The sequence below is a fragment of the Rhamphochromis longiceps genome, linkage group LG7 (genome assembly GCF_057381845.1).
Source record: "Rhamphochromis longiceps isolate RC_006_pf linkage group LG7, R_longiceps_female_GT1.1, whole genome shotgun sequence".
Classification (NCBI taxonomy): Eukaryota; Metazoa; Chordata; class Actinopteri; order Cichliformes; family Cichlidae; genus Rhamphochromis; species Rhamphochromis longiceps.
In genome coordinates this window covers 24827495-24971673 of record NC_140563.1, presented here as the reverse complement: position 1 = coordinate 24971673, position 144179 = coordinate 24827495, and the positions used below count along the sequence as shown (strand labels likewise).

The window sequence follows — 144179 nt, the reverse complement described above, 5'->3', positions numbered from 1 at the left end:
GGCTAAGTCATTTTATCTACTGTTAAACTGAAATGCTAAGTAGTAATTTTACAATTTTACTAAAACACTGTAATTTTGTGCTTATATTTGACTTACTGTTATGGGGTTTTTTCTAACACATATATAATTGCAAAGTTTCTTGAAGTATCATGGCATAATTTTTGGGGCTACATTGCACACCCCTAATGCCCAGCTGTATAGAAGTCTTTGGGGAAAAACAGCCCTTTACTTATTTCTTTTTTGATGCCACTTTGATGCTGCAGACAAAGTAGCAAAAGTAGTGAAAGTAAAAGCGTAGTATGAAAAGCATTTCATGAATATGTGTATCCTTGAATGCTTTGGTTAGTAAGACTAGAAAAAAGTTACTCTAGCTCAACCCATCTGAAGCCAGGAAGGAAGCTGATAAAAGTGCTGATTGTGCAATTTAACAGACTTGCTAGTGTTACAGTTGTATTATGAATTGTGTAAGACAGCGGTCGTTATCGTTAACTCGGTTTTCCTGGGTCTTTTCACGTGTGTTATGAATAAATATTCTTTTTTTCGGTACCGGTACTAGTTTTATTTTGTTGTATTTATCCGCGACACCTTAAAGGCCGGTCCGTGAAAATAATGTCGGGCATAAACCGGTCCGTGGCGCAAGAAAGGTTGGGGGCCGCTGGTGTAAGACATTTTAGCCTTATTATTTCATTTGGAGCCCCGGTAATGTTTAACTGTCCTGACAGCAAGTAAAGAATAAAATACCAAAACGGTATTCAAATGTCTGCTTAGCCTAATTACAAATATTATACCGTATTTTCCGCACTATAAGGCGCACTTAAAATCCTTTAATTTTCCTCAAAAATCAACAGTGTGCCTTATAATCTGGTGCACCTTATGTATGAGTTTTGGTTGTGCTTACTGACCTCGAACGGATTTTATATGTGGTACATGGCGCTCAAAAATCTGTCAAAAAATGTTTTAGTACGACTTTGGTAAGCTACGAAGCCGACCACTTGATGGATTGTCGGAGCATTATGGCTACCATAGTCAGGAGCCTGAGTAATCTGGGTCTGAAGCTCTGTCCGCGTCAGGTCCTAAAGTCAAACAAACACTGCGGCATCACTGAGAGTTAAAAACTGTCTAAATTCTTTCATCTGTAATAAAATGATCAGTGTTGCTGCTTTATTAGGTGTAACAATTAAGTTTAACATCCAGGCATCCATGAAAACAGAATTTATTAAATTTAACAGAGTTAGAAGTTAGCAGGAAGTTAGCGCACTAGTTTCCAGCTAAACATGTTCTAACTGAGAGATTTCTGAAAAAATTAAACCGTACAGCTCTGCTGTCACTTCCAAGATAAATGGAGAGAGAAAACTAAACAGCAGGGACGTTTGTAGGGTTACTGAAGTTGGACTAGCTGGTAGGGCTGGGCCATATTATACCGTTCACGGTAATACCGGTATAATGTTAGGCAACGATAGGAAAATGAAATATCGCGATAGAATATGAGTAAAACGCGCATGCGCAGAGCCTTTGTTTTCATACGCACATGGCCGATTGTTGAGTGAAACAGATGAACTAGAATTGGTTTGTAAAAATGGTGCAACTTCAGTGATGTGGAACTGGTTTGGTGTTTGTCCGCCAGATACACGACAAAGCACATTTTTTTGCAGAACATGCAAGCGGCCGTCGTTATTGTCGTATTTGTCGGACTAAGATGCTCTTAAATCTGCGAGTAATCTGGGTCCTAAACTCCGTATACTTCAGGTCAAACGAACACTGCAGCATCACTGAGAGTTAAAAACTGTCTAAATTCTTTCATCTTTAATAAAACGATCAGCATTGCTGCTTAACCAGGTGTAACTATGAAGTTTAACTTCCAGGCATGCATGAAAACAAAATGTATTACATTTAACGGAGTTAGAAGTTAGCAGGAAGCTAGCGGAAGTTAGCTCGCTAGTTACCTAAGCATGATATTGCACGTTCTGACTGAGAGATTTCTGAAAAAATTCAAACGTATAGCTCTGCTATCACGTCCAACATAAATGAAGACAGGAAACTAAACAGCAGTGACGTTTGTAGGGTTACTGAAGTTGGGCTAGCTGATATATAATTATGTGCTACCTGATCGCTAGCGACACAGCTACGTTAGCATAACATAAACAGTGAAGCTGGAGGACAAACACTAACACTTTTCCACTTATAAAAGTTAACGTTAAGGTTCCTGATAGTTAGAGACAAATGCAATCGCATGGCAGGATGCTGTAAACAGACCAAACTTCAGTCAGGAGAACAACTGAGATAATCCATCCACAATACGAGGTTAGTCATTAATATACTGCAACAACATGGGAATAGAGCAGCTGCCAGAGAATTCAACATTGATGAATCAATGGTACAGAAGTGGAGGAAGCAAGAAGAACGAGTTTAATAAAGTTTGATTTATCTGACTGCTTTGTTTCGCTTAATGTGCCTTATAATCCCGTGCACCTTATGGTCCGAAAAATACATACTGCACACTGCAGTTTAATGTTGCAAAGCACCTCTTTTTAACTTCAGTGGATATTATACATGGTTATGCTCAGGATATGTCAGCCCATTTCTACTGGAAATGCCTTTTGGTTAAACTTTCAGCAAGGAATTTGCATTTGCACTGTTACATTTTTATAAAGCTTTAATGTACATAAAAACCAGCTTCTTGTTTAAGTGAAAATAAATGATAGGTTGTCTTTTTGCACGAGTAATGTTGTGGAGTTGTATTTTGTCTCGCATCAATTATATCGTCAGTTATATCGTTATCGTAAATTTTCATATATATCGTGATAAATATTTTTGGCCATATCGCCCTGCTCTACTAGCTGGTGCATAATGATGTGCTACGTGATCGCTAGCAACACAGCTATGTTAGCATAACATAAACACTGTGAAGCTGAAGGATGAATGCTAACTTTTTTCCAATTGATAAAAATTAAAGTGAGGGTTCCCAACGGTTAGGGACAAATGCAATCACATGGCAGGATGCTGTAAACGGACCAAACTTCAGTCAGGAGAACAACTGAGATAATCCATCCACAATAGAGGTTAGTCATTAATGTGCTGCAACAACATGGGAATAGAGCAGCTGCCAGAGAATTCAAGATTAATGAATCAATGGTACAGAAGTGGAGGAAGCAAGAAGAATGAGTTGAGTAAAGTTTGACTTATCTGACTGTTTTGCTTAATGCGCCTTGTAATCCCGTGCACCTTATGTATGAAAACAGACCTGTTCATCGACAGTGCGCCTTATAATCCAGTGCACCTTATGGTCCGAATACTACGGTATAAGATCAACAGGTACAAGTACTAGGTGTCCTGCTTGAGAATTATATATTAAAAGGTTTTAGAACACTAAAACAATTTTAAAATTACTTGCAGCTAATTGAGAAAATAATAATGATAATTTAAAAAATAACCGAAATACAGTTGCTTTTTAATCATAATTATTATTAATAATATTTTAGGATTTTTGTTGTTGTTAAGGATTCCCTAATTTTTCACTCATTTTAAACCTTTTTTTAATTTTATGAGACATTGAAGTATTTTTCTTTTATTTCCTGCTATACAATCTGTCATGTGTTGTTGCACTTTCTTGATGGGAAGTATGTTTTATCATAAGGTAAAATACACCCATCATTAGCGATACTGTTACAAAACCATAGGTTAGTGTTCTAGGGTTAACAAACGTTCGACACCAATACTATCCAGACATTGAGATACGAATGATCTTCCAGAAAAGTTGATTCAATTTCCCGTCTATAGACACCACATCAGTGACTCATACAGGAGGTCACAAAAGATTTCCCCCCCCCCAAAAAAAAAAACATCTAAAGAACTGCAGGCCTCATTTAAGGTTGCTTTTCATAATTTAACAATAAAAAAATAAAAAAAGAGTGGACAAAAATGGGATCAATAGGAGAGATCCAAGGTGGAAAAAACCCCCCACTCCTGACCATAAAAGAACACAAAGGCTTCACATGTACCAAAAATACATCTTGTTGATCTTGCCGGGGGTGGAGGGGGGGGGGGGGGGGGGGGGGGGGGGGGGGGGTGTTACTGGCCACCCTCTGCCAAAAAAAATTAATCAATAAATAAAAATTGCTCCCTCTACCAAAATTTGCTTATGATTCGGTTTTCTTATGTACCAATTTTCAATGATGTTAACTTTAACAGCAGGAAATGAACTATGCATATAATTCTTTTCTATAATTCTTGCCATATTTTTCAACTAACCTGTATTTGACAGCAGCATAATAAAACTGGAAATTCTGTTTTTGGTGTGCCACCCCAATATTTTTTAGTGCCCCACATATGGCCACCACTATGAAAAAATTCTGGAGGCGCCCCTGTGTGGATGTGTGTCAAAGCAAGACACAAAACACTTTGTATAAATGTGTGTGAACAGGTGAAGGCAAGTTGTATGAAATGCCTTCAGTCCTCAAGTAGATCAGAATGGGTTATGGTTAATTATAAGGACCCAGTTACTTTCTCCACATAGGGCCAGGGAGGTTTGGCTAACTTCTATCCATCCATCCATCTTCTTCTTCTGCTGCTGCTTATCCGGGGCCCGGTTGCGGGGGCAGCAGCCCAAGCAGAGAAGCCCAGACCTCCCTCTCTCCAGCCACCTCCTCCAGCTTGTCCATGGGAACACCAAGGCATTCCCAGGCCAGCCGAGAGATATAATCTCTCCAGCGTGTCCTGGGTCTGCCCCGGGGCCTCTTCCCAGTGGGACATGCCCAGAACACCTCACCCAGGAGGCATCCTTGTCAGATGCCTGAACCACCTCAACTGGCTCTTTTCGATGTGAAGGAGCAGCAGCTCTACTCTGAGCCCCTCCTGGATGGCCAAACTTCTCACCCTATCTCTAAGGGAGAGGCCAGCTGACTTTCTTCCATTAATAAATAAAATCACAATTTAAAAATGGATCTTGTATTTACTCAAGTTTCTCATACCCCATATCCTGCTTTAGAGTACAGAGCGCTGGAATTACTAGCTCAGACAGTCATCATGGTAAAAGGAAGATGGAATTGCCGAAAGATGCTGTGGATGTTTCTATCGTGATTTCGGTCTAGGTTTAAGGACTGCTACATCCCTACTTAAGAGAATAATCTTTGATGCCTTTCCAGACTTCTCAGGGAGGATTACGGTTTGTCAGGCAGCCAATTCAGCAGCAGCATTAACACCTTTCATTGCAAGAACAGAATAGAATAATAACCCTTTATTGTACAACGAAAAGCAGTGGGAAGGTGAGAGCCAGCTGCCGGCATGCCGTATTGAACCTGTCAAACTAACCTTTTACGCCCATGCTTTTTGTCATGACTATTCAGTTTATATACGAACACACGCACGAATTCTTCAACCAGCTTATTTGTGCCTAAAGGCTCTCTTGCCCTCTCTAGCCGGGGCCAGCTGGCTTTCTGAAAGAGCACATTCTTCCATCTGCTGCTCAGCTCTCAGTCACAGGAGACGAATCCACCGGCTGCTGTGAAGGCACGGAGACACAACATGCCAACTACAACCCTGAGCTCGCTGCGAGTGCCCAGCAGAGGTGAACACCTCAGGTCCGCAAGACTAAGCTTAACATTTCTTAAAAACAAACAAACAAACAAAACAAAAAGCAACACAAAGTTCGCTTCAAGAGCATCCCTGACAGAGGCGACTCCTGAAGTTAAAGGAAGAGGAAACTTGGCAAACGGTCGCTCTGAACTCTGGAATCACCGTTAACACTGACTCATGATGGAGACCATTAAAAGCAATACACTGCTCCCCGCCTTATGCCCCCTGACAGGACAAACTCATTCCACGGCAGCTCGGGAGCATCCTGTTCACTCTCCCCTGTGCATTAAACATCAGTCACGCGTGTGAGCGCTTCCATTTAAACTGGGCTCAGTGAGTCGTAGCCACTAACTCAACCTGCTAGCTAACTGCTAACAAGAGCTGCTGGCTAACGTTGGCAAAAACTTTAGAAAGAAAAAAAAAAGAGAGAAGTGGAAGCGTTGTGGATGACAGCGTTGACAGGGATCATGTGAGACATCTTACCTCAATTTGCGTATGTAAAGAAACTGGTGAAAGACCTCTTCGTAGCTAGCATTTCTCCTGCCAGCAGTCCAGCATGTGTCTGAGTATCCAGCAGCAGACACTGTGTATGTGTGGACGTGTCTGCAAACGGGGCTGGAAGGCTAACCTTAAAGCTAACAGTTACCAGTTAGCCACCGGCTCGCTAACCTGGACAGTTAGCCCCAGCGGCCTCAAGGTGTCGCTGATTCACCTACAGCGAGCTGCAGAAAACACCGTTGAATAAATCCTGTATGTTGGCGATTTCGAGTTTTTAAATAAATATAGCCAGCAAACACTTTTTTGGAAAGATTTAAGCTCAATATGAATCATTCCTGTGATTTTTATAGTCATAACAATTTGTCATTTATTTTCCCAGTGTAAAAAACAAATAAAAAACTATTATGTATCATAACACTTTGCTTCATGACACCTTGTTTGTAGTTTTAACCTGTTATACACTTATCAACCACCCTGCCTTAGGAATAAAATCAGCAGTCTGTCAGCCGTCAAATCTAATTGGAAAAATTCCTCATACTGCACATGCAGCTGTTATTCCCCACAGCCATATTGGGATCTCTGCCTGCTGCCAAATTTCGGTGCAACATTTTTTTTCTTTATTATCCCTGTTTTGTCTAAAATAATAAAAAGGCAAAATTTTAATATTGGGGTAAAAACAACCACACATGTGTATCACTGATTTAACTTAAGGACAGATTTTTAATATGCAATTAATCAGTAAGTCTGTTTTTTTGGGGTTTTTTTCCATATTCCATCAGTCTGCTGCCATTAAAGATTAAAATCTTTACATCACAAGTGATCTACAAAAGAAAACTGAATTGGTACTTGGTGCCCAATTTTTGTTTTTCTGTATATGGATAAAAACATTTCCATCATAAATGGATGCAGAAAAGGTATAAAAAACTGCCATAAATTAAATGTCTAAAGTTCAAAATTTCCTTGGAGTGGGTCCCAAATCTTCAAATGAAATGTAAAACAAAAATTGGGCACCAAGTACCAATTCAGTTTTCTTTTGTAGATCACTTGTGATGTAAAGATTTTAATCTTTAATGGCAGCAGACTGATGGAATATGGGAAAAAAAAACAAACAATTAATTGCATATTAAAAATCTGTCCTTAAGTTAAATCAGTGATGCACATGTGTGGTTGTTTATCTGTTTTACCCCAATATTATAATTTTCTTCCCCATTTATGTCACAATAAATAGCATCAGAAATTATGACTGAGTCAGTAAATAGAAAATTTGTCATTTAATGCAACATAATTGTGACTGAATTACAATTAATCTCATGGAAACAAATCACCAAACTGACAGACAGGATGTTTCATACAGGTATATATTACAATGTGCCTTGTTATATAATACAGTCAGGTTCTGTTTTTAATAAAAATAAGCACTGGAGGAGAAAGTGATACTTTTTTTTAAATTTTATTGTAAATTGGACATTATGCAAATTACTTTTGCGACTGATGACTTGTTAATTAAGCTTGTTAAGTGGTCACAGAACTCCCTGCACTGAGTGAGAGTTCAGACGATATCAAGTCAAAAGGTAGCCAGGAGTGCTGCAAGCTGGAGAGCGCACACACAGGACAAAGGGTGAGGGGGAAGTACCAGAATGAGAGAACAAGAACATTGAGTGGCTGACAGTGGTGGCTGCTTGTGCCAAATATATCAGTCAATGAACACAAAACTTCTTTTTTTGGGTGGTGGTGGGGGCACGAGGGGTGTGGGGTGGGGAGTTGTTCGTTTCAGCCATAGTAACTGACTTCCTCTGTAAATGCAGACAAAAATTCTCCCAGAAATGAATTTGTTTTCACCATTATTGCAAATTCTAACAGATTTTCCAAACAAAAAGGTGTGGTCTCACTGATGCAATACTTACTGCACACATGATATTTTATTTCATAAGGGTGTTTATGCAAACAAGTGTCCACCCTGTGTCCTATGACTCGCAAAGTTTCCTCAAGATAGATTTTCCCAAATACGATCACAAATTCAGTATACAGGAGAGTGTCTGTATAAAATCAAAACAGTCATCCAATGTGTCATGTGACGTCTGTGAGACCAAACCTTTCTTTGCCCCCGTTTTCTCTAATTGTTTGTACAAAGACGATACAACTATCCAGTCATGCAACATTTTTTTGGATGGGGATGGAGGGGCTGGGGGCGGGGAGTGGGGATCTGACTGTTATCTTTGCGGTTTTTAAGCATTCTGCATCTCTTTGCCGATCTTGTAGCTCAAGATCTTGTTCCAGTCGATCTTGGTACGTGTCACAGGAAGCTGGCGGCGTAAGGCTTTGAAGGTAGTGTCCGACATGGTCTGGTAATTCTCGTTGATGGCCGTCTACAAGGAATGAAATAAGGATGAAGACAGAGAGGGGACTGGATTTAAAAAATAATAATAATACTCAAATAAATCTAAATTTTCCCCAGGTCTGAAGAAGTCTGTGTGGTGTAGGAAAATGGAGTTTTATAACCACATTAGGGTATGTCAGAGTTTTCTCCAGGCCTTGTTGTGAAAGTCCAGCTTTCTCTAAAAAATGTCCAGCTTCATCCAAGTGACTCAGCTTTCTATTCATTGTCACTCTAAAACTTGACTTCCTGTGCTGCGAGTTTGCGAACGTGTAAAATGTTTTCATTATCTCCTGACTTGAGTAACACAAACTCCTCACAACTAAAAGTAACAGATTATCACACAAAACTAAAGCCAAACAACAAAAGATTTTAGTGTGGCAGTAAGTGCTGGAGTAATAACTGTAAAATGTTTCCATCATTTGTGAGGACTTCTGATCTAAGGTGAAAGTTCAGGTTCAACGAAATCTCCTAACATACCTGATAGTCATTCTCTGCAGCCTCCATGATCTTAACAAACTCCTTTGCAGTTGCAGCCTCATTCTGAAAACATGACATTCTTTTGAAGAGGGGAGAGGACAAGGCATCCAACAAAAAAGAAACTTTAAAACCTACACTGCAACTACAGAGCAGAAAACCTCCCCTGGTAGCTGGTACCAGGTCAAAACTTAATTACTAACATAAAATTACAAGTAATCACCCTAAATACATACAAATGTAAAAGTATGGGGAATGATCGTTGCAGCTTCTGCTTGGACTTCACAGAAATACTCACAGAAATTGACATGGACTCCTGAACCTCTTTGTGGCTCACCAGCTGGACATTTCCATCCTCATAGTAATGAACCTAGAAATACATATGGAAATATATAGTGTATTTCTAACCAAAATTTCTTCTGTGCCATGAAATGATTGGAGCTGTAAAAAAAAAAAAAAATCAAAGAGCTGTGTGCCAACAAACAAATCTCAAGAGGTCTAACAAACCACTCCCCCCCCCCCCCCAAAAAAAAAAAGGGGGGGGGAGTGAAGGAAACGACAACAAAAACCAAGAACACAAAATTTTAGTACTGAGCTTATGGGAAAAAGTAGACAAGGGTGCAACAGAAATTAACTGAACTTTGTGATAAATAAACAAAACACGGTAAAAAAAAAAAGAGAAAAAAGAAAGAAAGATGACAAAGGAAGAAAAAAGAAACTGAATTTGATTAAAGTCTACATGCAAATGTTGTCAGTAAACGTGAGTTTGAGTATGCGTGCTGACATGCATAACACAACACAGTGTGTCCGTTTTACGTCAAAGATTGTTGTTCAGATAACATACCTGGATTTTCATGATTCCTGCCACTTGGGTGGTGGAGGGGGAGATGGTAAATTTCCATTCTGACCTCCAGCGTCCATTCCTAAACAACGAGAAGGAAAGATAAACACACTTCAGTCACTTTTACTTGACTCAGCTAACTGTCCAGTACATTGGCTCAACTGTCATCGCCTATACTGAAAAATAAACAGAAAAGGTATATGACTTTGTGTTTTTGGTCAACAACAGTGGCAATACAGATAGTAAGAAAGGTATTCACAGTATGAAGTATAGCATCACATTTAAAAACCAGTTAATGTGCGCCTTCATTTAAAGCAATGTAAGAGTTTCTTGAGTTAAGATGACATAGAAGAGTTTTGTTAAGATCCATAAAGATGTAACGTGTTACATCTTGTTCACAGAGTTGCTCTGTGTTATGTCAGTAAAAGCATTACTAATGATGGACCAACAGCTATTTACGTCAGTGAACCATCTCCTAATATGTAGTGAACAGACATGGAAATTAGTTTGGACACTCTACTGCCAATTTTCTTAATTTGACTAAAATTTGCATACTACATTGAAGTTCTGGCTTATTACAAAGTGCTCTGATCAAATATGCGGTCTTGAGGTCAGAACCGACCTCCCATCCAATTCGGCCAACTGGGTGACCCTTTGCAGGGTGAAAATCGCAGTGTCCAATTTTTCAATAAAACGCACTTCTATTTTAGTGTGGGGGTGCAAGCATTACAGAAGAGTGAAAAATGATATTTACAGATTTTGACAAATTTTTGAATCATTAAGTTCTAATATGTCTTTTTCATTAGATACAAAATCTCCATGTGAAAGTTTTGATCCTTTTCACTGTGATTTGCAAATCAAAAAATAAATAAATAAAATTTATTTCACTTTCAAACCATTACAGCAGTCAAGTACAGTAGTTTTGGGATTACTACACCCAACACTTATAAGACCAATAAGACCCAGCAGCAAAGAGGATTGGTGCAGTTCTTATCCAATTAGATTAACCTGATCAAAATCAACAGAGTCTAACAGTCCAGAGTTATGTGCCAATTACTGCAATGTCCTTAAACACTTCAAGAAACATTTGAGGATTTCAATGGTTTTATTGTATTTAACATGTAGTTGTTGTTAAGGTTAAAAATCATCTGCCTAAATACTAGTACTGAAAAAAAAGATTCATCTGAAAGCAGAAAGGGAGGAGACACAAGAAATATCAGAAAATATAAGGGAGGGAAAATATCACACTAATGTTTTGACTGTTTTACACATACCAGAAGTTTTTTGGTTGAAACTGATGGCACTCAATGCACACGATGATAGTTTGATGTCCATCAATGGTTTTCGCATAAATCTGAAGTCAAAAGACAAAAAAGACACTTTCAGATTTCACATGCAACTCAAGGCCACTTTCACTGCTCAACGTGTGCAGAATTGACACCACACGGTGGTTTTATAGTCAAAACTTAAATTATATACCTGACCCTGTCATGGTACTTAGAGGATGTCATATATACACAACACATTTAATAAGTAGGACAACAGCTGTTTTGCAAAGTAAAAGACAGGCTTATCTAAATACTGGCCTGCTACTGCTTCCTGCTTGAAACTGATTAAATTTGACTGTACATGTTGTATTTGATCACTAATAACATTAGGCTACTTTTAGCTGCTAATTTGTTGCAAGGGATTAAAAAATAAAAATAAATAGATACCCTTCCTGTTCCAATCCCCAAGGGTTAAACGAATGTATAAAACAAAATATTAATCTTGAAATGCAAGTGGAAACAAAATGAAGGCCACTAAAGTTCTAATTTAATAGAAAACAGATCTCCGAATGAAGAGGATCACTATGCAAAGGCAAGAGATTTTGGTCCTAAAAGCTCTGGTTTATGTTTGTATTCTGAGCAGTTCTGTTGAATTGTGTGTGACTTTTAAATGTATCTGTTTTTATAAGCCTGTAGGAAAACACCAGAGAACAGTGAGCTTCAGTCCCAATTATCAGTCATCTATATTACACACAAGCCTCTGCTGTTAAGTTTAGAGCAATGTGTAATAGTTGTAACGTGTGTTTTGAACTCCAGAGTCAGATCCTGTGGGAGAACTCCCTCTTGCTTGATGTTTTCATAAACTAATAGCTTTAAACACACAATGAAAAAATGAACTTTCTGAGGTGAGCAGTTCAGTTATTCTGGTAACAGAGTGGGCTTGAACATACGGTGCAGACACCGCTCGGATAGTGCTCCTTGACATAGGCCCTGACAGCAGAGTCCAAGGCACTCCTCCAGCCTTCCAGGGAGCTGTCAACATCATGGGGCCGTGGGTCACTGGCCTCCTTCCTCAGGTGGTCAAACTTGAAGGAGATCTTATTCTTGGGGTCCAAGACCCTGCCATTCCCAAGATCACCATGCTCTGTGATTAAGACCTGAAATATAAAGCGGGGGGGTAAAGGAATGAGAAAGAGAGCTGTGGGAAGGCCAAGAAATAGAAAATGAAAGAGCACTGGAAAAATAAGTAAAACATGTAAGAAAGAAAAATTAATAAATAATCCGACAAGAACATGTATGGAAAGAGAACAGCACAATAAAGAAGTAGAGCTGTGGTAAATTATCTAAGGAGACAGGAGAGATGAAGAGGAAACAAAAGGATGAAAAGAGGAGGACGGAGAACAATAGGAACCACAGGCATCAGCCTGAACTTTCCATCTTCTGCCTTTCACCTCAACACTTAGCTCAGTTAGCTGGGCACCAGACAGGGGAATTTCAGCCCAGCATATGGGAACAGAGGGACATGATGACATCTTTACATAAGACAGTGCAATCATTACTAAAGCCAACACAGCCACATTCATTCAGCAGTGTTCAACCTTCACACAAATGCACAGCAAGCAAACAGTGACATTTAAATAAAAGTGGCTATGTGATCCTGTTTTGCAGGAACTAAAGGAGAAGATTCAGACTTGTTTGATCTTTCATCCAATTTTATTTGTCTCTTTTAATGCCAATGATACAATTATACTATGTTTTGCATCACTTAAACCATAATATATTTGGAGGCTACCATCTCTCTTCTAACCCTGAAGTCCAAGAAAAGTGTCACTTTTTTATTTCTGATGATAGTCTTGGCTGGATGAGCTAAAGAAACAGATCTCTATAAAACTGTGCTTTTACATTACAGGAACGTCACACTTGTGACTGCCTGGTCCACATGGAAAAAGTTTATGAACTGAGTCACTCATTCTTCTGATGTGCATCAACTATAGCAGTATCTAACTGTGCGTTGGAGCTATAAAGTGACTAATGCCAAAAGTAATAAAAGTCCTGTTCTTTAGCTTCTGTATTGCTACCATAACCTCAGGGTCAAAAAGCAAAGCATGAGCTCACCTGTTCTTCGTAGCCCTCGATTTTCACGGGGGTAAACTGGTCCAAGTTGTACTGTGCAAATGCACTACGGAGAGAGATACCAAGTTAGTTAGATCGCAAACACAGGAGTCCCGCCTTGCTGGTTATTAAAACTTTTCAATCTTAATATATGTTGATTAAATTGTAACTATTCAGCATGTCCAGGTCTAGAACTCTTAGATGTAAATTGAATGGTTTCTTCTTGCTGTTAACGTGTTGGACAGGGGAGAAATGGTCAGGTGTAAAAACCTAAGCAACTAAAACTAGTCTGGTCTGTGAATCTCAAGTTGTATTCCTCTTTCATCTTCAGTTGTTGCAATGCAAATCTGTATTTTCCGTCTAACATCTGAAATTTTTTAATTGTGGAAATAGCACAAGGGAAGACTTACTGCGCTGCACCTTCCCTGAGCAGATTGTCATTGTTGAGCAGCAATCGCACATCTAAGAGGAAAAATTGTCATATTATTATTATTAATGGTGGCAGAAGAGGAAAGAATACAGGAACAGCAGATCATCTCCATGACACGCACACAAACACTAAAGTCACAGCTGCCAGCAGTCAGTGTTTGCAGCATCTATGCCAGGGGAGTGAAGCAGACATGGTAAATTAGCTCAGTGGAAAAGGCTATAATCACATAGAGATGAAAGGGGGAAAAGTTGCAACAGGGGACTGTTTTTAGTGTGTGCATATGAGTGTGTGTGGCTGACAGGCTGTGATAAGCGGTAAACAGACAACCCCAAAGGCGTTCCTCTGAGGTGACGACATGTACCGGGCCAGGATGAGTCGTTAACAAAGCCAAGACACACATACACACTGTCTCGAGGGGCACTACTGTGACAGTGTGGTGTCAACTCTGGTGCTGCAGGGCGAGACACATTTTGAGCAAAACATCACAGTCTCAATTTAATTTCCTGGTGGCCATAAAATCCAAATAATGGATTCTATTTTAGGTCCTCTGTATTAACTGAAACCAAAACTATTTTAGTGTGAGAAACCTACACAAAGACAAAAAACAGTGCTGCACTGACACAGTACTGTAATGTACATTAATGGTGTGTACATGACTTGCTCTCCAATGATGGTTGAACGGGTGGCCATGTATAGACTCCCTTTTGTACTATTTATTTCAATGTAGCCAGCTATACTGTATGTAAAAGGGTTAGGGCATACACAACAGAAACACAAATACAGCATTCTGTAACTCCTGAGCAGTTCACACTTCATTGATGCCTCCTGGCTCTGATGTTGACAAAAGCTGTCAGACTAAAAATAAAAACTTACTAAAACAAGTCTCTAATTGTTTACTTAGAACATAGTTGGCACGGCTTTAAACCATGTACCAAAGGCTGCTTTACGGTCTTGGAGCACCTGTGACCAAATCATTTCCTCTAGGACTGACAAAGTATTCCGATTTTTTTTGTATTTACACCAGGCAGTATTTTAAAAATGTCAGCACCGCTGACATTTTTGATATTTTTCCCAGCTAACCACAATTCCTCAAGAGGCGCTTGCTTTTTCCAGGGGGCCAGAGAATGAGAATATACGCTCAATGATTTGGCCACTTAAATAAAGGTGACTCATTACACCATCTGATGGTGCAAAATGGTATAATACCAAAGTACATCTAGGTTCTAACACAAGTTGAAGTTAATATCTCTTCAACAAAAGACACGGATGATAAAAAATGTAAACATTACCCATATAATTATTTATATCACATTTTCACTGTTTGCCTTTCATGTTTTCATTTCCCTCACTTTTACATTTAACAATAGTTTTTGTCAATACAGAGTTACTGGAAACTGTAACAAAACAGAATTTGCTGCAGACAGTCTCTTTATACATAAGTCAAGCTATTCAAATACACTTTTATGTATTTATGTTTGGTGATTGCAGACTCATACATTGCATTAAACTACAAGTTCTGAGCAATGTAATCATTGTTAATCTTATGAAAGAATATACAGAGGAACAAGAACAGAAAGCTCACCATTGAAAACTTCATTAAATTCTCCTGGTGGGGCGTGGATGACAAAGTTAGCCGCTATGCGCACCTAAAACCAAAGATAGAAGGCAGAGGTTACATGTCAGTGGTCTGATATAAACAGCAGAAATATCAGCGTGTTGCCTGCATTTTAAATAGGGGCTAAAATGTGACATTCATATTTAGCTCAAATTCACAGTGTAAACATGTGTACACAGTGCCACCAACAGAGGGTGTAACATGACTGTCTCACTGGTTTGGAGGGTGGAGTGAGGTTTTTCTGACATTTCAGTCTCCAGAATATCTGAGCAGCATCGAACAGTCTTTTTTTTTTTAACCTCCTATACTTCTCTTCTTCTGCTATACCACAGCACTTCCTGTTTCCAGGTCACATGTCAAACTGACAGCCAGCTGACAGCCCCTCCCTCTCTTGCTTGCTTTACAACCATATAAGGAAATAAAAATGTGCTGAGCACTACTACACACACGGTCTCTTGCCCTACCCCTATACATTTCTACCTCACTCTATCATTGGCAGGGGACGGCAGCTCAGCCAGGTTCCCTCTCATCTCACAAGCTGGTATATCAGAGAAAGTGTGCATATGAGAGAGAATGTGTGTGCACGTGTGGGTCCTATGGGTTCTTATTAGTGAGTGTATATACACTACTGCTAGGCACTCACAGAGAGCAGCAGATTGATTTTTGCTAATGAGCAATGCTCAGAGAAAGGAAGGCACTTGGGAAACAACGTGTGTCTGTGTGTGTCTCTCTGTTATGCTGAGATCAAAGTTTATCTGCATTAGTCTAATCTGTCATGAGATCATCATGACCCAGTTACATTAAACAACAAAAAAATTCATGTGCATTTGAGCACATAACAGATAAACACAGTCTTTGCTAAACAGATGGCGGAAAACTGTTTGTGTGTGTTTATGACTTGAAATCCCTGCGGGAAGACTAATTTGCATTGGGTTTCCCTCATTACACTGGACGGCAGTGTAAACAGACTGCATCTCACACACACACACACACACACACACACACACACACACACACTTTTTCTAAGAACCAGGTTTACATGTTATTTAGTCTAGTTATATCAGCTAAGTAGAAAAACAAAGCCATCACATATCCATGTTCTTAATTGTATTAAAATGCAGTCACTGTCATCTAAAACAGGAGCACTTACAGGGTGAAACATGTAAGCACTGGATATGCGTGCGATTAGTTAAACTGGATGTTTATTTGTTGCTGCCCTTGCTAATCAGCAACAGAAATACCAGTCAGTTAAGCTAATTATTCATCCATTAAAGTACAAATCCAGTCAACTGCTGAGATGTCATAGGATCAGCAATGCATATAAGGCAAAAATTGCTTGTTATTCAAGACCAACAGGTGTTTTACCTCGAGACAGAATCATTTGCGCTACAAGGTTTGGAGGGGGATGAGTTGGGTTTCTTTAAAGCTGGAATTAGAGCTGAGCTGGACGCGTTTGTGGGGTTTCCAAAATATTTTAGGGAACTTAATTAAAAGAGCTGTCATGTTGCTGACTGGGCACTTATAATTTTAGCTACTGGACACTTCTCCTGTAGTTAAATCAGAATTGACCCAATTTTGAGTAGTAAATGTGTTTAGGGTGGATTTTTGATCTGCACTGCTGGAAGTACGACTATATTCACAGATTAATAATGAAAAAGCACACACACACACACACACACACACACACACACACACACACACACACACACATATATTAATTACTACCAAAGACAATCTGTAAGCACATTAACTAGTTCAAATATCTGACATCAAACTGAACTCCTTTCAGCCTGATCTGGTTTCAATAAAGTCTATTAATAGTGCTTAAGTTCAGCAGGAGCTGTAATTACAGCTGGACATTAGATATACCATCTCAGTGTCAGAAAAATTGTTATTCTACATTATTTTCATGTGGTGTCTTGCAGTTTTACTGTAATGTGATACGGTAATATCCATAAATCTTTGTGAATGTGTTATTCATGGTGACACACGGGGGCCAGTGGGCTTCCCAGTACGCCACTGACAAGAAGCAGGGAACACACACACACACACACACACACACACACACACACACACACACACACACACACACACACACACACACACACACACACACACACACACACACACACCTGAATAGAAAACTATTTGAATATTTACTATAAAAACAGATTTCCAAGCACTCAACAGCTGAAACAGTACTTCAAGTAACACTGATTGCAGATAATTGAATCTTACTGTGTGAACTTAACACAATTAACTGTGAAGCACCTACAGCTAGTGAGAGGGATGGGGATGGTTTTACAATTAAATCATGCTAAAAACCACATTTTAAGGAAATGGAGATGAAAGTCTAAGACCAAGGGAGCATACTGTGGTTTAAAATGATTCACTAGCAGGAGAATGGAGACGCTCTATTAGTTTACAAGTAAAGGTATTGACTTTTAAAAGCTTGTTACATCACCTCTTTCTTCCTCCGAGTACCTCAAACTTGATTTACTATTGCACTGAGTCTCCACCACCCGAGCAACACTGCCTGCAGCGCATGTAGCAGAGCATCATCAAACATGCATAGCATGCAAGGCTCTGGTATGGTCACTAAGAGAATTTTTCAAGCTCAGTGCTGGCCTTTTGGGTTTATTTGGGTGGGGGGAAAACGTTGACATGGATACATTTTGTTCAGACAAGCAATAAGGATCTATTTATGAGTCATTTACCAAGTACCATGACAGATCACAATCATTTAAGAGCAGTTTAGCATGGTGGGTGATCTTCAAAGAACCATTGCATAGTTCCCAGTAAATGTTGACTACTACTTTTGCTTGAAATGCCCAACTCTACTACATACCAAACTTGAAACTGATTCTGCTTCTGAAATCAAACAAACAGTACCACAAACATAACCTCTTCAGGGCTCTAGAGTGCGACCAATTTGGTCGCATTTGCGACCAAATTTTTCAGTGGTGCGACTAAAAAATAATAATTTGGTTGCACCTGTGCGACCAACTGTTCGGGTAGCAAAAAAAAAAATCTGCAACCTTCCCTTTGGTCAACAACAGACACACATTATGCCCCTATCATGGACTAAACCAATCACAGATAGTAAGGGGCGGGACCTCTCTGATTGGCCGTGGTCCAGTTGAAAGTGCAGGTGGAAGTGGGAGGTGAGTAGCTTGAATAAAGCGATATCAATTCGTTAAATCCTGAATCGACTTTTAAATATAACTGTGTTTGGCCAGAAACGCCAGATTCTCAGATTAAAGCTCACAAAACCATTTCAACAACAACCAAACAGCAAATGAGAGCAGGTACACGGACTCCACACAAAGACGTAAACACAGAGCGGACCGACGCATCAGAATCAACTTTGTCTTTCTCGGGCGGCCCGTAGACGGACACGCTGTCGGAGCTCGGCGATTCTGCGTCGGGTCCGCTGTGATTACGTCTTTTTGCGCTGATTCTGAGCTGCAGGTTTTGTCTCTCTCCAACCAAAATTCGCCGAGCCAGCAGCAAAAGAAGCAGCAAACTGCGCTTCACATTTGATCAATGTCGTCATGAATTTTGCTGTTTTGCTTCCACGACTATTAAAATCACACTCCATGCACAGCTAGCTCTCTCTCTATACTTCAAGAACAGTTTCCCGTCTCCAATCTCTGTTTTCTGTATTATTCATTCGCTTATTACCCACCAGTCTACCGTTGGTTACAGCGCTGTCGGCTGCTGTCTTTTTCTTTTCTTTTTTTCACTTAAATGACCTCGGACAAGAAAGCCTATTTTTTCTGTTGTTCAATACTGAAGAAATTTAAACTTTATATGCAGAACATTGTAGAATATTTTTAAGGTTATCTGCTATAAAAAGCCAGACCAGGAAAATCTCCTTCATGTTTTTCTGTGTTTTATTCTCAGTTACTTTCACACAAAGGCACCTGCTGTGATGTTCACAATTCTGATGAAGTCAGTACTGATAAATGATCAGAATTATAATATTTCTGACTGAGGCTAAGTTGAATCGAATCGGGACTTTGAAAACCAGAATCGAATGGATTATAGAAATCAGTGATGATACCCAGCCCTAGTGAGCAGCCTAGGCACGACAGAGGTGGATGTAGCTGTAATAGGAAAAGAACTATTGCTAACTTTTCTGTTAAGTTAAGGCCTGATCCTTCTGAAATTCATAGCCAGTGCTCTGACACGGTGTCATCAATCTTTGAATGCTGAAAAAGCACAGTGTATCCAGAAAAACACATTATATTATATAAATTATTATAAAATTTGTGTGCGCCTAACTTTAAAAAGTTAGGCATACCGGTACGCCCATGGCAAAAAGTTAGTCTAGAGCCCTGCTCTTTGATCGAGGTAATTACGTATTGTAATTACCTTACACTTAACATTGCGTCAACAATAAAATTTTGTTGTAGACGCAATGTTAAGTGTTCTCTCAGTGCGTTACACCGGGGCACAGATATGCTGGGACACTTTAGGGCTCTGAGACCTATTTTTCATCATTGAGCACTGACTGCTACTGTGCCACAATGGGCAGCACTCAAGTAAAAAAAATCTCTACAGGGAATTATATTAACAACTCCCAGGCATTAGTGCATGAACTCTGATACACTGCTGTGCAACTAGTTGAATTCATGCTAATTTATTGTATACCTTGTGCATATCTTGGCTTGGGGTATTCTGCTTATACCAAGTCACGTCAGGCTCAACTTAAATGCTGGTTTCCTTATTTTATTGTAAAATAAAATATAGCAATTAAATATTAGGGGTGCAACGATACACAAAATTCACGGTTCGGTTCGGTTCGATACTTTGGTGTCACGGTTCGATATTTTTTCGATACAAAAAAATGTTCATGCCTTTTTAATTTGTCATTTATTAAAATTATAAATATATATTTTAACTCAAAAGTACAGTTTTTAAATTTAACCCTAACCCTTGTGCGCGTTTTTTATTTTGACAGCAAATGCGCACCTGCGGACCACTTATGTGCAGCCCTGGTTATATAGCTCGTCATATTGCAGCCACAGAAATTCTTTTGTCCATGAAACCATAAAGCTGCACTTTCTTTTTGCCTTATAGTCTCATTTGTCATAACTTCTCCGTTTTGTGGTAAGCTTTTCTTTGGCTGTCACTTCTTCACCCCGACCTGTCTTATTTGGCTCAGCAGAACTGAAATATATATACTGCTGCTTTTACACACGGACTCACATAAGCTCAGCGATTCTCTGCGCGATCAACCTCTCACATGTTTAAGCTGCGGGAGATTTCACTTGTCATGTTTGCATAGTAAGCTAACGATTAATAAGACGATGTCAGAGGAATTGGTGCACAAATTATCATCACTCACAGATCAGTGCTGTCGCTCTCTATACACAGTTCGCACGATTGCAAAGTGAAAGCAAAAAAACAAGCGCAAATTCAAACGCGATTTCAATATGTCACATATTGACAGTGGCTCACCGATGCCAATGACATAATTACCCAGCTACATTTCCGAAAGAATGCAAAAGCATTGACATATATTTTTCCTTCCTACAATAGCCCGACGGGCAGGGTAGCCCGTCTGAAAAAAATCGCTAGCCCCAGGACGTCGGGCTAGCGATTTTGCGAGCCCTGTATCTGATTGAGGAATCACTCATCTTTGGAAAAGAGAGTTTATTACAGAGAAATGTCTCTTTCCAAAATAAAAGCTATACTATCCGCTTCTTCTGGGCTATATTCTCAGCAGCATAAGGAGAATCATGTGCTAACAGCTGTCTAAATGACTCGGCTAAAGTTAGTAGCATGCTTGTTGTTTTTGTCTTTGCACTAGGATGATGTCGGCGTAAATGTGCAGTCATATTCGTTGTGTTCCCACTAGTGCTTTCAGGTTAATCTCGTTGAAATGACCTTAACGCCACAACACGGCAAATCTCCGTTAACGAGCTACCGCCGATCGCCCCGTGCATGGGGCTAGACGGCCAACACGTTAACGAGCTAACTGCGCTAACACACTAGTTCCCACCCATGTAATTAAGCATTGCGTGGCACATCCAACATACTGTTTTACTTTAGTCCATGACTTGCTTACCTTCAGGGTCATACGTCACATGAAAACCAAAATAATTCCAAACGCCAGATCTGAATGAGAGTGGGGGAGGTCCATCTTGCAAGGAGAGCTTAACTTCTGTCTTGCTAGCTTGCCCTGCGCTCTTCCTTCTGACTATGCTGTCTGTGTTGAGCGCTCAGTGGATCTGCGCTCGACAGTGCAGCCTAGGCGGAGTAGTCGAACACAGATTCACTGAGCGCTCCACACAGACAGCATCGTCAGAAGGAAAGTTGATAAAATAAATTACAAATGTTGTATTGTTCGATACATATGCGTACCGAACCGAAAGCACTGTATCGAACGGTTCAATATCGATACGAATATCGTTGCACCCCTATTAAATATGTCTAATAATATAAATGTAATGATTTATTAGTAGAATAATAAGTGACAGACACAAGATAAATAAAATAATTGATAAAGTATATGGGTGTTGTTTATCTAATTTCTTTGCACCAGTGACAGTCATACTGCAAACTGTTGTCATTCACAGTTGCACCTGAACCAAGGTTCTTGTAGATTGTACCCTATTTAATGTCTGTGACCAGACACAATAAGTTAAAATAAATGAGTTTCCAAGTAGAGGGAAAAGCCAAAGCACCATCTACTCTGAGCTTAAGTCATATCAATGCATTTCACAACAGTTTCTGATTAAGTGAAATACTTATGCAAGCATTAAAAAAGAAAAAAAAAAACTGTTAGTGTAAGAGGTGTGAAATACAAATGCGGTCGCTCTGCTTTGACCCAACTCTGTGCTACATTAGCTAAACCACTAGCTGCTGCATGGTGACATAAACTCAAACAACACAGAACTGAAAATAAATAGATCAGCCCATTACCACAGATACCCGTTCCATCTTTTTGAGTTAAATAAATGTTGGATCAGTGCATCCCTATTATTACATATCTCCACAGCTTAGGATAAATCACTTTCTAATTCATATCCAACTTTTTAATGCTTACTGCAGTTAAAAGAAAAAAGCAGCATGATTGGATCACAGTCTGATTACAACCCAAACTTTTTTTCAGTGCAAAAAAGGGCTTTTTAAAATACTCCTTAACAGTTTTATCACTTATCTTTCTAATGGCTCTTAGAGGGTGCAGCATGAGAAGCTGTTGTACAGGCACAAGCTAACCAAAAAGCTGGAACAATAATACTGGAGCTTCTCATACACACAAAGAATGAGGAGCACAGGCACCCCCTGTGGTGTGGGATTCTTGTGTCTTTGTACTCTCTTGGTCCAGACACCAGCTGGTGTCCTTTCTTTCAACTTGCTCACTGTATATTCATCCTCATAATACCACCCAACAACCCCGCTTTTTTACAACAGACACTCTCATCCTGCACCCTCTTAGTAAGAGCCTTTTCTTTAATCCCAAATGACACCCACTAACATTGAAACCACACTTGTCCTAATCATTATCACGCAATTCCAGATGCATTAAACTAATGACAATAACATAGAAAAGCAGGAATAAACTGTGGCAATATATTTACCAATGCCTTTTTTAAGCTCTACAGTGTCCGTGAATTTGATTCCCTTACTTGGCATGCAGCCATTTCAATATCCCAGATTTAAAAGGAAAAGAAATCTGTGGCGCTTTAAATGCTACAGAACAGACAACCCAATCTGTCAGGGGCAAATGCTGGGGGCCTGGATGATCAAAATTTATGGATAATGAGAACACAGCAGGATGCAAGAAAGATGAGGAAGACTGTCAGGTAGCCGCAGGCTAAACAGAAATGTCCCACTGCTGATCAAAATAAGAAGGTGGTGGCTGGTCGACACAAGATTAGGCTGAACCAACAAGACCTAACATCTGTGATGATGGAGATAAATACTATCAGAGGCAGACAGGCAAGAGATTATGACTTTTTAAAGTAATTATGATGTATGTGAATTATGAACTATGTGCTCTCTTTTTCATATCTGTCACCTGCTCTAGTCCTTTTGTTCAGGGTTACACTACTGACTTTCATTCATTCACATTCATTGCATTACAAGAAATGCAGTTTTAAAAAAATCTTAGTTAACTCTTAATCCATTAAATTTGAAAACAATGAAATCATTTTTTTATCTCCACTAATGAATGTGAAAGTTTTCCTTTCTTCCCACTGGTGCCTTTCACAGCATTTCTTTGGACTTCATCCATCACCTGTGCTAGAAAATTGCAACCCTGATGGCAAACTAAAAGTGTACATCATTAAAGGCATCTACACCCTCACTTTTTTTCTTTTTTCTTTCCTTTATAAAAAAAATACAGTGGGGCAAAAAAGTATTTAGTCAGCCACCGATTGTGCAAGTTCCCCCACTGAAAATGATGACAGAGGTCAGTAATTTGCACCAGAGGTACACTTCAACTGTGAGAGACAGAATGTGAAAAAAAAAAAATCCATGAATTCACATGGTAGGATTTGTAAAGAATTTATTCGTAAATTAGGGTGGAAAATAAGTATTTGGTCACCTCAAACAAGGAAAATCTCTGGCTCTCACAGACCTGTAACGTCTTCTGTAAGACGCTTTTCTGTCCCCCACTCGTTACCTGTATGAATGGCACCTGTTTGAACTCATCATCTGTGTAAAAGACACCTGTCCACAGCCTCAAACAGTCAGACTCCAAACTCCGCCATGGCCAAGACCAAAGAGCTTTCGAAGGACACCAGGAAAAGTATTGTAGACCTGCACCAGACTGGGAAGAGTGAATCTACAATAGGCAAGCAGCTTGGTGTGAAAAAATCAACTGTGGGAGCAATCATCAGAAAATGGAAGACATACAAGACCACTGATGATCTCCCTCGATCTGGGGCTCCACGCAAGATCTCATCCCGTGGGGTCAAAATGATCATGAGAACGGTGAGCAAAGATCCCAGAACCACACGGGGGGACCTGGTGAATGACCTGCAGAGAGCTGGGACCAAAGTAACAAAGGTCACCATCAGTAACACACTACAACGGCAGGGAATCAAATCCCGCAGTGCCAGACGTGTTCCGCTGCTGAAGCCAGTGCATGTCCAGGCCCGTCTGAAGTTTGCCAGAGAGCACATGGATGATACAGCAGAGGATTGGGAGAATGTCATGTGGTCAGATGAAACCAAAGTAGAACTTTTTGGTATAAACTCAACTCGTCGTGTTTGGAGGAAGAAGAATACTGAGTTGCATCCCAAGAACACCATACCTACTGTGAAGCATGGGGGTGGAAACATCATGCTATGGGGCTGTTTTTCTGCCAAGGGGACAGGACGACTGATCCGTGTTAAGGACAGAATGAATGGGGCCATGTATCGTGAGATTTTGAGCCAAAACCTCCTTCCATCAGTGAGAACTTTGAAGATGAAACGAGGCTGGGTCTTCCAACATGACAATGATCCAAAACACACTGCCCGGGCAGCAAAGGAGTGGCTCCGTAAGAAGCATTTGAAAGTCCTGGAGTGGCCTAGCCAGTCTCCAGACCTCAACCCCATAGAAAATCTGTGGCGGGAGTTGAAAGTCCGTGTTGCTCGGCGACAGCCCCAAAACATCACTGCTCTCGAGAAGATCTGCATGGAGGAATGGGCCAAAATACCAGCTACTGTGTGTGCAAACCTGGTAAAGACCTATAGTAAACGTTTGACCTCTGTTATTGCCAACAAAGGTTATGTTACAAAGTATTGAGTTGTATTTTTGTTATTGACCAAATACTTATTTTCCACCCTGATTTACGAATAAATTCTTTACAAATCCTACCATGTGGATTCATGGATTTTTTTTTCACATTCTGTCTCTCACAGTTGAAGTGTACCTCTGGTGCAAATTACTGACCTCTGTCATCATTTTAGGTGGGGGAACTTGCACAATCGGTGGCTGACTAAATACTTTTTTGCCCCACTGTACATATGATGAATACTATGGCAAGAAGCAAACTTCTGGTCGCAGTTAGCGAGTAAACCTTTAACTGTACTAATAGTGAATAGGCAGCTTTGTCTACTGCAGATTATGTCACCTTTGCTCACAACAGGAATAGGATCATTTTACTCCAAGTAGCCAACTATGTGACACATTTAGTACCAGCAGCTTGCATTACAACTTCCAGACAGCAGACCTACCAGGGTAAAGCTACTCCTTTCTGTATAGCTGCCTTAACCAGTTTGATGTGAGACAACGGTATAAATGTGAAGCCACACAACTATACATGAGTTCTCTTTCCACATCTCCACATTCATTCTGCTACAGCCACATACAGACAGGACTCCTGAATTTGTCTGTTAAAAATGGAAAAACCACCAAGTTCTGGCCGTTAGTTATGTATTCCCCATGGTCTAAGACAGCTGTTCAAAGCCAAGCTCAGGGACACATCTGGGACTGTTGGGACTTTCAAATGAAATGAAGGGTGATTTATTTTCACTCTTAGTTTATTGATGATAATGACCTTATTTAAGGTTTCTTTATAGCTCTTTTTACTCAAGTTTGGAAAAACAAAAGAACAAACAAACAACAACAACAAAAAAAAAAACCCAAATGAGTTACTGTGATCTCAAGAGAAAATCTGAGTAATGCATCTCCCAGAAGAGGAAGAACTCTGCAAGCATCTTGTTCTCTGTAATTTATTGTAAAATGTAAATTACTGTAATATCTAAATATTTTCTGACACAGTTTTTTCTGCCATTCTAATCTTTATTGAGATCCAGCCAGAAAAATGCCCCCCCCCCCAAAAAAAAAAAAAAAAAAAATCACAACAGGCTTTATCCTATACACAGGATTTGGTGCATAATTTTAACCATAATGGCTTTCTGCACCGTCACAACATGGATCATTTACACTGATGCCCCAGGTAGGAATCAAGCAACTATCCTTTTTCTGTCTTCCCTGACAATTAAACATGTTAACTTTACCTAACTTTACCATTTATCAGCCATGACAGTCCAGTTCTCTTGTTACACAAAATCGAAACTAATTCTGCTTTAAAATGTTTCATTCGATTTTTGTGGTGCTCCTTTCACATTTATGGTCGCATCACCATCAAAACATAAATCTGCATTGTTATTCATCCTCTATGGCTCCCATCAGTCTGGATCATCATTCTGCTTCAAGGAGTGCTGTGTCCCTTTAGTGGGCAAAAGGGGGAACTATAACATTTGCTTAGCTTTGTTTGCTTTTGCTCACCAGCACGGGTGCGTCATGTGTACTTGCTGACAACTGAAACACTTGTAAACCTCAAAAAAAAAAAAAAAAAAAAAAAAAAAACACCAACAGCTATTTTCACAGTGTATAAAGCTATTTCTTCCCAACTTACAAGAGGAAGAACTAAATACCGAAACTCAAAAATGCTGAAACTACCATGTGATGCTTTCAACTATTGAGTGATTGTATCCGATTAATACTTCCAGTTACTCCTCAACTCTAACCCCCAAAAATTCAGCTGGTCCCAGCTTCTCAAGTGTACTGATCTGCTTTCCATTATCATATTTTAATAGAAACTGAATATCTTGGACTACTAATTGAACAAAAAAGGGTCAATGAACAAAATATAATAAAAACTTTGCAACCCTATATAAATGGCATTCGACAGTACTGCCTCAGCTGTGAAGTTTGTCACAGCCGATTATACAGCTTAATTCTCTTTCTTGAAACAGGAACCAAAGCACCGAAAGTCAGACTACTCTTACAAATATCTTTTCCATTTACCATAGTCCTACGACAAAGTCAAGGTAAGTACATGTTATTAGGTAAACGGGTTGGCTGGCCTGTGAATTAATTTACTGTGTACTAGATCGTCATCCTAACTGCTGTTAAAAAATAAAAATAATAATATGTCGAACAACTTGATTGGCTGGCCACATGGGTCCCCAACAGCACAAATCACTTGAGAAAAAAACATGATAACTAATTTTTTTTCTTATCTTTTCTTTTGAAACCAGTGTTTATAGCAACAACTTTATAACAGCAAAACCTACCGCATGCACAAAGGAGTCTAACATGTAAAGCTTCAGTCACCAATTGTTTTGTTAATTCAAATTATTAATTTGAAAAATAAACCTGCTAATAATTCATACTGTTATTAAAGATTAAGCACTATATGAAAGTAATTAAATGAGCTTTTTTCCTGTACTGATAGAAGTCTGATTTACTAGCCAGGGGTTGAGTGAGGATGTTGTGTTGAGCAATAAGCAAAACCATAAAGTTGACTGATCATAGAGTTGACTGCTTTTTTTTTAACACTTAAGACACCCAGACACTTAAACTCAGGCAACAGAACTGACTGCTAACAGATTGTGCAACAACAGTTTCCTGTAATACTGTGTGTTCTTTCTGTACTGATATCAGGAAGCTTGCAGGCTGGTGCCCAAATGACTCAAGAAGTCTCACAGCAGTGCTTGGTAACTGTGGAAGAGATGACTCTTCTTGCTGTTAAATCATTTACAAATGGCAGAGTCTCTTTATTAATTTTCAAACAGGGAGCTCCAGCTTTTTTCCTTTTTCTTTTTTATGAATACCAAAATGAGGCTAACGGCCACAACACAAGCAGGACAGAAATTCTTCAATCTCCAGGGAGACATTTAACAAGTATTTTCCCAGAGCAAAACTCCAAATTCTTTACTGTATATGACAAAGTTCCAGACCTATCAAAAATAATACTGCAACTCCTTCCACCACAACTTAAAACAGTCATCTCACTAACATCACATCAGAGTAAGTGCGGAGTCCCACAAAAGCAAATAGGGAGATTTCTCACTTAAGAGTTTGGAAAGTACCATTGGTTGTCACTTTTACTCACTGTTAGAGTTTCTGGCAGGTCACCAACACTCACGTGGATGAGTTGCTTTTATTCAACAAATCATGACTGGACAGTAAAAGGGATATACACACTAAATCATAAATTATAGAAACTATTCCCCACTGTCACTGTGTCAAGCAGAAGAAAATGTTCATTTCCTCCCTCAAGTTTTTTTCCCCTCAGTGTTTTACAAAACAGGGCTACGGGCCCAGAGCAGATGGCTGACTGCTCGGAGCGAATGCACCGGAGACGGCCCTTTAAAGTACACTACGATTTTAATGGAACGCACCCACCATGAATAGATGCATAATGCATCTTGGCCTCATACCACTTGTATTCGGAGAAGGAAATGAGCAATTTCCCCCCAGGTAAACACTGCATAACACTGGTTTCGTGTCTGGTGTCACTACCAGTCAGCCTGGCATGAAGCCAATCATCATTCTTTCAGCTCTGCAAAAATCAAACTGTCTGGTCAAAATATGAAAGTGGCTTAACAATTGTCAAAACCAGTGTGGTTACAAGATTAAAGGAGCTCCCATCCTCTTCGCAAAACCAAAATCCAATGCTGTCAATGAGTTTACCACAGCTTCATGTTGTGTGAACACACCTGAAAAAAAAAAAACATTTCGGGTGGTCCTGAAATGTAATGTAGTACATGGCCAAAGAAAAAGAAAAAAAAAACAAAACCATACAGTCACTTATAAATTCGAAGCTTGGTTAATGGCAGATGCTTGTGAGTTGTAAAGTGTAACACATTTATACAAATGCAGCTGCTAAATTGCTAAAAAGAACTCTGGAAACTTTTATAGTTTGATGTGGAACAGGGCAAAATGAAACAAACCCTTCTTCTGTTCTTACTCTGAACAGTGTGTTACGTAACTCACAGGATGGAAACAGAAGAGTTATTAAAGATTTATTTTTAATGGCTAACTGCGATATTAACAAGGTTAATGGGAAGAACTACATGTTTATGAGGAGAGCCTTAACACAGGTTACCAGTTACACATTTATATACACCGTTCTGTATGTTAACCTCCAACTATGGCTTCTTCGTACTATCTATTCATTGCTGAGGCATTTATGCATTTAAATCGTGAAGTCCGGCAAGTAAATAAACACTAGAAACAATGTTAAATACATTTTAAATGTTTACAATAAACATTTGCAAACTTTTATAGTTTAATACCTTACAATATAATAAATAAATTATAAGGCTGACAATTAATTAATAAATACCCTGCATAAAAGTTGCCATATTAATTTGCTCGTCGCTAACTGCTGACTTTGTTAACAAAGCCTATAATGAATATAGCGACGAAAAAATGCATTTAGCAGTCCAACAAGGATTCGTGCAAACCCCTTAGCTGAGGCACACGTCCTGTCAGCTATGCATGTCCTCTTATAAGGAAATGAGAAAAACCTGCAGCACTCTTGCATGGGCGTCACTGGTGTAAATCCTGCTTAAATTATGAGTCAGTTTTCTGCTACAGTTTTAGAAACAACACTGGTTGCTATGAGGCTTTCACAGCGGTAGAAACAGACTTTCAAACGACAGGACAGAATATAAAAGCAGTTTTTAATTTCTAGCATATCCTTCAGGGGATCTCGTAGTTCCCTCACCTTTCTCTGCTACTTCTTAGAGGGGCGAGAGTTATCAAACTAGCTAGACTATAGCATACGGTTGCTGATTTTACAGTTTGCTCTTCATAAAATGACCCGGCACTCTACCGCTTCCAATATTTTAACTTCTAAAGACAGAAAAGGGGCACCCAACAGGCGAAAGGGCGTGTTAGTAAGTCTGGCTGTCTGTTAGCAGGCTGCGGCTATGCTACCCTAACTAACCTAGCTAGCGGATCCATGGTGCATGAAAACTTCCATAACACAAGTAAGCAGAGACCCGTGAGTGAAATGGCATGTCCACCGGGTGAAAAGAGAACGGGTGGTGAGCATAGGTGAGTGTATAAGACGTTCACGGTTCCTATTTTGAGTCAGGACCGTACAAGGAGCCTCCGTTTGAAATTCGCAAATGAGCGGAAGTTGAGCTAAAAATAAGAGCAGAAGCAGCAGAGGTTGTGCTGAGGCCTGGGTTTTCCCCAAATTTCATAATGCCGGTCGACGCCAGGATGCACCGAGAGCCAGGACCATATGCAACTCAGATTTTGGATGTTACCGTTTCACGCTGTGAGGTTTAACCTAGAATTAAATCGGCATCTTACCTTTTCCTCGTCGGATAGCTGCTCCTCATGATCCGCCATCTTTTCTTCCGGCACCACCAGCTTGTCAGAGCCCAGTGACGTCACGGGATGGGTGGTTCCCACGTCGGTTCGGTTTTGATTGATGCTCCGTCGAAGTTTGCTGTACTGACTGTGAAAGAGGAAGCTCCAAGCCACTGCTTAGTTCAGTGGTTAATTCCAAAAAAGGTTTCAACTCAGAGTGAACTAATTCACTATCAATTTGCAAACGTACTCTACATAACTTTTAAATTATATGATATTTGCAATATTTTTACTACTCATTCAAATAATACATACTGTTTCTGGGGATCAATAGCATATTAAAGTTTTTAATGCTGTAGAGTGAGTATATCTGAGGCTCTTTTCAGCAACCACACCACCAAGGTCTCCACCTTGACCCACAAAGGACTAGACCCCAATAGGAGTAATTCATTGGGGCAGAATCCAGCCGAGTCCCATGGTCGACATAACCATCATCTTCCCCGGGCCTGAGTGGAGGGTGGGATTCCTGGCATCCTCATCTGGGAAAGGGTTTTGGGGTCCTGGTTCTCATCACATTTGGCTAGTTATCACATAGCATGGCCCAGAGTAGAACTGCTGCTCATCCACAGTGAAAGGAGCCAGCTGACAGAGTTTGGGCATCAGGACTACTGTTTCAGGTACAGTATATCCAGATGGGAGACACAGGGGACCTCGTGTCTCTCAGCTTACCTGGCAAAACCTCTCTCTCCCCCAAGAAGAGCTGGAGGTAGCTTGCTGGGCATCTCTGCTCATACTATTGCCTCTGCAACAGCATGAGCAGAGATGATAAGTGGCAGAACATGGATGGATGGATATTTGCTTTATATTTGCAGAAGCCAGTAAATATTAAGTTGTATTAAAAGAACATATTTGAGAACATATTTGTGTTTTTTTCATGTACACAGAGGACTAATTTCTTTAGTGGGCAAAAAACCCGGTAACAGAGAGGGAAGGACTCTGCTTGTAACTGTGGGACTGTGGAGTTCAGCCTTAATATTACAGTTTAAGGTAAACTAATAATGTTGATGATTACACCGATTTAGAAATCCCCAATGATTACAAAGAGATTCTGTCACACTGTGTATGCTGCACATTTCCCCACTAGATGGTGTGCTAACACTGTTCTTTAAAGTTTACAAAGTCGCTCTCTGAATCATCTGCTTGCACATGGAACGCAAACAAAGATAATGTTACTTATTACAGAACCCCCAGGGAAACACAGGCAGGGTCTGAAAGTGACAGAAACACAGAGGTCTGTTTAATGTTACTACGGAAACTTGAATCATTCTTATATCATTTGGTTGCTTAAATAATTGAGTGTACTCGTCAAACAATAGAAACCTTTATAAATTCGTCTTTGTGTTTTCTTTTAGTCACTGAAGTCTTGATCATTGAATCTTCCCATTCTATGTAATAATTTATTTGGGACCACACAAACCTACTACCAGTGTGAGGTTTTTTAAGGACAGTAATAACTTAGACATCCTCTGTAATTAACCCGAGCAGTCATTACCAAATTGGGGGAAAGAAAGATCACATTAGCATCACCATAAGAACAAGATGTGACCATGAAATAAATAGTTTACCTTGTGGGGACATTATTTTGGTCCCCAGATGGAAACAGAGTAAAAATGACTCTCATCAACAGAATGTAATCATACATTCATCTGCACACACACACACACACACACACACACACACACACACACACACACACACACACACACACACACACACACACACACACTTAAACATATGGTTGCCATTTGTATCAAGAAATAAGATGTACAACATCTGGCAGTTGTGGGGAAGTTATTACTTTTAAATTATAAAGCTTCAACCTGTTAGCAATTCATCGAGTCAGTATTTTTGGAAACTGCAGCTAAAGTTGGATGTTATCAGTATTTTATATCAAACTGAAACACTCAAGATATTCATCTATTTACTTCAGTTACAGAGTACTTTAATGTCCAACATTTCTAGCTAATCTAATCAGCTGTCCTAAATACTGAAAGTAACTTTTAGCAGAGGTGAATCTCCTAAAGTTGCACTATTTTGGAGCACAGACTGTGACCTAAGCACAAGACAGTGCTGTGTAAAACAGTAACTTATTTTGATTGAAAGCTATCCACGTCTGCTGTAAGGTAACTGAAATGTCTGTGGCTCCACACAACAATTTTTTTAAAGATATGATTTTATAATAAAATCATTGCTCAGATGTGCACTTAGAGCTCCTGCTAAGTCTCTGAATTTGAGCTTTGCACGAAATTGCTGCCTTACAGCTAAGTTCTCATCTTTTCTCTCTACCTCCAAACTGTAATTTATCTGTCTGTTGAAAAGATTGAGTGTTCATGCCAACATTGCTGCTCTCTGTTTGTTTAGGTGGGGTCACTTTGGTATTCAAGTTGAAACTGTATTCTGACACTATTATAGAGCAACAGCGGTGACTTGATAATGGTAATCCATGTCTTTCAACAAGCCTGAGTTTGTCCATCCCTTATGCTCCTTCATCCATGACTCCACTGTAAGAGAACAGTAATGTTCTCTAATGCACATTACTATATCTGCCATCAATCATCAGCAGCCCTCAGTTTCACTCTAAAACCATGACTTTTTTTGTTTGATTAATTTCTTTATTTGTTTTTTAAAATTCATTTTATACAAAACCCTCAAAAAAGAGTTTTGCGACTTATATTTACAAACGTAACTTATGGATGACTGCTATAATCAGTAAGTCAGTATCTTCTTCCAATAAGGCCTTGTCATCAGGACAAGTGGCTCAATAATTGTGCAGGATCATACTGGGAGCTTTTAAAAACCCTGTAATCTGCACAGGAGTTGAATGGCCTGCAGTGCAGCCATTGTGTCGACACTGGAGCTACTCATCACCTCCGGGGACCAAAGGGAGCACTGAGAACACAGTTTCTCTGCATGTGAAAAGAAGGCTGCTTTATGAATCACCCCAGTCACTGGTTAGTCACCTTAGATACTCATTACACTGTTCACATTTAGACAATAGCCACCCAGAAGAGTCAAAAACGGTGAGGCATTAGATGTACTGAAGGATGAACCGTTGTATAAAAAAGAAGCACAACTTTTGTGTACAAGTATCATTTTGGTTATACCATGCTGAGTGATGGTGTCCCTCTCCATTCTCTTGCCATCTTAATATCAATGTGAAAAATGCTCTCTTGGCAGGTCATCAAAGAGCTGCAGACTGTATTTCTGCACCTCCTGACAGTATCTAGTACTCTGTTTTCGTGCCAGTTCAAAAGCTGCTGTGTTGAAATGAGGACAGCAGCAGCACAGATGGATGAGAGTGTGCACTGCTGAACTAAAACTGAGGCTTAATCCTGAAGGTTAGAGACCTCTGGGTGAAATGAGGATATGGTTTTTGGCAAATATTAAAAAAACAAAACACATATATGCAAACTGCTTTTTTGTGCACACTGAATGGGGGTGGCATTTTTTTTCTTTTTCTTTTTCGTTGTTATTCCGCTAGTGGACCCAAATATCTCAACAACAGTCAGGTGAATTCTTGTTCCCCACCAGACTAATCTAATGACTATTTCCACATGAGGTTGATTTCAAGGTTCAAGGTTCTTTATTTGTCACATGCATAGTTCTACAAGTATAACACACAGTGAAATGTAGCCTGACACGCTCCTCGACATGTGCAAAAATTGGGGGGGCTGTAGAGGAAGAACATTATATATATATATATATATATATATATATATATATATATATATATATATATATATATATATATATATATATATATATATATATATATATATATATATATATATAATATGTTATGTTTTAGTGATCTGTCTCAACAGCTGTTTGACTGATTGCCTGAAAGTTGTTTTTTGACATGTGGTAGCCTGAAGAAAAATCTCAAAAGACTTGTTTGGTAATCACTTGACTCCTCACCCATTGCAGTTATAACAGCTTCGACTCTTCTGGGGCTGCTTTCCACAAAACTTTGGTGTGTGTTCATGGGAATTTCTGACCATTTTTCTAGAAGCACATTTGTGAGGTCACCCACTGATGTTGGATGAGAAGGCCTGGCTCACAGTCTCTACTCTAATTAATCCCAAAGATGTTCTGTCAGGTTGAGGTCAGGACTCTGTGCAGGTCAGTCAAGTTCTTCTACACCAAACTTGCTCATCCGTGTCTTTATGGACCTTTCCTTGTGCACAGGTGTGTAGTCATGTTCGAACAGGAAGGGGCCATCCCCAGACCTTTCCCAAAAAGTTTCAATTGAACTAAGAGGCTGAACTCAACTGAAAAACAACCACACACCAAAATCCCCCCTCCACCATACTTTACACTTGACATAATGCAGTCAGATAAGTACTGTTCTCCTAGCAACCGCCAAACTTAGACTCATCCATCAGACTGCCAGAAGGAGAAGTGTGGTTTGTCACTCCAGAGAACACGTCTTCACTGCTCAAGAGTCCAGCATGCTTTACATCACAGCACCTGACGCTTTGGATCACGCTTGGTGATGTAAAGTTTCAATGGGGCTGCTTGGCCACTGAAACCTATTCCATGCAGGTCTCTGTGCATTGTTCTTAATCTGACAGATAAGGTTTGGAGGTCTGAAGTTATTGACTTTGCAGAAAGTTGGTGACCCATTATGGACCTCAGCATATGCTGAGCCCGCTCTGTGATTTTACATGTGATTTTATATGTGTGACCACTTCGTGGCTGAGGTGCTGTTATTTCTAATTGCTTCCACTGGACTGGACTTTGCACAGGTGGCATCCTTTGACAGTACCGAGCTGGAATTCACTGAGCTCCAGAAAACAACCCATTCTTTTACAAATGTTTGTAGAAGCAGTCTGCATTACTAGGTGCTTGATTTTATAAATCTGTGGCCATGAAAGTGGTTGGAACACCTAAATTCAATTATTTAGATGGGCAAGTGAATACCATTGCCAATATAGTGTAAGTCCAGCCCTAGAAGTCTAGAAGAAGGAAAAACATCTCTTCAGCTCTCTTGATCTGTGACCTTTACATGATCTCAAGCCCTAGTTTCAAGTCTTGGTGAATATTCTCAATTATGGCCCCTAGAAAGGAAAGGAAAGCAACATAGTATATTAAGACAGGCCTACTGTTTATAGTTGCCAACCTGTAAATGTGAACTTGGGGATGACTGTATATGATGACTGTATATAGTAGTAGAGATAATCAAGTCAGACTATGCACCATAAAAACTGGTGGTAGTCCCTCTATATGCTCTAACAAAGCTCTCTTCATCTTTATTGCTATTTTTGTGAAGGCTTAATATAAATGTGAGTGCTGGCCTCAAAGCACTGGCTTGCAAACATACTACCAAGGCACTTAATTTGCTTAAGAAAATCTTTGTTTGATCTTTGGGAATATTTTGGTAACTTCCCCAAATGGCACTTTTGCATACGTTGCATCAAAGCAGCTTGAGCTTTTGTAGTTGGATCATTGGTATATTCATAACAGCCCTGATTTTGTAACTGCTAAAATCTTTTCTTTTATTCACATTGCCCATTTGCTTTCCTTGTCATGTTCTGATACGTAAGAAGTTAAACATTTTTCTGGCTTAAATGTGGAGAGCTACTGTTTTTTTAAAACACCACTCTCACTGCTCACTCTCTACATGGCCTTCTGGGACTCTGGTGCGCTGCTAAGCCACAGATATGGGCTTTCAACACCAGTCTGGCTGTGATTGCACCCCCTTGGAATTCCTTGGTACGAGTTCACTCCCAGTCCTGATTATCAGCTCATTTCACAGTGATTACATTTTTGTGTGAGTGATTGTAGAGTTATTCTAGTGAGGAGTCAATTTGAGCAATATATTCCTAGCCAAGCTGGGATATAAAGCTGCTGCCTCATTAACTGTTTTTAAATTGTTACAGTATTTCTAATATTCATGATTCAGGTGGTATTATCCTTTATTTTGTTGATTTAAAAAACATTTTTTGCCGTCATCCTCAGTTCTTGTTTCCCCCTTTGTATTACATTGTTTTATGCACGAGACTGGCCTTAGTCCTTCTTTCAGTCTACTTCCTATCTGGTTTTAAAGTTGAGCTCCTTATGTGATTTTCTGTGCTCTTTTATTCTTTTCCTACCTTCATCAGTATTGTATTAAGTTCACCTGTTCCTTGTTACTTTACCCTTCTTGTGTTTAGTTGGCTGCTGTAGCTCGAGTCTTTATCAGGTCATCATTTTTGTATGCCTCGTCATTTCTCTTTGTTTTCCTGAATTAATTTTTTGCTCATATAAGGTGTTTTTTCTGCCACCACTCTCCAGCTTTTTCCATCATTTCCTGTCTACTTTTTTTCTCCACTGAGCAATATATCTCAACCTGACATCCAACAACCAACCTGAAAGTCAGTTTTTTTTAAAGTGAATATCAACTGCCTTTCTTACCTTTGAAGCAGTGAAAAACTCTTGAAACAGCTCTGAAAACAGGTCACAGCAGGTTAAAAAGAAATGTTTTTAAGATTAAGATACAGTAAATAAGGACTATTTGAGGCAGGGGTAAAAATCTTCAGCTGTAAACTATCACGTTTCTGACTTGGACCTGGACTCAAAGGACACAAAGGTATAAAAGTTTCACAGGTTTATTGATGGGTTGGGGGTAAACGAAATTTTCTGCAAGATTTCTCGCCAAAGGAAAAATTCACAGATGGCTTCTTACAGAATTCTCCGTCAGGGAAGCTCAGAAATAAATATGTCTGCACAAAAGCCAAAACTATCACAGCATGTCCAACAGCGTAGCATCAGCTGAGAACTTTCTTCATCCTCAAGTAAAAAGAGGTAACAGTCAATTTCACACAGGTGAGCTAATTGACAACAGTTTCCATGTGCGTCATCCAGGAGCGCAGGGACACATGGAGGAAACCTCACCCTGAAACAAACTTGCAGAGAAAATTCATGCACACTCACACACACAAGTGCACGTGCACATACAGACAGGAGAGAAAGACAAAACAAAGAGAAGAATCAGATAGAAAATGGCATGTCATTACAGGAGGACCAGAGGACCTTGACAAAAAGCATGCCGGTCTGATTTTAAGATGTTCTCAGTAAAGTACACTGGCTGGGCCACATGCTGAATTATGGATTTAGGCCTCACTCAGCTCGCAGCTGAATGTGAAAAACGACAAGGAGCTCACATTTTAGGCGCTGAAGCCAGAGTGGTTTTGATAAATTGAGTCTAGTAATAATTGTATTTTCCAAAGTAAGGTGCTCTTCAATTTGAAAAACACCCTGTGAAAAATGTCCATATGTTTCACAGGCAATAAGGGTGTTGTAAATAATGCAAAAAACGCTCAAGTAATGTATTCGAGGTTTAACAAGAGAATTACATGCTTTAATGGAGGCATTGGTCATGCTCACAAAAAACTCCATACTTCTCTTTTCGGTTCACATACAACAGCTCTTGTGATTTTTTAGCAGTTTGTTTCAGAGTAGCATCAGCCTGAAGTGTTAATATAGTGCCCATATTATGATCTCGGTTTCCATTTCACAATAATTCCTCCATCATTTTAATAAATGACAGCAGACATTGTGGGCTGCTGGCTTTATCCCAGTGTAATCATGTTCTGAAATACCATGAAAGGTGACTCATCTGCTGTAATACTTTTTCAGTTGCTCAGAGCTCCAGGTTTGGAGCATGTTACAGACAGGTTTAGTGTCTCTGTGTGATGTGCTTGGAAAGAAGTGGTTCCTAAAATGGTAAGCCTGTCATAAATCTGACCTCTATAAAGCTCAAAATGTAAACCTTTTATGAAGGTGTTACGGGACACAGAGGTGCTGATGCTGTTCTTTGAGCTTCTTGGCATTTAGAACGTATTCTGCTGGGAGTCGCTCTGCTTTTTCTTTTGTTGCTGATGTTACCTGTGCAGTCCTGATTTAGAGCAGGTTCCTCCTGAGACCAGAGAGACTGAGTCATATAATTTGTGTTCCTGCAGATCACTAATATGGGCAGATGGGGGGGGTAAAAAAAGACAAAGCAGATACTTCTGATACAAAATTAAAAAGCAGAGGGAAGAGGGAACAATAATTTATTTATTTTACCACAACAAACCTTTCTGTTCTACACTGATTTTTGCCTCTTTGAAACTGTAAGTTGTCCCATGCTGTTTTATGAACCCACATATTCAGTCAAGCACTAATAGTAGTTTAAAACCAGTAAGTGCTGCAGGTTGGCTGCCCTTCTATGACTTGCTGCTGCAGCTGGATGCGTAACAAATACATCAAAGGTAACATGTTTCTCTTTCATGTGGTGTTCTCATTATTTTACCCAGTGCCTATGTAAAAGAATCCATGCAAAAACAATGGACTATCAACAGGGGGCGCCAACAACCTAACAACAAGACCCTCTGCTCTGGAGTTAAGTTTTTTTTTTACATCGTACAAATGAAATACAGTAAGTTATTAATGTATACAATGAGAAATCTTTGCATCCATGGTATTTGTGTGTTTTAAGGGGTGGTGGGTTTACTTTATTGGCCCATGCTATCAGCCTCCCTGGTTTCATTTCAAGCCAAACTCATTAAAGACTTTTAATGAGTGTGAGCTGACTCAGCAGGTCAGAATGGCACCGCATGACTTTGGTGATAAGAATGAGTGTATGTGTGTGTTTTTGTGTTACAGTGATACTCACCTAAGAACTTTCAAGTATCATACACTCATCCTCTGCAGGCCTGACAGAAGACCTTTAAACAGGCACTTTTTGTCACAGAGCATTTAGCTGACTATACCAAACCAATGTACTTTAAATATCAAAACATTTATAATGACATTAAAGAAATTTGAACTAGTGTAACTGTTAAGCAGTCGACAGATTTTAAACATTTTAGTGGTTTGTGTTCTTTTTTTAACACTAGTGACAAAAAAGTGCATATTTTTATTTATTTTTGATTAATTTGGAGTACTGTTTATTCAAGGTGTCTCAAATCTGGATTTGCTGCAGTAACTGAACTAAAACGTAGTGGAGTACAAACATGTTACTATTTACTCAAATTACACCTAAATGATAAAGGTTTCATTTAGAATTTTGTACAATGCTAATTCTACCTTTAAATATTCTAAATCAGTGTTTGAGGTGGTGTATAAATTTGTGCATGTGTGCACAATTTACTTTTTTACACAGATGAAATCAAAGTGCCAAATCTTTAACTTGAGGACGTTTTCATCAATATTAAAAGAACTACAGAACTGCTCTTTTACTACAAGTGTTTAGTTGGACACTCCATACAGAGGTGTAGAGAGAAAAACAACAGCCTATGAGCCATATCGCCACATCTTCCAAGCATGGCAGTGCATCTGCTATGGTTTAGTCACTGATATTCTCTAATGATTTCACTGTCGACGGAAACAACAGGACGTGCAGCTATATGAGTGAAGAGAAAGAAGATGATTATCACCCAGTCTCTGCGAAAGACACAGATCCCCCCTCACATTAGGTGGTTGCAGTGAACTGAAGTCTGTGTGTCCAAAGTCCAACCAAAAATTTCAAGCGTGAGGCTTTAGTTTGACCGGCTCATCACATCTGCATCTGTCCAATTACTTTTGAGTACCAAACCACTCTCACTATTACTTCTTTTATACTCAAGCAGTGATGATTCTGGTGCTCAATACAGAACCTTCTATACATTTCCACTGCATGTTTCTATTACCAGCTTTTTCACAGAAGCACAGCACAAGATATTTGTTAAGCTCACAGTTTTTTGGGTTTTTTTTGGAATCCCTGTTGTTAGTGATTTTGGGAAGGGCTGCCACCCAGCAATGATTTACAGATGTAGCCTGGGGATGCTGTTCTTTCCACGCAAATTGCCTAACTTTTACTACATAATGGTGTATGCTTGATTCTTAAGGCTGTCTCAAGAATGTGTGCTGTTTAAAGCACCAAGGCAGATCTGGCTCCTCAGCAGAAGCAGATAGCAGATAAACGCTATCTGAGATGCATCTGCCCCTTTGAGCTGTTCCATCTACTGTTCACTGAAACCTCATTAGAAGTATTCTCAATGAAAAAGGGGCTGTCAAGAAGCCATCTTTAAGCAAGGGAGAAAAAGCTGATATATGCCAAATTACACAAGAAATACAACAATAATCAGCGGAAACAGTGATGAATCTAAATGAGAAAATATTAGTTCAGTGTGCACAGAGGATTCAGGAGAGAGGTACAACAATGAGTGTCCACAGCCATCGGTAAAACATGGTCGAGGCTCTGGCGTTGGGGTGCATGGGAGCTTAATGTTGGGAAATTGATGGAATTTTGATGGCAACAGCTTTACTTTCAGCATGACAATCACCCAAAAAAAACGCTGCCAATGCATTAAATGCATCCCTGGGTAGAAAAGCACATTAGGGAACACTATAAGTTATGGATTAGCCTCCCCAGAACCAGGACCTCCACGTTGTTGAAGCAGCGTGGAATCATCTTGACAGAGAACGGAGCAAAAGAAGTAACATTTAAAGAATAACTTCACTATATGTAAGTGGAGAAATGTCGTACGGCACAGCAGCGTATCTAACAGGGAATGAACACACAAGTCTGAGATGTGTGTGTTTGAGATCAGTGGTGTCCCCTACATTCCTGTGCTTCTGACTCACTTAATGACTCTAGCAGGAAAAACATGCACCATTTACCTTTTTACTGTGATCCTATCAACAGTCCCACCTGTCCCCTTTTTGAACATGTGTGTGGCCGTGATTCACTTACAAGAGGAGACAGGCGAACATATACAGACACAAATACCAGGAAGGGCATCCAGTACAAACACACGAGTAAAAGAGGGTTTAAATTAGCCTGCTGTTGACTTTAGATGGGATTAATAAGAAGGAGTGGACAAATTGACTTACAGATTAGGGATAATGTGTTTGTTACCATGTAGGTAATTCTCAGATTTGTGTTTTAGAAAAAATATTAATAGCAGTTGGCAGCTGTGAAAGGTCGTTGGTTCGATTCCAGTTGGAGACACAAAACTCTGCAGAATTGTTTCAGGAAGGGCATCCAGTGGAAAACTCTGCAAAGTCAAAACATGTAGAGCTTCGCCCCTGGTGAAAAAGGGTGCATATACTTAAAAGCATGCTTTTAAGCCAATAAATGTCTTTCAATCAGTCGGTTAACATGCATTCATTTGGGAAGGCTTACACACAGAGAAAAGCACGGCCTCAGTCAGAAAAACCCAGTGGCATTAAAGGCAGCAGAGTGAGAGACTGAGTGAACAGGGATGAAAGACAAGACAAGCCTGGTGCAGCAGGAGTGAGATGAATGCTTAGAGTGAGATGCAGAGGCAGACATATGTCATGCTTGCATTAGCTGGGGATTAACATGGCTTTTTATTAGGATAATTTAAAGCCTTAGGGAAAAGAAAATAGAACAAGCCAGCTAGGATACCTGCATCACGTCCATGTTCTCCTGGTGTCTTGGAAATTTCCACCATAGCTGTCTTCCTCTTTGTCTATATCGACTTTTAGGTTTGAGAAAAAAAACAAAAACGGTGGTCTTATAACTGAAATAGGTAAAAAAAGACAGTTATACCATCCTAGTATAGACTGACTTAATGGGACTCAGTGAAATGTATCAACATTTATACACATTTAACGTTGTATAACTTTGATGATTTTCAACTTGTCCTTATTAAACGATGATTTCTAATTATAGGCTAGAGCAGGGGTCGGCAACCCTAGGCACGCGTGCCACAGCTGGCACGCGAAGGGTTAACTGATGGCACGACCATAGCTGGACTGGCCATCGGGCATACCGGGCATTTGCTCGGTGACTTTTTTTTCTTTGTAACGGTATAAACAATGAAAGGTGGTGGATTGGCCAGATGCTGGCCGGTGTGTAAAAATAACTCGGTTGTTTGGTGGTGGCTATGGCAGCTTCCACAGATTCAGTACCATTAGCAAGTGGTGGAGGCCAGCAGGTGGATGAGAGAAAGGGGAGGCAGGAGGAGGAGAGACCCAAGGCGGCCGCCAGTCCGAGTGTCAGGTGAACTGAACTTCAGGTAAGAAGTTATGACCTGCAGTCTATCTGTGTCAGATATGAACCAAGTTTAGGTGGAGTTTATTTTCGTTGTGCTGACTTTTTACAGTCTGTTACAATAACTCATACTGCCTGAGCTAGCATGACGGAGTTTCTATACAGCTGTTCAGTTGCTATGATGTTACTGATAGTGAACTTTATTTTATTCATAAGGTTAGTTAGTAGAGTTGCCAACCGTCCCGTAAAAACACGGAATCGTCCCGCATTCAGAGAAAATATTACTTGTTTCGTGTTGAGGTGAAAAGGAACAGTTTGTCCCGGACTTCAGCTAGAATGGAAAAAGACACAAAGCTGGATTGATCCTGTCTCTTTACGCTGCACAGCTACTTCTTCTTCTCTCATTCTCTCTCTCTCCCTCTCCTGTTGCTACTTCAGTCATGAAACTGATCAATGATCAGCTGATCGGCTTTTCTCTCTTGTTTGTTTATCGCCCACTTTGCGCCAGAAAGAGGAAACTGCCGGATGCTAAACAACAGCAGCATGTTTAAGCTTGATCAGCTGTTGCTAGAATTTATTTAATATTCATTTCTAGTATCAGCTGATGTTTGCTGGAGCCACAGCTGTAAAAGCTGCTGGTCATGATATCGGTTTGGATATGTGGTGAGAGGGAAACATGAAGATGAAACCAGGAGATGTCCTTACTGAATCATCAGAGCTGAACAGGTGATGGAGAAACAGGTTTACCTTTTAGGTGACATGAATGAGTTGAAGGGAAGTAATGAACTGTTTTGCCAGGGGGGCAGGTAGGGCATTAACAGGGAAAGGGGGGCACAAAGAAATACTTTCTTATTCTCATTTAAAATCTCTCACTTTTAATAAATAATTATCTGAAGCTTACAACCAAAGTTTTTATCTGACGTAAAATGTATAGAAATCATACATATAACATCGAAGCAGTTGGAATACATAGATGTGCGTGTTCATGGAGCTGCATTTTCACCTGCTGGACATCACTACCTGACAAGTTTAACTGTCTTCAGAACATTGCAGAGGCCTTATTGACAGTATTTGGCTCTACATGTCTGTGTGAGCAGATTTTCTCTCACATGAGTCTGTATAACCGTTATAACTGTATAACGGTAACCGTCTGAATGCTGGACACTTGGAGACATGTGTCTCTGAGTGGGAGACCAGAGATCAGAGTGTATTAACAAACATGCCATTTTGACCCAGTTTATTTTTCTTATCATTGTTGTGAGGAGACCATAAATAGCATTCATATTTTCTGTTGTACAGTTCATTTGCTGTTATGGAGTCTTTGTTATGGATAAAAAGTGTCTTTTTTTGTTGCAAAACAGCTGATAACTATTCGCTGATAGCTGCCAACATCTGCGAACAAATATAATTCTATAAAGTGGTTCTATATAGTGTGTAACTGTTAATATAGAGCGTTATTAAATGTATTGCTAATGCAATCATATGGCACATTGACTTCTGAGGAAATTTTAAATGGCACTCGCCATCAGAAAGGTTGCCGACCCCTGGGCTAGATAAAGAAAAACCCAAAACTTTACAACATGTAAGCTGTTAAGCAAACGTAGGTCCTGCTGTTTCTGTATAATTGATAGATGGTCATAATAATACTATTAAATCAGTGATTTAAGCTATAATCTTATCCCCGATTTCAACAAACATGAAATGCATAAACACACAATAGGACTAAACTGCTTACTAGGTAAAAATCCACAGTGGCATATTACAACAGATTGTGTGACTCATCTTACTAAAGAAAAACTTTAAACCACACCTTCTACCTTGTTGCTGTAGGCCTTAAAAAGTCGCACATATTACTTTCAACAAGTACGTTTGTTTGAAACAAATTAATCAAAGTTTCACCATCAAGCCCACACAGTGTCACTGAGTGCATTCAGTGCAGTAAAGACCCTGAAGGCCACGGCACCTTAATGTATCTTGCAAAGATGAAGGAATGCTTTTCTTTTGTTTTTCTTCACACTGTAACACATTGTGTTTGTGCGCGTGGGCCACCATGTTCTTATTCATTTACACCGTTGCATCCTAGCATTTTCAATGCAGCATTATAAATACTGTAGTCACAATATTGCATATATACAATAAAAAGTTCATGTTTTGTAAGAAAAATATGCTTTTTTTTTTTTGCAAAAGAAAATGGTTAGGTTTGATCAATAACATAATTTTTGGGGCACAAGTAGTATTTTCAAATGACATTTGCAAAGGTATCTAAAGACATCCCAAAAAGTTGGTTCTGTTCATCTGGAGGTAGCGTTTTTAGTTGGAGAAAACGTGTCACCACTCATCCAAGTCACTTCTGTCTTAGCAGCCTGCAGGTTTCTCCACCCTTATAAACAGTACATTTGCTCAATGACTGAAACAAGCACCACTAGTGAACACTGAGCTGTGAGGTCAGTTCCTTGATCTGAACACAGTTTAGATCAACACAGTTAATGGCAGCAGCTTCACACAGTCATCAACCACATGTACAAGAAATTCAATAATATATATGAAAAAAAACGAACAATAATCATGAAATGCATATCCATTCATTCTGACTTTGACCTCAGAGGCTAGTATAGTATAGTTTATTTTGCATCTGCAGAGATTTATGGATTCTAATATGAATACAAACATTAATTAAGAACTTGTCTGATTCATTGGAATCAGAAATGGTAAAATACAGCTGAAAACCCTTTTCAGTCCAAACCTTGTTCACCTAATCACACACTTACCCACAAATAGTTTGACACGCAGTCTGTAGTAGCCAAGCTTTGAACCGCTAACCTTTACCTTTTCAGTCATTTCCACCCCACAACTTAAAAGTGACAGTTAACAGTAAAAACCAAGAAAATGTTGCTTAAGTCAGCACACAATTCACAGTAAAAGAATACAGATTAGATCGAATTTACTTTTGTCAAACACCAGCAACAACCTTTTCATCTCTTGAAGATGCTCCTGAAGAGGTTTGTGGCTCTTGGACTGAGACTATTTGCTGTGTAACGGCACAAAACTACCCAGTCCTGAAAGTCAAGCTGTCACCTCAGTTAGACAGAGAGAGAAGGGGGAAAGTCTAGACTAGGTATATAAAATGAGTGAAAGAAAAGAGGGAAGCTAGAGTTGAGGGGTCAGAGGTCACCTACAGGCAGTGGAAACAAAAAAGGGTGAATGTCAGAACAAAGGCAGTAATTGAAGGCAGGCACTGTATCACTCTCACACAGTTTGAGAACAACTATTCTGTCTGTGCCTAACTAAGGATCATTTAAAAAAACAAAACAAAACTTCAAACAGGTTTTCTCAAATATGCGTACAGTGTGTGATTTCACCAACAATACCTTTATTGTTCATTGTGGAAGCATTTTTGACTCAGTAGCAGCTGCATGTTGGCTACATATGGAAAGCATGATGCAGCAGTACCCTGCGTAGTAATTACAGTTCTCTGTGGTTGTTTTATGTTCACCTCAAAGGACGGTTTGTTCAGTAAAAAAAAAAAAAAGCATGGCCAACTCAACGGTAAGCAAAGGACGTAAAGAAGAGTAAATGAATTCTGATAATATAGCTTTATTACACTGACAGAATTCAACTGACATTACATAGGAACATGTACCTTCAGGATTTTTTGTATAGACGAATTCATACACACACACACACACACACACACACACACACACACACACACGCACGCACGCACACACACACACACACACACAGAACAGACAGTGTTAAAAACAAACAAAGCATCAGAAAATCACATGATCTAAGAGACAGCAGTCTTTGAGTTTTGTGAGGCGGCTCCAGTTTGTACAACATTCTATATCGTTTTCAAGATGATTTACCAGCAATGAAGCTAAACGAGCATCCACACAGACCCACAACGAATCCACACGTCTCTGTCTGTATTTACCTAACGGCAGTGGTTCATATACAAGTGGTTTTAATCATTGTTTGTGGCATGATTCACTCACCCCTGGTCACCCCAGCGAAGAAGAGGCTCATCATCAATACAAAAATATAGTACAGCAATTTTCTTGTCATAGCAAACATTCATAACTGTCCATTAATGGCCCAATCATATCAGCGGCCATTCAGATTTTTTTTTTTAAACAACAACGTACAAGCAAAAAACAAAAATCTGCTACATATAGCAATGTTAAAATGGACACTGACCACATGAGTGAAGTTTTAGCCCATTGGTGACAAATTACTCGAATTGAGAGCTAACCAATTAAAAAATCAAACTGCTGCATTTCTGACAATCTGGTTTTCTTTTTTCAGGAAACCATTTAATTCCATTAATTTCAGCACACCGTATAATTCAAATTCAAGTTGTATATTCCAGTATAACACAAAAAGAAGTCATTTCTTGTTATATAATGGTCATCACAAATGTCACCACTTGGATTTAGGGACTTGAGTAAATTACAATGGCAAATTGATGCAGCAATACGTTTTTATACATTTGACTAACTGGCACATTCAAACAGAACAGAACATTTAAAATAGTGTTAGCCCAGCCTCTGTCCAGGCTGTACCCTGCCTCTTGCTCTAGCTGGGAGAGAAGCTTTGAGGCAGGTACCAATGTTCAATGCTTCTGTTCATATATATATATACAGTATACTCAGAAATACAACCTAAAGATATAATACTGGGGCTGTTGTTGTTGTTGTGTATTCCACAAACACAACTTGCACAGAGACAAAACCCGACCATTTCTTGAGCTGCGATGCTACTCTGCTACATATCCTGCACAGTGTGGTGAGAGAACTGCATCTCCGAACCCATGCTCTCCAGAATAAACAGAAAGAAAAGGATGAAAATTTTCTACAATTCTTCAAGTATCTTGTTCTTGCATTACAGACTGTAAAAAAACAAAACAAAACAAAAAACCAATTTATACTGGGTTCTACACAGCAATACCAATATGTTGGTAATAAGCTAATATTAGCTTATAACATCGGTCCAGCATCATATTGGTCTGACTCTAATTTTTAGATTGTGCTGAAATGAATAGAAGTAAATGGAATGAAATATCAAACCCTATCACATGCTTCTCAGAAAGTCTAAATTGTACATCATTTGTAGTCAAGAGGCAACAGATTTTTTCAAATACACGGGTAGGGTTGTTAAACATCAAAACAGAGCGATCATAAAAGAATATACAGCGGTCAGTTACAGTCAGATAAAATGACAGTCCTGTTTTGAGGCCAGACAAACACAGGGACTCTTTGAAGTGCGATAACTTGAGATTCTTCAGAGCACAACAAAAAATTTAAAAGTTATTCAAGGCATCAAAATATGAGCTTTGATTGAATGAATTAAATGTGAGATAAAAAACCTTGTGGCTGCGAACCCGTTTTATCAGCTACACTGTACACAGTTTTTCTGTCAATAAAATGCAAGCCGTACGAAACAGATGCTCGACATACAGTAAGCAACAACAACAAAACTCCCTGGACTTGCACGGTTCTCATTTATTACTCTTACTTCCAAGAAAACATCAAAGTGAGCTGCATTTTTATTTATTCATTTTTTGATATATAAGTTTCAAGTTGAAAAAAAAAAGGCTTTTATTTCACCACCAGAAACATCTGGGGATTCCCCACAGGTGAAACACATTTCTGAAAGGGGAATTTTTACCCATCAGAAAGCTAGTGGTCCAAAGACAATTACACAAATAAAGCATCCAGTGATCTGCACACAGGCAGCAGAATTTGTACACATCCCACTGTACACTTACACACTGCCACTAACCTCCAGTATGCCTCAGTTTACACACCCGAGGCAGAAAACCCATCAGAGCACAGGCTAGATTGTCTCTCAGGTAACATGAAGTCATGTTTACGGTTTGTGGAGGTGTGACTTTTATATATAACATGACTACGTGGCCATTTGTCACTCATTCACATTACAGATGCAGTAAAGGTCTGAGCCACATCCACTCATTGAAGCACATGCCACCCACAGAGGAGTAGAAAGCTACCCTGGTTTGTGTGTGGGTGCATCAGTCACTGAGATGTGCTTCTTCGATGGCCGTTTTGTCTACCGGAAATCTCCAAGGAGGCATTGTAGTTGTCTTGTACACGATGGAGGACGTTTGACCTCTTGCTCCTCTGGGTCAATGAAAGGTCAGAAAAGATTGACAAAAGTTGAAAAGGTCAGCCCTAAAGTTCTTGGAGGCCACTGTCATTTGGTGACGCTTGAGAAGGTCAAAGGGCCACAATCAATGCACAGTGAGTGAAAGGTCTGTTTTCCCTCAGCATGCAGTGTCCAGTGTTTGGCAAATACATACAGTAGTTCTCAAACAGAGTCTTCATCACCTCACCTTTTCTTCCTTGCTTCATCCCTCCTTCCGAGTCTCATCCATCATCCGCTCCCTTTTCCCTTTTCAGGTGCAGCAGTCTTGGGCCACCTGACAGAAGAGTGGGGAGCGGGATGGCAGGGAAGTGGATGTTGAAGGCTCAGAGGAGGATGAGGAGGAGGAAACGGTGGAGGAGAGGAGGGAGGGGTAGGGGCTCATCTTGTCTATGTTGACGTACGTGGTGTTGAGCAGGACGTAGTGCTCGCCGCTGAAACTGGAGAAGATGGCAGAGATGCGGGAAACCAGCTCAGAGAATGAGGGCCGTCGTTCAGGCTTTGGGTGCCAACACTCGATCATGACCGTGTAGCTAAAAGCAGAGAAGAGAGACATTAAATCATGATGAAGGCAGGACATTACCATGTGGTTACACCTGTACACTGTACAGTGATTTGGCAAAATGTTTGAAATGTCAAAAGCTAGCATCTGAGATGTAGAGTGTAAAGACTTAAAAGCTGCTGTATTGATGTGGGTATATTATATGTAATTGCTCCTCTCTAAGAAGTCTTTGTTTATGTGGCTTCTGAAATAACTTGCACAGCAGTAGAGCCTGACTGATTCAGGATTTCTAGGGTGAAAAGAAATCTATGTATGTATGTTTGTTATATGTATAAGCTATGTGATGGACAAGATATCAAAACAGCCCACAGGACCTTTCTGATTGTTTTTATTTATACATATGTCTGTAAGAGGCCAAAATTCACTCATAATATCCGCCATGATATGATGTAATGGTTGGGCTCTACAAAAGAGGAAAATTAATTTACACTAATTGGAGACAAATGCTTACTTTACAAATTCTCTAAAGTTGTTTTATTTATTTTTTTGAAGAAGTGCCAATTTAGAAAACCAGTGTATGAGGGCAGCCCCAAAAAATTGCGCAAACACAAACACTTAGTGATTGTTCTGTACCGAGTCTGATTGCTGTTTATTTATGTCCATTAGCGACGAGGCATTTCTTTCTACAAACACAAGAGGTGAATTCTTGGTCACGGGAAACGTGAACTGTGTAGCCCCTGCTACAAAAAAAGCATTAGAAGGTGTTTGTAATGTTTGATATTTCTGTAATATAAATAGATATTGTAAACACATCTTTTTGGGCGGACAAATCACGTGATCTGTTGTTATGTGGCCCAGCAAATAAGTGGTGGGCTCCCAGCAATCCTAGCAGTTTAGTCAGTTCTGGAGATCTTGAATGTGACTTTGGTTAAGTTATTGCATATTTTTTCTTGGTGTAATGACTTTATTTATTATATTGTAGCTCTAAAATATCCATTTTTATTATTTGCACCAAAGCAAACTAACCATAAAACCCCCAAAACAATTTAATGTTAAGACTTCAGGAACTAACACCTCCTTATTAACAAGTCTGCCATAATCTGGGACCCAAAACATCCTGTGAACACTCGTGGATGAAACATTGCACAAATATTTGCAGATGTGCATCATCTCCTGACGTCTGTTTAATTTATAGCTTGGGAAATTTGGGCCTCTGCCTCCTCACCTGAACACTCCCATTCCCCTCTAACGTCCACACACACTATGCACCTTATGATGTTATCTGGGATGTATGAGATCATTCTTGGCATTTGCTTCACAGGCCAGAGTTTAATGGATAAGAGCAAGTGTTAAGTGAGCTTTGCTGAAAATGACTGAGTTTAAAAAAAAAAAAAAAAAGGATTTTCTTTTGTTATTTTAAGAGTTTCAGGTAAGTTTGCTTGAAACAGTCTAAACAGTCCTGGTTTGACAAGTGATTGGCAGCAGTTCCAATGTGAACTGTTCCAAAGAAAACTGGAAAAACTCGACTGTGTCAAGAGAAAAGGTTTTCTTAACACTTCCAGTAACTCTTTCACTAATGGGTCAGCACTTCACATACCACAGCAACAAGTGCTCAGCAATCAGAATCAAGAAGCCTTTAGAAAAGAAATGTTGTACTCGCACTGGTTTTCCATTTAAATTAACTTCTGCATACTGTATGTGCGCACACTCACAGGGCATCAGGGCAGAACTCGGGCTGCAGCAGCCTCCTCCCCTGCAGGAGGAACACCGTGATGTCGAAGGAGTTCACATCAGAATACGGCGGAGCTCCGCGGGTCATGAGTTCCCATAGCAATACGCCAAAAGACCACTACATGGAGAGTTTCATTGTTATCCCTTTAATGACATACTTGTTGTTCTGATGTAAACAGTTAAACACTGCTAAAAAGTCCTCACCACGTCTGATTTGGTGGTAAACTTGTGCGTCTGCAGACTCTCCAGAGCCATCCATTTAACGGGCAGCTTGACTCCACTCTTGTTGTGAACGCTGTAATACTCTTTGTCATAAACATCTCTGGCCAGGCCGAAGTCTGCCACCTTTACTGTGTAGCTCTCATCCAGCCTGTCGGGGAAAACACGAAATGCCTTTTTTACTTCATTTTAACAATAACTGAAATAATTAACTTATTACTATACTAATTATAGTATTATAGTACTATTTTCTTTGACTATTTTCTACTTGCCATTGTTATAAGGTACTTATTCTACTCTTTATTGCTCTCTTGATTCTGTCTCTTCCCACCTGTATTTACTTCTATTTTCTGCTGTGTTGTGCCTTTTTATATTTAAAACACCATCACTTGATGCTAAATGAGTAAATGCCAGCTCACATGCAGTTCCTGGCAGCCAGGTCTCGGTGGACAAACTTCTTGCTGGCCAGATACTCCATCCCTCTGGCCACCTGCAGCCCAAAGCCCATCAGGTCCTTAACTGTTGGGTTCTGGAAGAATCAATTACAGTCACCTTGTTGCACATCATCAAACTTGTGAAATGTGTCTTGAAATGAACTAAAGTTCTGGTGCAGAAATTTGCAACATGCTTATATGTGGGCCCTTACATGTCCCTCATCACGGATGAAGTTGCGCAGGTCGCCGTGTTTCATATACGGAAGAACCACCAGGGGTGAGCCCTCTGGCGGAAGGCAGATACCCAACAGGGAGAGAACGTTGGGGTGGCTGAAGTCCTTCATGATGATCCCCTCCTTCAGGAACTGAGACACCTCTTCCAAGTCTGTGATGCCTGATAAGAAAAAAACAAGTTGACATCATTTTCATGTTAGCTTAGTTAGTTTTTGACTTTTATCATGAAACATTTCTAAAATTCCCCCCGTAAAGTCAAAATAAAATACAGTTAAAGGGGACCTATTGTGGTTTTCTTTTTTAAATTATGAATGGGTCATTCTTACTATTCGGTGCCATTTGAGTCCTAATGACATAATATGGTATATTTAGTGTAAAACTTGTCTAATGCTTATTTCTAAACCATTTTCTTGTATGTTTAACCCCCCTCTACCATAGAACACATTGATATATACACAGGATAAATACATTAAAAGTAAATTACTTTTATTTTAGCACAAGTCACTAAAGTACTATGTCCCCAGTCATGCTTGCTCGACTTCAGTTACAAATATAACTTAAAAAAAAAAAAATCTAGATTTTTCATCATTTCTGGATTGGCTTATTTCTAATGTTCCTCATCAAATGTTCTTTTTTATTATTAATGCATGTTTAATACTTAAAATCTTTAAAAAATGTTGTGTCCCTGAATCAACTGTCACCCCTGTTACTCTGATAAGAATTCCATAGAACACATCACCTGATTATTCTTTTAGTCACATGACACTCCCGGATGTAACATATTTTGGAGGGAAAACTTTCAAGAAGAAGACGAGTAAGTACCACTCTTTAATCAACCCTTTTTTCAATGTTTTAGCAAGATTTTGTAATGTGGCAAAGCATAACACGTCCAACCTGTTACGCTTATTAATAGTGGAAACAATTTTTTTTTTGTAATTTTTATAATATGGCTAATAAACATGTTAAAAATGGTTCTTAGTGGTCACCATGTACTAGCTTGTTGTTCATCATACTAGTAGTAATGGCTAAGTTTAGCATAAAATCTCCCCCCTGTTACCGTCACCCCTGTTATTGCTATGCACTGTAACAGGGGGGACACATGGTAACAGGGGGGACGTAAGATGATAGAAGTTTAGTTTTTGGGTTGATTGCAAGCAGAAAATAAAGGCCTTCTTCTTAAGAGATGACGTCAGTCGGATGACAACAGGACGAAAGCAAACTGTAACTCAAAAGAAAATAAAAAAACAGAAACGTTTGCTAACTGATTCACTGAAGAATCTGCACCATAAGTTTCTTTCAGAAACTGAGCATCAGGTCTCATATTCTTGTTTCTGCACCTTAAGACCATTTTGGGTTGTGGTGCCCACAGAAGCTAATCGTGAAACCTGTCAGTGCAGGACACATGAGAACTTACAGTTCATGGCCAATGCCCTGTACGTCCAAGGTCTGTCAGCAACAAAACACATTGAAGAGATGGTAGATGCAACAATGTGTGATGCTAAATCCAAAGTCTGTGCATACGGTGAGTGCAAAGACTGTTTCAGTACAACACACACACTCTTGAGACCTCCTAACAGCACAGAGATAGCCTTTACCAAGTGGTCTCTAGAAGAGAATGAAAAATTAAATGACGGAGAGGTATCTGGTAAAAAGTCAACAATTACAGTGAAGACAACTGTCATGACAACAGAGGATGCACTTGCAGGTGAATTTCATGACGGACTACTCAGATTTAGGCGGCACGTCTTTAATATCCGATGGCAGTATAGGGCCTACAGACAACTGAGAGAAAATTTGAGAAACGATGAATGTCTGCTACATGTAGATTTTAGTGAGAACTACTCCTGTAAGTATTCTCAAGAAGTACAAGCAGTCCACTTTGGAGGGTCACACCAGCAGGTAACCCTACATACTGGAGTACTGTACACTGCAGCTGAACAGTCACCAGTAACATTCTGCTCTATCTCACCTTCCAGGCGGCATGATCCCCCTGCGATATGGGCCCATCTTGACCCTGTGTTAGACATGATCAGAGAAAGATACCCTCTTATCAAACACCTCCATGTCTTCAGCGATGGTCCAGCTACACAATACAAACAAAAGGGCAACTTTTACCTGCTCTCAAAAGAGCCATTCAAAAAAGGGTTCAAAAACATCAGCTGGAACTTTTTTGAGGCCAGCCATGGAAAGGGGGCTCCAGATGGTATTGGAGCCACCCTTAAAAGGTCAGCTGACACAATTGTCCGCCATGGAGGAGATATCCCCAACGCAGAAGCTATGTTTCACAAGCTGAGAGACATGGGCACTTCAGTGGAACTTTTTTTTGTGGGAGAAGATGATGTTGAGAGGAAAGTAAAAGAAATTATTGATGGACCGACACTTGTGCCTGTCAAAGGAACCATGAAAATCCACCAAGTACTCAGTTTCTCTCCAGGAACAATAAAATACAGGGACATAACCTGCCTTTGCCAGGCAGACAAAGGTGTACTGGACTGTGAATGCTATGGCCTGAAGGAGATAAGCCTTAGTCAAGAGGCAAGTCCACATTGCACTGAGGGACCAACCCGGCCTGAGAACATCACAAAAGATCATATTGGTCAGTGGTGCATTATCAACTACGATGGTGAACCCTACCCAGGAATCATTCTGGAGGTTGAAGAGGATGTTAAAGTGAAATGCATGCACAAGAACGGGACCAACAAGTTCCACTGGCCAAGTCCATGTGAGGACATAACCTGGTATAGGGATGACCAGGTTGTGTGTCTGATGAAAGAACCAACACCTTTGAATAAGAGGTCAGTTCAGCTGGAGAGGAAAGTGTGGGATTTCGTTGAAAAAAACTGGAGTTGCTGGTCTGTTGCATAGGTAAAATGTGTGAGAAAAATGTTCATTATGTTGGGTGTACAGTAAAAATTTGCTTGTTTAATGTGGACATGTATCTACCTGTGTTGGTTGGACGGGCATGGTGAAGGTGTTCAAAGTTTCTTTAAGGTGGTATTTTTTGTCACTGATGTTATGTCCACCCTGTTACCTCCTGTCCACCCTGTTTCTCCTCTGTCCACCCTGTTACCTGTGTGTTTCTTTTGTTAATTAAATCAAATCAACAAACTTAATGCATGTCTCTTTGGTTATTGGGAGGGAATGAATCAGCAAAATTAAGTTACTTAAAAATGGAGCCAATTTTTTTTTTATATTCCCTTTGAATCTAAAAACAATCTTTTGAAATTACACTGTGTCTTAAAACTGAACCTGTCTTCTTTCAATATAATGCTTGTTTAAAATACTTCCTTGAAATTTTCTTGCAGATTTTAAAAAGGGACATTGTAGCTTTTAGAAAATGTAAATATTACTATAACTGTGTATTCAAAACAGTTATTAATAGAAAATTGAATGTCCTGTAACAGGGTGGACATTTGGCACGTCATGGGTAAAGACTTTGATTTTAAAAAATATTATAATATAATATCCTTAGCTGGACCAATACATTTTTCTTATAGGTTGAAAATCCCTCTTTTAGATGAAATGTTAAAATAATTCAAAATTTTGTATTTTTTGATGAAGAGTGATCACACTGAAATGGCACCGAATAGTAGGAATGACCCGAATACAGCCGTTCATCCCCACCCATCTTATGATCAACCCTTCTGTTTGAACTGGGCAGCCAATGAGAAGAAAGTTGGCTTAAGGGGAGAGGAGCTAAAATAGCTTATTTCACACTAAAAACATGAATTTAGTTGCTGCATCAAGGCCCAGAATAAAATAAAAAGATTAAGGGGCTGAATTGGCCCTCTTTAAATGTTTTCTTTGTTTATGAACATTTGACATTTGGAAACTGGCAGGAATGATAATTGTATGATAAGGTGCAACTCTCCTGTCATGATATCAGTGGGAAGCCCTTCCTTAGATACCTTTGGGGAAAGAGAATGCTGATAGAAACCCATCTAAGAAAACACCCTCCCTGAAGATTCACCCCAGACTTGACCCATTCCCATTTGCCAATTGCATCCCTGCTTCTGGTGTCTTGCACTTTAGCCCTGCTGACTTTGCTATAATCTAGTTAGAAATGGAAGCTCTTTAGCCTTCAGCTGAGGTTAGACCCCAAAGGCAGAAAGAGAAGACATTTGATTTCAGTTTTGATTCTCAAGTTTTTCTGTGAGGAGAATGTCTCTATTACATAAACTACTCGTGCTTGTCATAAAACATATTTGCCATTCAACTAGATATCATAGTAACAGCTACATTAGGATAAAGGAATCAGTTTAAGCTACTGACTGCAACAAAATTGAATTGCACGTTCACTACAATTGTCCTACCACCGAAAATTATCCTACTACCTCTTATCCTACCATCCTTGTGGTTTGTGTCCCCCAGCAGCTGCACAGGTCCTTTCCCCATATTGTTCCTGCATCAATCTCCCTTGCTGCAACTGACAGGTTACACGATTAGCCGGGACCCTAATGCTGTCCTCACTATCGAATGCTCATTCATCACCATCATTTCAAGCCTGAAAAGGATTCAGGCTTCTGATGAGATGAGATCTTTAATGCCATTGGGAGCGCGGTGATATCATACAATAAGTATGCAATATAATATAACTAGATGAATGATTGAATAACTGTAGCTGGATGCAAATCCGTTTTGACAACAACAGTGTCTTTAGTCTGTGTGTGCCGGGTGAAGGAGGGGTCATGATGCATTTTAACCAGGGAAGCCTCAGTTTGCACACACCTGACTCTTATTTATTAATTACATTTACTTGGAGTGAGATTTTCAGAGTGAGACACATGGTTATGCTCCTTGGAGCACTCCAATGGCATTTGTTTACATACTGTACATATTTTCTGAATTAGGCTCTTGAGGCCTAAATATTGGGTTAAAAGTCACAAAAGTGGTTGTCTTTTTACCTGGATAAAGCACTGTGGTAACTTTGAGTGAACCCATAAGCTGGTTGGGAGCAGGTTAAACTACTCTATCCAAACTCTGTGTCATATTGTCAGAGAGTGTATTAATTAGGTGATGCAGAAGATTGATCTGGAGTCCATCTGCTTCAAAATTTAACGTTGTGCATTCAGAGGTGTTCTTCTTGGTTGTAACGAGTGGTTATTTGAGTTACTGTTGCCTCAGCTTGAAGCAATCTGGCCATTCTTTTCTGACTTCTGACAACAAAATGACATTTTCCCCACCGCCCCATTGTTTCTTTTTTGGTTCATTCACTGAAAAGGTTGTGTAGTTGCTGATTACACATTTGCATTAATGAGCAGCAGAGGTATTCCTAATGAAGTGGTTTTGGTGTATATGTGTGTATTTGTATACAAGTTTATTGAAATGCAGGCACCTTATTCAAGCTTAAGGATAGCTGATAAAGAACATAGTAACGGTGAGGTGAGAAACAGTACCATTGGTTTAATAATTTAAAAAATGTGCAATTAAATATTTCACTTATCACTGTTGGAAAGAAAACACTATAGAAAGAAATAAAAAAACTGAAAGACCCTCCACCCGCCAAAAAACACCATAAAACCAAAGCTAACACATTGATGAAAAAAAACCTGTACTTACGGTTCAGGGACTTGACGGCACAGTGTAGCTTCTGCCCGTCTGGCTCAAGCAGCGTTCCGTGAAAAACACAGCCGAAATGGCCTGCAGGTTACAACACGACGTACAGCATTAGTCAGTCATCATCGGGGAAATGAAAACCTCGTGTTTAAACCTGTAAAGGACTAACAAATAGCACTTCTTTACCCCACACAAATGACAGTGATAAATGGGATGCAACACTTTCAGGTCCAATGACAATAGGATCCAGCTGTGATGGAGGCCACACCATTAGTGGTAATAGATCTGTTACCACTGTGCCATAAAACAATGATTTAATCACAAACTTGGCTAGAAAACAGTTAAGAGTTTGTTAAGGTCATGCTTCTATAATGGGTTACTGGAACCCTTGAGGCCCAAGCTGACATAAAATTTGACGATCCTACTTTTCACCGTGACTCAGAAACATAACAAAAGCATGAAGGTGAAATTTGGCGGTCCATCAAAGCAAACTGAGACAAGCAGATTCCAATTGCTTGCGCGCGTGTCTGTGAATGTAATTTAGGTCAGATATTCTGCTTCATGGCTTGATGTACTCATAGATTCAGTCGGTAAACCGCAGTTTCTAAATCTTACCCATAAATGGACACCCCCCACCCCAACTAAATTAGCCACTTAGCATTCATCGATCAATGAATATCATGGTTTAAATAAGCCTTTGTCTCGAAAGAATGATTTTAGCCATGTGCACCCTTTTAATCGGCCTCACAGCAGTACCAGGAATAACAAACATGTCTGTCCTCTGCATACATACAAAAATGAAATTTTGGTGCAACAGCATCGAGGTGATTTGATTGATCCATGGAGAAAAAAAAAAGAAGAAATAGCCTCTCTTGTGTGTTTCACACTCGAAACAGCAAATTCACCATCACACTAAACCTTAGACCTCCAAGTAACTCAGTATTCATTAGTACCCCGTATAAGCTCATAACCAGTGCCAAACCCGCTTGAGTTATTATACATTTTATTGAATTATAACTCTGCTTTAAGACATGAAGGCCTGCCCCAGACGGGGAGGGGTGCAGGAATTAAATAAGCGCGGCGTGCTTCTATCACGTCCTTGCAGATGGCTGGTGTTGGATTACAACTCTCAACAATGGATCCTGGGAATACTAGCTGTGAACAAATCATCCTACGCCACTTTGAAAAACTCCAGCCACCAAATCCAGACTTCAGGGGATAATTCAGCCAAGGGGGCAGAGGGCTGTTGTGGGTGACACGGAGGGGTTTGGGTCTTTTTCTCCTCTTGAAACTGAATTTGATCTGCGACTGTGAGCCGCCTACTTAAATGTCACCATGTGAAGTGATTTTGTGTCTGCATGTCAGGGTTGCGGTTTGATAATGCAGGCAATTAAAACCTTTGTGGGTAACTTTAACTTTTGTATAGCTTAACATAAATCCTAAATATATTCTTGCGTTACAACAACCACAATCTTGAAAATTGCTCATAATTTTTTTTACGGTATTATTTCTCTATTTCAGAAAAACAGGTTTAAGTTACACATGTGTATAGAAATGTTGAGATTGGTGAATGCTAAATGGACTGTGATGTCTATACGCTGATGGAACATAAAGGTAAATAAACACATCTCAATAGAAGACAACCTTGAACCTTACTAAAAAAGTATACATAGATGCAATAGAGTGAATGTTTTATAACAGAGCTAATTGGAGAGTGGTGTAATGGTGCAGTGGTTAGCACTCTCACAGCAAAAGGCTTCTGTGTCTGGACCTAAAAGTAAAGTAAAGTAATGAAACGTAATGTAGAGCTGAGTATATATATAACATAATGGAACTTAGCTAAATGGAACATAGCCTATTGTAACGTACCGTGGCGTAATGTAATGTAGCATAACGTAACATAGCGTAGCATAATGGATGTAACATAACAAAATGTAAATCCAAAACTGTTCAGTTCTTGTTACGACTGACAAAAACAAGTCAATCTCCACAAACTTCCTGTTAAAAGAACCACATAATACAAATTTAGATTGTGTTACTTTGGCTGTGTTCATCTTGTATATATCTGGGAGTTAATTTGTGACCGACCACAAAGGCATAGCAAATGGATTGATTTTTATGCCTCGAGTCCAGATACTTTTTTATTTTCTCTATAAATGCAAACTGACACTGGACCAAGACTGCGAGATTATAAACACTGGCGCTGTTTTGAGGTCAATTTAATCACCCTTGTATTGTGTATATTATATATAGTGTGCACTATTTCATCAGAGTGCACAATTTAGGCATGCTGTACAACACTAACAACAGTTCATTTTGATTTCAGGTTAGTGCTTTTGGTGAGTACTTAATTATCACTGCATTTTTGAATGGTCACAATGATAATGGATGCTCATTTCCAGCTGCGGAAAACAGCTGAAATGAATCAATCTATCATTATTTTTCCTTTCCTTGCATCAATGCAAGGAAAGGAACACATCCTTTATGTGTTCATTAAAAGATTTGACACAGCAGTTTGCACTAGATCTTCATACACAACAGTTTCTACACAATGAAATGTTTGCTTCTCACCTCTGCCGATGACCTGGTTGAGATGGAGAAGCAGCCGCTCCCTGGCGATCACCACGTGCTGCACTTCAGTCAGTAGGTCTGGGTGGAGGCAGGATGGGTCGATGTGGACCGGCGCCATTAGCAGGGGTGATACCAAATCGCCATCCATCCCCATTCCCATCCCCAGACCCATCCCTATCCCACCTCCTAAGGCACCCAGTCTGGGAGACAGCAGTTCCCCATTGCCCCCATAAATAGGAGGAGCTGCTCGGCATGTCTCGGGCCTGTCGGTGCCCTGATCTGGAGAAGCAAGGGACATGGTAGGGTCAGAGGTCAGTGACTGTATCAGCAGTGCCTCGAGATGTCAAATTGCAATATATGATCAGAGAAGGATGGCTATGAAGGCAGAAAGAAACTTAACACTGTAATTGAGGTCGACAGAGGAGGAAAAACAAAGGTTTTCTTCAATGATTATAGTAGAAGGAAAATGAATTCCAAACTACCCACATTTTATTTAAAAGCCAGAACAAAAAACAGCCAAACGGAGTGGACACAGCTGTTAAGCTCAGCTACTGATCCTACAACCAAACCTCCTCCTACAACCTGTCCCTGCGGGCAAGCTTTAGTTCATTAGTAAGTCTACCTTCTTAGATTTTAAGCCTTTCAAGTCACATTTTAGCAGCTGGAAAATAACTTTGACCATGACACTAAATATCATGATACAAGCCTCTCACAGCCTGAGGATGCAAACTGAGAGAACAAAAAACACAGTTTTAGAACCACAGTTTTGCCTGATGGTCAACAACTCTACAATCATCCACCAATTGTGTTGGCTGTGTGTTAGAAACAGGCCATGGTGACAGATTAAGAAAATGATAATTGCTTAAAATTAATGTGTTTGGAATGGTAATCTGTATCATGATAATACTTTTAAATTATTTGATTTTTATAGATAATAACTAACCAAATCAAATGCATTATCAAAGAATCAATCACAAACCAACAGAGAGATGACATAGCTCTTTAGAGCTCTTTAGTCTTTTTATTTCGGGAGATTTGACACAAATGGTTAATTACCTGTCTGTTTCTAGTGCTACAAAGAAAGCGTTTCTGCGGAGCAATAAAATGCTTCCTTGAAATGGACAAAAGTGCTTAATTCATCAAGGCAAGGGTTGTTAATTCACAGCATGTACAGTAAGGCATGCATGGCTAGCATTAGCGTTTAGCCCCACGGTGAGGGAAGCAGAGTAGATAGGAGGGAGAAAGGTGGAGTAGGAGAAGAGGTTGACAGGTGGGGAGGGGCTTATCTGGTTGACGTACCCTCCAGCAGGGTTGTTCTATAGTCGACTGACTCGTGGGAGACCATTTCGTTAGTGGGGCTGACACTCCTCGCGTTAGCCAGCCTGTCCAGATGCTGGATGTGACCCCGGCCATCATACCACACCTCAGACAGATCTAGAGACAAAGGGCAACGGGATGTAGAAAATGTAATGGAAAATTCAGTGGAATGGAAGGACGAGGAAGGACAGAAGGAGAGTAAAGATGGGTGTGTGGGGGTGGGTGGACAGGAGGGAGGTAGAGACGAATTACTGAGAAAGGCGAAGCATTTCCACCAGTGCGCCCCTCAGACAAACTTTTAAACGTCAAACCGACCAGGCAAAATGAAACCCAGCAGACACACATGCACACAGGTTAGAAGAAACACACTGAAGTTCATTTGCAATTATGTATTATATATGCAAATTATTAACACTTTTCTTAAATCATTGGTGAGCTGCTGCAATCTAATCAAACATTTTCAAGGAAAATGGCATTCTGGTCATTTAATAAACTGTCTGGATTTGTGAGTACATGTCATAATTAAAATAACATTTTGGAGCAGATAACATTAAAAATAATGGTGTTATGGTGATATCAAATGGCTCTAAGCCTCAAAACCCAGAGTGTCGTGGGCTCTGTGACCCTCTTTGGTCTTACCATCAATGTGTTTGTTCTTCTTCCACATCAGCAGCGATCCCAGCAGCAGCAACAGCAAGCTGACGCACACGCAGCCCACAACGAGGCCCGTGTAGTCCTGCTCCTGTGCCAGCGTCACCTTGCCAAGATGTCTGATGGAGTCTGCCTGACGCCACTGAAAATGGTTCATGGGATAAACAATATGATCAAACTGTCACTCACTAGAGGCCCCACTTTGTGCACTTTGTTTACTTTAAACAGTTTACACTTAATTAATTTAAAACTTTCTAATAAATATTACTTTCAGTATGACAATTAAAGTAGACATTTTTTCTCAAACAGTTACATGCTGGAAGAACGATGTAGCAGTGTTGGTGAGCAGCAGTGTTACCACTGTAAGTGTAATCGAGTTCCTGACATTTCAAATTGGAGACAGGGCTCATTATGCATAGTTTTTGTATGAATACAGCCTTTCTCACCATGTCTCAAGTTATCTTCCTGAAATAGCCTTGCAGCCCTTGCTCTATTGACAAATAGTTTTGCATTTATGTCATCATAAGAAGCAGGCATGTGTTTTCTCTTGTGTTGGCTCTGCTCTTTACTCTTTTGGGGTTTATTAACACACCTGACCATGAGGTTGACGAGCATTTTAAACGATAATTAAGTACCACTGGGTTGACTGATTTCCTGTACACGTTTTCACAGTTCTAGCAATTGCTTGAGGTAGCACCTCATTGTTCTGTGTTTCTACGACAAAGTGGGACCATTTAGGTCTTCGAAGGATGCTTTTACTGTATTTCTTAGTATAAAAGAAACGTTAAATGACCTGGGAGTGCTGTGATTACTTGAGCTGTAAGTGATACACTTCTTCAGAGTAACAACCTAACAAAAGATGAAAAAACTCATGACCTCTGCAGCCCAACACTGCTGGTGTGTGTGGACTGGAAACCACTGAAGGATCTGCTTCTAAATGTTAAACATGATCCCTCATCTTAAGCTTATTACAAATTAACTTTCCTACAGCTGCATAGGGTCATTTTTCTAATACTTATAGACTGCACTATGGTGTCTGTAGGAAGAAGCTTGAATAATAATGACTATCATAGCAGACATGATACATATGCAATGTCATGCATGCATATATAGCCATGCATGACACAAAAGCTTTTAAAAACGTGAAGCTGGCACTCAGTCACACACACACACACACACACACACACACACACACACACACACACACACACACACACACACACACACACTCTCTGTTGCCACAGTCTGCAGCCAGATTACATCAGTGATATTGCTTCTGCCATTATTAGGTTCTGTGGAAATGAGGTTTCCACTGCTGCTTGCTGCTGCAGATGGGATGATGTGTGTGTGTGTTTGTGAGTGTGTGTGCCTGTCTGTCTGTGTGTGTAAATGAGACTGTCGGGACATGTCTGAAGGTAGGGGATATATGAATGCGAATATGTGTAAGTGTGTGTGTATGTGTGCGTGTGTTGCTGTCTGAAGGCTTGTGGCGCTAAAGGATATTGGCTGACCCTCCCCTGAGATAAAAGCTTTCCTCTGAAGTCCAGTTCACAAGTCAACAGTGATGAGCTAGATAGCTTTCGGTCTGGAGGCGAGTGGATGTTATCTCTAAGGATGACATGAAGAGGTCTATAGCTCAGCAAATTATATTAGTTTGCATCACAAGAGCGGGCATTTCTAAATCTACTATGATGATTGAAGGGCTGTTGGCTACAACGAAAAACACTCAAATTCTGGAGAAACAAATAATTGAGTTGTACTTTCTAAAATCTGTCGAGTAAGAACCTTAATGTGCCATATGATCATGGTGTGATATATGTTACTTTTATATCGAACAACATCACTTTTACGACACTTTGCAGTGTTGCAGGTTCATTTTCCAGCTAAAAATAGAAACTAAATATCTGCAAAATAATTCTGGACAGATTGTGGTCAGGTGTATACTGTTTTCTTTAACAATCCTGCAGGTTGATTCTCAACAGCACAAGCAGGGAGACAGGTCAGACGTGAGGGAAGGATGAATGCGGCCAAATAAAGAGAGATCATACGACTTGAAACTGTGGCCATGACAACACTGGAGTACCTTATCCAGACTTATGCCACAGAACATTTGTTGAAAGACATGATGTGACAGACTGATAGAGTTCAAGTCCAAACACAGTTGTGCAAAGCCTGCAGACTTACCCAAGAACATGCCAAAGGAGCCTCAAAAATGTATCAATTAAGAATCTGATATTTAAAAATGCAACATTTTTAATATGACCAAAACTCAGTGAGCACACTGGAGTGTATAGTAGGAGCAGAAGTGACCTCAGTGCTGATGTATATTCAAGTGACAAGACAGCTGGTGTTTGAGGCTGTTCACTCAACACACTGTGTAAAAGACTCTTTCTGAGCTGTTTTTTATTAGGGACTGCATTAGAGCAGACTTATTGAAGTTTCCTGTAAATGATCTGGAACACTGAAGGAATGTAGCGTTTCCCATGAGTCCTCCCAGCAGACAATGGACTAATGGCAAAATGGTGTGGTTAAAGCCAACTGATGGCTTCTACAGCGATGCTAATTTTCATTTTATAATTTCTGTTATTACTGCTACTACTAATAAATAATAATAATGATAATAAATGATATAAAAACAACTTAAACCTGAGTTAATTGGTATTAAAACAAAATGTAATGAAATGTAAATAAAATACTAATGGAAACAAAAAAAAAGCTGCACATAATCTCTCCATCTTTCATCAGAATATATTACTGCTCTGTGGCGAGTCACCCTCGTTTCCTTCAGAAGCAGGTGCTGTTATATGATATGATACCTTTTATTGCTGAAATTCCTCCTGTGAGCCCAATAATACAAACAGAGGGGAGCTTTCATAAAAATGCACCACAAGTGGTTTTATGGGCTTTTGTTGTATCAAATCTATTCACCTCAGAATAGCTTTTAGAATTGTTTCATCATCCTCGGGCATTTGTGCAGGTAGAATCAGGGTTATGACTAGGGATGGGTATCGTTTAGGTTTTATCCGATACCGGTGCCAAATCGGTACTTTTGAAACGGTGCCGGTGCTCAAACGGTGCTCAAACCGGTGCTTAAAGAATGGAGAACACAAAATTGGTCCAAAAACCTCTCATGTTCAGCTGTTTTTTGTAAAAAGATAACAATGTTAGCCTTTTCTGCAGCTATGGGGCATATATGGTATCACTCTTGGCTGGAAGCAGTGCTTAAACAATGGAAAAAACACAAACTTTGTCCAAAAACCTCTCATGTTTAACTGTTTTCCACTTTTTCTTTGGTCATTTTAGCCTTTTTAGCCGGGGTGAAGGGAGTATCTGCCATCAAACAAGAAGACAGCCGCATGTAGCTATGATGGTGTTTGCTAGTTCACCTTACATGCATTAATGTAATAACGTGGTTAGCCTACTCAACGTAAATTAGCTACTCACACAGAGAAGAACGGCTGCTGCTGCCACCATCATCCGTCATCATTTCTGCTACACTGGCAGGGCTAGGGGCCAGGACTCTCCTCTTCGTGTTTTTGGGGGATGTTGCATAACAGGCAACCCACCCGCAGTAGATGTGCTCGGTGTGAGGTCTCGCAGCAAGCTATCAAATACGGCGCATTTCTCGGCTTTTAAAAAAAACGCTATGCGTCGCCAGGTGTTTCATCGGATTTGAGGTGTTGCCTCCTTTGACAGTATCACAGTATCAGCTTAAAGCACTTGTTGCTGCTGAGTTTGCATATTTTGCTGTGAAGTACAGCCAGACTTTTGACCGCTTCGCCTTGGACATTTTTAATCTGTAGCTCTGCTCTAACAGAACGTACGTACCTGGCCCCGCCTACTATCCTCGGAAACGTAAAATGATTGGCTAGAATCTAAAGTGTATCACAGCTCAGGAAAAAAAAGCACCGAAATAAAGCACCGAAATGTGCGCTGCTTTTCGGTCTGGTTACTACCGTTTATGTCAGAACGACACCGGTACCCATCCCTAGTTATGACCAGTAAGTAGCTGGTTTGTTACAACCAACATACTTCTTTATCTCTGGCCAATATTTCACTGGATGAGTGAGACAGGTCACGGCACCGTGCATTGTCTTTAAGGAAATGAATACAGACTGAAACATTTAGCTTGCTATTACTAGCAAGGGGGGGTTATGTGTAAGTCTGGTGTGTGGATGCATGTTTGTGTTGAACTCAGTGAAAAAAAGGTTTTATTAACTGAGGTGTTAACTGACTGTTGGACACTTTGAGTGGAGGTATAGAGATGTGCTGCCAGTGTACTTATACATGGTGTGGTTTCTCTACTTTTCTGCACTTGTGTCTAAATTTTTAATTCTAGGATTTTTGTAGGTTCATCCATCCATCCATCCTCGAGCCTATCCCAGCTGTCATAGGGTGAGGGGCGAGGTACACCCTGGACAGATCGCCAGTCTGTCGCAGGGCTAACACACAACCATTCATGCTCACATTCACTCACGCATTCACACCTATGGGCAATTTGGATTAATCAATTAACCTATCCCCACAAACTGCATGTCTCGCATGCATGTTTTGTAGGTTTTAGGGACTAATGTGTAAGTGTTTATTTTTTGTTTTTTGACCATCGAAAAAACTAAAATCTGGCACATAGGGCTGGTAATAAACAGAATATAAATATCATTTTTATTGTTTTTATTCAAACTAAAACTTGATTCCATATTTGTGAAGCCATAACAACATCAGTCTCTTAGTGCCTGTGTAGTGCACATTTTTCTCACCTCCACCTGCAGCTCCTTGGCTGTGGCAACCTGTAGCTCAGTGGGTACGATGCACTGCAGAGTGTTTCCGACTAGAGTCAGACTCTCACAGCTGTGGTTGGAAACGGTGAGGACCTGACACTTCATTGCTTCCCTGTCCATCCGATCGCCCTGCAGTAGGGAGAACAGGGTTGGAAAGAGAGAAAAGAAGGATTAAGGAGGGAGCGAGAATAGGAAAAAGAAATGACATTTAAGATCAAAATTTTCCAAAGGTTGGTCAACTTGAAGATTGAAGTAGGACTCAACAACATTGCACCATACTTTAATACTAAGATAAAGGTTTACATATTTAATTAGCATTAATCAGTTCTAGTAACTTAATTTTACAGTTCTCTTGTGCAGTTGCAGAACTAATTCTCTTGCCTGGAGCCAAATTTCAGAGGCAAATTCATGGCTTTTTTTGAGGGCATACTGGAATTTGTAAGCAGAAGGCACCGAAACCAGAGGAAAGCATGCCAAAGCAAATGAGGTGCATCCTTCTTCTTCACAAAGTTAATGATGACTCATAGTGATTTAAACCAGTGAACACAAACTGGACATCTTATTGGAGCTGATGAGATTAAGACAGAGCAACTGTCTAGGGTTCTAGCTGCGTGAACCCTAGTGGGATGACAACAAACACCCCACTGAGATGTGACTCGAGGCACACGCAGCTGCTCACCACGTGAGTGTGAGTGCGTTTAACTGAGTTAGTGAGCATGTGCTCTTTGACGGAAAGCTGTGAGAAAATATTAGCGCTTAATTGGCTCTTCTGGCTCCACTCATTTCCTACTCTAGGATTCTGTTGTTCCTGCGTCTTCTCTGCTCGTTCTTGTGATTTCACATCTCTCTTCCCCTCTCCCTCTGGCTCACACACAGACATAAACACACTTGTTTGAGTGCAACAGAAGGCAATAAAGAGAATGATCACATTCCTTGCGTGACAGCTTGGGATTTTCCAATTTGATACAGAGTGGTAGCTCACACCTGTTCCTGCACTCACACACTTTCCCTCTTATGCAAACACACACACACACACACACACACACACACACACACACACACACACACTTGCAATTACGTTGCTCACAAAGACAATACATGTTTATCCAAAACACTTCTAATGCTGTGTCTCCTCCCCATAGCGTGACTATATTATAGACACTGCAAAGAGGGGTTAAAGTTGTTAAAAACAACAGCACAGTACCATTCCCTCTAAATAAACTGTCGCAATGAAAATTAGAAGTGATCAGGATAGTGATAAGAGCCTGGCCACGAGCCAAAGCCAACAGCCCGGTTCCTTCACATGCTTCACACTAGTGCTGTCAGTCAAAGGTAAATATTCCTTTATTTGGCTGTTATTTGCAGCCATTTGAGGCTACAGTTATCAGATGGTGCTAAATGAGCCCAGCATCTGCCTCTTTCATTGAGGCCACTGTGAAGTAGGGTTATCAGATGGCGTTAAATGCGGTCTGTTTCAGTGCAATGACTGGTACCACCTCCCCGTGGGTAAAAATGGGAGGTTTGTCTGGGCTGAACGGGGGATATATGTTGGGGTGTTGGTGGATTTAGCATCAGGGGCAAGGTCATGTCTGGGAAAAAAGTGAAAGAAGAAGAAGAAAAGAAAAAAAGAAAGCAGCCAGGGTCCCATGCAAGAAGTTCAGCACAGCTGCCATAATCCATCAACAACATAAAAAAAGGGACAAGGGGAGAAATATGTATTTCATTGTGTTCCTACAACAGACTCGGGGGACTGTGGTGTTCAAAAAGCAGCATTAATATGTCAAAAGCTTTGCCCTCAGCAGCAACAACAATGCAAGTCAATAGAGAGCATGCACAGAGAGGTATAACAGTGGAGGAGGGATGGGGATGTTGGTGTGGAGGATGGAAATGATGGGAAACTGACTCTGCATCCTGTTTTTCTTTCAGTATTGTTTCCTTCCCCACTTGACCTGGACCATGGGGGGCTTTACGTGTGAATGCGTGTGAGCACTGGAGGGTAAAGCGCAGGAACTATGGGGTGTGAACTTCCACCTGTCTCAAACTTGTCAATCTAACTTGTGAACTTAACAATACAGAATAGAATACAAACACTAATGATTTCTTCTGTTTTTGTTCTATTTTTCTTCTGCACCTTTGTCTTGCTCTTGTCAAGCGAGCAAAGCATTTCTTGAACTTGAAACTGAAATTTGTTGCAGCACATAGGAAGAGATTTTCTTAGCTATGGACTGTAGCCGGGTCATTTTTCACTGAACACTGCATTGAAAGTTCATAATGTTAAAAGTTGGTTTATTGTGCAAATCTCCTCACTTTGAGCTCCACTATGCTCTTGTTGTCCCTAGAAGTGAGCTTAGGGTCCTGGAATAGCGGGTCCTCCACATAGATCATATCCAACTGTTTAGTTGAATAGCCGTCCAGGACAAATGACACCCTGGTGATGACTGGCGGCTGCATGCCCAGTTTGACCAGAGAGGGTGTTGTGCACTGGATGGAAGTCTGATTTTCACCATACACACAGCTCTGGTGGAAAGACAGGTGGGACAATAGACAGATAAAAATGCATTAGACCACTGTGGAAATGCAGACACCTTTCAAGATCATTTTAGTTCATTGAAAAAACAGAACAAAACCAAAACCATAGCAAACTACTCAGGTACTCTGGGGAAAAAACACTTTCCTTGTTAAACTCCAGGGTGTTTCTTTTATTAAGAAGCTTACAAGCTCTGATGTAAGGTTGCAAGGAATTAAGATAATAATGTCTGGGTGATCAGAGACACATGTTCACAAATAAAGGAATCCAAGTTATTTGTAGACACTATATCAAAATATATCTTACTTTTTCCAGATTTATGTACTATTTCTTTTCTCTGTATCTGACTACAGAAGAACCATTCAAATGATCCAATTTAGATTTATGGAAATCTATTCTCAGCTTCTTGTTGTGACTTAAAACAGTGTAAAAAAGAAAAAAAGGGCCATTCAAAAATAGTCCAAACTGCATAAAACCAACTCCCTTTCTTGACTGCTCGCTCTAAGCTTAACCTTTAATGATACATAAAGAGCAGCAACCATTAAAAAACCACAACAAATTGATTTTTGGCACCTCTCTGACCCAGTCTTTAAAATTACAGACACACATCTGCACGCATGCAACTCTTCAACTACTCTTGATACTTGGTACTGGGTTAAGCTCTTGATTCAGTCACTCTGTAGAGCAACGATGTAATAATTCTTCATTTGGGAGCTTCTCTTACACTCAACACATTACATGGGACTGTGCCTGCTGTCAGCCACTGCTGTGTTTACACGTGTAGCCTAGGGGCACAACAGAGTTTTATCCTTTGTTGGATTCCACCCACATAGGCCTCACAGCTTTTGTGCTCGCTAAGGCCCCCAGTGAGAGACAGACAGCTTGGAAAATAGAAAACAGCCCTTTGAGGTGTGGCAGTTTCATGTTGTTTAACATTAATAAAGGTATCCAACAGGGATTGAGACACTGAGGCTGACATCTCCAGGCAGAGATCTAAACACGATGTGGTTGACTTAAGGTCTAAAGCTGGACTTTGTGTCTTTGTATATCCATATGATGTTGCACGGTGTGCTTATATAAGGGAAACATGAAATGTTAGAGTGCCACAGACTCACGTAAGGGAAATCCACTGCAAAGACAGTACGACAGAGGTCAGCACTAACCTACTACTATGCTGAACATCTGCATGTTGGTTTCTGTACATATCACTGCAATTGCAATACTAATCTGAAAGTTTTTCACATGCCTTCACATTTAAGCTAATAATGATTACACAATGATTTGCTAACTTATCTTCTCCCTGTAACCATGCTGTTTTATTTTTTGGACTAAAGGAGACAACACTGGATTTAGGTTTATGTCCAGACTCCGGTACAGAGGTCAAGCTTAGAGAATAAAAGAAAGGGTTTAGCCATTACACAAAGCAAATACCCATGCAAGTGACAGAAAGCCGTTAGAAAGTGTGATGGCATTATATGCTTCCATGTAGGTGCTCACAGAACAAACCATATTTGCTTGTCTGTGTGCCGAAAGATCAATGTTGATATTTGCTCTTTGGTAATGATAGACTGTGTTTATCTTCTGGGTTACAAAAGTAGATGTGTCCTTGAGAGCAGGAGTGGGAGGTGGAAAAACACCTGCTGTGCAGGCACACGGATGTTTTTGTGAGTCTTTACTGTCATTTAATGAAGTTCTTTAGGGACACAGAGATGCACCACAGAGATTTTTAACTTCTATTTATACAGGAAGTGAAACTCTTGAAATAAAGAATCTCTCTTGTGACAGTGTCCAGGGCCAAAATGGGTAGGATATGCCATGGATGGTTTTTAGTTGCTCTAAAGCAATAGTGCAATTTTCCCCCCCCTGAAAAACAAAGAAGCATATTTAACATCCTTTGTATTTTCAGCCTTGAATGCCAGTTATGTGACACTTAAAGAGACATGTCAATAATCATTGAATAATCACTGAGTAATAGCATAACAAAGAACAGGTAGACCACAACAGCCAAATGAAGACTAAAATTCAGCAGCACACGTCTGTTCCACGACTGCCATGCTTTTCTGACTGAATGAGATGAGGAGAGCAGTAACAGCATAAAATAGAGCTGATTTAAATCAGCATGAGATGGGTTGCAAAGCAGCTTGCAGATGCACAGTCTTATGATAATGGATCATGTGCCATGTTGTTTATATGTTTGGCTCCTCCCATTAGAGCTAGGGTGTGTGTGTCTTTTTCACTCCATCCTCCAAAGTGTGTGTTTGTGTTGCTTGAGACAGATGAAGACTGCTGACTGACTGATTTGAATAAGTGCCAGAGGCTGGATTGGATGATTGTATGGATAGACACCTTACCCCTGGTCTTCTCTGCACCTAACCAACAGCCAGCCAGCTGCTAGTAATTTTGAGTATCTGTGTGAGAATACTGGACTAAAACCTTAAATGAATACTGCAAACAGTTCACAATTATTTCAGTGGCTCCCAGTTAATAAACAGTAGGCTGGGTTCCCTATACTGTAAGCAACAGGGAAACCTGAATCAGCTCCAAGTGCACTTTAAATGGGACCTATTATCATTTTACTTTATTTCTGTCTGTGTCTAGCAGTAATGTAGCAATGCAGAGCCATAAAATGTCAATGATATTTTGCAATCTGAAATTATTACGTGTGAAAAAACCAATGGTGATGTGAAATAGACAGGTCCGGAGATTTTTTCTTTTTAAACTTTAAGGCAAACAATTGAAGCAACTGCCAATGAGAGCAGGATACTGGTGATTAGCATATCACCTGGTAGTACATACATTAGAGGGTTATCTATGCAACTGGAACCTGGAATAACTGCTAGTGACAAACCATCATCTTCAACGCAATGGTAGATGAGTGACTCACTCCCTGTGTGGACTGTTTTTTCTTATCTCTAATGATCTTGGCTACAAGATGGTGGCGTGCACGGACGCAGCGGCTCACTGCTCTTCACGTTTTGTGGTTTTTTTTTAATCTATCAGTGAAAGCAATCATCTCCATGGGTGTGGGCAAAGAAATCGCCATGCACCCGCTATTCAAATCATTTGTTCTCAAGGAGCAAATAATCAGAAGAACTATAGAATAGGCCCCTTTACACTTTAATATTTTCAGTGTATTTTCTTCACAATGGGAGATCTGAATTCTTAAGACTATGACTTGAGAATAAAGAACCAGCGTTTTTCATGGGGTTAGACCAGTTGGGAAACAATGTATTATGGAGTCAGTATAGTTTGTTATATGTAAAATCACTTGGCAGACTGGCTGAAATCTGACTTCTAACATACTGATTGATATCTGCCTCCCTGGAGAGGTGCTCTGACTGCAGGAACAGCAGTATTGTTGAAGTGTGGCTGAAACTTCCTCACACATTTGCCAATCTGATTCCCTGGTGAGTCGCCCAAATGGACACATACAAACACATGCAGAGGAAATGTTCATCTGCAAATGCTTAAACGCAGACATAAAGTGCACAAACACAATCAAAACACAAAAAGCAAACATAAAGTGTGTGTTAGTGTGTGAGGGTAGCTCCCAGGTCTCATAACAAAAGCAATCCAATGCGCCTCTCTCGTTTACATATCAATAAGGAGCGGACAGAATAGGACGAAGGGCAAACCCCCTCCTCCTTGCCTCCCATGGGTGCAGTGAAAGGAAAAATATCCTGTGAATTAGTGGAAACTGCAGTCAGATTCATTGTTTGGTTGATGTCTCCTCTTATTTAAGGAGAGAAGGTGACGGGCTTTAAGTTGGGAGCAGCTGTGAATACAATTGCTGGGCAAGCTGGACAGCAAGTGAGCCAAGAGGTTTACTGTGGGGTGATGAGAGAACCAGCGATCCCAAAAACCTCTGCTGTCCCCGAAGGATCATTAGTGTAACAGCCTGTGAAAAAGCCAAGTCATAACGGAGCTCCCACGTACAAAAGTGCTTGTCACATCAAGAGTGATTTATACCAGAGCTGCTTCCTACCACACTGCGTTGTGCGGTCATACACTTTGGGTTTAAAGACTTCACTTCAGCTGCATCTTTGCTCAGCTTTTTAGTGTCAGTTTTATTATTTCTTATTTTGCCTTTTATATAATGCATTTTGCACCCCCCTAAGACACTCTGTCTTTTTATATATGCTCTTACTTATCTCTTTTCAGTTGCTGAGCTGGACTACACTACATTAAATATGTTTATCTATAATATAATGAACTCTTTGCAAGAGTACTTTATGGGTTATCAAATAAACATAAGTTTATTTGAAATCCTCAAAATCAGGTTTTGGAACTGTTTGATATGTTTTAACCCACAGATTGACATATCTGGCATTAATTACCTGTTTATTGTTGACAACAACTGTTTTTTCTTGATAAATGGCTGGTACCACTTTTATCTTACGGCCTCATATTTTAGCAACAGCGCAGGTCTAACAGGAACATGGGAAAGTAAAGAAACTGTGAGGCATTCAGGTGTCAGCTGGAAGGATTATTTCCTCCAGGATGAGATAGGAAGAGGCGTCTGACACGAAACAAGCCAATCTGTGAATTCAGGCAACAGGTGTCTGGCTGTGGTGAAGCCTCCAGTTAAACCAAACTATCTGTGATGGTGCAGTACAGCAAAGCAGTCCTGGCATCATGAACTCCACTCCCCGAGCTTTGTGTTAGGAGCAATGTGAAAATTCACAGATGACATTTTGCTGGGTTTTTTTGTGTGTATATGTAGCCTCCTTTGACTTTGTGACCATGCCAGCTTTTCACGATGGAGCATAAAAGAAATCTCTTTGATGTTTGTGGGAAAGCTGAGATTGGCTGAGACTGGGCTTTACTGGAGATCTAAAGGCCAGATATCAAGTCAACACTGGCTGTTTTTTTATGCTCTGGCTCTAGCTGAGACCCCTAAATCTCTGCTGTTGGTTTCTCAGTAGGTCTTGGTTTTTTTTCTACAACCTGTTTTAGTGTGAAGATCTCAGGGCTGAAGATCTCATCTGATTGGATGGCAGGTTTTCATTCTTTAACAGCTTCTCGGACACTAAGCTGATCACATGAACACAGTTCTAGAGCCATGACACGCCGGCTCACATTACTCTTGGCGATAGAAACTTCTGTGTTGTCCATTTGTGAACGATCCGTGCAATGAGGCACAATGAGACTTACAATGACACACTTATACTGTCCTTTCCTAGGCTATGGCTTAACCCATCCCGTTTACTGGAAAGAATTTAACAGGCGACAGCTGGAGCCCTATGGGGCATGATCCCTTCCTAAATCATTAGTAATAATAGCCCTTTTTATACAAGCATTTCACTTCATGCTTTCTCTTGCCCTTTCCAGGAAAGCCTGAAATTCGTCTTTGCTATTCTTTGGTCTGTTATTCCGGTTCAAAATGAACGATAATCTCTGAGGTCGAAGGTTCACTTAAACATGCCTTCAGTCATCTTAGACACACACACTGTCACAAAATGTGTTAATACCTTTAAAGTGAACTAGACCATGACCAACCGCATATAAGCTTCCATTACCGTAGGACCAGGTGACACATAAAAAACCCCTTTAAAAAGCAAAATGGCCCTACACATCCCATAAAACTACAGATGAAATTACAGCAGTCACATTTGGCTGTAACAATTTGCTACAAACTGAAACTGATGACTGCATTTTTCAAAACTGTAATTCAGCAATGTTTGTTTTTTGATGTGCACGTGAAGTAAAACGTGATTTAATTAACTAAACAGAGATGTGGCATCACCCACTGGTCAGTCAAAAATCTACACCCCTGCTAACTGTTCACACAGGGTAGAAAATTAAAAAAGCAAAGCAATGTGTCGACAAGAGAACAGAGAATGTCAGTGTAACTCAAAAGGCAAAATAACATGAAGTAGGCAAATCTTGGCACGTGAAGTGGACAGATTGTCTTTTTTTCCCCTCATACTGGATGCTAGAGAAACACTAATGAAGAAAGAAAAATAATAAAGGAATTTAAAAAACCAAGAAAAAACCTACTGTCTCTCAGAGGAACTCAGTGGAAGTTCGCCAACAAAATACGCAGTGATAACAGCTACACTGGGAGGTCCGTCTACTTGATGGATGAAGTAGGAATAGGAACTAGTAATTTTGGATCATCAGGCTAATTTCAGAGTTGCATCTGCTCATGCTGTTGGTGTGTAATGAAGCCTGAGCTCCCTTGAGACCCATCAAGTGATGACCTGAACGCAGGTCAATGACCAGAGAAAGGGAAAATGAAAGATGAGACAGTGCAGACTGTGTGTGCGTGTGTGTTTTTAAAAGTGTGACAGAAAAACAAAGACAGATAAAAGGATATTCTGCCACTAAGATTTGAAATGGAGGTCTTATTCCATTAGAGTAGGTGTTTTGTTCAGGTATTCGTGTGTATTTAGCAAGCTTATTATTATCTCCTGACTGAACCTGCAGGAGCGTTTCAGGATAACAGATAACATCATTACACTTCTTGCCCTTAAACCGCCTCCCTAAAGCAAACAACACACAAAGAGACAGGGCACACATTCCCTGTGTGAAAGGACCTGTTTGTTTGTTTTGAACCACCAGAAAAACACGCCACGTTTAGTCTCAAAGAACATTTCTTAGAACCATTTTCCAACCGATTATGCAATTGGAGAAGTTACAGGAAAGTAAGAGCAACAGTTTCTGTTTAGTTTCAGCTGGCAGGACAAGAAGAGGTTAAACTTACTTAATTTACTTTCTCTCTTAAAGGAGAAAAAATGGTATCATTTTAACAGCAACTGCAATGAAACCCAAGCCGTGAGACTGTTATCCAAGTGCACTATGAGAGTGGATCAGAGGATCAGTAAGTTCACATCGTCGGAAACCACGCTGGGTAGTTTATGCGGTCAGCACTGTTACTTCAGACAGGACTGAATTATTCTGGCTGCAACATGAAAACTTTGCTAAGACAGCAAAACACTCGCCAAGAAGTTTTTTTCCCTTTCTCTCGCCTGTGCTTTACATTGAAGATCTTCATCTTTTTGCTGGGAAGTGAAGCAAAACTGTCCATCCCATTCAGTAACATCATCCATAAAAACACTCTGACTTACAATGTGAAATAGTTTGAATGTCATTTTGCAGTGAACCACAGTGTAACTGCACTGGCACTTCGGTGAGATGTCCTAAATGAAATTATATAATCTCAGCTGCACACATTGTGGACAAAGTCATTTTAATAACCTGTAGCGTAATGCATGGATAGCGTAATGTCTGCATGGGTAAGTCAGAGCAGTCACAACAATGTAGAGGGTAAGTGGATAGCCACATTTCACTTTCTGATGATGACATTTACTTGGACCCAGGCAGACCCTCAAATACTCTCAAATGCAGGAAGTATAACACTAAGGCCATGTGGACTGGTAGAAAAAAAGTGCATTTAACCTTAATGATTACATTGTACAGCTTCCCTCTGTTCAAATATGATCCTCTTGTTCAGGTGATATAATATATGAGCTATAAAATGTCATTTATCAAGAGTCTAATGGGCCGGATTAGTCAGTAGAAATGTCACTGTAACTCAAACCAGTCCCTTGCCTTTGACTTATGACCTGGATGACATTTTATATACATTTAACAACTTCTTAAGGCTTTTATAATTGAGATACATCAATTTTAGCAATTTTAAAGGGCCACAGACAGCGTGGTGAAAGACGTGTGTGGAGGTGTTGTATAATTTAAAACACCTCCAGGCTTTCACTGTAAAGTGGTGCGTGTGTGTACGTGTATGTGTGTGTGTATCACTTTCGTGCAATAAGTGGAATAAAACCTGACGGAGGTGAGGTGAGCCAGAGCATCCTAAAGGCTTTGCTTCTGCTACTGTGCATGAGTCAGAGGTTGCAGCTGGATCCTGCAGATCAGACTGTGGATTTTCCATTTCCTTTCTTCTCATGTCTGTCTGAAACTTTAGCTTTTTACTATTGTGGAGAAATCTTTTTTTCTTCTAAGAGGTTTGTGGAAGCGTGGGTATGCATAATGGCAATACCATGCATGTGATAGTGAGGCACTGGAATGTTTATTTTTCTCCATTTCGCCTGCTGCTGTTCATCATGTGATTTAATGCGGCCCAGGATATGAGAAGCCTCAAGACCTAAACTCAGAAACGTAAATTAGGAACCAAAAGGTTTACATGACATATTCATGTTTACATTTTCATGATTTTTTGAAAAAACCACATAGCTTTAAACAGTGGCTTTTTTCTATTATGTTGAATTGACGTTTGAACTGATGTACAAAAACAAGGAAGGAGAGGTGGCCATCTCCAAAGTATCATCATCTCTAGACTGTATTTTTCAAACCAGTGGAAAACCAAATTTCAAACTTGCATTTCTTCATCTACTTAAATATAGATTCACTGACAACTCTCATTTTAATGTTTAAATCCGAATTGTACTTACCACATGGAAGGTCTCAGTATTCTGACCAATGGAGACAAGCATCATGGGTTGAAGGCCGGACTTGAGGAAAAAACCGTGAGCCGACACTGTGCAGCCTCCGCTACAGTGAGGTGGGAGAGAAAGGATATTAGCATTAGCATCAGAAGGGGAAACAGTAGAATCCTACAGGGAGTGACCAGCTGTTAGCGTTAGCAGTTTAGCCACTCATCACCTCCCACTCATTTCCTACTGCTGTAAAAACTAAAGCATTAATCGGCAGTCGAAACGCCAACTCACTCTTTCGTACTTCATCTTGGGTCAAGAAATATATGTCTCAGCTTATATTCAGAGGAAATTTGCTGAGACTGCAAACTGATATCCAAAATAAATACAATTCCACTTACAAAAAAAGGTGGGATGCTCGGTAAAATTTAAATAATAACAGGATGCACTGATTTACAAATCCCAAACATATTTTATTCACAATAGAAGATAGAAAAGGAGAAAACGTGAGAGGAATGTTTTACCATTTCTGTCAGATTGAGGATTCTAGCTGTCCTGTGTTTGCTTTGTTGTACTTTTTGTTTTATTAATTCTCCAAATGTTTTCAGTAGGGGAAGGGTTTGGACTGCAGGTAGACTGTTTCCATACCCATACTCTTCTGCTATGAAGCCATACTGTTCAAATAGATGCAGTATACATTTTACTGTTGTCTTGCTGAAATAAGCAAGATGTTCCCTGAAAAAAAACATTGTCTAAATGGGAGCATGAATTGCTCTAAAACCTGTATATACCTTTCAGCATTGTTTGGTGCCTTACCAGATGTGCATGCTGCCAATTCAGTAGGCAGCTGCTCCACCTAACCATCAGGCATTTAAACTGAGGAATTATAACAATCCTCTTGGTCTGGCCCATGTTTCCAAAAGGAATTTGAAATTTTGATTCATGTGACCACAGAATTTTTTTTCCCACTTTGCCTCAGTCCATTTTAAATGAGCTTTGGCCCAAGATAGCAGCCTTTCTGGATCATGTTCATATATGGCTTCTTCTCTGTATCACTGTGTCGCTATCACGACATGGTGGTGAACTTTGTTCACAGACAGTGTTTTCTGTAAGTGTTCCTGAGCCCATGCAGTGACACCACTGCATCACTTATCACAATTGAAGGTGTAGTATTTTGCAGATGGGTGAAACCCTGCCCGTCTACACTTCTAAGAAACTCTTCCAAGCTCTAAGATGCTCTTTTATACCCAATTATGATAATGACCTATTGCCAACAGACCTAATTAGATGCCAAATTATTGTATTGTATTACTATAGAGTATTTATCTTACAATACAAAGCCCCTTGAGGTGACTGTCGTTGTGATTTTAAGCTATATGAATAAAACTGACAACTGCAGTTGTTTCTTTTTAGCACCACTTACATTTCCAGCCTTTTGTTGCTCCCATTGCAACCTTTTTAAGACATGTTGCTGCCCTCGAATTCAAAGTGAGCTAATATTTTTTGTGAAATAGTAAAATGCCTCAGTTTAAACAGCTGAAATGTTTTCTATGCCCTACTGTGAATAAAATATGGATTTATGAGATTTGTAAATCATTGCTTCCCACCTTTTTTTTTTTTTTTTTTTTAAAGAAATGGGCTTAAATATGTAGTAAGCAGTTCAACTCTGGCCATCACACAGATGTGGCTATAAATGATATCAGAATTCATTATGAATCATTTGAATGACTGTTTTAGATATGAAAAAGGTTTTTTTGTTGAAAAGTTCGTCAGAGCCTAGGAAGAGTAGCTACAGCTATCGCAGGGGCCAATGGGGATCTTAATAAACTAAACTCTAACCTCACAAAGGAGCGTGAGGGCTGGATGTTGTTGATGATCGGGTCTTGGTTGTAGGTGAACTGCATAGGGGCGCGGCGCTCCACCGAATCCACTGTCAGCTTCACAGTTTGGCTTGAGAGAACCGCATATGGTGGCGTCTTACAAGTCACCATGTTGGATGACCAGCTGATGGTGGTGATAAAGATGAGGTCAGGGTGAGTGAGTAAAAACAAATGATGTATTGGGTTTTTTTAGTATGTACAATGGTAAGCATTGTCCAAGAGGCTATTCATGCATTTTTCTCATCGGTCCTGCAGGTAATTCTGCTTGTAGAGCAGAAAAAAGTATAGAATGAGGACAAGAGCAAGAAAAACAAGAGATAATGAAAAAAGATCATTTAATTTTATTAGCCTTTCTGCAAAGGCTAATGCTAGGCAAAAAAAGTCTCCCTAAAATGAAAGTAATGCTAAGGCACAATAAACACTTGTATATTCTTTTCTGATGACATGAAAAAAAAAAACCCTCCCCAAAAGCCCACAACTAAAAAAGCTAACTTGAAATTATCCATACAGACAATATATCTGTGTAAGCCAAACAGAAAACAAAGGTAGCATTAAGAAAAAAAGAGTGATCGTACCTCTGAACGTTGCAGATTGCATTCCCTATTGTCACCTCTCGCTTGCTTCCCGTATCCAGGTTTGCTCCTGTAATGGTCAGCATGGTGTTTCCTGACTTTGGCCCAAATGTTGGGAAGATGTCACTGATCACAGGGTCCTACAGGTAGAGAAGGAGACAACCACCAACTTTTTTTTAATCTGGCATTGACATTAACATTAACATGTGGTATGAACACTACTGGACTACAAAGTAAAGGTATGAACGTACCCAGGATTTATGAAGAACACATGGAGATTTTAGTGCTCACGATATCAGATTTTCAGATTTATCTAGCTATCAGATCTTCTTCCATGTTGCTGCAATATCAACTGAATGGTGTTATTAATGATGGAGGGTAAACTAAATATTTACAAGAGCTGGGTTTTCTCCATATTTATCATATATCATGTTGAAAGAGGAGCTCTGAGTTTGGGCTCAGGATTTTGACATTGCTACTTTGAAAATTAGGCTTAAAATTTTCCTTTTTGATAAAGCCTATAAGTTAAGCCTGGCTCAGGTGGCCCTGAATCCTCACTTAATTACGCAGCAATAGGCCTAGGCTGCTGGGGGCTTCCCATGTTGCACTGAGCACTACTTTTTCTCAGATCTTTTCACTCACCATGCATATGCGTTATTCATTTCTCTGTGTCCACAGTGTGTTTTTTGTCCTGTCTCCTGCCCCTAAACCCCAAGCAGTTGCAGGAAATAGATGCCCTCCCTGAGCCTGCTGGAGATTTCTTCCTGTTAAAAGAGAGTTTTTCCTTCCCACTGTTGCCAAGTACTCGCTCATAGTCGTCTGATTGTTGGGGGTTTCTTTGTATTACTGTTGGGTCTCTACCTTACATATGAATTTATTTATCGTGAATATGAGTAATATTACAATTACATAAATTATTATTTTCAATATATCAAGTACTTGTTCATCAGTGATGGATTTCTGAGGCGGTTTGGAAAACTTGAGAGCAAGTTAACTTTCTAGCAGTGTACAAGAAGTTCGGTTGATATTTTAGGACAGCTTACTTGTCTGACATTTCTCACCCCAGGGAAATTAAGCAGTGATGCACCAGTTCATAAGAGTGCAGTTATCACTACCCATTTGTTTTGCACAAGGCTGTAGCCCAAGATGCATTTTAATAACGGGTATGTATAAAGTTTGTTACCCACTCTGTGGGTAAAAAATATATAGTTTTTGAAACTGACTCTAAGAATCGTAGGAACCGAAGAATTACAAATCAATCCTAAACAGTTTTAAACAGCAGCTTTACCATCATCAAGTACACTTGGTAACATGTGATATCACCATGTTCCATTTTTACATGTCAAGAATCAGTTGTAAAGTACTGAGATTTTCAAAACAGTGATACCAAAAAGAAGGAGAAAAGTAGTCTTACCACAAAATTGAAACCCTTGAACTTGGTCACATTTTGGCCACTGGTGACCTTCACAACGTCTCCTGATGGGGTGAGGTTCCCATTAAACACTGGGGAACAGTGCATCTCAGTCCACCTATAGCCAACCCCCCCCAAACAACACATAGATCAGGCATTATACCCTGCCAAGCCAGCCGGCATTTAGCTTAATTCAATGATCATCCACTGCCTTGCAGGAATGCACAAAGACACAATTTTCATGGGATTGTGTGGGCAGTGTTTTTATTTTCCCCCCAATTTGTAATGAGGTTGTTTGTAGCAAAAGGGTTCTTCTGAATGGGACATGGCCCCAGTGGATTTGGGAAAGCGGAAAGTCTGCATTCAGCGATTTTTCCCAGCAATTTTTCAGTTAAGGGAGTCATGTGTTGAATGTTGCAGGCTGCAAAAGAGTTAAGGGTGGGGGTGTTTGGGGCTTCTTAACATTCTTCCTTCAACACAATAACCCCTAATAAATGTGCTCTCCCCCTATAGGACACCAGTGTAGTGGTCCCTTTGTTTCATAAACACTCACCACTTAACATACACTCTGGCTCTCCCTTTTCCTCTAAAAGGTGGCTTTTCAGATACTGTGCAGAACCAGTGCTGTTTGAATACGTCACAGCAGGCCAGTGCAACTTGCACAAAACACATGCACAACATTTATTAACACTCCCATCCCCAAAAAACACTCTTTACCAAAACACAAGCATACCTGTTGGAGTTTTCTTGCCTGGACAGTTTACAGGAAGCCCCTGCCACCTCCACGGTTACCATGGAAGCCTTGAAGTTATCTGTCTTGTCGAAGCCAAAGTTCTTGCCACAAATCGTCACTACAGTAGAGCCTCGTATTGGTCCAGAGGCTGGACTAACCTAATGCATTCATAAAGAACATATTTTAAACAATCCCTTTGACATTTTTCTTCCCATAAAATTGAGATGTGGACCCTGAACTTAACAGACATGTGCAATACTACAAATATGTTCTGAGATGAGATGTAGAAAGTAAAGAAGTGTGCAGTTGAATTCTGAACTTAATTTTCTCCATTTCTAAAAACTGCTCAATACCAAGCTTTTTCAACTAACTGGTTTCCTTCTTAGAAAAAAACAAAACACACACACACACACACACACACACACACACACACACACACACACTTTGAGCACATGATGCAGAAGAGTAAGTAACAACACTTAGAAGGTAACAACCAGGCAACGACTGCTGTGCAAGAAACATCCACTCAGCTTTTCTGGATTGAGGCCGACCCTCAAGCAAGACCTTCAAGCACAAAAGGTGCTTTTAGAGGTACATTTAGGGCAATGGAGGTCAGCTGCCATTTTTGTGTGTGTGTGCGTTTAAATGAAGGCAGAGTAGCAGCATGGAGTGTAGCATTAAAGTCAGAGAGAATGGAATCCAGCTGAGCTTAGTTGAGTCTGACAATGCCAGAGCAGAGTTTAGTAGTTCAGTGCAGCTGTAAAACGTTTGCCTCTCAGGAAGCACCTTAACCTTCGTAAGTACTATACAAATACAGTGCAAACACGTGCAGATGAAAGGCTCAACAGACAGGTTACATGAACAGTATTTGGCAGGAGAAGAGTAAGAGACAGTCTGTGTAAGGTATGAACACAGCATGGTGTGATTGTATGATACATGGTTAAGGAAACACAGTCAGGAGAAGTTACTTAAGTTTGCTTTTTATTTCAGAACCACTGAAGAACATATAGAAGAAACCTAAAAACTGAAATATCAATGAGCTTTAATAGCGCTCATTTTGGATGACCAAATCATGCCTGTGGCTAATGATGAACACGCAAAACATGCACAACCTTTGTGTACTGTGGTTACCTTGGTAATCTCAGGTGTGCAGTAGTCCTGGGTCCAGATGGAGGAGGTGCACTCGCTTGCTCTTGTACAGCGTCCATCACACCAGCCACATTCTGTCACTCTTGACGACAACAAACACGAAATGCATGTGGTCAGCTGACCACAGCCGGGGCCAATTAAAGGGACCTTAGTGATCTAGGTGGGCAGAATTCAGAACAAAAGAACTTAATATAAAAACAAACAAACAAAAAAGGCACAGGCGCATTCCATAATTAGTGGTTTACCTTGTTTCCTGTGGCCATCAGAATGGCTCCATCTGAATGGTCAGCATCGAGCAGTGCTACACTGGCGGTGACAGGTCTCGAGTCCAGGTGGATGTTGACATGGGGAGAGGCAAATCGGGAGAACAACACCTAAAAGAGGGAAACATTACTGCAGTTATCCTAAAGGGGTTTCAGTTCATACCGATGTCTGTCATATACTTACATGCCTGTGACAGAGTAAAAATATAAGTATGAATATTTTATAAAGACGTGCTAAAATAGTATGGGCATATTTGTTGGTACCAATAAAGCAACTATTAATCCTGGCATAATATTCACATTTTAAACAAAGTTTAATTCAATTCAATTTTATCTTTATAGTACTAAATCGCAATAATAGTCACCTCAATGTGTTTTATACTGTAAGGCAAAGACTCTACAATAATAATCTAACAAAGTATTTAATCTTAATTATCAACACAGGTGTCTTTGAGCTTTTCATCAGCCATTCAGCTTACTTTGGCTGTTGCTTAATCAGGTATCACTGTATGCAACATACTGAACATTAACCAGAGAAAGCAAAGGAGACAGCTGTCTGTGGATCTCCGACAGAAGATTATAGATATTAAAGGTTAAGACTATCTCCAGAGGTTTTGTGCTCCTGTGACCACGGTTGCCAATTTTCTTACAAAATATAAGCCAACCTTCCAGGATGTGTACAGAAGGAGAATTACAACCCGGGTTCATCAGAAGTGATAGTGTGGATGGTAGAAGAAGAGTAAAGAAAGCCATTCAAAATCTTGTCACTATCTGATCACCCCATCCTCTGCATGTTAAACAATAACGGGTTCCATGGAAGACGAACCAAGCGGGCTCCACTACTGACGGAAAAATACAAAAAAGTGAAACTGCATGTTGACAAACCCCAAATTCCTTTGGACTGAGGTAAAAGTGGTGATTTTTTTTTCTATCAGCTTTAACAAAGGACACCTAGTGTACCTACTGTGAACATGGAGCGTCAGAAAGCTTAGCCCCAGGTTGTGGGTCCTAAAACAGGATAAGGACCCACAACAGAAAGCTAAAAGCACTCAAGAATGGCTGGAAAATAAACACTGGACTACTTAAATGGCCCTCCATGAGCCAGGATCTTAATCTTCTATTGAACATCCATGGGAACAGCTGAAAATATGCAGTGTGGAGACACTACACTGGGCAAGACACTTTACCCTACTGCCTACTGGAGTTGGCCAGAGGGGCCTCGCTTCTGTCAGTCTGCCCCAGGGCAGCTGTGGCTACAACTGTAGCTGCCTCCACCAGTGTGTGAATGTGAGAGTGAATGAATAGTGGTATTGTAAAGCGCTTTGGGTGCCTTGAAAAGCGCTATATAAATGCAATCCATTATTATTATTATTACTATTATTATTATTATTATTATCATTATGGCGTGTTTGCATTTCTTTAATTGTATCAAATATTTAACTGAATCAGAAATCAAAAATAAAGTCAGATATGTGTTAAATATGGAATAAACAACACGAGATGGCAGTTACAAGTCATTTCAGAGATGGTACCAACCAATTTGTTCACGTCTGTATAACGACAACATCATCATCACAGTCCCAACTCTGGTACTGCTTATATAAGCTGAAACTGACTGCAACATGTATCAGAAGAAGAAGCCACCCGGAGACGGTTATCAAACAAAAATGTAGCCATTCAAAATGATCTAGTAACAAGAGTACTACTTTCTAAGAGAAGATAGAAACAGGACTTAAGCAGTTCTCTCTCTTTTTAAAAAAAACAAATGTACAACAATACATTGCGTTAGCACCCAACACACACCTCCCACCACTAGCCAACCCCCATTTTTTAAGCAATCAGCACTCAAGTCAGATCAGGACACCTGATAAGTAGGTGGAGGTGGAGTTATTTTCCTTTGTCACCTCTGTTTTTCATTATTGCTATATTTATTCATAACAGGGGAAACTTGGGAAACATTATATGAACAATAGCAACGCTGGAAGATTGACTTTTTATTGACATGAAGGAAAACGATCCAGAATGTGTCATCTTTCCTGAGGCAATTCTTCATTGGATTTTGGCTCACTTTAAAAGATCTATTGTGCAAAGCAGAGTTGACACACACACTCTATGTATACTCGAAATTTCCAAAACAGGAACTTCACATGTGTAACCAATGGCAATTATAATCTGTCTTAACCTAATATACCAATGTGAATGGACTCAATATAAATGTTATTAGCTAATTTCAGAAAATCTAAATGGCTGGACAATTATTTATAGCAGTTTGCAATATAATTACCAACACAACATGTGTTAAAATAAATGGAATGCCACATTTCCCCAATTGATTGTTTCGGTTGAAAAAAAAAAAAAAACCCAGCCCAACAAACACCATTATACATTTTGATATTTTCTCTAAGAGCTACGTGTCTGGAACATTATTTAGTAAACAAAACGGCCGAGTACCCGTTTCACTAAGCCTATGCAAAACACAATATCCACAAAAGAGTCTTAAATTAACTCCAAAGGTTTATCATTAACATGATTTATGTGTATTCAAACACTAACAATGACACAGTAATGAAACTATAGAAATCCGTGAATGGAGTGGGAAGTTTGCTTACAACAGCTGGACTCTGAAAAAACATGGTGTCCTCATACTGAAGCTGGCATTTTTTCAACTTTAGTGACCATTTGATCTAAATGTCTCAGATTTGTCTTTTAGCCACATTTTGATAGTCTGGCAGTACTTCATGTACCCTGCCTTTGTACCAAGGCACTTTTTTCTACCCTTAACATTCCTCAGGGATTTTGGAGATTTGGCAGATTTGTCGGCAGCACATCCGAGAGACAAATCTTCTGTCCCAGCACATCCCAAAGGTATTCTTTTGGGTTGAGATCTAGTGACGGTAAAGACCACTGTGAGTACAGTGAACTCACTGCCATGTTAAAGTAACCAGTTTGACTAATGTTTGAGCTTTGTCACACAGAAGGAGCCCATCAGAATATCTACATACTTAGGTTGGCAGTGGGCTTTGAAAAATGCTCACTTAGTAATAAGGGGGCCAAAGTCTGCCGCCTTTATACCACCATGAATATCACCAATAACTGGCGATACAAGCAAGATGGATCCATGCTCTCATATTGTTTATGTCAAAACCTGACCCTATCAACCTGATAAGATAAGAGACTTATCAAACAAGGCAACATTTTTTCAGTCTTCTATTATTCATTTTGCTGAACCTGTGTCAACTGTATCCTCAGTTTTGTGTTCTTAGTTCTTAGTTGTTATTAATCTCTGCGTCTCTTCCACAGCATGTCTTTTGTCCCATTTTCCTCTCCTCGCCCCCAACTGCCCTTCGCTGAGGCTGGTTCTGCTGGAGATTTCTTCCTGTAAAAAGTGAGTTTTTCCTTCCCACTGTCGCCAAAACACATATAGGGGGGTCGTCTGATTGTTGGGGTTTTCTCTGTGTTATCGTAGCTTTACCTCACAATATAAAGCACCTTTAGGCAGCTGTTTGCCTGAATTGAAGTGAAATAAATGTAACGGGTTGCTGAAATGTGACTGGCTGATTAGATATGAACATACCATGTACCTAATAAAGTGGCCAGTCAGTGTATGACACCCCACTGCTGTGAATGCACAGTTTTCCAAACGTGGGAAGCCAGGGGATTTTACAGATCCTTCCAGTGCTTTCAGGTGCTGCGGCCATAACCTCCAAAAGGTGATGGATAGTTAGAATGAATGCTTTTGACACTTTTGACAATCAGTTAGCTTGATGCTTGCAATACAATTTACTGTACTTACATGCAATACATGACCACATGTCATCAAATATGAACAGAGCTTCAAGAAATGATCGAAAGCACATCAATTTTCCCCACACACGTGCACATGCACCCAACACCTGGAACACCATTCATCACTTGTGGTTATGCTGCAATTACAGACCTCGCAGCAAGCTGCACAGAACAGGGTCTCTAATAGGGTGTGCGGTTACACCAGTGCCATTAAACCTTTTAAATAATACACTCACCCACCTACACACATTTTTTTCCACATCAACTCTGCAACACTATTTATACTCAAAAAAGAGAGTTGTGGTATTGGAAACACAACAAATCATGTCCAGCATATCTCCAACACACTGACAGGGCCCTGCAGGAACAAGGGCTGCGTTATAGCTGTCATTTCTGGTTCAGTACAAAAAAAGTTACACAATGCACTATTACACAGTTGCTTTGCATTTACACTGTTGATATCCAGACCTGGTTCAGTTGAAGCGCTCACACAGAAACACTGTTACCTCTATCAATCTGGACCTGACATGTAATGACTGGCTAACCATACTTTGTTGCCTCGTTTGAGTTTGGTAAGAGTCCCTCAATGAGAAGTTACTGCAAAACGAGAAAACAGAAACATGAATAAATCAGTAAATCTTCTGTCCGTTTGTGTGGGTCAGTGTCCCGTAAATCCCTACAGTTCTGTGCATTGTAAATTTTAAATGTGATTTTGTTGGTTGGCTGATACACGGCTTGCCCTCGCCCTCACCCTCAGAAATGTCTGGTTTTCCTGCATCATTCTTCCCACTGTTTGGGCCTCATGATCAACATTAGCTTTGTATCATTGAATATAATAGGTAGCTTTCCTCTGGGGACAAGGCCATACAAGAGGAATCTCTCTGGAGGGAATGGCGGCGTAAATTACAGCTTATTGTATTAAGCAGGCAGGGGGGAAATTTGGCCTATAAACACAGCTACTGTGTTATTCCCACAGTGGCCTAACTGAAGTCGAGGGAAACACTTCCTGAGCCAGAATGGAGTCCATCGGGGTGAACAACACTCTTTCTTTCACTGCCTCTACCCTATGCTCCCTCTCACCTTGTCCATTGGGAACAACCAGGAAACTGAAATACATGAAAAGTTGACATATTCTTTCTACCGCACTAACAATGAAATGAACTGCTATAGCAAAGACGACCACCTCTCACAGCTTCTTGTCTTGTTGTTGCATAGCTTGGGCTGAGACTGACCAGGTGGCCAGAAGGTCATCAGTTCAAATGTACGCCTTCCCAGTTTAGGACTAGAAAAGCTAATGAGCCAATGAGCCAACAAAATTTTCATGGTAAACACAAAGTGGTTAGAATAGATAAACGGTGAAGTGGGACTACAGTGGTTTGGTTCCAGGTGGAGACACAACCTTTTGTGGTTTTGTTAGGAATAACATCTGAGATACCTGATTTTATGACCCCTTGTGACAAAGGAGCAACTGAAATAGCTTTGAAGTAGTTTGTGTCAAAATCAAGTGCATCTAAAATTCACAAGCAATGTTTGCACCCATACATTTCCCACCTTTGTGACTAGAAAACCAGAGTTTCCCTCGATGTTTTATAGGGAAGGTGCTTCTTCTGCTAAAAAATTGATTGATGGAAATTTTTAACCCACAGCAAGCAAGACTGTTGCACTCCACGGGTTAAAAGTAGGTAAAAGCATGAATGAGAGAAGATCAATCCAAAAAGCAAAAGGTTTACTCATCATTTTTTTATGATCTTACAATATCTTCCTAATGATTTTCACTAAGTTTTCTTTGTTCATTTGGATTTCATGCCTTGGAAATATCTTTTAACCACTATTCCTGATCAGCGTCTTTCCCTCCTGACTGTTGACTTTAATGTCCCTCTTTGGTCCGTTTTTAGAAAAAGATATTTGTACGCAATAACAAATGAAATGGCGAGCTTTGCAGTGCAATACAGCTGGTCTCCTCTTCAGACTTTTAGCTAAAACAATGAACCACATCCAATTCAGGCAGCCACAAAAACGCAAAAACAGAACTGAAGGAGGGGCTGGAGTGGTGGTGTTTGACGGTACAGAAACGCATAGCAACAGCTGCACGGGACGCTCAGGGAGTAGAAATGTGGCGTGTGAGAGAACGTGTCAGTGAAACTCGCCGTTCACCATCAACGTGTCGTTCGACTTGTAAACCCCCCTCACGCCCCACTACCATCGTCTCTACCCTTCCTCCATCCTGCGCTGCCTTTCCGTGCAGCTGTCAGCCCTTTTTTCCACATCTTTCTTGCTGTTCTTTTCCATGCGTCTTCTCATTCTTGTGTTTCAAAAACACGTGAGGTAATTTAGTGTTTACTTTATGCATTTCATTCCATTTGCCACAGTTTTTTGTTTTTATTATTTTTTACAGACACACCAATGCACCACTTGCTGCACTTGCTGTATTTTCAGCTGCAACCCTTGCATGCATAGTTTTATTGTCCGAGTAAATGACTTCAGCACCACAAGAAAACTGAAAGTAGCTGCAGATGGTGAGTCACAGTCCAAGATGCAGCTACACAGGCTTGTCATATTGACTTAATTAAACTGAAAGCCAAAATGTTATGTTTTACCTTGATAATCCGCCCTTGCATGACTCTAATTAGCTAAAGTACCTCTTACAGGCTAAATATTCATTTGAACTTCAGGTGCATTGGAATTAAATACTAAATGACTGCATGTGGTATTTATTAGTCTTAAATGTGATTCCTTTTAAACTTGTGTTTTTGTACTTTTCTATCAAGGCTTAAAGTTACGTTGTATGCATTGTGTATGCATTACCAGAGTAGCGACCTCTTTGAGGTGTGTAGCCACAAAAGTACTGTTAATTTTTTGTGTTTTTATTGCTGCTAGCTGTGCTTATAAGGTATGATTTTGAAAGTATATTTAACATAATTCTCTGAATTCTCAGAGAAAGTTTTAGCTTCTAGTTTGTTAGATCACAGTCTAGTATTAATTTATTGATATTTCATATTTTACTAATTTTCCGTAATATGTGTAACATGGAGATTGTGGAAACTACTTGCTAACCAGTGTAGCTAGCATTAGCTGAAAGTTTAGCCCTGCTGTTCAAATATGGCCATTTCTGGCTTAAAAACATCTGGCTCTATAATTCAAATCACACATCCTTTAAGAAAATTAAATTAATAAACTGAGGACCTTGAAATTCTGCCTTTCTTTTATAAAGTCATCCAATAACATCCTTAAAAAGAATGACCAGAGGCGTGGAATCTACTGCTGGTCTGAGCACTAATAGCCTAAATAGGGACGGTATTTGCTCAGATGACTAGTTAGAACATAGAGTTCTTTGAAAGCTCACTGAGCATAGTTCAAAGGTAAGCAAACTGTGAAAAACTGGAAGATTCTGGAGCTTGCTGATAGTTTCCCCTAACTTGCTTCTAGTTAAGACACCTGGACTTGTTTTCTCTACTGTGTCTCCTGCAGGACACTTTCACCCGACATCGATCAACATCCTGGCACATTTACATGAACAGTGAGATAGGGAAACTGCTTTAAGATTATAAATGCAGGCCTGTAGAATACATTGCATGCATTTGACAGGCAAATTAAGACACTGACGGTGACTTGTTTACCTGTATTTGACGTCCATCAGCAGTTCCTAGGTATACCACAGCACGACCGTGGACTGGCACCACAGTAATTGAGGTCACCAAGGTGTTTGTCAAGTCTTTGTGCCAGTATTCTAACCTCTCGTATAACTGGGTCACCTGTAGGCGATATGTGCTCTCTTTTCCTTCGTGGATTCCTTCATGGGGGTCGCAGTCATCTGATGAAGTCTGCAAAGAAACCACAGGAGTCAGTGGGAGAAAATTTCCTCTAGCGTGCCACAATAATAATAATATACATGGACATAATAGTGGAGAAAGTACTTTTTGCTGTGGTTAGAGACATGATACTGATAGGATATATGATGTAGCCAAGAAATGTCAAATACCAGTGTGGTCATGTTCAACAATGAAAAACATCCGATATGGAACATATAATTAAAATCAGTAAACTTGGATAAGAATGAAAAATATGGCATAACCATAAAAATCTGATTACCAGAAAAATAAAACAATATACTTTTAAGCGAGATCTGATCTCTTTGTCCAAACAGATTCTAAAAAACGACTTGTTATATAATATCATGTTGAGCTATCTTATTTCATTTCTGTTCAGTTGGGGGAGGGTCAGGAGCCAAAACCTCCTAAGCCCACTCTTAGCTACTCTTTCATCAAACCGAGCTCGTAATGGAGGTCTCAGTGTGATAGTACCTCTAGGGCAAGTACATGCTTTGTTGAACAGAGGTTTGAGGACTGGAAGATTTCATGGGAAACAGCGAGGAGATATTCATGCTGTTTTTCATTCCATGTGCAGTTTTTTCTCCCTCCAACTGGGAAACCCCACTTTTTCTCGCTTTCTCCACCCTCCTCCTGTTTTTCTTTGTCCTCGTGAGTTTAGAACCAAAATCTGTTACTCTCTTAGTTTGCAAATGCTGCTGGGTTGTTCACATTGTTGTGTCTGGAGCCTCTGGAGCATACAGTGAAAGCACGGACTGAAGCCAGAGTTGGATTCAGGGTCTTTTCTCTTTCAATAACCACCCCCCTCCTCTTACTGCCCAGCGCTGCTCTCACTGTTCGGACTCTTGTGTTTAGTCATGGCCTTCTGTCCTAGCCTCGGGTTTCATTAATTATTAATGACCCAGAGAGTGGCGGGCCTCTTGTGGCTCTTAAGGTCCTTGACCTGGCTGCTTGACCAGACCTCCACTTTCTGTTGTCTTCTCAACTTCAGTGGTTGACAACCTTTTCTTTGTAGTCACAAAAATGGGCAGGCCGTACAAGCAGAATGATTGCTGAAACTTGTAGACAGTCTCAGTGCCTCGGTGTGTACAGCCCTAACAGTTAACGTCTACCACTTAATGCCACACAGAAATGTTCATGACTTTGGTAGTGACCATTTATTGTGCACAAAAGGGCAAAAATTTAATTGGCTGCCTCCAAAACTGCTAATCACTTACAGGCTCATTATCCTTTTCTGGTTCTATCTAAAGTAAGCTTGGGTTGTTATTTGCGGTGTGTGTGAAATATGCTGCATCATTTGTTTAGTGTCAAGCTTTGAAACTCGGGAGAACAATGGTGAAGTAATAAATCTGAAGGTTTTTTGTTCAATTTCAGTGATGTTACTTAAACAGAGATAAACAGGACCTCACGGAGAGGAAGGCAAGGAAAGCAGAAAAACCTGGCTGACTTACAAGCATGCTGCAACAAACCTTGGTTAAATTAAATATCCTCAAGGCCAGTGGTTGCAATTACAGAGACAATGGCTAAGTCAAAACCAGCAAAAATGTGGAGGAAATTTAAAGCTGGCAGAAAGATTGGCTGTTTTTTTGTTAAGTCCACAGCTGGCAGGTGATGAAGCCAGCTGATATGGATGGAATTGCGAGGCTTTAAAGAGGAACATTTTTTCAGAAATGACACTTTGCGACTGAAATTGATTTAGACTTGGATAAGTACATGGACACGTAGGACAGTAGACACACAGGACAGTGTAAGGGCTGAGGCAAGAGAAACACCTCTTCTTCAAACAAGACACAAACCTGTTTTTTATCTGTTGATGTGTATGTGTAAGAACACCTTCACAAAGTCTACCCTTCTCATACATTTGATCACAACTCCAAGCAGAACATCAATATCACTGAGCACATATGAATCGGCGAAAACTCTACCGACTTTCCTAAAACTACAGCAGATGGAGATGTCACGATCACTACAGAGATTACACCCTGCAGCTCAAAAAACAGGCCCCAGGCTGATTATTTTCAGAGCAAACAAACAGGACTTTAGGTGTTTGTTGAAGTGGAATAGGACGTTGGGTGATAGAGCAGAAAGGGTCTGGGAGGCATCCCTGTGCTAAATTATTTTTGAAAGATCAAAGCAATGAAATTGGACAGTCGAAAAGACTGTTTTGACAAGCTTCGTTTGAAGCACCGCTGCTGTTATCCTTGGCTGTTTCTTGGCACAGAGACAGAGAGTTTGCCACAGAGTCAAACAGGTTCTGCAAGAGGGTGACGTTTCCCTTAAAGTCTGATAGAGACTTAAATTAAATATTTTTATTCAGTAACTGCCAGTTAGAAGAAGTGCAATTTCAACAACTGACAGTCAAAAAAAAAAGAGGAACCTCAGAGGAACTCTGCAAAGAGCACCTCACTATTTCCACAATCAAACGTCAGTATTAATAAAAGTGTTATTAATCAATGACCTTAGTAATTCTAAGTTCAAACCAACATTTTCACATTTTTCTTACATTCATCTTTTAGAAGATTTATGGTGTTGGCAAGATGTTCTACATCTTTCAAGCCATTTTGTGAACATGTCTTCCAGTCGTGTAACAGGCACCACGGGGCACATACATGAGATACTGTACACCTTTTGCTCTGTACTTAACCAGCAGTTATTGTCCCCAAAACAACGGTCCTGCGATAGGGTTTCGGCGTTGTGGAGCTCCCAAAAGCCTGGGGCACTGCTCAGGAGAGTCAAGAGAGGGGTGAAAGGTGATCCACATAGGCTTCAATGTCACTTTCATATTCTCGCTGTTGCTCCTGGGTCCAGTGTGAAGAGATACACTAATACCTGAATTATAAAGCATGGACTGGGTTACAGCCAGCAGAGGCTTTCGGTATGACAGTGTGTTCAGTGCCAATCCAGGGGAAAATGATTAAAAAAAAGGTTAAAGGCACTTTTGCTAATATAAAAAAATGTAACGGTTGTTGTGGGGGTATAACACTGTGTTAGCAAACTTGCACTCATGAAATTCAGGAGGTCTGTGTCACTGCTGGCCTCTCAGCTGGCACTCTCCCTCAAATAACCTTTGACCTCTTGATCGCGTGTGCGATTGCACACTCCAGACAGCAGGGAGGTTTGGCTGTCGTTGGGGTGTGTGTGAATGCAGTTTTTCGAGAAATAGAAAGCAAATGCAATGTGCGCACGTATGGGCCCAGAATGTCTGTGTACACGTGTGTGTATGTTTGCAGCAGGGTATTGTTGCACTTATGTTGGGACACACATTACTGTACCCCACCTGGAGTCAGTATGCACGATACTCTGCAACCTGATCTCAACAGCTGTAACAACCATGATGTATGTATGTGTGTGTGTGTGTGTGTGTGTGTGTGTGTGTGTGTGTGTGTGTGTGTGTGTGTGTGTGTGTGTGTGTGTGTGTGTGTGTGTGTGTGTGTGTGTGTGTGTGTTTAAAATGCACAGGTGGCTGGTACCAATATACAGTCTGAAAGTGTGTGTTGTAGAGAAAAACATCTGCACACATAAACAGGTCCAACAGAAGACAGGGAGAATAATATGTGACGATTGTAGTGAAATGTGACCACGTCTTCTAAAAATGTGAGGCATATGTGTATTTGTCAATAACCAAATACTTAAACCACACAAGTATGGCATATTTGAGTTTTATTAATCTGAACAACCACTGCATATTTGTAGAGCTTGTGGTTATGTAGTACTCAGAATTCTTGAGCTTCCCCCATGTGCTTTGAATCAGTGTTAAACAAAAAAAAACAAAACATTGTTATTGTTTAATTATATATGGATAACCAAATAAAACAAACAGCAATACATTTTTCAATCAACTTCAAAATCAATTACACTGAGTTAGGAAGATGTCAATAAGCACTTATTCTAAACTTACCATCTTGCAGTTGTGCCATACATGCTATAAAAGTTTAATTTTAGTTTAACAGCTGTTGCTAATTGTTATATTTTTGCAGAATTTCAATGGATAGTAAGATCAATTTGAATCTCAACTCAATGCTTTTCTAATTATTAACTTGTCTAAACACATTGAAGAAGAATAACTTTGCCTCAGCAAACTTCCCAAACCATTTTAGTCACTTTTGTCACTTGAAACAATTACTAAAGTTGTTAATGATACTCTAATTCCTTCTCTGTGTATGGAGTATCTCTGCCCCCTGTTCTTCTTATATTTCTTTATATATTACTATACTAGTAATACTTTAATACTTTACTGTGTCTTTCAGCACAGTCTCAAGAGCATGGAGGAGATTCCAGGAGACAGATAGTTACTGTAGTGGAGCTGGACAGGGCTATAGAAGGTCCTTAACCCATCAGTAGGATTGATGTTTTGTGCAAGGAGGAATAGGATGAGCAGAGCCCAACAAAATGACCTCCCGCTGGCCACTGGTGTGACTGAAGATACTTCATGAGGGTGGTCTGAGGGCCCGACGTCCTCTAGTGGGCTCTGTGCTCACTGTGGAGCCCGAGTGGCTTTTGCAACAGAATGCCAGAATTGGCAGGTCAACTACTCTTGCCCTGTGCTTCGCTAATGAAAGCAGGCTAGCCCTGAGCACATGTGATAGATGTTAAAGCGTCTTTACGGCGCCCTTAAAATCGTTCACCATGACTGGTGATGGGTAAGTGATAGTCTGGGTCGTCTTCAGCCGAGGACCCAGGCTATCACTGGGCCTTTTTCATGTAGAGGCACACAGACCTCTACAGGCTGGAAAACAGCAATTAGGTATTGGGATGAAATCCTTGGACCCATTGTAAGACCCTACATTGGAGCAGTGCATCCTGGGTGCCTCCAGGTGTACAACAGTGATTGATGTGCGCAAGTATGCAGGCAGTTCCTGGAGGATGAAGGAAGTGACACCACTGATTGGCCCCCCGAGCTCCCCTGACCTAAATTCAACAGAACACCTCTGGGACATTAAGTTTTGATCCATCCAACACCACCAGGTTGCACTTCAGACCATCCTGGAGCGCAGTGATGCCATGGTCCAGATGTGAGAGGTAATCCTAAGGACAACATCTGGTGTCTCATTAGGAGCATCCCCTGATGTTGTCAGGCATGCATACAAGCACTTGGGGGTCCATAAAAACTACTGAGTACCATTTGAGTAGCTGGAATAAAATCACTTTGATTTTCAGTGTATCTATGAATTCAGCCCTCTGTAGGTTGATCATTTTCATTTAAAACAATGTCAAATAATTTTTGTTCCTAACACATTCCAAAATCCATATGATACAGACATCAAGCATGGGTTTTCCCCTATTAAGAACCTATTAAGTGTTGCTTTCATTTTTTTGAGCAGTATATCGGACAACTATTCGATTTCTACAGATACAAGGATGACACTCAGTTGTATGCAGCTGTAAAAGCAGATCACCATTGTCAGGATATTAAACACGTGGCTCGCATTCCTGCTGTAAAAAGTACATTTGCAATAATTACTTGGCAACAGAAAAATTGCCAACTGGACCAATTTGACCAGCTCTGATTAACTGGGTGAGTGAAGATTCACACGTGAGTCATGTCTGGTGTCACTTCAAAATTGAACTAAGTCAGCAGGCTGTGCACTGCTGGAGAACTCATTTAACCAAAAAAATTTAAGTTGCCCGAGAGTTAGCTGACAACTCCACACAGAGGAAAACGACAGTGTGGTAAGTGACAATGAGGTAATGTATTGTTTTTACACTATTCTAACTCACTATATATAGTACAAAATTACATTTCATGAACGCATTTCAGAGGCCATGCCACGCTCAGTTCATGACAATTTTTGATCCTTTGATGCAAAAGTCACTCTTATAATGAAGAAAGGGGAAAGATGGCTTGATTGTTGTCTTTATTTATCTAATATGCCAAACAAATCACCTCCTGTCCTGACTAAACTAAAAATTCTCACACAACACAGGCAGGAGGATATCATTTTCTCTGCTCAGCCAAGATAATGAAAACAAATCTTATTGTTTCATGGAAATGCTGAAAGTGTTTGTAAGCTACTCTTCCTCTACTATTCTCCATTAGCTGTCCCTGAGCTAAATGTTGCTCCTCATCCCCCTTTAATTCTTCTGTCCACTAACTGCCTTCCTCTCTTTTTTCTGTTTCCTTTAGTTCCCTCCACACACACAGATTCAGTTCATTCTAAATAATCTGCTGGTGTGTGTGTGTGTGTGTGTGTGTGTGTGTATGGTTGTGTGTGTTTTCTCCAACAAAGGAACAATGCAGCTTCCAGTCTCTCAGCCCTAGTAAATCACCTTAACTGTCTGAAACCTGGCCGGATGAATAATTATCCTGTCTCCTCTCCCTCCAGTCAAAGACTAAAATATAATCTCAGAAAACACGGCGAGGGATGATTTTTCACCTCTGTGAGACAGAACAACTTCTTCTCCAGCATGAATCAACATATTTCTCTCCTCTTCTTCTTGGGGATTTGCACAATTCAAAATAAGGAGCAGGATGATGGACTGCTGAGTTTGAAGACTGGGAGCCAAAAGATACTTTTTCTTCTCACTGAGAATGTCTTTGATTCCACCTCTCCCGAAAGGCAATGGCACATTCTTCAGATGAGCTTTCCAGAGTTGACCTTCAAATATACGTTTTGGTCAGACTGACACAGTAGCTTCAATTACAGTAAAAAAAGGGAGATTAAAAGGGAAGCAGAGGGATCGACTTCTTAATACATTCTTGAATTCACACATACAGAAGGAGGAGGTTTTGCAATTGCTGTACGAGACCAATTTCTATAGTATTTCAGTAACAGATGGGTCGTTTTTCCCCATGCGTGACTGATATTAGGTATTGTTCCATACAGCTCTTGTCCTAGGTGTTTCATAAAAGCTTTGGATATTGGAGATACTTAACACCATATAAACTTAGGCTTTTCATGCTTGGTTTGCATTTTGTGCATGAAACATCATGTCAAACACTAACTACCGTAATTGTCGGGCTATAAGCCGCTACTTTTTGCACAAGCTTTGAACCCTGCGGCTTTTCTATGGATTTTCCATGATTTTTGTGATATCGTAAGACGATTTGTTTTGTTTGTTCCGCTGTTGTACGGCACTACGTTGCCTGGCGGAAGGATCGGGGTTCAAGAGTGGTATGTTAGTCACATGTCCGTCCGCCAGGCAACGTAGTGCCGTACGAAGTAGCGCGAAAAACAAACTTCAAAGTAGCGCTACGCATTCAGCGGGAGGCATGGATGACGAGCGGCGATAAACTTGCGAAAAGCAAGTTATGCCCAACTCCACCGGTGGATTCTGACAGCGTGGAAAAGTGCGAAAACATCCACGATCACCAACGGATTTTGAAGGGCTGGACTGCTGCATGATGGAGAGGAGGACACCGCCACGGCCCTTCTGAGGGTGTTCGACTCTGACACTGACAACGAGGATTTCTTTGGTTTTGAAAGTGATAACGAAGGAGAGAAGCGGAGAGTGGATGACGAAGCCATCCTGAGCCTGTTTGTATCCGACATTGGAGGAGAGGACTTTGGTGGTTTTAGAGCGCAGGAAGAAGAGAAAGATGGTGAATGACTGACTTTTCTTCTTGTTACAGCCGTGTCACTGCACCTGAGCCTAAAAGGTAGTCCGAATCTATTTTTCTGGTGTGCTGTAGGTTACTGTTATGTACTACATGTGCAAATATGTACCCATAACTTGTTTTTCAAAATATTAATAAAAGGGGTGTGTCTCCAAACAGCCATCTCTTTCCTGACAATTCCCTTTGTGCATATTCTCTTACATATGATAAGTCAACATTGAAACACCTGCGGCTTTTAGTCAGGTGCGGCTAATGTATGTACAAAACAGGGTTTTCCCCTGATTTTAGCTTGTGCGGCTAATATTCAGGTGCGCTTTGTAGTCCGGGAAATACGGTAGACTAATCCTTTACCCTTTGACTTTTATTTGTTAAGTACTACTACAGTTTTATTGGTAGCTTATTATTCACTGCCAAAACTCCTATTCATTCAAATGGTCCACCCCCATGTTCAGAGGCTCTGGTCTCATCAGTGAGGTCTACCCCACAGTTTGTAAAGCAATGCTTTAACTAGAATCCCTGCCCACATGTCACTTTGTACTAGGGCTGCCACAAACGATTATTTTGACAGTCGACTAGTCACCGATTATTTCTGCGATTAGTCGACTAATCAGATCATGCATCCATTGGACGTAAAACATACAGCTTACTGCACCAGCATGCATCTATATAACTATCATTAGCTTACAGCTTGAAGTGTTTAAGGTATGTGCTAACTAAAAATAAAGACAAGATGATAGTTTATTAAATTTTAATGACATTTGCAGATTGTTTCGGTGGAGTTTAATAAACTCCTTGCTATCTAAAATATAACAGGACACCGGAGTAGATTCTCGAGCATCTCACACTTCTGATAATCAGTTGTCAGCTGTGTAAAAACTATAACTTTATTTCTCAGCCAAACCGATTTACTCAGGAACAAATAAAATACTAAAAAAGCCAAATAATATCATTTTTAAGTTATCTAAGTGACTTATATTACATGTTTAACCTGAGTAGCGAAAGACAGCGGTGGGTTTGAAAACAATTTTCCTGGAGTCCGGTGTTCTCACGGGCTCTATTGAGCCTTGAACCCCGGCTAGCTAACGAGCTAGTGGGTAACAGACGTCTCCGAAAACGCTGGAGCGCTTTTGAAAATATGTGTTGTCTTGATGAACTGAGCAGATATTTGAGGTTTACACAGCTACATTCTCGCCTGAAAATATGTTAAACTTTATTTTGTGACCCAAAAAGAATAATAAGAGTAATATTAAAACTAACTAGCTGCTGCCATTGTTGGAAACTGCGCTGGTCCGCGCTATGAATTCTGGGACACAGCTTCTTCTTCGGGGTTTAACGGCAGCTGGCATCCTTGTACATGCAGTGCTGCCATCTTCTGTTTCAGTCCGTTATTACACTCTTAAATACTACTACTTATTCCTGCGTCTTTTGGGATCTTACAAACCTTCAAACGACGCGTCGACTATTAAATTAGTCGACTAATCACGATTTTAATAGTCAACGTAATCGTGATTAGTCGACTAATCGTGGAAGCCCTACTTTGTACTTGACAGTTGGTCGCTAGGGGACATTTCAGGCTCCAGTTGCACAGGTAATCCTCTTCCATTTACACCACCGTGTCATATGCTAGTCAGCAGGAATCACTAACCTCAAAGTTTAGATTCATTAAATGTGATTATCCCCCACTAGCCAACAGTTACGCCCCCTGTAACTGCTACAGTATCTCAGTGATTTTCACTGACGTTACCTGGTCTTTGATAGCCACAGTATGATAGTCTCTTCCTTTGTGAATGTCCCTAGCACCCTAGCACACTATACTAGTGTCCCATCTTGGCTGTGAGGAGATTTCACAAGTAAAGTTCCCTTGAGGAGAATAGTTACAAAATAGACATTTTTCACAGATAATGTAACTTTTTTTCAGATGGTGTAACCACTAGAATCAAAACTGAGACACATATCTCAAAACCAAGAGAAATAAACTGAAACCATCAGAAAGTCTGGGTGCCTTTGCAGAAAATATGTATTTGTTAACCTTTGTCTAAATGCACTCATCATTTTATATAGCCCCCAAAGAAAATAGGGCAAGAAGTATAATGTGGGTGCATATAGATGTGAACAACTCCAAACACCCTGTCCTAATACTAGCTGACGGCGCTGTAAGTCAATGAGGAATGACAAAAGTTAATTTTAGGGTGTAAATGAGCACCACATTGCTTTTTGCTTTTTCAGCCTTGATATTAGTCACTCAAGACATTATTTTAGAGCATTAACGTCTTTCTGAGATCACATCGATCTTGAAGCTGACAGCCGAGTGGAACGATTGGTCGTATTTACTGAAGCAGCTGCCATTTCTACATGTGCTCTTAATTACAGGCATAAATACGCATGAAGGAGAGGCTGATTTATTGTCGAGATTTTTTCAGGGAGATTCGAGGAGCGCTAATCATCTACTTACATTATTTTATTAGCATTAGCGTTACCCTTTCCCACTGATTACTTCAGTCAGAGAGGCAGGCTTAAAAACAGCTTCACTGAAAATGTCAAAATATCAAGCACTTTATGCTGAGAAGGCCAACATCGGCTTTGAAGCAGGGATATGCACACAAGATTTAAAGTGACAAGTTATTCAGCCAAATATCTTTTTTTTCCCTGAAATTCCTCCTCCCAGCAGTCTGGAATAATCAAATCCATCCACCGGTGCAGACACTTGGCAGAATCTTCACAGTGAAGACTTCACTGTGAACCGAAATTTCCAAAAACGGCTCCTGTGCCCTTCTTGCTACCATGTAAAGCTCAGAACATTCTTAGCTACAAGTGCCTCTCTCTGCTTCTCATCTTTTTTCAGATTTCAGAGGTGAACTTCCATCTTACAGGCAGCAGGACTTACACACATATGTGGAAAAGAAACAGCAGCTGGAGAGCTGCAGCCCAACAGCAGCCGTTGAGGAGAAGCCTGATAACCGAGTCACAAGCGTTGAGGAGCAGCCTGATAACCTTAGGTTGTAAACAACACCAGCCTGTGCTCCCGCAGCAAGACAGCTTATCAGCTGAGGGTCAACATAAGGTCTGCACACGCAGGCCTCCTCAACTCAGTGTGGTCTTGAATGAGCTAAGATCACTTGCACTATAGTGCTGGCAGACACACTGTGCTTCTACACACAGAGATTTCAGATCAGCCTCAGCTGAAGAGGACCAAACAAACGCAACTAAATCTGAAATGGCTTTTATTGCTCAGCTGCATGGCCTTTCATATTTGCGTCTTTTCTCCAAGTGACAGAAAAGCAAATATAGAACTCCAGCTGCTTTCGTGATAAAAAGACAAAATATAATCAAGAAATCCCATGAAAACACACACAAAACCTTGTCAAAAAAAACCTGAAAACAGGCGCTTTACTTTATGGATGCAGATCTTTGTGAAGTCACCATAAAATATTTCATAGCTTGTCGTGACAGCTTGCAGGTGGCAGCCATTTGTGCAGTTGAGACACAAGACTGCATGACAAAGCAAACAAAAGAAATATTAGCATTGCGTCTGTCCTCAGAGAGCAGCCCTTGAACACAACAATGCAGCATTGTGCTACTTTTCTCACTTGTAAAAGTCCTGGAAGTTGGCATCAAACTTTGCAGAGTTGCTCAACCCTCCTTTTCACCGCCTTGCACAAATAAAGATCTTCAGGGATCAGGTTTGGAAAGCCAGAAATTGTTAATGGAGGATCCGAGTAAGACTGTGCCATGATGACGGCTTGGTTCCATGTTTAACTTTGAAAATTAAGATGTAGGTGTATGATGCAGCCTAGCAAACACAATGCTTGTCTGACTCGCATGCAAACTGGTAATCAGATTGTTCCCTAAGCAATAAAACCATTTATTGAGTCAAATTTGCAGGCATAATGAAGAATAATTCTATATTCACAAACTAAATATAGCAAATTGTTGTTTTGGGAAATAACTTTTTTTTTTTTTTTTTTTAAGAGTCCTTAAACTAAAATGATCAAAACAATCTTGGAAGGCTCCAGCTGTGTACAGAGTGTGGCTTTTAACTGTAAAACACAGTATTCATTTCCAAGAAAAGCTACTCAGCCCTCAGGTGTGAGCTTACCCACTTCCCGCTAAATGATTCAAACCATGATCCCTGATGAGGAAGGTGAGATCAAAGCCTGCAAAGACAATATCTGCGGTGTCCCAGGGATTGGCAAGATACCTTTTCTGTTTGTGGTGCATTGTTCAGGGGCACAGCAGGGGGATAAAAGCCATACAAGTGTGCAGACAGTGAGATGGAGGGGAGGGTTTGTTCTCCGACCTCCTCCATTACTTGAGTACACATTCTGGCATAATCCCTTGCTTGCATTGTGTGCGGATTACTGGTTGAATGGAATGGAGAAGGATCAGTCCTAATGTGTGGTGAGACCTTCCTGTTGAATGACATGGTGTCACTTCTGTTAATGTTTTATTTGTAATTGGGAAATGTTTAAAATACAGTTCCCCTCTGTTTCATTTGGGCTGAGTGAAAAATCACAAAACCAATATCTGCAAAGCTTGAGAGCCACAATTTATATCCAGTGACAATATGCATCTTTTTTCTTTTCTTTTTTTTGCAGGACTGAAGTCCACACAGGGCAAAGGAGATGACTCCACGGGTCGTGATTTCACTTTGGTTTGACTCTTTTGAGCTATCATGCATTTAGAGGTAGAAAAGCCTCAGTTTTTACAATGGGCCTTTATGGTATCAAGGAGCTCATCAACCAGACTCGAATCAGAAAGAAAGAAAATCTACACACACTGCCTTTTTCCAATATCTTCAGAAATAAGGAGATGAGGTAAAATTGTATTTTTGTCCTTCCAGTTTAATGTGGCTGCAGGCCTGCCACGATCATTTGCTGCTCCAGTGAACTTTGCGATTATGAGCTTTTCAAAGGGGAAGACAGACCTTATGACAAAGCCCGAAGGACCCAGAGTCAAGGAAGTAAGAGTGATCTGGGGTCGAGGTGAGGCCACTGCTCAGGACAGGCTTTTGGTCCTTTATTTCGAGCACGAGGGAAGCGGGGGGGTGCTCCTGACAGACACATACCTTATTTCATTTCAGAGCAGGATATCACTATGTGGTGACATAGACGAGTAGTAGGCATGCAGCTGATTAGGAAATAGCTTGGAGGCCTTGATTCACAAGCTCCACGGAGCAAAACGCCTCCATATTTGACATTAAACAAGTGTATCATAAATGGCTTCTGGCACTGCTGGCAAGTGTCTCCATGCTGGTAAAGGAAGCATTTAAAAAAAATCAGATTGGAGATGAAAGACTCAGTGGCATGGCATATGAGGAAAGTATCTAATTTGCATCACCGTGTCAAAACAGAAATATGACATGAGTGTGACAGTGATCACCAATGATTGGTTGGAAAAACAAAGAATTTGTTCAGAATTATATCAGTGAACCGCAGAAAAAGATGTTTTCAAAAATAACCATTAAAAAAAAAAAATACTGGTTTCGCAGTTGGGTTTATTTAAACATCAACATCTGAAAATGGTCATCAAATTGTTTTAAAAAGCGCACAAAAGAAAGAAAAACACTCCACAGATTCTTTCTCGTCACTGAAAACAGTGTCACATGCAAACTGGTCATTGCAAATTCATGCCGTGCCTCCAAACAAAATTAGAAATGTTTAAAGTCTTAAATTAAAGTGCAGACTGTAAAATTTCCAAAGATACCATATATGTCTTCCTGAAAGTTAAAATGATGCATAAGGCATGTAGAATATTTCCATTTGATAGCATGTTTACAGAAAACGTATAAATGTGTGCTTAAAAAGAAAAAACTTGTAAACGTCTCCAAGTGTAATCATCCTTGAGATTAAAGGAAGAGTTAAAGTTCACACTGCTGTTCAAGAAGAAATAACATGAATTTAACAACTCTAAAATAAAATAGAGAAAATAAAATAAGTTAAGGGGTTAAATTGCTTGTTTCATCCCCGTTGTAGTTAGCAATAAAAATCCTAACAGCTGTGGCCTAATTTTACCACTGTTTGGCTGATGTTTGGCTGGTGGTAATTTCCTACCTTGCTTATTGAAAGACAGCTTGCAGGCATCAACCGTTTGCATATTTACTACACCCGTCTTTATCTAGGGAACAAAGATAAGGTATCCATACAAAAGACTATGCAAAAACAATTTACGCACTCTTCCATCAAAACAAGAAACTGAACTCCTGGTTTAATAATTAACAATTTGGATTCAAACTAAACATTAACACTGACTGAATGTGGAATCATGTGGAAAATTGCCTGGAAATGCCTGCAGACGTGAACAGGCTCACAATGACCCACCACCGCTGCAAGCGTTGGAAAAAGAAAAAAAAAGGCAAACTTTTGCACAACAGTTTTATCTTTAACAAGCAAAAAAACTGAAAGAAAATAAAAAAAGATTCTGTAAGGTGACCGTTAGTCACGTATTGGTCAAAAATTAATGATTCACAGTAGCAGCACAACTTGTCGTGATTGGCACAACTCCAAGGTGAGGTTAATTTGAGGGTAAAACTTTGGAAACCAAGACATCGGATACATGTTTTTTTTCCTGAGTGGGTGCTGACCAAGCCTCTCCTTTTGAAGAGGGGACCTGTCCCAACATGGCTGTCAGGTGATGCAATGCCCTTCTGAGAATGGAGGAATACAGAGCTGCCAGCTCTTACCGCCTCACAGCAAGTCAGAATGTTTTGCTCTAGGGCATGAAGAATTTCCCAAGATGTCATGGTACACAAAAAGTACTTTACATGGGTTGAACATTATTATGGATTCACCCTTATAGCCAAATGAACATCTTGACTATCAGCAAATTGCTTGATTATTTTCTCTATTTTTCTTTTTGCCCATAGATCAGAGTTTCACACAGACTTTGAAATCAATAAAATATATGATTTTCTCATTTTTGAGCAGCTGGAATCACTCAAAGGATAGTTGATGATTTAGTTTCTGTCCCTACAATTATCACTGAATCATATATGTGGATATCCTATTTTCTGTTCATTTTTACGCTGCTGTGTTCAGTTGATCCGTTAACAAACCTAACCTATTTCGCCAGCTCTGCTTTTTATTTACCTGGTGTCCAGACACGCACAAAAGCTCTGCGTTAACATATGTAAAGAGATAGATGCAACTTACTGGAACACAGCTCTGATCTTATCGTTCTCACAATCACTCATGCAATGTCTTCTTTATCAAAACACTGGCCTACGAGCAGTAAAAAGAGAGCGACAGGACAGGACAAGAACTTGCTATTTTCATTCTTTTGTCGATTCTTGTACACAGACGGAGACGCACCCACTTGCTGTGAGCAGCGGCGGGTTCTGCACCCAACTGAGCAATGGCACGAACAGGCCCGGACAGGTGAACACAATCTGTGGCATGAGTGGTAACGCAGAATGTGTAAAGGATGGAGGTGCATGTGCCACAAACCAAAAGTAACATAAACATACAGACTCATCAGATACCACAAAAATGTAAGATCATTTCCTTTTATCATATCATCCATCAATTCTTTTTATTCAGAATCACTGGGTGTGAGTATCCAAGCCTGTTGTTCTGTCAAAGGGGAACAATTCACACCTAAGTCCACACTTATGCCAATTTAGAATTGCCAGTTAGCCTACTGTGCATGTCTTTGGATTGTGGGAGGAAAATGGAGCGCTGTGAGAAAACCCATGCACATTTGTCTGTACTCTGTAATTCTGTTACCGCCACTTCTCTCTACTCTGTATATGCGGGCACCTGTTACATGTCTGTCTATCCTGGAAGTGAAATGGAAAATTCTTTAAGAGCTAAATCCACCATAGCTTGTGAAGAAAACAGTCACTGATAATGCATTTTCTGGCTGCCATTAGTGGTAAATGTTTAGGTATTGTTCAAGTGTCATGGTGTATTAGGTCAACCCTATGGCCAAATGTTTAGGGCACATACCACTGGAGTAAAATCTCATCACAGCCAGATGGAGTCGATCCAGCCAACAGGCCTTTACTGCATGTCACTCCCCTACGTGCTCTCCCCACATTTCCTGTTCATCACCACTGTCCTCTGTGAATAAAAGTAAAAATTCCTCCCAACACACATGCAAAAAAAAAACAAAACAACAACAACTAAGTGACTTCATTAAATGATGACTATAATGTCCTTTGCTTTAATAAAGCCTGCTGTTTCCACATCTGTTTCATGCATATGTTTAAATGAACAAAAACCAGCTTAGTGATGTCATAAGCAGGTTTGGGCATGTGGGGCTGAAAATCATGACATTCACTGCAGAACCCAGTGAATCAGCAGCACCACTGAGAGATTTGCAGCAATAAGTCCATCTATTGTCTGACAGCTGTGGATCTAATCACCTGAAACTCTCATTAGGTCAGTGGAAAAGTACAAAAAAAAAAAAAAATCTATGAAACATCTGGGACACGTAAAGTGAAGATTGATTTCTCAGTAATTGCTGTCACATTAGATACATTACATTTCTTATGTGTCTTGGTATTTTCTTGACATAATGCATTTTACAGTTTCATACACATTTGTTCCCCCCCCCCCAATACTTAAACCTCTCTGTGTTTTTACAAGCTGTGAATAAATAAAGGTTACCCACTTACTTTGTTGGGGACACAATTCAGCTACATCCAGTTTGTTTTGTAGTTTTCAGGCACATTTTTTCAAAAAAGACAAGTCTAATGAAATTACCTGTGTAGGTCATGTGAGTTATTAGTGTTTTTTTATAGTTACACTTTTATAGTTATACTATGTTAACCTTTATTTGTAAAATAAAGTAACAACCTCATAAGTGTAGGTGCAAAAAGTAGAAGAAATAGAGTTTTTAATGATTAAAAACTGAGGCAATAAGGAACAAAACACTTTCCAGCAGTGTTTGTGTTCCATATTTTAATGAGGTAGCTGTTACAGTACGTACTCAGTGTTGTATACAAAAATTTTATCTGCAAATATAATGAAATTATATCTCATCTAGCAACTAAATACCTGTGAATTCCTGAAACCACATAAAATGACGTTTACTATTTTATAATCAGACACATAACAAAATATCACTGGGTGAGTATCTGTAGCAGCTTGTTTGCCAGTTTTTTTTTTTCTTCAAGCCACCACTTAAAACCTGTTCATTTAAACAAGAAGCTTAATTAAAATGATCGTCGGTCAAAACTGTCTCCCTCCTGGAATTATATTACTCGCACTATAATCAATCAGGCCCAAAATTCAATTTAAAAGCAATCAGCCTTTGGTGGGTTTTCTCAGATCAATGGTAATCCGATGATAATTTTGACCCCGAATGTGGCTGTTCTTTATTTCTAGTCTCAAGTGTTTCTGCTCCCTCAGTAGACTTAAGGAAAGGCTCAAAAATCCCTGCCACGGGCCTGCACACTACATTACCCCAGAAAATGGCTTCGCGTGTCTTTTTCAAAAGCAATACTGTCAGGACACAGCACATTCTGGGGGCCGGATCAATAGTTTAAAGAGTGCTTTTGATATTCGTGAATTTCTCTCAGAGGTGGAGGACAAGTGAAATATAAAATCTGACTAATCAAATTCAATCGCTGAGCTGAGATTACATTTTAGCATATGTGTTTAGAAGATAATTAGTTAAAAGAATGAGACTGGATGATTAAGCACTCAAAAACCTGTTTGGATTTAGCATGCACACAAATTCTAATCGTATTTATTTCAATTTTGAAGAAATTCATGGATTCATTAGCAGTTACCTGTTGATAATTAGGAGTTTTTAATTGCTCTATACAACCTCAATAGATCTAATTTATTATAAACTAATATTAAAGTAAATAGAAGTTGCTCCTGGTTGCTCAGTTGTTTCATGATTAACATTATCTATTATTTTTTCAGTTTTATGGCTTTCATGCAACTGAGAGGAGCGTGCAGACAGAAATAAGCCTGCAGAAATAATTAAAAAGCAGATTTTTTCTGTCACAAAGACAGCTGAAAAGAGGGCCACTCATCATTACAACATTTATCATATCTTGCTGCCTGAAATGGAGTTAAGAGGCACGTCTGAGCTGACAACCAGCACTTAAAAACTTCAAACATGCTCTTACACTGAGCTTTCAACCTCATCCAGATCCCTATTGGGAGTCTTCCATCAGAAACACACAGTTTGGTGGAGCAACTGACAAAAATAACCTCTTGTGTGCCTAAGTATGAATCCTCCAAATGTCTGCAGCTCATGAATTTATGGCTGTGCTTAACTCTCACAAACCTCCTGATAACAGAGTCTACCTGCCATATGCCACTGAATATAGGTCATAAATCTATTAAGGGGAGCCATGACTCTACGCCATACTTAAAGCACGAGCATCAGGTGGACAGTTGTTCGATAGCCTTTTGTTGTTACAGCTTGTTTCTTAACCTGGCAGCCGAGGACACGAGGACTGTCAGCAATAAAAGAGAAATTCAAAAGTAAAAGCTCTTCTGGCAGCAGCAATTCGGCACTTGAACTGCTGCATTTGTGCAACTCTAGTTTCAAACTTTGAGATACTTTGAAACCCCAGATTTTTTTTTGCAGACGAATGAAACAAAGTCAACAGTGGCTGCATGTCTGTGTCAGGATACCAAAACAGTTGCAAAAACAGTTGCAAAAGAAAGAACGAGGCGCAGTTTTTAAAATCAACTTTTAAATCAAAATGTGTGCACTGCAGTGAATGACAAAGAGACAACAGAAGGAGTCCTCTGATAATTACACAGCACGGAGATGCTCCTGTACCTCCAGCAAAAACTGATGTCACCCTGTAATCAACTGAGTCAAGAGGAAAGAATGTCTAATAATGGAATAGTGCACTCTCACTCAGTGATCAAAACAGCAGTTTTTATGGAGCCTGTCAAGGAGAGGAAACAGACAATTGCTGTTTGTGGTTTCAGGAGAGAAAAGGGTATGCTCGGTGTTTGCCATCTGATAAATGAGTCTCCTTTTCAAGAAGTTTGGAGCCGAAGTAGATTGAGGTGGGAGCTGTTTGATTTGCAACAGGAAGATTTTTGTTTTGATCCCGCGCACAGTAGCTCAACAAACTTTGTGAGCTTACAGCAGATAAATGGTTCAGGATCCAAATGTATTCACTGTTAAGCAGCGGGGGAAAAAAAAAAAAAAATCACATCTGTTCAGCAGTGATGCACAGAGCAACAAGGTCTGGTCTGTGGTTTGTTTTGAGTTCTCCATTTTTAAACTCCCCCCTCCCGCCCCGCTCTCTCCCAATGGGAGTCCTGTTTTTACAATGACACAAACTTTAAAAGCGCATCTTCTAATTTTTAAACACCAATGCACTTTTGCAAATTTGCGCTCATCATGATGAAACTGTTTTGCCGTGGATGCATTTTGCACTTTCCCACAGGTGCCGGTAACAGGTGGGGGTCAGGGCAAGCAGGGCAGAGACACTGCCAGTGTGGCTGGCCGCCACAGCGGGTTTAGAGGATCATCTTCCACCCAGCTGCTGATGCCCTGTTATCCCCCAGCCATTCATCACAGCTCACTGAGAGTCAGATATGCACTGCCCTCAAATCCCCCCCGCCCCCCCACCATCCCTTGCTCCCAGCATTCCTCACTTTCCCCTGTGGATCTCTGCTGCTGATAGCTGTCAGGACTGCACTGATGTACACAAACACCCACCCACCACGTATGTGCATGTATTCGTAAAGCTGCTTTCAATCTCCTTTCAACCACGTGTCACTCTTCATGTCTGTCTGTAAGGTCCCATCAAAAAAAAAAAAAAGAAAAGAAAAAAAAAATCACCACATTCAGAACTAAAAGATCAGACCGCAGATTGGCAAGATACAGCTTTGCAGATTTTGATCACTTGTAGCACATTGGAGGAATGTTTTATGAATTACATTTCTGCTCATTTCGCATCTGCTGATGCAGTGGAACAGTGAACATTTAATGAACATTTAGTCGAGGTAATGTGTCCAGAAAAGAACGAATCCATCAGAAAAAAAGACCTGCAGAAGAAAACTGATACACAGCAAGAAAAGTTTGTATACGTGTCAGCAGGATGAGGTTGAATTTGCATGCATTAGGACATGTACTCACACCTTTTAGAGCAATAAATATATAATACTACACACACTTTGTGCAATTACTAATGATCTGATCATCTGCCTCATTGGTGAGCTCCTCATCCCATGGATAGACACCAAACTCTGCAGTCTTAGAATTCAACTAGTGATGGTATTCTTGTTCTTCTCTGCAGCCTTGCTGCACGATGTGTACCAGCACATGACACAGTTCTCCATCAGTTGTATGTTTTGGTTCAAATGGCAGTCCAATGGATCTTTAGACCAAAAGAACAACTGTTGGCACCTGCAGTTTACAAACCTAGAGCTGGAGATACTCTGACCACAGAACAAAAGACTCTCTAAATGACTAGGGATGCACTGATCCGGATCAGTTATCCTTCTTTGATGAGCTGAATCGGATATTGGTGATAACAAGCTACGGCCGATACATTCAGTTGTCTCCTGTTTCCTTCTCACGGAGCAGGAGATGGAAGGCTAGCAACTTAGCACTGACTGAATCTTTTTAAATGAGAGCAAGGTGATTGCTCAAAACTAAATTGCAATTCTTAAAGTCTGTGTGAGGGAAATGGAATGGAATGGAATAAGTATGTAGACTATTCAAAACACAGTTCTGCAAACATGCCATTTCTAAAGGTTCATTAAATAGGATTGTTAAGCCATAAGCATGCAAGCAATGGCAAAAGCTGAATGTAAACAAATCTTTGCTCATGAGGATTACACTATATTGCAGACTTGTTGTTTACTGGAACGGGTTATGCATTTCAAGCTAATTTAAACTGTCTGTTTATTGATTTTTATTTTGTACAAGAAGGACACTTAGAAAGATAGAGAAAATGTCTAAAACACAGCAGCCTAGTATGCAAAAGTCACTCACTGGAGTACACAGTCTATAACAAAAAGGATCAATTGTGCAAACCTCATCAATCAGAAATGCTTTTTAACCCCAGATATGGTGCATGGTTGTGGTTTGCAGTCAAGCGGCAATAAACGTTGCTACTATGAAGGCTAATCCAACGATTTTAAAGCCAATTCGTGACACAAAAACAGCCTCTGTAGTAACACACATGCCCAGTGTTTTGACAGCAGTTTTCCTCTGGAGTGTGTTGGCTGTTTCCACTTGACTCTCTCATTACTCCTGTGTGTGCTTGCCCTTTGACAACCTATTCACTGCATAATATATCGAGGTAATCCAGTGCCTGACTGGTGATATACAGTACTGACTGATGCCGAGGTTAAGTAAAGATGAAGTCACGGAGGGGCAAGCTCTAGTACACATATTGACAGGCCCTTTGTCAGGGTGGTCAGCAGTTAACTTCATGTCGTTATTGATCAGGTGATTCAGCCGATTGATTGGGCCATTGCTGATAGATCAGAGGACAGAGGCGAAGCAGAAAAGATGACCAGCTTCAACAATTTTGCAACAGCAATGGAGGAGGGGGGACTTCTCTAGCATATTAGCTACAGCTGACTTTCAGATTTAATTCAGAGATCCTTCCACATCAGATTAAAGTAAAGAAATTTTAAGAAACCAAAAAAATCCATTAGCCACAACATTAAAACACTAAGCAGTTAGTTAAGTAACTACTGCTACTCATCTCGTTACAATGCAGTCTTATGCTGGAACCTGGGCTCCCATTATGGGGATGTTATTCTGACTTGCACCCACCTGAAAATTGCTGCTGAGCAAACCATCTCCTAACTTGACAACTGCACTCTCTGACAGTAGCAGCCTCTCTGAGCAGGAAATTTGCTTAACCACCAAAACCTTCTCAGTATTGACTTGAAGAACAGAGCAAAGGGCCCACAACATCAGGCAGATGTTTTTAAATGTTGATCCAATCAACATACAATGAAAATGTAATTTTATTTAATACTTCGGTCCTTTTCAGTGACTGAAACTATAAACTCTCTCACGGAAAGATCCACACTGATCTTTTGCTGTTCAACATTTTCTGTTTCTTTCTTATTTTTGCTTATTTTAGAAAATGATATTTCATTAGCATATGAAAAGCATATCATGAGTTGGACAGATTGGGCAAGAACATTTGGTGATTTTGGCATAAAAACAATCTACATGGCTGTTCTTTCGCTCCAAATGTGGAATGAGTCTTTTGAGATGACAACAAGCTGTACAGTCTTTATCTAATATGTACGTTAACAACTTCAAATTAAAGTTGAAGGTCAGGACTTTTTGGCTCCTTGTCATTCTATAATTTCATGTTCAGTGTGCTGGATTACTGAGCCACAACAATGCGAGAATTGCCCCTGACCAACAGACTGCACTGTACACCCCTAAAAACAGGTGCCAGAGGTCAAAGTTATGTTTCAATGTCTTGCTCAAGGGAACTTAGACGAGCACAAAGTAGATACAATGCCTGTGTGAACCTGAGACCACCCAGTAACTTACAGTCTCTACGTCCAACAAACTAAATGGGATTTAGTCTAACAGGTAAAGTCTATAATTCCAAAAGATTAAAATCAGACATCTTTGTAAAACTTCACTGGAACACTTCTAAAACTTCCTTCAGGAAAACTCACTCTAGTCATAAAAAGTGCCATAAAAATACATGTGAATGCAGCGATAGTCATTGCAGACTTGTACTGGAACATAACTGCAAGAACTATTATATCTTAGGAAGACCAAATATTTGAAACCATACATGGACATTGCTTTGTTTTTTTAAATGGAGAAACGCTATGAAGTTATAAAAAGCAAGACAAACATTATTTCCAAATATTTTTTTCTATTTAAATGGGATTGTTCTTTTTTCCCCTCTAAGTCTACAACAGGGGTGGGGAACTCCAGACCTCAAGGGCTGGTGTCCTGCAGGTTTTAGATTTCACCCTGGGCCAACACACCTGAATCAAATGATTAGTTCATTACAAGGCCACTTGAGAACTTCATGACATGTTGAGGAGGTAATTTAGCCCTTTAAATAAGCTGTGTCGGATCAAGGACGCATCTAAAACCTGCAGGACACTGGCCTTGAGACCTGGCGTTCCCCTACCTCTGGTCTACAATGACTTTTACTGAACTGTAAGCCCCTCCCATTCCCAGATCTTACCCCATTGTAGCAGGAAATGTTGTCTAAACCAGTGAAGTGGTATGGCTCTATGGTGTTGCACGTTCCCATGTAGGTCTTGAACATGGCGTTGATATTTTTCAGGGCAATCACACAAACAGCTGAATTAGGTGTTGGGTCTTTAGAGTTTGGCTTTCCTTTGGCAAAGGCAGCAAACAGCACATCATCGTCCTCTTCCAACTTCATGAGCTTCTGGAATTCCGGGTCAATTCCTGCTTTAGTGACATAGGCTGCCTGCAAGATATTAAACACTTTCACATCTGTCCCAGAGCGCCGCCGTCGCTTGTTGGTGCTGATGCATTGAAGGGGCATTTCCACGTAGCGACGAATCACAGAGTCTGTGGAGCACATGCGGACTATGCGGGAGTGGTAGGCCTGAGAGTTCTTGCTCACCTGCTGCACGGTGAGGAAGTAGGTGAATGGTCCACTCTGGAAGGAGTAAACGTAGCGCAGGTAGTAATTTCCACGTAGAGATGGAATTAGGTCCATGTATGATCTGTTTGAGAAGAAAGTAAAACCATTTTGGCTTGTCTTCATTTTCCGCAGAGAAAGGGTATGGGGATGTTTTGCACTGCTTGAGATGTTTCTTCTGCCCGGAATTTCTGAGTTCCCAACAAAAAATTTGATGACATTGCTCTCCACATTCAGCACTTGGGAGCCCAAAGGGCTGACTACAACATCTGAGTCATCGGGTTGCCCGGTTTCTAGTTTCTTATTGTCGGCAAAGCAGTAGACTTCTTCATCTACACTTTTTCTCACGCCATCATCCACGACGTGACGGCGGCAAACACCGTTATCTGCTGAGCCACAGCTGTACAACCCCTTGTCGTAAACGTTCTCTGCTACTAAGGCAATGTTGTGGTTGTCTACTCTTCCACTGCTGCTTGCTCCGTTCAGCTTCTGGCCACAGGTCTCGTTGGCACGCAGCGGACCTGTGTGGTACTCCGACAGCTTTCTCAAGTTTGGGGCCAGGGCATATATTCGGTTTACAGCACCAACATAGATGACTCCATCCAGTATCACCATGTTCTGGATTGGGAATTCTGCAGTAAACGATGGGAGCTCATAGGTGACCGAGAGGTTGAGTTTGGTATCCTCTGATGATTTATCGCACTGGCCCTGCACGCTGGAGCGAACAGCCCACAGCAACATGATGGCATGAAGCAAACAGAGATTCATCCTGTTCCAGAAATAAGAGACACGGGAAATGAATTATTAAAACATCGCTGCTATAACAACAAGCACTAAAGCATTCATCACATGCCTCTCTGAATAGGTGGCCTTAATTGTGTAGAGTGTGAACTTTTGGGAAAAAGCTCCAGTTTGTGCTGATTTGGAAGATTCAAATCCCTTATTTAGATTCACAAGTAGAACTCTGTCAGGGAGTAAAGTCAGGGTTTACTCACATCACCACAAGCAATTAATATAGTCATACTCAAGTCACTGGAGGCATTTTGGTGACACAAAACTTTGATATCAGTCCTCTTATCATGGACACTTGAACATCTGCCTTCACTGACCACTGGATGAACAAGCAACAAGACTTGGGCGAGCACTTCTGTTCTGCTCTGCTCCCATGTGACCACAGCACAAAGCAAAGCAGTGTAGGCCATTCTACACGCTGAAGCAGGCACTGGCCTAAGTTTAGACAGCAAGTACCCAAGGGAGCAAAGATAAACTCAATTAAAACAAGAGAGGTGGGAGGGAGAAGGCAAGGGGCACCTTCCAGCAAAATGATAAATAACCCCACCAACTAAATGGTAATCCACTGGGAGGTTGTTTGGGGGGGGGGGGCAACAGCAACACCAGAGGGAATTGGCAAAATGCGCATTTTCATGCTCCCGGTCTGGATGTGGCTTCATACACACAGACCCAGGCTGTAAACCAAAATAAGGCAATAACGTGCTGCACAGTTAGTTTGGGTTTTATATTCATGCCCACAGCTATGCGTAAGACCATTCAGAACCCCCCAGTGTGCGCTATCTGCCTGATTTATATCATGTCTGAACGGTACGAGCTCATTTGCTATTGTAGAGCAAGTCTGGGTGAGAAAACTCAGCTTTCAGATGCAACATATGTTTCACGGAGAAGATTTTCACACTGACAGCACTAACAGGTGCTTGAAGGCAGAAAACATGAAGCGGTACTCATACATGTCAAAAACGGAATAACACAGCAGGGTGACGATAGTGTGCCAAAGAAAATAAGCATTAAACAATGTAGGATTCTATTATAAAACATTCTCATCCCAGGACAGGGTCAAGAGAAGCAAAGACTTGCTTTTTATCTGTTATGAGTAATTGGGGGCACATTAGTGTGCACCTGCACCAAACACAAAAAGATCACAACCTCTAAGCATGACTGTTTCTTTCTCTTTTTTTTCCCCAAAAGACAAAAGGCGAGGTGGAAAACAGTGAAAATGTTTTCAGTTTGAAAGGAAAGTGAGTCATGGCTAGAGGCTCAGAAAACACAAATGGGAAGTTGGTGAAATGGTGTGAGGGGCCAGAAAAAACATTTCCAAACAGGCTGCGATATACAGAGCAGGAGGAGAGGGTCAGGGTCCACGAATATACAGTATATCCAAAAAAAAAAAAAAAAGAAAAGAAAGAAAGAAAAAAATCCTGGAAACTAGCGGAGTTGGAAACAAACTTACCTGCTTTTCTGTTAGTGAGCAACAGTGCGGTACGTCTTGTTGATTCAAATCATATTCCGCTGGACAATCTCTCAAGACTGAGACTTTCTCAATAAATCCAGAGTGACCCGGGATTCTTCTTCTCGCTTCCCGGTGAAACAAATAAACCCCCTGCAAAGTTTTTTTCTTCCAATTTAGTTTTAAACCCTTCGGTTTTAGGCAAGCCCGTGGACCTGCTGTTGCTGAAACGCGTGGGACTAAACTCTGGCTGCATCCAGCAGAGAGACCCGCTCACATCTCAGTTCCTCTCGTGGTGCGCAATGCCCCGCCTCCTTTCCTCCACTGGAGCTCCGTGCGGCTCTTCAGGTGCTGCAGAAGCTAATCGGTCTATGACTATAAGGCAATGCAGACACCCATGTAAGAAGGAGCTGTTAAACTAAGCATTAACGACGTGTTCGAGCTGGGAATATCAAGCACTAATAAAATGTTATAATTGTGCATTATTATCTTGTGACTTCGAACAACCTACATTTGTTTAATTCCAGCTCTTTTGCACTAAAGCAATAGTACATTCTTTACTAGCCGATATATATATATATATATATATATATATATATATATATATATATATATATATATATATATATATATATATATATATATATATATATATATAAATCTGTTTCCTTTTTACTTCTTAGGACTAAAAAAACGATACCAAACCAATTTAAAACTGCACACTTAGATTTTCTGATGCTGCATTGCTTGCCAGTAAAACAAAGAAAACGTGAACAAAACTCTTTCTAGAAGAAGAGTTCTTCTTTCAACTTCCACCTGACTCTCCTCCAGAAGCCCTCTGAGTCAGAGTGCCGGTCGTCGTGTTAAAACTCAGCCATGAATAATGAGCTAAGTTAAAATAAAGGCTAAACCTACTGTGTGTGTGTGTGTGTGTGTGTGTGTGTGTGTGTGTGTGTGTGTGTGTGTGTGTGTGTGTGTGTGTGTGTGTGTGTGTGTCAGCAATGAATCACAGTGGGCAGCTCAAAAAATTCCTTTGTCCCACTTCCTGAAAGGAGGGCATTCGGACTGGAGACTGGAAAGCCTGAAAACAGAGAGTGTGTATGCAGAATTAATAGTTTGGAGTCTGCTGTGGATCTGCACAGGTGGTGGCTTTTTGCACTCACTGCACAGTGAGGCTTTAATGAAGCTAATAGATGGGGAAGAATGCATTGCAGTGGTGGAATTTGTGACATTTTCAGTGTTAAACTGGATTTACAGCTCTTTCAATGATGTCAGTTATGAAAAGTAACGTGACAGAGTAATAGTTCCCTTCCTCCTACTACTTTTCTCAGTTTTTAACAGTAAGCCTTCCTCCTTGATTTCCCAGAGGACAACATGGTTATCTCTGACAACACTAGAGAGCAATTAACCTGTTAATGTGCATCATTCATTGACTATTGTCAAAGGAGGAAAAACTCATAAAGCAACAAAATCCTAAATACCATATACATGACACAGTTCTAAAAAGAGCTCAAAGTTAAAACTGAGAACACCGATTATACAAGTAGAGCATAATAAATGGACAGCGCAACTTTTGATGCTTCAAAGCTTTAGGTTGACAGTTTCTGTTTTTATTTTCTGGTGAGCTATTTCATGCACTAACATAATGAAGCTAGAAATCACAGCAAGATTTATGTGCAATTAGGATCAAGTTTCAGTTCAGCTCAGCTGTTTTAGTACCTTCTGTTGTGCATGAGAAGATAGAAAGGTTTTAGTCTCACATGCAAGACTGTATTTCATACACTCCTTGGCTTGCTGTAGCCAATGTTTGATGGAGCAACTGTGTTTTGCCATACCTCGGGGCATTTCTGATGCGCTTGGCAAGGGGTGTGTCCGACACAGGGCGTGTGCATTTGTGTGAGTGTATACCCCTGGGGTGTGTCTGTGTGGCTCCTGTGGTGGTGAACTCTGTTTTGGCTCATGTTCTTGTCGTGCTGGGTAGCAGTAGAAGACGATGATGGAAAAGCTTGGTCTGGTGGTGAACCATGGTCACACACAGAGTTTGGAAACCTCAGTGTATGACGTGCACTGCAGGAATGATCTGCATCTGCACCCACAGCACCTGCAACACAACAACTAAGTTCTATTTTCTGTTCATGTGGTCCAGGCTGCACTTTGGCTGAGATCAAAACGTGAAAGTGAAGAGAAAAACTGACCCTTTTGCTGGTTTAAAGGAGTGTGGAGAAAAAACTGTTTCTGTCTTCATGTCTTGACAGGTCTCCAGTGCACAAAGCTGTACTTATTGCGAAATGTCAGTGGTACACCTCTGTAAGTGTGGAAGAATTAGAGCCAATTCCACAGCCATGGTTACAAACTCTGATGGAAAACCTTGAAAAAACTATTTTGGTGTTAGACCAGCAAATCTGAGCCTTTTTCAACAAGGGCTGCAATGTTTGCAATGTGCAATGTTTGGACGTCAACATACGATATGGGAGAAAAAATTCTGCAGGGCTAAAGTCGAGTAAAAAAAAGAACATATTTTTTTGTTTGCCAATTTTGATTGCACTAAACCATTTAAAATCTATTTCATCTATTTCAATCTATTTCAGTCAGTGTATCTGACTTATTATGACGCCATCTGCTGTTACTTGAAGCAAACAGGCGTCTTTTCTTAAAGCATGAAGTGACCGCACTGCCAGAATAATTTACAAGCTACTGAATGGAAACTAAAGGGAATAATCTCATAGGCAAAAGTGAGAGACTACCAGGGAGGTGGATCATTCTTCTTCACCCAAATATAGTTCAGTGGAGGTTATTTATCACCTGCACAGTCAATAAAATCCCTGGTTCAGCGCTGATCAGGACAGTAAACTCTGATTGATGCTGTTGACCCATCAAAGGTCCCGGCTGTTTCATTCTCCAGATGGAATGTTTACCTCTCGGAGTTCTTTACCTCATGGAGAAGAGCTATGATTAAGAGTGTGCCGCTTTGATCACTCAGTTGATCAGCGGGATCATTCATAAAAGAACGCAACAGAACAGTTCATTACAGGTTAAATGAACACAGGGCATAATTCTTAGTTCAGCATGTTGATGCCTGAAAAAAAAACACTACAGTGGAATTTGTCTTGCTTCTGTTCTTAAAAATTTCCCATCTTGTCACCCTATTTGTCTATATGTACTTACATTAATGCATTGTATGGCTAATTATGATCAGCTTCAATAGAAAACCCTGCACAGTGCTATAAAGGTTCCTCCAGAATATCAATCTAACGCACATAAATCTTACATATGTTACATACACAGCATATTACAATAATATCATTGCACCATGATCCTAAGCAATATGGCACATGGATTTATTTTCAGTCTGCAGAAAATAAATAAGCAGACTGCTTTAAAAGATGCCAGGAAAACAAGTTATTTTAAAGTGGTTAATTATCACCCTCATACTTTAAAGTGTGTTTTTTTGTTCATCAAATCCAGTTACTATTAGAAAGAGAAGATATTGCACAGTATTGCTTTTAACACTCTGTTTTCTTCTACAAACACTGGTCTTGCTCATTGTTAGTCATATTGTTTCCTGTCTAAAATGAACCTTTAGTCACCTTTTGGTTACAGTGCTTCCTCACCAGCTATCAAACCCCAGCGCTGGAGGTCCAGACTCCAGATTTTCATATACAGAGAGAGACAGATCAGGCCGCTCATCTTCCACTACCCGTGTCTCAGATATAAGGGCTGTTAATGAAAAAGGAAATCAAAAGATTAAAATCTCACACATCATAGGAAATGGTTCTCGCAACAGATGGGCAGGACTGCCAGTCAATAAGCCACGTTCTATGTCTGTATCTGCCAATCTGACTCACCATGGATGGAGTCAGAACACAGCTCATATCCACACACACTAAAGGCCATCAGTGCAGGTAAGAAAATAATGAAGGAAAAGAAAATAAGTGTGTCCAACGTCTTCAAAATTTAAACCACGTAGTTCATCAATTTTTCTACTGTGTACAAAACAAACAAAAAACTTTGTTGATTTAAAATGTTTGCATCCTTAAGACATGCTCAGATTTAAGTGTATCTGGAAACAACCAAGAATGACTTAAAATATACAAATGCAACATTTTATATCCCTTCAGTATGATATCTGCTACGTCTATAAATGATTACAAAAAACCCTCTTTCTCTGTTTAAGTAGTTTGACTCTACTTTTAAATTCTCATTCTCCTTATTCTTTTTTGCAAGTAGTTTCTACAATACAATCGAATTAGATTGCAAAATTCCTCTGCTTGCAAGATTCTCTGTTTTCATCTCCATTTCTGCTGTGTCACCCTCTTCTTAAACAGTTTATAGAATGATTCGAGAGCTCTTACTCTCCCACCCTGGTTGTTTATGTGTGGAAGCTTTGACTAAAACAAACCACACTTAAGAGCACGTGAAAGTGCAGCAGAGATTCTGGCCTTCATGCTGAATGTCTATTTGCTTTGTTCGGGTTTTTTTTTCCAGTTTTTTTTTCAAAGACATATTAATTTGACAGCTAAAATGTGCAAACTTTAGTGATAATTAATTTGGTAGACTGCTTTACATGATTCTACACCCAGCTTATCTTTGTGCTTTAGTGCCTGAATGAACAAAAAATACTTAATACAAATTCTTAGATGAGGACCGTGCACACTTTTGACAGTTTTTAAGATAACAATAACAATAGGGTTTGTTTCTGTTTGCAATACAGCCTTCTGCTTTACAAATGGGATAATATATTTATATTATCCAGCACACAATTTGTCATTCTTCTTGCACTATAATATATAATCCTGATATATAGTGTAGATTACCTAAAACTGCCTAAAATGACTTCATATGTTTTTCATGGGTAAGTGCTCAATATTCAGTTTGTGAAAGCTCTACAGTGCATGGTAAGAATTATTGTATTGATAAAACGAACAAATAAATGCTCGCATAAATGATTTGTGGAGTTCCCTAAGGTTCAATGTTAGGCCTGGTATTATTTTCTTTATGTTCGCTTTTGGTGAAATCACACTCAAACGCTTGCTTTTCATTTCAGTGCAGATGATATCCAGTTGCATCTCAATCCCAATAATACCTCTGACCACTCGTACATTTTTCCATTATTTTTTTTAAATCTTTGAATATCACATTAGCAAGCTATGTTCTTTTTTTATCGTGTATATTTTCATTTGTGTTTTAAAGAGGCTGAAGTTGTCCCATATGTATTTGTCTCATCACAACTGGTACATGTTACTCAGTAGTTACCCTACAGATATAAGTAAGCACAGAATTAGACCCAGTTAAAAAAGACTAGAGGACTATAGCTTCAGCGTCAGATCCATTAAATGTAAAACTCAGACTTTTTTTTTAATTGAATGATTACTGTTTTTCTTTTTTAAAATTGTATCTCCTTGCTTCGTCCTCACCTTCACAACATTGGCTATATAAGCTCCTGTACCAGTAGTTGTTAGTATACAGTGGGGCAAAAAAGTATTTAGTCAGCCACCGATTGTGCAAGTTCCCCCACTTAAAATGATGACAGAGGTCAGTAATTTGCACCAGAGGTACACTTCAACTGTGAGAGACAGAATGTGAAAAAAAAAATCCATGAATTCACATGGTAGGATTTGTAAAGAATTAATTCGTAAATTAGGTTGGAAAATAAGTATTTGGTCACCTCAAACAAGGAAAATCTCTGGCTCTCACAGACCTGTAACGTCTTCTGTAAGACGCTTTTCTGTCCCCCACTCGTTACCTGTATGAATGGCACCTGTTTGAACTCATCATCTGTATAAAAGACACCTGTCCACAGCCTCAAACAGTCAGACTCCAAACTCCGCCATGGCCAAGACCAAAGAGCTTTCGAAGGACACCAGGAAAAGTATTGTAGACCTGCACCAGACTGGGAAGAGTGAATCTACAATAGGCAAGCAGCTTGGTGTGAAAAAATCAACTGTGGGAGCAATCATCAGAAAATGGAAGACATACAAGACCACTGATAATCTCCCTCGATCTGGGGCTCCACGCAAGATCTCATCCCGTGGGGTCAAAATGATCATGAGAACGGTGAGCAAAGATCCCAGAACCACACGGGGGGACCTGGTGAATGACCTGCAGAGAGCTGGGACCAAAGTAACAGAGGTCACCATCAGTAACACACTACAACGGCAGGGAATCAAATCCCGCAGTGCCAGACGTGTTCCGCTGCTGAAGCCAGTGCATGTCCAGGCCCGTCTGAAGTTTGCCAGAGAGCACATGGATGATACAGCAGAGGATTGGGAGAATGTCATGTGGTCAGATGAAACCAAAGTAGAACTTTTTGGTATAAACTCAACTCGTCGTGTTTGGAGGAAGAAGAATACTGAGTTGCATCCCAAGAACACCATACCTACTGTGAAGCATGGGGGTGGAAACATCATGCTATGGGGCTGTTTTTCTGCCAAGGGGACAGGACGACTGATCCGTGTTAAGGACAGAATGAATGGGGCCATGTATCGTGAGATTTTGAGCCAAAACCTCCTTCCATCAGTGAGAACTTTGAAGATGAAACGAGGCTGGGTCTTCCAACATGACAATGATCCAAAACACACTGCCCGGGCAGCAAAGGAGTGGCTCCGTAAGAAGCATTTGAAAGTCCTGGAGTGGCCTAGCCAGTCTCCAGACCTCAACCCCATAGAAAATCTGTGGCAGGAGTTGAAAGTCCGTGTTGCTCGGCGACAGCCCCAAAACATCACTGCTCTCGAGAAGATCTGCATGGAGGAATGGGCCAAAATACCAGCTACTGTGTGTGCAAACCTGGTAAAGACCTATAGTAAACGTTTGACCTCTGTTATTGCCAACAAAGGTTATGTTACAAAGTATTGAGTTGTATTTTTGTTATTGACCAAATACTTATTTTCCACCCTGATTTACGAATAAATTCTTTACAAATCCTACCTATCCTAGTTCTTTTTTTTTTTTTTTTCTCTCTCTTCCCCCCCCTTCTCACCGTCTCTTCTCCCCTTTGGTTTTCTTTCTTTCTCTCCCCCTCTTTCTCTCATTCATTCCCCCTGTCCTATTTATTAAAAAAAAAAAAAAAAAAAAAAAATGACAAAGGATGAACTGAAGCTCTGCCATCACGTAATGTCGCATACTGCTGTTTCTGATGTCATTTAGAAAAAAACAAAAAACAAAACAAAAAAAACAAAACAAATCCTACCATGTGGATTCATGGACTTTTTTTTTCACATTCTGTCTCTCACAGTTGAAGTGTACCTCTGGTGCAAATTACTGACCTCTGTCATCATTTTAAGTGGGGGAACTTGCACAATCGGTGGCTGACTAAATACTTTTTTGCCCCACTGTAACTGTTCAAGATATATCAAGACCAGTTCCAAGGATACCGCGTTTTCTCAGTATTTGATTGACAGGTAATTACTGAGAAGTACAAAAATAACAAAGAAGAAGCTATGCATGGCATAAACGAAGATGCCCTGGATTCACCTTGTAAGCTTTAGTGGATCAAGTTATGTTTTCTTAAGAGCTATGCTCAGAGGTCTAAGTGACGTATCGTTTCAAATAGTGCAGTCACTGACTTCTAGAGACCAGGTGTGCTGGAGAGAGGAACATCTGTAACAAGCTTTTGTGGTTGAGTGGGAGGTTCTCTGCCAGCCTTTTTCTTGCTTGATGTCATAGCTTTATCAGTTTCAGCATTCACTGCAGCAACAGCTGACAGAGCATCAGGCCAACAAACAACTCAAATTCCTCCTGTGAAAAAAATCATGTGTTTTTCCCCTTTGTGTGTGTGTGAAGTTTTGTTTTCATTCAAGAATGGCTACAAAGGAACTTCTGTAAACATCACTGACCATTGCAAAATTAGGAGGCTCGAGGGAATATGTTCTCTACAGGGCAATAAAGGGGATCAAATAGAGCATGCCATTAAAATACAGTATGAGTGTCTCGTTTTTCTAACATATGGGGCTCGGAAACCATCAGAGATGCTGCAGCGACTGTCACACATATAAAAACGACGTTGATCAAATTGAGTGATATTTTATTAAATTAAAACTCATCTTTAAAAAAACAAAACAAACCAGATTTTTGTCTTTTAGTTAGACAAATTTGACATGACACCCTACAGGCAATCAGCCTGAGAGCTCGTGTGTGAGGTTGGGGCAAACCAGGACAGTAGCAGCTTCCCTGAGGAGTTGTTTGCTGAACACACACGAGGAGAGAACACGGACGATGGTGTTTACGATTTGACCTGATTTATAAAAACCCTCTGAAATTTGTTTCAGCTCCAGATGTCTGTTAACAGACCAGGACAGCAATGAAATCTCCTAGACAAATGTACGTTCAGTCACAGTATCCACTGGTGGTTTTGGGCCAGCAGTGACATTCTGCAAGAGATATTATGTATTCTAGGGGGAAAAGCTAAAAATGTTTGGTAGAAAAGTGCAAGAAAAGAAGACTTTAAAGAAATTATAAATCCTAGAGCAATATAGACTTCCTACAAATAATAGAGTTAAAATAAATTATTAAGACTAGTTTCTGAATTGTCTTGAGTGCTTTTCATTTCTGTCAGCTTTGTCTTCAGTGGATTTGAAGTCTTTTGTGTTTTGTTACTCGTCCCGAAAGCACTATATAAATAAATGTCACTTATTTGCTAGTATTAAAGGTATTAAAGGAGAATGCAAAGTAAACAACTCTTCTTTGTATGTTTATTTCTGTATAAACCCCTAAAGGTGTAGCACTTTTGCAGCCAAGAGTCTTAAAAGATTCAATGTAAACAAGTGTAGAGATCAAAATATCATCTTCAGAGAAGCTGAATGTCTCTCTCTTGATATATCCAACAAATCACAGAATCACCAATGACTTTATGCTGTGATAGGAAACAGCTGTTGACTCTCCAGCCCTCCAGGTGGTTTACTTCACCTGGTCTCCACCTCTCAACTGACAAACACTTGTGATGGTGGTTAGTCATTCTGACCTGAGGAGAAGAGAGGAGACTGAACCTCATGTCTAAGTCATGTCTGATACCTCATTCATTTACAGCTTACTGACAGCTGTTCATTTTTTTTCTGCTGCAGTTCTCACTTTGAAAAAACGTTTATGTATGCTTAGCCAGTAATGACCTAATTCAAGTGGGAAAATGCATCAGGCAATAGCTAGAGGCCACTCTCATAATAATACAGATACATACATAGAATGTTGTAAATATAAGTGAAAAGATTGGTACCTCAGTTCTTAACACATGTGTGAAAGCCACTTATAGACAATTGATAGACTGATTGCAGTTTTTCTGTCTTGTATTGTCTCCGTTACATATTTTTTGCAATGGATGGTTCATGGTTTTAGGCAGTATGGTAGTGCAAAATTTAGCACTGTCACTATACAGCAACAAGGTTCCTCTTTGAACTTTCTAGTCAACTTGGGCCTTTCGTGTGGAATTTGTATGTTATGTGCCTGAGTGGGAAGTCTGACCTCCTTAAACAGTTTGAGGACATATTTGTTAAACAATTAGTCATTTTCCCTCCTTGGTGTCATGTGCCTTGTTAGTGTTACAAGATCTCAGGTGTGAATGGGGACCACGTGTGTTAAATTTGGTTTTATTGCTCTCACATTCAAACTTGCTCAGTGTCATAGAGGCTGTCTTTAGAAAATAGATGTATTAGTGCTGCTAGCATTGCTTCAGAGGTTGAAGGGGTGGGGCGGTCAGCCTGTCAGTGCTCAGACCATACACTGCACAATGCATCACTGCATGCATTGGTCTGCATGGCTGTAGTCCCAGAAGGAAGCCTTTTCTAAAGATAATGCACAAGAAAGAGAAACAAGGCAAAAAACGTTTGCTGAAGACAAGCAGACTAAGGACATAGATTACTGTTGTCTGATGAGACCAAGATAAACTTATTTAGTTTCAGGTGGTGGGAACCAGGTGAATGGTCATGGTAGTGCTGCATGAGTGCTGCCGGCACTGGGGAGCTACAGTTCATTGAGGAAACCATGAACCTCGGGATGTAATTTTACATACTGACGTAAAGCATGATCTCCTCCCTTCGGAAACTAGGCTGCAGAGCAGTATTTAAACATGATAATGACCCCAAACAAACCCCTGAGATGACCACTGCCTTGCTCAATAAACTGAGGGTAAAGGGTCTTGACTGGCCAAGCATGTCTCCTTAAACCCTGTTGAGCATCAATTGGGGATGAGGGGAGGGAGACACGACAAAAGACACACGATACAGTGCAATATTTGCAAATCTCATAAATCCATATTTTATTGACAGCTGAATATAGAATATAAATATTTAAACTGAGAATATCTACCACTTTAAGAGAAACATTGGCACACTTTGAATTTGATGGAACCAACATGTCTCAAAATAACTGGGGCAAAAAAATTATATTTTGTAATTATTTAACACTTTATGTTAATTGTAATACAAAGTGCAATAATAGATCAGGATAAAAAAAATCATGAAACTAACTTCAGAAAAACCGAAAGTAAAATAAAGGCCATACAAAAAAGACAAGTCCAACAACATCATTATTAAGTCCTGTTAAGGTTGAAGACACTATAAAGGTGCAGAGCGTTTCCTGTTTGATTGTCTACATTGCGAATATGCAGTTCTCTGTGTTTTCCACTAGAGGAGGCTGTTGCATTTTAAAAGCTGAGTGATGCTCCTCACAAAGTGAGTGGAGAGACATCAACCTACATGTAAAACCAAACCGTTCAAAATCATCCTCACAAGAACTTTAAATTAATTTTACACTTTTGAATTGGCATATACTCAAATGATGCATTGGGCAGGAAAAAAAAGGAAAAAGCATGTATGACCACGTACAGTGGGGCAAAAAAGTATTTAGTCAGCCACCGATTGTGCAAGTTCCCCCACCTAAAATGATGACAGAGGTCAGTAATTTGCACCAGAGGTACACTTCAACTGTGAGAGACAGAATGTGAAAAAAAAATCCATGAATCCACATGGTAGGATTTGTAAAGAATTTATTCGTAAATCAGGGTGGAAAATAAGTATTTGGTCAATAACAAAAATACAACTCAATACTTTGTAACATAACCTTTGTTGGCAATAACAGAGGTCAAACGTTTACTATAGGTCTTTACCAGGTTTGCACACACAGTAGCTGGTATTTTGGCCCATTCCTCCATGCAGATCTTCTCGAGAGCAGTGATGTTTTGGGGCTGTCGCCGAGCAACACGGACTTTCAACTCCCGCCACAGATTTTCTATGGGGTTGAGGTCTGGAGACTGGCTAGGCCACTCCAGGACTTTCAAATGCTTCTTACGGAGCCACTCCTTTGCTGCCCGGGCAGTGTGTTTTGGATCATTGTCATGTTGGAAGACCCAGCCTCGTTTCATCTTCAAAGTTCTCACTGATGGAAGGAGGTTTTGGCTCAAAATCTCACGATACATGGCCCCATTCATTCTGTCCTTAACACGGATCAGTCGTCCTGTCCCCTTGGCAGAAAAACAGCCCCATAGCATGATGTTTCCACCCCCATGCTTCACAGTAGGTATGGTGTTCTTGGGATGCAACTCAGTATTCTTCTTCCTCCAAACACGACGAGTTGAGTTTATACCAAAAAGTTCTACTTTGGTTTCATCTGACCACATGACATTCTCCCAATCCTCTGCTGTATCATCCATGTGCTCTCTGGCAAACTTCAGACGGGCCTGAAATGAAGATGGCGCCGGTGAGGTCGGCTGCCGTCACGACTGCTCCGACCACTTTTTCTTTGTCTTTGTTTTTTAAGTTAGTTTTCAGCGTTTCTAAATCGGCAAAATCATCACCATTGGGTACATTAGGTATGACAGTGACACTCTTGTTTCTATTGGTATACAATGTACTCACAATTCGAAGTTTTTAACTCCGGATCCGAGCTGGCCGAGTGAGATCTCGAGGGAGAACAAAGGGAAGCGGCGGCCTAGAGGGAAGCGAGCCGGCGTCAGGAACAGGCTGAGAGCTCGTGCACACCGCACACCTCTGCCTAGCATCCTGCTCGCCAACGTCCAGTCACTGGAGAACAAGCTTGACGACCTCAGGGCCAGGATAAAGTTCCAGAGAGACATTCGGGACTGCAATCTCCTCTGCTTCACCGAGACATGGCTGAACCCAGCGGTGCCGGACCACGCCATCCAGCCGGCCGAGTTCTTCTCGGTTCACCGCATGGACAGGACACGGGACTCGGGGAAGTCAAGGGGAGGCGGCGTGTGTTTAATGGTGAACAACAACTGGTGCAACAGTGCGAACGTTGTTCCTCTCACACGCTCCTGCACACCAAATCTGGAACTACTGTCCATCATGTGTCGTCCTTTTTATCTACCTCGGGAATTTACATCGGTCATTGTAAGTGCCGTTTATATTCCACCACAAGCGGACACGGTCACCGCCTTATGCGAGCTGCATGAGGCACTCACACAGCACCAGACACAACACCGGGACGCTGCGCTTATTGTGACGGGGACTTTAATAGCGCCAACCTCAAACGCGCAGCGCCGAACTTTTATCAACACATCACCTGCCCCACCAGAGGTGAAAGGACACTGGACCACTGCTACACTACGGTCAAGGACGGCTACAAGGCACAATCCCGCCCTCCGTTTGGCAAATCTGATCACGCCGCCATCTTCCTCATGCCAAAATATAAACAAAGGCTGAAACAGGAAGTTCCGGTTCAGAGGAAGGTCGCGCGCTGGACGGATCAATCGGTGGCCGCGTTACAGGACGCACTCGATGACGCAGACTGGGGCATGTTCAGAAACAGCTCCGATGATGACGTCAACGTGTTTACGGAAGCGGTTGTGGGATTCATCGGGAAACTAGCGGATGATACCGTGGAGACAAAGACTATCACAACGTTTCCCAACCAGAAGCCGTGGGTGGATAAAACCATCCGCAACGCTCTGAGATCCCGCACCGCTGCCTACAACACGGGACTCACAACGGGGGACATGGACCCGTACAAAGCCGCGTCATATAACGTGCGGAGGGCGGTGAAAGAGGCGAAGCAGCGCTACGGGAGGAAACTAGAGTCACAACTCCAACAGAGTGACTCTAGGAGCCTGTGGCGGGGACTAAGGACAATAACGGACTATAAAGCACCAACAACCGGTATGACGAACGCGGCCGTGACTCTGGCAGACGAGCTGAACACTTTCTATGCTCGCTTCGAGGCTGCAGCTAAGGTCTCCAACAATGCTAGTGTTAGCGGCGCTAACGGCTGCAGACAGGAAGATACTGCCAGCACCGGAAACGTGCTCGTCATCTCCGAGCATGAAGTAAGGAGAGCCTTCAAGAGAGTGAACACCAGGAAAGCAGCAGGACCAGACGGCATCCCAGGTCGTATCCTAAGAGACTGCGCATACCAGCTAGCTCCTGTGTTCACTGAGATATTCAACATCTCTTTATCTCAGTCGGTGATCCCCACATGCTTCAAAGAGTCCATCATTGTTCCTGTCCCGAAGAAACCCCACCCTGCTTCTCTCAATGACTATCGCCCTGTAGCCCTCACCTCAGTAGTGATGAAGTGCTTTGAACGCCTGGTCAGAGACTTCATCATTTCTTCACTACCAGACACACTGGACCCACTACAGTTCGCTTACCGTCCAAATCGTTCCACAGACGATGCCATCTCTCATCTCCTCCACACATCACTCACTCACTTGGACACTAGAAGGGGGAATTATGTTAAAATGCTCTTCATAGACTACAGCTCTGCATTTAACACCATAATTCCCTCCACACTCACCACCAAGCTGGAGCATCTGGGACTCAGCTCATCTATGTGTCAGTGGATCTCCAACTTCCTAACTGGCAGACCACAGGCAGTAAGGATGGGCGGACATGTCTCAGCCTCCACCACTCTCAGCACTGGAGCCCCCCAGGGGTGTGTTCTGAGCCCCCTGCTGTACTCTTTGTACACATATGACTGTGTGGCCACTACCAGCTCCACCACATCATCAAGTTTGCTGACGACACCGTCGTGGTGGGCCTGATCTCTGATAACAACGAGACGGCCTACCTGAAGGAGATTAGGAATCTGGAGAACTGGTGCCAGAGGAACAACCTCCTTCTAAACGTCAGTAAGACAAAGGAGCTGATAGTGGACTTCAGCACTAAGCAGGAGAGGAACTACCAGACCCCCGTCATCAACGAGTGCCCAGTGGAGAGAGTGGACAGCTTCAAATACCTCGGAGTTCACATCACGCAGGACCTGTCATGGTCCTGTCACATCAACACCGTGGTGAAAAAGGCCCGACAGCGTCTCTACCACCTCAGACGCTTGAGAGACTTCCAACTGCCCTCCAAGGTGCTCAGGAACTCTTACTCGTGCACCATAGAGAGCATCCTGACGGGAAACACCTTAACCTGGTTCGGGAACAGCACCATGCAGGACAGACGAGCTCTACAGAGGGTTGTGCGGTCAGCTGAGCGCACCATCCGCTCCGAGCTCCCTGACCTGCACTCAATCTACAGCAGGCGGTGCTGGACCAAGGCCAGGAAGATGGTGAAGGACCTCAGCCATCCCAACAACAGACTGTTCTCTCTGTTGAGGTCAGGAAAGCGATTCCGCTCCCTGAAGACCAACACAGAGAGACTGAGGAGGAGCTTCTTCCCGCAGGCGATACGGTCTCTCAATCACACCACCACACAGTACTGACCCACACATATGGTTCTTACACACACACTGGACTTTCTGGACATTGTTTTTGCACAACACTGGTCACTATATTCTTCATTTCCGGTTAATACTTGTACAGCTGCTGTTATTGTGTATATATTTATTTAGATTTAGATTTCTTCATACATTCTTATATAGTTCTATATTGTGTATTGTGTATTTTGTTGTACAGTTATTTTATTTTCAACTTTAATTTATATATTTTATCTTATTCTTCCCAGTTAAATTTACCCTTCATTCTAATTTGTGTTGTACAGTTATTTCATTTTTAACCTTAATTTATATTTTATTCCTTCTTAGTTAAATTTACCCTTTTTAATTTTTCATATTTATTTCCTATCTTATTCATAGCCTTTTCCTTTTTTGTTTTCTTTAGGTCACGAGCAGTTGTCCAAGCATTTCACTACATATCGTACTGTGTATGACTGTGTACGTGACAAATAAAATTTGAATTTGAATTTGGACATGCACTGGCTTCAGCAGCGGAACACGTCTGGCACTGCGGGATTTGATTCCCTGCCGTTGTAGTGTGTTACTGATGGTGACCTTTGTTACTTTGGTCCCAGCTCTCTGCAGGTCATTCACCAGGTCCCCCCGTGTGGTTCTGGGATCTTTGCTCACCGTTCTCACGATCATTTTGACCCCACGGGATGAGATCTTGCGTGGAGCCCCAGATCGTGGGAGATTATCAGTGGTCTTGTATGTCTTCCATTTTCTGATGATTGCTCCCACAGTTGATTTTTTCACACCAAGCTGCTTGCCTATTGTAGATTCACTCTTCCCAGTCTGGTGCAGGTCTACAATACTTTTCCTGGTATCCTTCGAAAGCTCTTTGGTCTTGGCCATGGCGGAGTTTGGAGTCTGACTGTTTGAGGCTGTGGACAGGTGTCTTTTATACAGATGATGAGTTCAAACAGGTGCCATTCATACAGGTAACGAGTGGGGGACAGAAAAGCTTCTTACAGAAGACGTTACAGGTCTGTGAGAGCCAGAGATTTTCCTTGTTTGAGGTGACCAAATACTTATTTTCCACCCTGATTTACGAATAAATTCTTTACAAATCCTACCATGTGGATTCATGGATTTTTTTTTCACATTCTGTCTCTCACAGTTGAAGTGTACCTCTGGTGCAAATTACTGACCTCTGTCATCATTTTAGGTGGGGGAACTTGTACAATCGGTGGCTGACTAAATACTTTTTTGCCCCACTGTATATGGGGGTCCATCTTAACCTCAGGCACAGACAATGCAAGAATCAGCCAATATACCTGTTCAATTAAATATTGATGTTTCAACAGATTTAAGCATGTTACCTATAAATCATTTAAATTATATGTACATATGTCAAAGATATTCAGAAAACATGCTTTTGCATTTTAGGGTTTTGAATGTAATTTCTTCTACCTAGAGAGTAAATCTTAAATGTAAATGAAATTGAGATTCACAGGAAGTTTAAAATGCAAATTACCTGCTACAGTTAATTTAACACTTTTTCACCAAACACATCAGAGATAAACTTGTTGTTGCTGCATAGAGATGCACTGGGCTTGTGCTGGGGGACAATGCCCCAGTCTCTGTGTTCTACCATCCTCTCCCTGCTATGATGATGTACTGTTAGACAATTGTAAATTTGTAGACTAAACTTAAAATATATTTATATTATTTTTCTGTTTTTTGGGGGTACCACGGTGGTTAGCACTGTTGCCGCACAGCAAGAAGGTCCTGAGTTAAATTCCACCATCAGGCCGGGGTCTTTCTGTGTGGAGTTTGCATGTTCTCCCCGTGTTTGCGTGGGTTCTCTCCGGGTACTCCGGCTTCCTCCCACCATCCAAAGACATGCAGTTTGTGGGGATAGGTTAATTGGATAATCCAAATTGCCACTAGGTGTGAATGTGCGAGTGAATGTGAATGGTTGTCTGTCCCTGTGTGTTGGCTCTGCGACAGAGTGGCGACCTGTCCAGGGTGTACCCCGCCTCTCACCCTATGACAGCTGGGATTGGCTCCAGCGCCCCCCGCGACCCTGAAAAGGATAAGCGGTAGCGAATGGATGTTTTTTGGGGTTTTTCTTTTTTTTTGGTTTGTAGCTTTTTAACAATCCCTGTGTGGCTAAATAATGTAATGATTTGCATGTTTACCTAACAAGTGAAGGACAAGGCACGACTCTACTGGGGTTCATGAAGGGGATCTAGCTTTCTCCATAACTCTAATATGATAACCTAATACTTTTTCTGTCAGTGTTATTCAAGACATTAATGTACATCCAGCTTGGAACATGATTTAGCTTAGGTCTGTTAGGTCTTAGGTCTGTCAATAGGACAGTGGCCCTGTGCCCAAAAAAAAGGCCCACAAAGAAACGGCTTCCAAGTTTGGTGTGGAAAAACCTGACAGAGTGAAAGATGAAAACCCCTGACCTAACTCCATCCAGCATCTCTGGGGCTTATTTCTCCAGTGTTGTGGCTGAATCCCTGCAGCTGAGTTCTAAGATGTGCTGGAAGTAGAAAACAGGCTTTAAAAGCAGCAGATTCATGGCATGTAATGTTTGTTTGTTTGCCCACATACTTTTGTGATGCAATATTATAGAGCTGTTAGCAGCATTAAGCAGCTCATCAGTGATTCCTTTTTTTAATATTAATTTCATGTTTAAAAATAACTTAAAACATATTAAAACAATGAACCACTGTTAAGTTAACATGACTTCATTCCTCAGATGTAACTGCTGAACAATACTGTTTAAAGTGTGAATCCAGGTCTGCCTCGGGCAGCATAATTATGTGCTTGCTTACTGTAAATTAACTTGAATACATTTAAGAGAGTGGACTCAAGTCTCACGAGCTTTGCTCAACACTTTATTTGTTTTCCAAGTAACCATGGAAATGGTGTGCCAGGCTCTTGGAGAAAAACAGCTTATGGGCAACACTGGAGGCATTAGACCTTATTTACAGAGACAGAGATACAAATAAATACTAGAGAGGGTTTGCAGGGCACTGCTGCTGGAAATGATTTTTCTGTTCCGCTCTCACTCCAGCTTCATTCTTACTGTATGTATTTTTTTTCCACAAAAGTAATCCCAGCTGGCTGGTTTCTGCACTGCACATCAATGAAACCAGTCACCGAGTATCTACTGTGAATCATTACACAATTAGATTTGCTATGACTCAATATCACAAGTATAAAAGAACAAGCAGCCCACTGTTAGGTTCTGACTTTCATGGGGAAGCACATGCTAGTGATCACTTTATCCATGCTTGTAAAACTGTAGGTAATAAAACATAAACAAATGCACAACGGATTATATTAAATTTTAATGTGCACAGCGTGATATGGTACAGTAAAAGCAAGGAAGAAAAAAAATCATTTCTTATACAAAAATATCACCTTCAGAGCTTTAAAAAAAACATCTCGATTTGATATTATCATCCCTGTGAAAAAACAGCAGGTAGACTAAAGGTGATATAGTCAAAGCGAGCTTAGTGTCTCAGTTAAACACAACCCTCTCTCCACCCCATTCTCACCCATCCACAAATTCACCCATCCTGGGGTGGGAGGTGTCGTTTTAATGCTATTTAGCATTGTGTCCACAGTCAAGAAGCAAGGCCACATAACAAAACTGTAGACAAAAAAAAACAAAAAAAAGCAAACCGAAATGGGGAGTGGGCACATTTCACCAAACATTGTCTTTATTCCAATGCATTAACCTAAGTACCACAATATGTGAACATCTCCACACGAGCTCCTCACTGCACAGCGTTAATCTCCAGTGTGCAAAATTAACTGCTTGCACTCTGCTGTATTAGGAAATGGAGGAACATGGAGACTTTCATTAGTGCTGTTCACTACCAATACTTTTCTATAGATTAGTGCACTGGAATCATTTTGGAAGTCTTGTCTTATGAATAAACACCCACACAGTACATACAGGATATCAAAACAATGGCACTGTAATCAAGCCTCCTCAAGTTCTTCATTTTCATAGTGTAGAGAAAAAAACCTCATTCACTATGGAGCTATGATGATAAAACGTGGAGCCTGAATGAAAAATAAAAAGTCTAAATTTGTCTTACAAAACAAAACTAACAAAAGAGTAAAAAATCAAATCAGGTTCTGTAAGGTTCAGACATTCTCTGTCAGACTTGAGAAAATTCATTTGAGGCAGAGGCGAAGCAAAAAGCTGGTGTAGAGAGCGAGTGAGCGAAGATGCAGATAGCTTCAGTCAGGCTGTGTCACGGGCGCGGTGGACGGTGAGCTGCTGGCATGGCGGTGCAGGTACATGCAGAAACGGGGGCAGGTTCAGTGTGTCAGACTGCTGGAAAGCAGGGCAAAGAGGGGAGGGGTGGGAGGTCACTTTAGTGGGCGTGTGGGGCATAGGGAGGGGTGCTTCTGTGCTGCTGGATCTGTGTGGTTGTTCTTTTTTGCTGAGTCAGACAGAATTTGGCAGCGTTCACTCGTTCTCCCTGTTTGAACGTATGCAACCCCAGCATCCCCCCCCCCTCCCGACTATCCTACTCTGCCCTACGGCTCCAAAAAACAAACACGAGCGTGAGAGGTTACAGCAGATGCTGACGTCCCCTCTTTGCACGGATCGATCCGTTTGAAAGGCTCTCTACAAAGAGTAAGAATGGAAGGAATTTACATGATGGAGCAAAATTAATAACAACATATGGAGCTTGGCTGCCTGCTTGACAAACTTAACAGTGAAAAATTAAAAAAAATACTAACGTAGACAGAAAAAGAAAAAACAGGAGAAAACAGCTGTTAGAAAAAGGTGGGGTTAGGTGCCATGTCACAGCACCCCTTTACCTCTAAACAACCACCCAGCCCCCACCCCACTCTGGAAAAGTCTCAACACATTTTCCATTTATTTTCTTCGTCTTCTTTCGGTTTTTTTGGTTGTTGTTCTGACTCCCCTCCCATCTCCATTGCGCCCATTCTTCTGGCCCTCTTTTGAATCCTCCTCCTGATTTGGGATGCTACACCTCCTTGGTCATCCTGACTCGGATGCTGCTCAGGCACTTGCCCATGGCCTCGAAGAACGGGTCGCAGAAGGTGTGCACGCAGATAGAGAAGACGCGGCTGACGCAGTGGATCTCGATCAGGTAGCTCTTGACACACGGCACCACGGCCCAGATGTGCAGGAAGGACAGGATGGCAAAGAAAATTCCCCAGATCAACGCCAAGGGAATGCCCACCAGTGCCGTCAGCAGGCGGTAGCACCAGTACTTGGTGACAGTGAAGGTTGTGAAGCTGGCTTTCCACACACCGTCGAAGCTGTAGGTCCCTGCGGGTTCTGCAATCACATCTTCAAATTCAACCTAAGGAAGATGAAAGTAGACGAGTTAGAAATTGCTGGTAAAAACTTTGTATGAGAATACAAAGCTTTCGGTGAACTATCCCTGTGTGAAAAATGGAATTTTAAGACACAGAAAAACATATCAGCACTGCATTCAGCTGAAACTCAACACTCTGACTTGTTAAGTACCTTCATCCCCTGCCAACAGAGTTTCACAAGAGTTCTGATATGGCGCAAATGAAACCACTATGGAAACTTTAACGCTGTCAAATCCAAGCTCATTATTTCCACACAAATCAACTTCACTCCCTGTTAATATGTCAGCTTCGCAGAGTTGGAGGGTGGGATTCTTGACAAGATTTATACCTCTCCTAGCAGGGACTGGTACGCAATCCAGCATCTGCCCCACCCAATACACTGACTGCACAAATGCTATCTCTGGTATCAGCTTCAATTTCTGAAAATCAGCCCTGGGGCTTTTTTCTCCCGTGCCTCCTACATTGGAAATGACCGGACACACAGAAAAAATAGGAAATGTTACTGGTAGATGAACTGTTGGGCTGTTGGGCTTCTGCTACATCCTCCATCTCCTGTTAGGTTTCTTTTTAATAGGAAACTCAATGCAAATGTGCACAGGCTGATTGCTGGTGTTTAAAGAATGGAGGGAAAAGTGGCATCTCAGTGCTTATTCAACCTACCTTCCTCTCCCGGTCAGCCTCTTCCTAGGCCTCTGAGCCCCAAATCAATATTTATTTTACAGTTACTTGGAGACTGTGTCATGTCAAAGTAGTTGGGCTACTGAGGGCTAATAGCTGCAATACCAATAAGTCAAGCAGATAATATCTAGTGTTACACTAACAATGAAATGGAAAAGTGAAGTGCTTCATTCCTAGGAGATGCACCATCTGGAAGATGTGACTCCTGCTTACACAAACTGTCTGACCTTGACCACTTTCAGATCTTACTAAAAAGTGATACAGATTTTCTGCAGTGTATTTATTACTCTATAGGGATATTTATTGATAATAGCAATAGTATATGTAACTGCCCTTAATCCAGAGCTGACAATATATAACCTTCTGGTAATTTTTAGATTTAAAAAAATACATATAGAAAGTTAGAGAGCTATACTGGTATAAGCTAAATAAATAATGCATTTCTTTGTCTCCTGTTTAAAGTAGCATGAAATAGAAATTTAGATCTAAAAAATAGCTCTCCTGCAACTCCTTCCTTCTATTTTCTACCAGTCAACTTGAAAATATTTATCCTCAAAAATCTTTTTAATATTTTCACTTTGCTTTTAATCTTCCCTTTTCTTGCCATTATTATGTTACATGTAATGTAAATTTGCAGACTGTCAGCAATCGGTTAAGATTCGCCAATATAATAAGAATGTTCCAAGTGATTTAATATTATGTAATATTTTGTATTACAAATAATGTGATAACAGCAACCAGAGTGCAACTTTTATATAAAATCTGGAAAAAATAAACTGGATTGAAGATTCTAATTTTGCAACAGCATCCATACATCAGAAATCTGTAATATAATGCACGGCTCCAAATCACATACCAGTCACTGAAGTCCATAACAGTGAGTGTCTTAGGACTTCATGCCATGCTGTTATTCTTTATGTTGGGGTGAATGTAATATTTTTTACAGTCCTAGCAAAAGGACTCCTCACATCCAGCCTTTTTTTCTTGCCTTGAAACATCAGCTTGTAAGTCCAATTCTTTTATCCTGAAAGCAGCACAAAGCGTCTCTCACAACACCAACTGGCGAAGCTCACTACAGCCTTATAATATAAAACTGACTGCAGCCACAAAACCAGCCCGCCGTCCATTTAATTTTTCCACAGCTACAAATTTTAAAGTGGGCCAACTCGGCGCCAGTTTCCAGAACTTTGAGACTAAATGAGAGCCTTCTTCAGAGAGGCACAAACAACCACAGCAGGGTGGTGGGGAGTTCCTGACATAAAACGGTGCTCTTTGGTGTTTTTCCTGGGTTTTTTCTTCTTCTTCTTTTTTTTTAAAGTATTGTTATTCATTTGCAATTCTGAGGAAAGTTATCATTACTACCTTTGCTGTAATTCAGGAGAGGCTTCCTTTGTAAGCCACTCGAGTGTTAAGTGGGATTTTGGCAAGAATGCTGTTTGAATTCCGACTGTCCAAAAGTGATATGGGCATCCCTTATAGAAAACATCTGTTATCCAGTTATGTTAGGCAGTTTAATCTAATTATTTACATGTTTAAAGAAGGATTAGGGATTAGCAGTTCCTGAATGAAGAACATTAGTTCAATAAGCAAATAAGCAAGTCACATTAAGAAAATATCACTTTTGTGCTAAATAAAAAAGGGGACCTCCATTGAGAAGTTTGATATGAAACAATAGCGTCTCGAGACCAGTGTGTGACCAGTCAGCAAGGCAACTGTATTATTGAGTAAATAAGGTCATGTTCTATTTCTGGAGCTCTGTCTTAAGGCTGTCGACTATGCTTGAATAGACAAAGTGGGCTCCAGGAGAAGAAGGTCAGAGTGTAGTGCTCTACAGAACTATTTGCAGGGTTTTAGTGGTCAGTGTGTTTGATTTTAGGTGGCAGAACACAATGATTTACACACGACTTGTTTTGGATCAAAACACAAGCTTATACCACAATATAAAAGTGTCTTGGAATGATTATTGCTATTATTTGGCGCCACACGAGTAAAAATAAAACGGAATCTTTTGCATGTATTTATTGTCATAGCTCTACACGCTTTGTTAAATTTGCATGCCACAAATCTACACTGAGTTCAAAAAGGTTTTAATAGCGCCTGATGTCTCAGCCCACAGCGGAGTGCGCAGGCTAATAAAAAGCACAGACATTATCAAAGCAGGACATGTGAGCTTTACATACAACAAGATCCCATACCCAGAGGCATCTGTAATCAACTAAAAATCCCACAATGAGGCAGATAAGTAAAAATACCACTAAGAGTGGACCAAAAATAGACTTTGCAGTCCTAGTGGGAGTGTTTCATTCCTTTCAGTTTTACCATAGAGACTTCAGATCTGCTGCCAGAGCTCAAACTTTTCACAACTCCCTCTAAAAAACTTTCTCCACTGGGGGCATTTTCAGTCTTCTCGTTGCTGGGCCTAAGCTCCTCCTCTCCCATATAAAATCCCACAACTCCTCCAAATGGAAAAAAAAAATCATTGCAGGAGAAACTCCAAACGCATGGCAGTAATGGAACTTGTTTGATGTGGCCAGGTGATTGAGGCCAGCTGCAGCAGCAACAGGAGTGCACCTTTGATTATAAGAATGCAGTGTTTGTGTGTTTGCGTCTGTGTGCTATCTAAGCAGTGTGTTTGAATGCGTGCTTTACAGATTTATATGGTAGTCCGGCATTTGAGGGTTGCGTGTGGTCATGGTGGATTGCAGAGCGAGCGTCGCTGGAAGGGATTCCCTGCTTGTGTGTTTCATTGGGGCATACTGAATGCACGCTTCCACTTGGCTGAGCTGTTTCACTGACCTCAAAGCACCTCAGAGCTGCTGTATACAGCACACTGTACAAACTTATCAGTGTTTACTCTCAAAATCCAGAGGGAGGCGATGAGTACCTAAGGGCCTCTCGTTATAAAATATACCCAGAGGCTTCTCTGTTGGGATTTATTAACTCAATATGAAAGTCTTTTTTTTAAGTATAATTTATTACAAAGAAGGATTCTGATACTGTCTCTATGTCGCAAGAAGACAAGGTATTAAGTATTACTATCAGTTTACGTTGTATTATTAGTAAACATCTATTACTACCAATAGATGTTTACTACTGCTAGTTAAAAGCTGAACGGTTTCAGGCGTCTTACGTTAAACGCTGCCTATAGCATGTTCATTTTTACAGTGTATGCACATGTGTTGTCAGGTCATTTCAGCAGCAGTCTGTTGGCTTGATTAGCGAGGGGTGGGACAATCGTGAAGCTGCATTCTATTCTGAGACTGGAAGGAGAGTCTGACTCACTGTCACAATGGAATAGAGCAGGGAGAGAGCAGCCAGAGAGTGGTGGAAGAAGTTGGGATAGAAGCAGCAAACAGGAAAACTAGAGAATGAGAGTCTTTTTCTTTCCAAACCCAGCAACAAATATTTTGTAAAAGTGTTTTCATACAAACATGTGAATTCATCGTGTTCATGGCACATTTTATATAGACTTGTGCGTCATATGGGAAAAATGCACAAACTGGCAGTAACACACATGCCTCTCAGACAGTGATAAACTCCATAAAAACGAAGTGTTTTCAAATATTTAACGAGAAATAGAAGACAAAATGTACTTTTTGGGCAGGTTGTATGTGAAACGAGTGTCATGTAATAACAGAAAATTAAATGAGCACAACATTTTTAATGGATTCCTTGTATATGTGTATTATGGTTGTTTTAATCAAAATGCTCTGTCAGTATATTTTCATCAGTCAATTTGGCAGGGGATGAAACTTTACCACATTTATATATTCTTTAAAGAGAAAGGTTATATTCAGTAGTTATGGTCTGATTAGTTACATCAGCAGCGACAGGCACTCATTTCTACTGAAAACCTTGTATTTGCCAACAAAAAGAAACAAATGGACTCACTCCTCTGACGCAACTATAGGCATGCGGGGAGGAAACGGAGGGGGCAGTGGCAGAATGGGAGGAAAGAAGGGAGGATAAGGAGTGGTGAGGGATCCCCTCATACTAATCGCCCACTTGGGTGTTTCCCTGTTTTAACAAGGCAGAGTTCAGGCATTTCAAAGATCTGACCCTTCCTGAACACGCAGGGAGCTGCTTGACCCCACTCTGATGTAGCCAGATGCACCAGCTGGAGAGGAGCACAGCCGGGCGCACACGGCTGCTGCTCCTCTCTCCCACACAGATGAATCAGGTGGCTTGCAGCGCACCACTCCTTTGCCGCTATAACATCTCTCCCTGTGCTTTTAACAAAAATAAGTACTGAGTATTTATCCGGCGAGACTTCTCTGTTATGGACAGAATTTTACTTTCCCATTAGACAGGCGTGTGCAGCGAGGACTGTGGGAAATGTGTGTTCCAACAACAGGAAATAGGTTATATTTCCTCTGTTGGAGCGAAGTTGGGACGTTCACGTTTCAAGCCCACTCCACACAAGGGGACTGCATGCCATTGTATCGCTGCAGCTCAATGATCTTTAATACGTTTGCAAAGCTTCTTCCTAATAGGGGAAGACACTGAGTGGTAACACTGACACGGCGCATAGCAAAGGTGCGCAAAACTGCATGCGTGTCCGACGCGCAGATAACTTGTTTGACAGCTCATAGAAATAAAATGGACATCGTTTATTAGAGATTATTTCAGTTTGCAGCGCCTGTGATACAGGTAAACCCTGTGTAAACTCGGGAACAGGTGGTTTCGGTTGCCATGGACGAAAACATAAAGTTCAGAAGTTACCAGTCTTTGAAGTTTAACTCACCTTAACAACGTCGTCGTTTATGTGTTTGGGATCCCGGTTGACCAGGTCGATCTCTTTGGTGTGGACATCCTCCATCGTTTTCTCGTTCAGACTGTCGTTGTCCATGTCTTTGTTGTTGGGTTTATATATGTTCCCTTGTTTTCGGATAAACGGCGAATGTAGAAACTCCTGCAAAGAGCCGGGGGAGACAGAAGGAGAAGAGGGTGAAGAGGAGAAGGAATAGTGTGTAGCGCGCTGAGAGAGAGAGCGACTGGAGCTGCAAGTTACCAGGCTTCCCCACAAACAGGGATGGGTTTAAGTGAATAGAAAGTAAAGTACCACACCCCTTCATCCAGCCGCAAGGGGTCCTCACCACCCAGACACTAATCCAGTATGTTAACATGACATACAGTTGATTCAACGTGTTGTCTACCCATGGCAATGGAAACACTTTTAAGAAACGTGCAAAGGCGTTATTTTTTAAATATGAACGAATCTCCAATTAATACTCTTCCTACACGAAAAATATATATTTAGAAAGTAAAGAAAATCACGAATTCAGTTATATTTGCAATGTCATTTGTAATATGTTCACATTACGTATGCAAAAACTTCATTTAAAATGCGTAAAGACCCCTTTGGCTTCTATGAGCCTCCTCAATCCTACGAGTCAAGCACCTTATGTTATTACGCACACCACACGACTTCAGTTGGCATTAAAGGACAGGGGAGATTTGTGACTGAAATTCAGAATTTTACGGTAAAAAAAATGGATTTGTTTCCCCCTTGTATAACGCATGGAAATGTACAGTTTAAACGTTTGTGCGTAAATAATCGGTTACTGTGCTGAAAGAGGACCTAACAGGTAAAATCCTCACACCCACATTCTAATGTAAACTGCATCGACCTTCGCATTCTCTTAGCCTGTGTGGGAGAAGTGCTCATGACTGGGTGCCAGAGCGCAAGATAAGGACAGAAACATAGCGCACTCATTTCCCCCTCGTGAACGCATTCTTTTCTTTTTTTTTCTCTTTTTTTGAGGGGGGGGGGATAATCAGCTTCTGTAAGAAAAGTAAATGTCAGCTACAAACAAACAACCACAAATTAAAAGAACTACAGCTGAGAGCTATACTGTACCTCTTCTGTCTCGCCGTCCTTCGGTCCTCCTGTCATGCTGTCCTCACGTTTGGAGAGATTAGCACGTTGAAACAGACAAAAAAAAAGATAATATAGGAAGCAGAGAGGGAGGCGTGGATGCAAACTGGGAGGACGGGGTCTTTCTCTCAGAGTCCTGTATAGTGAAGTTATTCCTGCCCTTTTTGTTGGACGTGACTAAAATTCAGTGGACAAGCGCGTACGGGGAAACCTCCAGTGTTTCCTCGGATACCGCAGAGCGCAGCTGGGGAGTCACCAGTGAGCAGACAGGAGAGCCACCCTGGAACCTGCTCGGCTGGAGGAGAGACTGACGTGATCTCAGACTGAAAGGGTGTTTGTAGCCGGCATGGAATTTCATATTTAGGGATCACAGCAGAGTATAATAAGTTTTTTGTTCAGTGAAACGTGGGAGTTAATTGAACCTGGCAAGGTGTGGACACTTGCCATACCTTAGCCTACGGGGAAAAATCCAAGTGGTTATAATGGATAGAGGGAAGAAAGAAATATGTAGTTCAGCTATTTCAGCACATCTAAAGTCACGCCTGTCATCAGCTGCTTCATAAGATCACATTTATATTTTGGTTAGTGAACCCAGTTTTTCAAGGTGTCAGCTTCATCAGGTTTTGAAGTCGTGCTGGCCACTCTGGTCTGTTTACATTCTTGTGTCAGCTCATCGTGGAGAGACGCCAGCTGGCACCTTGCTGTTTTCAGCCAGAGGGACTGCAATAGAAACAAATTTTAGGTGCGTCTCACTGGCGTGTCAATAAAAGAAACGGATTGGCACAATGATGAAGTTGTTTTTACATTTTTCAAAGCTCTCATTTGCTTTTAGTTTTAGAGCAACATGCACAGAGATGTCAGCTCTTGCCTTCCTCAGTGTGAAAGCTTATCTCAGTTCAAGGAAGAGTAACTCCTCTTTGCTGTTTATTTTGAGGAGCACCTTATTTCTTATTAACTCTGGGCTATTCATTTACTATCTTTATCCTGTAATTATTCTGTTATTTAATTTAAACACTTTGCTATCTACTCTATCTCCAGGAACTTCATTTCAATTGTTTATTGATGATTGTAGCGCCAATAAACTATTACAAACAAAACTGGTGTGCATTTGTTTGTGATAGCAACATGAATGAACTTAAGGAGCAAGAAAGAAAATAATACAAATTAATAAAAATTAAAACCATTTTTAATTCATTGAAAGTTATCTATAAACAAGGGAGGCAAAAATGATTAAAGTAGATGAGTAATTGGGAAAAATGGATGAATATTTTCTCGTAATTAAACAATTGTATTAATAACAGTAATAGCTAATAG

The 144179-nt window shown here is 40.5% G+C and overlaps 4 protein-coding genes across 8 annotated transcripts in view; all 4 read right to left on the bottom strand.

Moving 5' to 3' along the window:
• LOC146665369 (suppressor of tumorigenicity 7 protein homolog) overlaps window positions 1-6206 on the bottom strand; it is a 60700-nt gene extending 54494 nt beyond the window's left edge. For 2 of the 5 annotated variants that reach the window (XM_085412984.1, XM_085412983.1), the window contains exon 1: window positions 6055-6206. The gene's annotated coding sequence lies outside the window, so the exon portion shown is untranslated. The remainder of the gene's footprint in view (window positions 1-6054) is intronic. The other 3 variants (XM_085412985.1, XM_085412987.1, XM_085412988.1) reach the window with 2 other exon arrangements.
• A 1111-nt stretch (window positions 6207-7317) lies between these two features.
• On the bottom strand, window positions 7318-30382 carry LOC146665368 (F-actin-capping protein subunit alpha-2). Its single transcript, XM_085412990.1, has 10 exons — window positions 30250-30382; window positions 15154-15217; window positions 13552-13603; window positions 13145-13208; window positions 11980-12186; window positions 11036-11115; window positions 9765-9843; window positions 9219-9290; window positions 8924-8986; window positions 7318-8435 (listed from the first exon to the last, which is right to left on the bottom strand). The coding sequence occupies exons 1-10, from the start codon at window positions 30286-30288 to the stop codon at window positions 8295-8297; spliced, it is 861 nt and encodes a 286-aa protein (XP_085269116.1). The 5' UTR covers window positions 30289-30382; the 3' UTR covers window positions 7318-8294.
• Window positions 30383-45852: 15470 nt separating this feature from the next.
• On the bottom strand, window positions 45853-116579 carry met (MET proto-oncogene, receptor tyrosine kinase). Its single transcript, XM_085412982.1, has 21 exons — window positions 116318-116579; window positions 113647-114844; window positions 90767-90970; window positions 83346-83474; window positions 83083-83256; window positions 81952-82109; window positions 81222-81336; window positions 79811-79947; window positions 79195-79359; window positions 77374-77473; window positions 68740-68949; window positions 66412-66561; window positions 61643-61796; window positions 60986-61120; window positions 59687-59965; window positions 57119-57199; window positions 51538-51719; window positions 51311-51420; window positions 50877-51042; window positions 50654-50790; window positions 45853-48972 (listed from the first exon to the last, which is right to left on the bottom strand). Exons 2-21 carry the CDS (start codon window positions 114841-114843, stop codon window positions 48693-48695), a joined length of 4263 nt encoding a protein of 1420 aa, XP_085269108.1. The 5' UTR covers window position 114844; window positions 116318-116579; the 3' UTR covers window positions 45853-48692.
• A 17692-nt stretch (window positions 116580-134271) lies between these two features.
• On the bottom strand, window positions 134272-143148 carry cav1 (caveolin 1). Its single transcript, XM_085412980.1, has 3 exons — window positions 142848-143148; window positions 141732-141899; window positions 134272-136293 (listed from the first exon to the last, which is right to left on the bottom strand). The coding sequence occupies exons 1-3, from the start codon at window positions 142881-142883 to the stop codon at window positions 135952-135954; spliced, it is 546 nt and encodes a 181-aa protein (XP_085269106.1). The 5' UTR covers window positions 142884-143148; the 3' UTR covers window positions 134272-135951.
• Window positions 143149-144179: the final 1031 nt, after the last annotated feature.

Coding starts and splice junctions, on each gene's coding strand:
- met (XM_085412982.1), bottom strand. CDS start 114,843: ATGAATCTCTGTTTGCTTCATGCCATCATGTTGCTGTGGGCTGTTCGC. Junction 83,475..90,766: donor CTGATGGACGTCAAATACAG/GTAAACAAGTCA, acceptor TCCCTCTTTTAG/GTGTTGTTCTCCCGATTTGC. Junction 77,474..79,194: donor CCCTCACGCTCCTTTGTGAG/GTTAGAGTTTAG, acceptor ACCTCACTGTAG/CGGAGGCTGCACAGTGTCGG.
- cav1 (XM_085412980.1), bottom strand. CDS start 142,883: ATGACAGGAGGACCGAAGGACGGCGAGACAGAAGAG. Junction 141,900..142,847: donor AGGACGGCGAGACAGAAGAG/GTACAGTATAGC, acceptor GGCTCTTTGCAG/GAGTTTCTACATTCGCCGTT. Junction 136,294..141,731: donor TAAACGACGACGTTGTTAAG/GTGAGTTAAACT, acceptor CATCTTCCTTAG/GTTGAATTTGAAGATGTGAT.
- LOC146665368 (XM_085412990.1), bottom strand. CDS start 30,288: ATGGCGGATCATGAGGAGCAGCTATCCGACGAGGAAAAG. Junction 15,218..30,249: donor AGCTATCCGACGAGGAAAAG/GTAAGATGCCGA, acceptor CTTTGGTTTTAG/GTGCGCATAGCGGCTAACTT. Junction 9,844..11,035: donor TTTCAACCAAAAAACTTCTG/GTATGTGTAAAA, acceptor CTCGTTGTTTAG/GAATGGACGCTGGAGGTCAG.